Here is a 143,909-nt window from a genome sequence, read left to right as displayed (position 1 = left end):
CAAAGGACCTGAACCAAAAAAAAAAGAAAGTTGGGCCTGAGCACATGGAAACCCTCACCCTAATCCCATCAACTTGTAAATCAACCCAGTAAGGACTTTTGGGGTCCCAAAGCCCACCCACTCTGAGTCATCTGAGTCACCCTTGGATCCAGACTTGGCAGCTTCCATCCCCCCCAGCTAGTGCCTGGCAGCCTAGCTGGGAAGGACCTGGGTAAGTGTGGATGAGCGCATGCGTGTGTGCATGAGAAAGAGCAAATGTACCCTGCAACCAGCAAAGCCTTGCTGTTACTTCAAATTCACTGGGTCTCCGTTTGTATTACAAAGAACCTCTTGTGCCTCAGTGTTCTGTTGGAAGTGATTTGTGTGTATCCCTAATTATTTCCCAGCTGTTGACCAGGGCTGTGTGTGTGTCTGCTCCAGCCGCACCTATCTGGAAGACCCAGGTAGAAAGCAAGGGGGGCTGACAAGGTCCACGTGCCTCAACAGGCTGCGAGTGTGTGAGTGAATGACTATAAGCTGAACCTGGGAGCAGCGTGTGTAACACCTCCCTTTTAACAAATACTTTCTGAGCTTTTTTCAACAATTCTTCAAGTGGTTTCTCATTCCAAGCATCTATTTTCTGAATCTTTTTCTGAATATCAGGCCATGCTTTGGTAACAAAATGGACTTTTAACAAACTTTGATTTACTGGGTCCTCTGGATTCATACTTCCTCTGGAAGTATATAAATATTTCATTTGATCTCTCAGACGCTGTAAAAACGCTGAGGGTGCCTTTCCTGTTGTATCTCAAATAGTTTATTAAAATTTTGAGACTTAGGCACAGCATTCCTTATGCCTTGAATCATCATATTTCTTAGATCTTTCATATTATTTCTCCCATTTGGATTGCTGTTATCCCAGTTAGGGTCCATACTTGGGAACTTCTGATCTCCTGCTACTATTCCCTCCCCTGGGGGATTTCTCCTATCCCCTTCCACAATAGCTGCATGTCTAATTAATCCCCTCTCTTCTTCACTGAACAGAATACTCAGACATCAACTAGGACCAAGTATATAAATTTGGTCCCAAAAACTGATCAAATTGTTCTGCCAATCCTACTGGATCCTCTATGAGATTCTTCATTTCCTTTTTAAAATTCCTTACTTCTGCAGCACTTAAAAGGGCATTTACATATCCAATTTGCCCCTGTCCCATAGGTACTTCTCTTAAGGGACACATTTTATTTTTCTCAATGTTCTTAGTTCCAGACGCCAGGGGGAAATTAATTAAATCCGTCTGGCATTGTCTTAACTCTTGTTAATCTTGTAATCTTGGATACAAAGGGGCCGTTGCTGTTTCAGGTCTATCCACACTCTGCCCCTGTTCCATAGGTACTTCTCTTAAGGGCCTTATAAGGGGAAGAGGTCCAGCCTCGTAACAATTTTCCTAAAGAGCCCCCTGGATCAATCTTAAATTCAGGGTTTTTCTGGATCCTCTTCACACATTTTCCTTACTCCAGCCTCCTTCCACAGTGCTTTATCACGAACTACAGTTTGCTAGGCACACATGTTGGTTAGTTACTGTGGACTGCTTTACCACAAACTACTAGGCACTCCCCCACAATGATTTCCCATAGTTTGCTAGGCACTTCCCGGACCTGAAATCACACCCTCTGTAGACCTTCTTGTTGCCCTCCTGTCTGAGCACCTCCAACAGACGTTGGATTCACCATTAGTGAGTTTAAGGGACCCACTTTTACGGTTGCCTTTCACTGTTAGCCTCCCAGCACGCGCTGGCTACTTTTAAAGACCAACCATTCCAATTCTACAGAGACTTGCACACACACCGCTTTGCTTTCGTGCACTCTTTGCACTTTACCAGGATTTTCACAACCCCTAGGTGCATCTCACCATTCAGGTCCCTTCCCACAGGACTACCCAACCCCCCAACCACCCAGGAGGTACTTTCTTTTGCCGTTCGCAATTTCTCAACCCAATTTCTTGTGGGTTTGTGCACAAAGTTGCCTGGTTGATTTCTCCAAGGCTCTCTTTTCCGAGGGTCACTTTACTTCTTCACCAACCTCTATTTAGCATCCTGGGATTCTTCACGGGTACCAGACCTGGAGCAAATCCTGTTGAAGGACTGAACTCAGCAGGGCATGCCTTCCTTCTCTGGGGTGCTCCCAGGCTACCCGGAGACAGTTGGGATCCCGGACAAGCCCCCAATTGTGCGAAACAAGCACCACAAATCTCTCTTTGGGTTAGTCAGAAGTAAAGTTTTATTGGAAGCGTTTGCAAAGGCTGGTGGGCTTCGTTGCAAATAAGAAGCCACACCCACATACAAACTCCGGCATAATTATATACATTCCCGATCGCAAGTCCCTCCCCTTTTCCCCATTGCCAAAGTACTCAGGGTGTACAGTCTTTCCGGCCGCTCTAGGATTTCTTCCTGGTCCCTCCCACCTCATCCATTGCAAGTCTATGGTAATTTGCTCAAGGTTTCAGCTAATTGCATTATACTGATAAAGACTGCCCCAGGTTAAATTAGTTTTTATTTACATTGTCCCACACAAGGAGATAACTTCCTCTCCATCTGCCACTATTTGATAACCATAACACTTAACACTACTTCCTTATCTCTCACACAGCTGCACTCTTAGCATGCTCAAGCTACTATTTCTTTGTCAATAACAACATATTTTAACCAACTCTCACACACTGTATACTTTTTCTTAACAAGTTTGTACAGGGCATAATCTGCTGCTATAAAGGCAGGACTTAGATTTTCCCCTGTTACTGACTCATCCCTCATGGAGTTGGGACGGGCAAGCTATCCTCCTGAAATCCGAGTAAAGCAGTGAATTCTTAATGTACAGGAGAAATTACCAGTACAACCTAAAATAGATTACATTCAATTGTCACCTAAAACTTGTATTACTAAGGTCCAGAGCACATGTCCCGATTTATCTAGCTTATAAATCTGAGGGCTGTGAGTTACCTAACCTAGCAAGTTTGTTCACGTATACAATATGTATAGACAGTAGTAAATAAAACCCCTTTCTTACAAATACTTTGATGCAGCATTATAAAGTGAGACACAAAGAATACCTTCAATTATTTTTTATTTAGGTTTACTCAAAGAATGTTGCAAGGATTACATATTAGGCATATATTTGACACAAAACCTATCAATAAAACAGTACAAGAATTGCAAACAAGGAAGAACAAAGATATACTAGATGCAGATGCAAGAGGAAGATGGGAAGTTTGTTTTGTATCTGATGACTAGAAAGATAGAATAAGCAGTGAAGGAAAAGAAGAGATTTATACCCAGATATTCAGTTGAGAGAACAGGGCACATTCCAGGAGGTAAATAATAAAGTCTCTCTGCCAGGCAGGTAGTAGCACTTGCAAATCTTCAATGTCCTTGTTATTTCAAAGCCCCTCAGTTGTCATTGGCTCCACTCCCCCTTTGTCCTTGCCATGCTGGTACTTTGAATTGGACCCTCAGAATCCAATTTATCTTGAGATTGGTTGTCCTGGGCAGTGTTCTAACTTCAGGAAGCAACATCAATGTTCCAACATTATGTCTGGCAGAGAACATGTTGCATTTTTCAATACTTGAAATTCAAAGTGCCTTTCAACCTCAGCCCACTGTTGTCTTGTTGACATTAGCCAGGCTCCTTATCACTCCTTACTGTGTGAAACAAGCACCACAAATCTCTCTGGGTTAGTCAGAAGTACAGTTTATTGGAAGCGTTTACAAAGACTAGTGGACTTCGTTGCAAATAAGAAGCCACACCCACATACACACTCCGGCATAATTATATACATTCCCGATTGCAAGTCCCTCCCCTTTTCCCCATTGGCTAAGGTACTCTGGATGTACAGTCTTTCCGGCTGCTCTAGGATTTCTCCCTGGTCCCTCCCACCTCATCTATGGTAATTGCTCAAGGTTTCAGCTAATTGCATTATACTGATAAAGATTGCTCCAAATTAATTTGTATTTACATTGCCCCACGCAAGGAGACAACTTCCTCTCCATCTGCCACTGTTTGATAACCATAACACTTAACACTACGTCCTTATCTCTCACACAGCTGCACTCTTAGCATGCTCAAGCTACTATTTCTTTGTCAATAATAACATATTTTATCCATCTCTCACATTACTTCCTGAGGTATAAACTTCCAGCCTTTATGTTAAAGGCACCCCCATAGGAATGTTAATCTTTTAACTTATTTTCCACTAAAACACATATTTTACCTTATTATTTAAGCCTGATACCCATTAGCAATGTTAATTAATCAATGTTACATTCCAGTACTATGCAGAGATAAGGAGGGAGGGGGGATAGTAAGGTACAAATTCAGTGCTATTCAGGGACTGCATCATCTTAGGCTGAATACCAAAATAATTGGAAAAAAAATTGAAATAAGGCTAGGCCTAATATTATTGGTTATATTTATTAACATGTTTAAAACTTACTTAATAAGAAATTGGGGCTCAGGGACCCAGAATGATTTCCAATGAAACTGTATGGCACCTTTTATTTCCCAAGTTTCAGTAAAGCCAAATAAGAAGACTTGAGATGAGGCTTTTAACAGAGGTTTTATTGGCCAAAGAAACCATCTGGATGGCTCAAGGAGTGTTGCCCAGAACCACACCTTGCAAAGCAAGCAACAAAGATTTTATAGGCATATTCAGATATTTCAGATAGTACATCCCCTCATACCCATACAAGGGAATTTTGGGATGACCCAGGGAAAAGTAAAGGTGGGCCTAAAGAGGTGAATCTAAGTTTAAATACCTAACTTCTTTGGAATTTAGGGCCCCTCTCGTTGCAACTTCTTTGCCTGGTACCAGTCTAATTTATGGCTTCAGGCATATGGCTAATTGCTTCTAAGGAAATGGCGTGGGGGACTGCTGTGCTCTCTTAGAAGGCAATCAGGCATTCAACAACGGGATAAGGTGGGGGAAAGAAACGCTGTGCTCTTTACAAAGCAAGTTAATCCTTTGTAAATAAGATAGAGTGCACTATCACATGCATGCCCACACATTATGAGAGGGAGTAAAATTGTGTATCAAAACAATGCCCTTCAAAACTATAATGTTTTAGTAAAAGTTTTGGGTCTCTGGGTGCTTCCAGACTTACATCTACCACTACTAATCTTTCTAACTGTTCATTTTTTGTAGCAAGACCGAAGCAATGGTTGCAAATGGAAGACTGTACCATCCATCAAGTTACATTTCCTTTACTTAACTCCTGGTTATTCCCTGGTAATACCATCAAGTTCTTGGCAGCAATATGTGGTTTGCTGCTCCCTTCTTCCAGGTTCTTTGTTACTCCCCAGTCTAGCCTTACAGCCCTGGGATTCCCTGGAGGTCTCCTATCTGAGTACTAACCTAGCTTGACCCCTGTTAGTTTTTCACCCAGATAAGGTTGGCCAGATACTACCACTAGTTTTAAATTTCCCTAAATGAGAGAAGCAATTCCACAATTAAAGCATTTTCAGCAGCACTCTGTATTCTTTGTACATGTTCAAACCTTTTAAAGAGCAACAGTCATAGTTCACTACAGTAATTTAATGAAGCTTCTGGATGACTCTGCCATCATCAATAGCCGAAAGTATTTCCTATCATCCTTTTATTTCTCGGCTAGAACAGATAATCTGCTCTGGAAGTTAATTCCATAACAGGAGCACAAATATCCAAAATTGCATATATTCTATAGCACTTCAGTTTCAGAGGAATAATAGCGGCAACCATAATTCATCCTCTTTTCTCCTCCTCCTGAACATGTTAGTTGATTTAAGCATGCATGCTGACATCTTTTTAATTGTTTCATTATTTTCTTTTTAAACTGGAATTTCCAAATCCCCAAATTAGAATTTACCAAGAATCAGTTTGGAACTACTTGCACACATTGGTTTCTGAGTTTTCCAGCTTACCATTTGTGTAACTACTTGGGAGTCATTTTTCAGTATTAGTGAATGGATATTAGGGCTTCTGAACCAATTTCTTTTGTTCTTTCTTAGGTGTACAGGGAATAACAGTGTTGTCGGCCACAAAGGCTGGTAGATTTGTTTACCTGGTACGTAACACCCATCAGACACACAGAGTCAGGAGAAATCTCTCTTAGTCACTTTACTGAAGTGCTTCAGCAAAGAGGTTCCTATTTCTCAAAGGAGAGGGACCTTGAGCCAAGCTTTCTGTCAAATTTTATACATTTCATGAATGAGGAAATAGGTACAGGAAAAATATAATTGGTTACATTCTGTCACATTGCCATGCAAGCGTACTTGGTTCCAAGTTACATACTAACATCCCATAATGAGCTTAGCATGTTCTATGTTTTCTAAAATCTCCACCTGTACATTTTACTATGCTAATTAACTTTTAGGTTACAACTAGGTCAGCCAGTGGTCTTGCAACTAGGTTTGTCCTGTGGTTTTTGAACATCTCAAAACCTTATCTTCCCCTCCACAGAGCACCCTCTTTGCAAAGTACCCACAAACAAACCTTTTACTTGTTATCATCCTCTTGCAATTTAACCACAAACATTCAATAGTGTGCTCTAGTATGCAAGCATTAAATGATAAGATTAATATCAAACCCTATTCTGCTATGTGTCTGCTAATCAGCTGCCTAGCCTTCAGTGTTAATTAAGGTTCAGTGGTTTACCAGGTGTTTCCTTTTTCTTCATGGGATTGCAAAACCGAAAGGAAGCATGCTAGCTCATTTAAATCTAGATTCAGAAGTAGCAGATCCTACAGCTGTGTTTATGACTGTAACCAAAAAAAAAAAAAAAAAGAACACTGCAGGCTCTGCTTCTGAATCTAGATTTAATCAGAGTGCTCACATTTTGTTGCCAGCATTGGCCAGAAACAAGCGAAACAGAGAACAATAAGAGAAAACAAAGTTTTTATAAGAGTAGGGACCTGCACTTTTCAAGGGAAAACAGAGCAGCTCATTTTCTCTTTGTAATAAAAATTAGTGATCACACCCTACAAACCTAAGCTCAGAATAGAAATTGAGAACCTGGAAAATCCTATGTCTTGTTGAGTTCTTGGTGCTGAGTTGTTTTCCTGCAGACATTTCATTACCACTCTAGGTGTAATCAGTGCAAGGGAGAGGGACATTTGCTGGCTGTTTATCTGTAGTAGTGTTAGAATTTTATTTCTCACCAGGATCAAAGAGACAACAGGCAGTTGCATGAAATTAAGTTCTTTATTCTTCACCCAAAAGCAATGACAACAAACTATTAGGTGGGTGGCCACAGTTCAACCTTCCCCCTACAGCACACTATATATATTCCATTCAGCATGATATCATCAAAAATAGGGTTAATAGAAAGAAGCAAGAATTGAACCTGCAAACATGACAATGATCTTTGTGGTTAAGCTAACAACTTGGCTAAGAACAACAGAGTGTTGATTAGGTGTGAAATTAGGTACTTTCCGATAGCATTTGAAGATAGAACTAATAAAGAGAGATATACAGTAAATGTGAAACCAGACAAGACCTAAAATTAATAAAGTCTCAAAAACCACTGAGAGCCCCAGATGTAGAAATTGTCATGGAACCGATACATGTGGTTTGAAGATGTGTTATTATGGGATATTTGTCCTTAAGTGTGCATGCTTAACTATGTAACCAATCATGTAATCTCAGATAATGATGCTGTTTTGTTTTTTTAAGGTATAAAAGATTCATGCTTCTAGTTCATGGGGCCCCTTCTTGAGAAGGGGTCCTCACTTACTAAGGTGCCTTAATAAATGAATAACTGAGTTTCTCGAGTCCAGTCTTTCATTGGGCTAAAGGTCTAGGCTGAAACCATGACTTTGTGGTCAACAAGCCCCTCCTATATAATACCCCCCCTTACTCAGTTACTCATACCTTACCTCAGCATCATTCCATATAAGGGCCTTCCTTCGTTCCTTCCTTCCATTAGGGCCCCTTGACCATTAGCTAAACATCTTTTTCTAAGAAGCAGCAATCCTTGGAATGTTCACCTTATCTTGTTTCTATGGATACAGTTTCTTATCTATCAAGGCTAGTTAAAAAGGTCTCCAAGCTTACAAACTTGAAGAAATGAATAAAACAGGATTCAGAAATCCTTAATGAAAGTCTAAATGCTTCAGTACTAAATACATGTGTGTGTAAATACTAAATATGAAATATATTTGCATGTATTTGTATAAAATCTATCAGTAGCTTGCCCTGCCAGTCTTGGTGGGGGTGCTGTTTCCTGCTGATCTGGGTATTTTCTGTGATACCCAGTACCCAGGTGGTCCCAAGGAATTCAACAGGGAAATGGTACATTCTGTACATGCTTGGGCACCCTCAGCACACAACAATGAATCATCAACATATTGAATCACCATTCCTTTTGTAAGGTTCTCAGTGTGAGAGATGGTTAAAATATGTTATTATTGACAAAGAAATAGTAGCTTGAGCATGCTAAGAGTGCAGTTGTGTGAGAGATAAGGAAGTAGTGTTAAGTGTTATGGTTATCAAATAGTGGCAGATGGAGAGGAAGTTGTCTCCTTGTGTGGGACAATGTAAATAAAAACTAATTTAACCTGGGGCAGTCTTTATCAGTATAATGCAATTAGCTGAAACCTTGAGCAAATTACCATAGACTTGCAATGGATGAGGTGGGAGGGACCAGGAAGAAATCCTAGAGCGGCCGGAAAGACTGTACACCCTGAGTACTTTGGCAATGGGGAAAAGGGGAGGGACTTGCGATCGGGAATGTATATAATTATGCCGGAGTGTGTATGTGGGGGTGGCTTCTTATTTGCAATGAAGCCCACCAGCCTTTGCAAATGCTTCCAATAAAACTTTACTTCTGACTAACCCAGAGAGATTTGTGGTGCTTGTTTCGCACAATTGGGGGCTCCTCCGGGATCCCAACGGTCTCCGTGTAGCCTGGGGGCACCCCAGAGAAGGAAGGCATGCCCTGCTGAGTTCAGCAGTCCTTCAACAGGATTTGCTCCAGGTCTGGTACCCGTGAAGAATCCCAGGATGCTAAATAGAGGTTGGTGAAGAAGTAAAGTGACCCTTGGAAAAGAGAGCCTCAGAGAAATCAACCAGGCAACTTTGTGCACAAACCCAGAGGTCTTCTAGCACAAACATCACCCTTAGAATTTGCAGTCCACAATATCCAACCAGGAGAGTGGGTCCTGATCAAGTCCTGGAAAGAGTCTAAACTGCAACCAGAGTGGGAAGGCCTGTTCCAAGTGCTCCTCACCACTGAGACATCTGTAAGGACAAGAGAAAAAGGGTGGACCCACTGCACCGAGTCAAGGGCCCAGTGGAAAAGCCAAAACCTGAGTGGACAATCCAAACCTTAAGAGGACCCGATGGACCTGAGGTTCCAGAGAAAATAAAGTCACACTGGAGTATGGTGTCTTGGGGATGGGGGGTTTGTTCTATTAGTCATTATTGGGTGGATTGTGGTTTGCTGTGTGGAACATCAGTTCTTTTGTGGGGAAGAAGTGAAAGAGGAAACAGATCGTGTGGAAAGGACCAATGTGTGTGAATGTGTGTGTTTTGTGATTGTAAGTGTATAACTAATTGTTGTGGTAGTCATTACACAGGACAACATTAGTGCAAGGTTGTTCCCAGCTAATCATAGAACAGAGGCAGACAGTCAGACAACCAAACCCAAGATCTAAGGTAAGATTAACTAGTGATCCAGTAGGAGTAAAAATAATTGAGGTAATTGATCTGCGACAAACTATTGAAATAGAGACAGGATATGGAGATGCAAATGTCTGGGTAGAATGGGTCAAATATACAGTAAAAGAACTTAAGCAAGAGCAATTGCTATGCATGTGCTCTGTTAAACCTGTAGCTCAAGTGGTCCCCTTTCCCTTGGGATGGAAAAAGAATTTAAGAGGAAAATGCCACCCTCATTCTCTGCAGCGTATGGAAACCACATGGCATGCCTTACCAGGCAAGGTGTAGGAATCACCACAGCTGTAGGAGAATTAGAATCCTGCACTATAATTGATGGACATGGGAATTACTCTAACGTGAAAATTCCCAGGGCTGATTTATGGTGGTATTGTGGGGGGAAGACCTTGAGATCCACACTTCCTCCCTTCTGGACAGGCACTTGTACAATTGGCTATCCCATTCACCTGGGCATTTGAAAAAGAAGCAGTAGCTAAAAGGGCATCCCTAGCAAAATCTTTTGGTGACAGAATTAATATTGACGCTATAGGGGTACCCAGGGGAGTTCCTGATAAGTTCAAGGCTAGGAATCAAATAACTGCAGGATTTGAATCATTCTTGTTTTGGTGGGTAACCATAAATAAGAATGTGGACTGGATAAACTACATTTATTATACAACCAGCAACCGCTCCTGATGAAACAATAACTAAAGCCTTTCAGGGGCTAACCACTTAGGCAGAGGAATTAGCTGAGAATTCAGGGATAGATACTTCCCTGACAGGATGGCTAGAATCTTGGTTTGGGAAGTGGAAAGATATGGTGGTATCAATACTAGCTTCCCTGATAGTAGTGATAGGGATTTTAACTGCATTGGGATGCTGTATAATTCCCTGTGTTAGGGGCTTAGTCCAGAGGCTGATTGAAACAGCTATATCCAAACAAATGCCTCTGAAACCACCACCTTACAGTGAGAGTATGTTCCTCTTAGAGGATTTAGCAGAGAACCCCAGAGAAAGGGAATGTGAAAATACGCTTTCCCAATTGGAAGGGGGGTTGGTAGCTCATCACACACTTAGAGAAGTTAGAAGCCAAAGGTGACAAGAAGCTGCAATAATGCTACAAGAGTTTGACAGTGTCAATAATAAAAGAATAAAAAGAAAAAGGGTGGATTGTGAGAGATGGTTAAAATATGTTATTATTGACAAAGAAATAGTAGCTTGAGCATGCTAAGAGTGCAGTTGTGTGAGAGAGAAGGAAGTAGTGTTAAGTGTTATGGTTATCAAATAGTGGCAGATGGAGAGGAAGTTGTCTCCTTGTGTGGGACAATGTACATAAAAACTAATTTAACCTGGGGCAGTCTTTATCAGTATAATGCAATTAGCTGAAACCTTGAGCAAATTACCATAGACTTGCAATGGATGAGGTGGGAGGGACCAGGAAGAAATCCTAGAGCGGCCGGAAAGACTGTACACCCTGAGTACTTTGGCAATGGGGAAGAGGGGAGGGACTTGCGATTGGGAATGTATATAATTAGGCCGGAGTGTGTATGTGGGGGTGGCTTCTTATTTGCAATGAAGCCCACCATCCTTTGCAAATGCTTCCAATAAAACTTTACTTCTGACTAACCCAGAGAGATTTGTGGTGCTTGTTTCACACATCAGCTACCCAGAAAACCTGAAATCAGTCAACAACACAAAATAAGAGACTTCAAGCAGGGACTTCTCTAAGCAGCTTTTTATTTGGCCAAGCAAAAGTCTGGGTGCCCACACCATGCACCAAGAGAGAGCAGGGTGGCACACCCTTGGAGACAAAAACACAGCCTTTTATAGTATTTTAAAAAAACAGAACTTAGTACCATTATAATAAAGATGAGTTTTACAGCCAATCAAAGAAACAAGCAGAATACATTATTCTCTGCCCTTGTTTGCTTACATTAATTCAAATGAGTTCCCTCCCATGAAAGCCCCTAACTCTTATACCTTATAAGTCCCTGCAGACCCCTGTTCTGGGTCATCCTTCCCCTTGTCAGGCCGCAGACTTAGTTTCGGGAGGCATTTCCTGATCTTAGCTAGTTCGTTTGTGGTTAGTGGCTTCCTCTTGCAATTTCTCTAAGTGCTGTTTAGTATTGAAGCTTGGCTATAAAGAACTCCGCGCATGCTATGAAGTTAACATTGCCAATTTAGATATTGATCCCTTCACTTTTAAGCCCTCATGTCTGCAGCTGAAGCACTTACAGAGTAGGGCTGAAAATCTCATGGCTTTCGGGAGCTGAAGGAATGAAAAAGAATGCATCCTTTAAATCAAGGGTTGTAAACCAGCAGAGCAGAGTGGAGCGGGAGGCGGAAATTCCTGAAATGTGTAAATCAATGGTTGCAAGCCTCTTTTTGCTTCTAGCTGGAGAGTGATCCCATCTCTGTGTAGGAATGGGCATGGGAGCTGATCTGATCATGAACCTGAGTATGTGGAAGTTGAACCTGCATATGAAGACATGGGTGGGGGGCTGGCATATGAGAATGTGTGCATCTGTGGTAGAAACTGTACTCAGTGTTCTTGTTGAGAGTGATGTATTCCTTCCCAATGACATGCCTATGCAATTTTTAAAGATAGTTATGTGCTTTATGGCTTCCTTGCAACCCCCTTGCTTGTTTTGTAATCTTTAAGCTTTAAATATAACTATATTATTTAGTGATTTCATTGTATCATTGAAGATAAAAATAATTGTGTGATTTGTGATTTCCTTGATCCTATAGCAGAAATGGAAGAGACCAGCTGTGGTAATTAGGGTCGATTGGCTGGACCCAAACATCTGCAAAAAGGGCAGCTTGCTTGCATCCTCCACCCCTTTGGGCACCATGAAAATAGTTCAATCTTAACTCAGCTCTCCAGTCTCATTTTGCATAACAAATCTCTCTCAAGGAATGGGAATGAGCATTCAGGCATATATACCCAGACTGATGAGTTAACCTCTTTTCTCCCAAAAAAAACCCACAGTCCATTAACGAAAGAAAATTGCTCCTTTCCCACTTTAGCCTCCTAGCTCTAACAGAGAGCACCAAGGACTCTGTTTGGGTCCAGCCAATTGACCTTAATTACCAGGTTCGGGACTTGGTGCGAGGTGAACAGAACACCAAGACGAAAATGAGACTTTTTCTATCCACTGTATTTTAGAGCTCTAAACAAACTGGAGACTCCCAGCTAATGGAGGGAGTCCTGATTACAGATTTTACACAGCTTATATACTTTTTCTTCGCAGGATCCATGTGACAGTTTAAACAAAGAAACCGGTTAACTTCTTACAAACAACTGCAGGTGTTTCTTAGAAAATTTTCTATTTCACCAGGTCACTGTGACTTCAACCAAAAATGGGTTTCTGTGTCCTTCACAACCTCCTTCTGCTATACATTAATTATTACTCATTATCTATCTTAAACTTATCTTAATCCCAACCCCCTTCCCCTTATCCTATCAGGAGAATAACATTACAGGCTTATAGATCTTGTATGTTCTGTCAGTTGACCAAGCCATGACCCATCTCATCAGACCGACCATAGCTGGTCTCTTCCACCTCTGCTATAGGATCAAGGAAGTCACAAATCATACAATTATTTTTATCTTCAACGATACAATGAAATCACTAAATAATATAGTTATATTTAAAGCTTAAAGATTACAAAAACAAGCAAGGGGGTTGCAAGGAAGCCATAAAGCACATAACTATCTTTAAAAATTACATAGGCATGTCATTGGGAAGGAATACATCACTCTTGACAAGAACACTGAGTACAGTTGCTATCACAGATACACACATTCTCATATGCCAGCCCACCACACATGTCTTCATATGCAGGTACAACTTCCACATACTCAGGTTCATGATCAGATTCAGCTCCCATGCCCATTCCTACAACTCCACAGCCTCCTAATTATTTGGCAGTGGTAGATTCACTGGCGGCAGAGGGTATATAGGCTGGTTGTTAGCCAGATAAAGTGGAGGAGCTGAAGGAATTACATTGTCCTCCATAGGTTCCTCACTTTTTTAAAACCTTAGGCAAACCTCTCTTTTTTGGCCTTTTGAGCTGTTACTGGTACAACCAATTTACATTTTTACATCTTTTTCTTTCTCCACAAAAACATAAACTTCAACATAAATAGATTAATTCCATTTGCCAATTTAGCAAAAAAACAACAATTATAAAATAATCCCCCACAGATGTTGGTGCTGCTGGAAATTGTTCTCCCACAAGGGAGGTGCTGAGTTAAACATGGACCAACCAGGAAAAAAAAAAAAAGATTTCACAGACCCTGCAGGCAGTTATTTGTCAGAGCTCTCCAGTTTACACCATGGCCAGGCATTTTCACAATAGGACTTTAACCATTTTTTTTATTTTTTTACAAAACAAAGCCAATTGTACAATAGTATTATAATCCAACAATTCATTCCACAGCCATTTCATTCCATCCTCCAAAGGATAACATGACCAGGGGTTTACACACAAAAGCTTCATTTTGGTCTTAGAGGATCCTTTCCAAAGAAAATTCAATGTATCAGGATGCATCCTAATGGAGAATACTCCGAGAATACTCCTTGATCTTAGTCTTTCCTCTCCCCATGATCGGAATGCCTTTTATTATGTTGACCCCTTGGAGAACAGCAATTCCAGATGCAACCTCACGCATGCCAAATGTACGTGGCATACCATTTTGGTCCAGAATGACTTATTGTCCAAATCAGACAAACAGGGAGACAAAGAGACAGTACTCACCCAGCCAAGACCTGCAGGAGTTCCCACATTCAGCAAACTCTGTGCTTTTTGGCATTGCACCTTTGAGTCTCAGAGGAATCCTCTCCCCTGAGTCTCCCAGTTCCGACCCTGGTTAAAGTCTCTGGTGCGGGCTGCCATCCCTGGTGTCGTCTGCTGAGAGGAGACCTCTGCAGAACCAGGCAAGGCCGTGAGGCAGTCCCATCTGGGGTCCCAAAATTGTTGTCCCAAGAAAAGATGGGCTTCATTGATCCCAGTATGCAACAGCCAAAAAAGCACACTAGCAGTACAGATTGGAAAGGCTTTACTTGCGCAAAAAAAGGTGCAGGGAAATAACTTTCCAAAGCAAGCACACACATTGCTTTGGCAGGCATCCTTTTATATATTTCTACAAGGAAACAGAAAAAAACAAAGTCATTCCTAACAGCTTAGCTGGCTGTCACGTGGGGGGGAGAGGGTCAGGAGCTGTTGAAGCCCTTAGTGGCCCATCAATAAACTGGGACTTGGTAGGTAAAATGCCATTCACAGCCTTCCATTTGCATATCTGAAGCATTTCCATTTGCATATCTTGCCTATGTGACAAATCTACTGTTTCCTGCCTAGCAACAGGTAGGGTCAACAAAGAGCAAAGATGGAGTAGCTTAGGCTGGAGTATGGTACTCCACTAAGACTGCAACTTTATGTATACTTATTTGGGAATAAGCCACATCAAATGCACTAGAATTTAATTTTGAATAAAAGCGCATGGGGTTGTGGCTATAACATAGAAGGAAAAAACTGCAGGTGGTGGCATGTTTATAGTGCATGCCAGGTTCATTGTAACGACTATTAATGTCTCACACCCAAAGACATTAGTAACTATAATAGATGCAAAGTTCCCAATAAATTTTGAACTCAGAAGAATTATTTTCCAGGGAAAATCTTCAAAAGCAAATAAAAAGTTATTTAAGCACATTATCAATTGCCAAATAAAATCTCACTGCTTTCAATCCCACATAATGTATTGTAAACCATTTGGGTGTGCACCTACTTAAATTCTGTAGGAAACAGTTTATAAAGAACATATGAATTACGTAGTGGGACAGATTTTCTCATACAATTATTGGAGAAGGCTCAGTGGAACCTTAATAGCTAAAATGGGATAAAATATTACATTAATAGTGTTGGCTACCTTTCCTAGCATTTTATCATTTGTAAATCTGATAAATTATCTGTCTATGCCTTCAAGACATTTACAAAACTGATGAATAGCACAGGACTGAGGTCAGATACCTGTAGCACCCTTTTTGAGTTGTCCCTTCATATTGGCAGTGAGCCATTAATGATAATTGGTTACCAAAGTGTGATAAAGTCAGTCAGCTGCAATTTGCAATCTTAAATTAACAAATACATGTGTGGGAGCTTGCCAAACACTTTTCTGAAATCTACTAATCTAGTGACCTTCTTAAAAGAGAGAGAAAAGACACCCAAGATGAAAACCTACAATCACTTTGTCCAGCAGCACAGTGGAATACAACTATTTTTATTCCTTTATAATGTACAAGAAAGAAAGGAGCTAAAGATATACATACATACATATATAAAGATCTCTATATTGGTTTGCGGTTTGTCAGCTATTTAAGATTTCTGTGTAAGCCCCAGATGGTGAAATGCTTAAGTTCTTTGTTGTCTTAGAAACTTCTAACTGTAACTATTTGAATACCAAGTAAATATTTGATTCTCATCTGCCATTAACCCAAATACTATTTAATGAATTGTATTAATTGGTTAACAATTCTTTTTTTTAAATTTCCAACACATGTAAAACTTTTTAATACTCTATAGTGTTTTAGTATACAAGAGGAAAGGAAATATAAAGCATGTTTTGTTAAATGAAAAACATATCAAGTCCTTCAAAATTATCATGCCTGGAATAGGTAAACATCAAGTGAATAGAACTGATAATGTTATAAAACATAACAAGCCTACTAACAAACCAAGAAAGTTAAAAAAAAAAAATTATAAGAGTGTGAAGCCCAAAAATTGAGCTACAGTTTTAAAAGCTTTCAGAAGATAATCAGAATAGAACTTGAAAGAGACAAGAGTAGTTCCAGATGAGCAATCCTTAAGGAAGGCATTCTGGAGGGCAAGGGCAATACAGTAGTACCTCGGGTTATGAACGCCTCTGTTAACGAACTTTTTGGGTTACGACCAGCTCCGGACGCAAAAATTTACCTCAGTTTGCGAACTCCGCCTCGGGGTACGAACAGGATACGCGGCCATTTTCCCTCCCGTGACACGGTCCGCGGCCATTTTTCTGCCCCTGACACGTGGTCCGCGGCCATTTTCCTCCCCTGACACGTGGTCCGCGGCCATTTTCCGCCCCTGACACGTGGTCGTAGGGAGGGGGACTCTCCCTCCAAGCAATAGCTGCCTCCCTGTCCTCCACGCCAGAACGGATTAACGGTAATTACATTGAACCTTATGGGGAAATTTCCTTCGGGTTGCGACCAATTCAGGGTGCGACCAGAGTCACGGAATGAATTAAGTTCGTAAACCGAGGTTCCACTGTACTTAATTTTTTGAGGCAGAGGGAGAAGAGAAACTCATTTTTTATTGTAGGTGAAATATGCATCTCTTTCTGGCTCCTTTTGGTGCCTCCCTCCTTCAGAACAACAAAACAATGATTGGATTCACATACGATTGATTGATTGATTGGATTTCTCCCCCACCCATCTCCCCCACAATAGGGGACTCTGGGCAACTTACAGAAAACATTAAAACTATAAATATATCTAAAACACAATAGATCCAAAATTTAAAACAATACTAAAAAAGGAAGATCCAAGAAGATGGAAAATCAGGCTGCAGAGAGCTGGCCACTATGGGGCTAGCCATCCCCCTGTTTGAAGTATTCCCTCCCCGCCCCAGGCCAAGTGGCAGAACCAGGTCTTCAAGGCCCTTCGGAAGACCAGGAGTGAGGGGGCCAATTGCACCTCCGGGGGCAGAATGTTCTAAAGAGCGGGGGCTACCGCAGAGAAGGCCTGCCTTCTGGACCCTGCTAGATGGAGTTCTTTTACTGAGGGGGTCCGAAGCATGCCCTCTCTGTGCGATCGGGTGGGATGGGTTGAAGACATAGGGGAGAGGTGGTCCCTTAGGTAACCTGGCCCATGCCATGTAGGGCTTTAAAGGTAATAACCAACACCTTGAATTGGACCCGGAAGCAAACTGGTACCCAGTGCAGCTCACGGAGCAATGGTGTTACATGGACCCTTCTTGGGGCTCCAAAAATAGCCCGCACAGCTGCATTCTGGACCAGCTGTAGCTTCCGGATACTCTTCAAGGGTAGCCCCATGTAGAGCGCATTGCAGTAGTCTATCTGGGAGATAACAAGGGCATGAGTGATTGTTCGAAGGGCATCCCAATCCAGGAAAGGGCGTAACTGATGCATAATCCGAAGCTGCGCAAAGGCCCTCCCTGCCATGGCTGCCACCTGCTCTTCAAGCAGGAGCCGTGAGTCTAGGAGGACCCCCAGATTACACACTGGGTCTGTCTGGGGTAGCGCCACCCCATCGAGCACCAAAGATGACAAAGTCCCAGATACAGAGGAGCCATTAACCCACACCCACTCCGTCTTACCAGGGTTCAGCTGAAGCCTGTTGTTCCCCATCCAGACCCTCAGCCTCCAGACACCGAGAAAGGGCAGTTACGGCATCACTTACTTCACCTGGGATGGAGATGTATAATTGTGTATCATCAGCATACTGATGATACCTCATCCCATGGCGGTGGATGATCTCACCCAGCGGTTTCATGTTGAAAAGGAGCAGAGAGAGAACTGAACCCTGCGGCACCCCACAAAGGAGGGGCCGAGGATGGGACCTCTTGCTCCCTATCAATACTGATTGGGATCGGCCCTGAAGAAAGGAGGTGAACCAGCACAAGACTGTGCCGCCCACCCCCAAGTCCCTGAGCCTTCCCAATAGGATACCGTGGTCAACAGTATCGAAAGCCGCTGAGAAATCAAGGAGAGCAAGGATGGTCGCACTTCCACCATCCTGCTCCCGCCAGAGATCATCCATAAGCGTGACCAATGCTGTTTCCGTCCCATAACTGGGCCTGAAACCTGACTGGAAAGGGTCCAGATAATCCGTTTCCTCCAGAACCCTTTGGAACTGTGAAGCCACCACTTTCTCAACCACTTCCCCAAAAAGGGGAGATGGGAGACTGGACGAAAATTGTCCAGTATGGTAGGATCCAGGGAGGGTTTCTTGAGGAGGGGGTGCACCAACGCCTCCTTGAAGGCGGCCAGAAATACTCCCTCCTGCAAGGATGTAGTAACCATCGCCTGGATCCAACCACATGTCATCTCCCGAGCTGCTTTCACCAGCCAGGAGGGGCATGGGTCAAGATGGCAAGTGGTGGCTTTCACAGTCCCTAGGACTGTGTCCACTTCATCAGGAGCAACAGGATCAAACTGTTCCCAGGTAACTGGGTAAGAACGGTCCTCCAGTATCTCCCCAGACCCTGCCCCATGCTCGGAATCTAACTTGGAATGAATCCAAGCGACTTTGTCCTGCAGATGCTCTGAAAATTCCTCCGCACAGCCCTGCAAATGAACTCCCACATCCCCCTTGCCAAGGAGGGACCTAGTGATCCTAAACAGGGCTGCCGGGTGGCATTCTGCGGACGCGATAAGGGCAGAGAACTCAGTTTCGGCTTAATACCTTGTGAAACCAGCAACTGTGATTTTGTAGGAGGAAAGCTGTATTAGTCTATGGCAGCAGAAAAAAATCAGAAAGAATCTGCTAACAGTCTTCCACTTATAATGAATTTAACTTTTAGTATATAATCACATAACCATAGAATAGCCATGTTTATCCTATTCATGAACTTTACTAGGAAACTCATGTTGCTGCAATGTTGGAATGTTGGAATGTAAGCTAGATACCTTGATAAGGCTGGAACGTTAGTGGGTGTAAGGAATGCAGTGAATATCATAAATTTATAAGATAACGGAACGAGAGGTACCATCGTAACAAGTTACCCAACTGTTCCTAATGTGAACTGTTCCTGACATGCACTGTTCTTGAGATGACCTGGATGGAGATGACCTGGATGAAGTGTTCACCAGAATTCTAAGTAAACAAACTGGATATAAAAGAAAGGATGGAAACCATACCCACCTGGAAGTGCGAGACGACTCTTGTTGGCGCAGGGGACGCCCTGAGTCTGATTCCCAGCCCGCTTTAGCACAGGCTGATCAACTGTGTTGAGAGTGTATGTAAGTATTCTGTGTGAATGTGTAGCCTAGTTGGGCAAGAAAATTGACAGCAACTTGGGTAGCCTAGTAGGGTGGTTGCTTATTGATACACTGTTGTTAGCCTTATAGGGCATCTCTGCTAGCCTTGTTGGGCATAAAATTTATTGTAATAAATATTACAAGAAAACAGAGAAATTATATGTATTAATCAACATTGATTAAACACTTGATTTGCTTTCTGTCCAAATAACACAAGAATAAAAGAACTAATTTTGAACTCTATTTTGAGTGAGTTGGATTCAATCATTTTGTAACACACTGTGATTTGTAAACTATATTTTATGGCCCAGTTGTTGAGTTTAAATCAGCCACTGTGCTTGTTCAGCAAATTCTGGGTAAACAAACTTGATTCATTGTGATGTTTGAATACAGTCAACATATTTTACTGAAGTGTATGTTCTTCTACATAAGCAGAAGAATGCAAGTTTCTGGTTTCAAGAATTTCTTCACCCCAGAGAAGTTGAAAGTACCTTGAGAATACAGGTAGTCCTCGACTTATGACCACAGTTGGGACCAGAATTTCCATCACTAAGCAATGCAGTCATAAGTGAGATGTCATGTGACCGCATAACTTAGCGACAGCAATCCCAGCACTCCCCATTGCCATCGTTAAGTGAACTCCATCTGTCATTAGCCAAGGACCCACCCAACCCAAGCCATTCCAGACTTGGTCCCTCCCAGCCTTGAGCCTCAGTAAGGTAAGGGATTGCTTCCAACTCCCCCCACCTGCCTATCTTCCCCCCCATCTCTGCCCTTTTGGCCATCCTGTACCATGCCTTGCAGGGGCGCAAGCAGCCCCAGAACTGCACAGGTCTGGGGCTGCTTGCCACACTGCAGCTCTGAGGCTTCTTGGCCTTCCTTCCCCTTTTGCTTGCTTGCATGCACGCACTGTGCCCTCCTTTGCTTGCTTGCATGCACCAGTGCCCTCCTTCTCCCTTCATTCGCTTGCACACACCACGTCCTCCTTACCTCCTTCACTTGCTTGAGGACTCTCCGGGGCACTTCCATCCAGGGGCACTTCTGGCACTGAAGCAGCACTCCAGGGGTGCTTCTGGGCACTGAGGGACTCTACAGGAGCACTTCCCACACACGCTCTGCACCTCACATTGGAAGCTGCTGGCCTGGGGCTTCATGAGGCTTTCTCTATCCTCCTGCAAGGCTGTCTTCCTGCAAAGCCCCAGAACCACAGTGCAGTGCAAAGAAGGCACAATGCGTATGAAGAAGCAAAGAGGGAAGGATGGCACTGGTGCATGCGAGCAAGCAGAGGGAAGGAGGGTGCAGTGCATGCGAGTGAGCAAGGGACAGAACTGGTGTGTGTGAATGAGTGAAGGAGGGCACGGTGTGTGCGAGTGAGCAAAGAAGGGTGCAGTACACGCAAGCGAGCAAAGGGGGAAGGAGGACACTGGTATGTGCAAGTGAGCAAAGGAGGGCACAGTGTGTGCATGTGAGCAGAGGGTGTGGTGTGTGCAAGCAAGGGAAGGAGGGAGCTGGTGCATGTGAGCAAGAGAAGAGGGAAGGAGGGCGCGGTGCGTGCAAACAAAGAAAGGCCAAGAAAGGCCAGGCGGGTGGGGGAGACTTACCTGAGTGACTTGCAGCCTCCCCTGCCAGCTTCCCCATTGACTTTGCTTGTGGGAAGCTGGCAGGGAAGGTTGCAAATGACGATCATGTGATTGTGGGATGCTTGGCAACCAATTGCGTGAATGGGTTGCCAAGTGCCCAGATCATGATCACATGACCACGGGGGCGCTGCAGTAGCCATAACTTTGGGGACCACTCATAAGTCAATTTTTTTAGCACCCTCATAATTTTGAATGGTCGCTGAACAAATGGTTGTAATTAGAGGACTACCTGTATACGTTTGCTACAGAGCTGGCAGCGTTTGTCACTTTTAGTTCTAGAACAGCTGAAGTGGTGCCATTAATACACACTCTGGGTGAAGTCATTCAGCTAATTGACTCCATCTAACAATAGTATCATCTAACTTCTATTTTACCATTTTGTTAAAGAGAATATAATGAGGCACTCTGTCAAAGGTTTTGCTGAGTCCAGGTACACTATGTATAAGGCATTCTGGGACTCTCCAGTCCTCCCCCAGGTCTTACAGATGACCAAGAATGGTTCTGCAATCCTCTCCACAACTCCCTTCAATATCTTGGGATGTAATACAACTGGCCCTGGATGGATTTAAATTAGCTAAATGATCTCTTACCCTCTCCTTATCTATCCTAAAATGCAGTTCCCTCATTGCCCCAGTGGTGTAACAATTACTTAGGGCTCCATTTTGTTTCTGATGTTGGATCCAAAACGGGGTTCTTGCCCAGAGGTGACTGCCAATAACTTTGCCGGACACGAGAAACCTTTAGAAGTTTCCTTTATTGTTGCACAGCAGTAAAGGGGCTACCTCTGTCAAAAGAGGCACCCCAACACAAAGAAATTGGGTTTTTATACCTTAAGTTCAAGAAAACAGAGTCAAAAGGAAGGATAATGATTGGTTAGGAGCCTCTTTATTACCTTGCATGTCATACCGGTGCAAACTTAGGTTATTATGATGAATGACTGTTGATTGACATCTCGTTATCATAAAGAGACAATATGCCTATAAGGGACAGTATACAATACTAGGAAGTCTGGTATCATAAAGAGATAATATCCAGGGAAGGGTCAAGAAGTTAGTTTGCATTTATGTATCTCTACCATCAGGAAGGGGTACCAAAAGGAGGGGAAATTACAGGCTAATTCCTCTGTGCCTTGGGAGGTTTCAGATATGGGTTACTACATCCTTACCCTAAAGAAGGGTCACTAAGATTAATTGGGAAAGACCCATTCTAGGTTAAGGCTGGGAGGGATCAACTATAGATTCTTGCTTTCCCACAGGAACTGTACTTACGGTATTTCTCCATTTCATGCCTCTCACTGACACAGATGAAAAATAAGAGTTCAGAAGTTCTGCCTTCTCACCATCAGAGACTGGTCTTTTTCTCCTCACAAGAGACCCACATCTTTCATTTCTAACATAGCCAAAGTATTCCTTAACGCAGTGTTTCTCAACCTCAGCAACTTTAAGATGTGTTGACTTCAACTCCCAGAACCTGGTGTCAGAAGGATAAGACCCCTTCTTTTTTCTGTTTGTTCCCAAGATGGGAATTTAATGAAATGCAGTAGATGATCAGTGGAGAGTCAGAGGAAATATGACTTTGTCTCCCTTTTTATAGGTATTTTCAGTTTAAAAATTTAGCCAATCATTATAATGCAATGGAATGTGTTAGCTTATTACAATAGCTTCTGTTCTACCAGCATGAACATCTTCCTCCTGTACAAACCTTCCTTTCATATTCTGCTAAAACAGATGTTTCCTTAAAGAGTTGCAGCAGATGTCTCTTTATTTAGAGCTAAAACAGTGGGCATTTTATCTTTCCTATACAAGCATGTGTTTGGGTCCAGCCAATTGACCCTAATTACCAGGTTCGGGACTTGGTGCGAGGTGAACAGAACACCAAGACGAAAATCTGACTTTTTATCCACTTTATTTTAGAGCTCTAAATAAATTGGAGACTCCCAGTGAAAGGAGGGAGTCCTGATTACAGATTTTACATAGCTTATATACTTTTTCTTCGCAGGATCCACGTGACAGCTTAAACAAAGAAACCAGTTAACTTCTTACAAACATCTGTCTCCAGGTCATGGTGACTTCGACCAAAGATGGACATCCTTCCGGCTATACATTAATTATTACTCATTATCCATCTTAAACTTATCTTAACCCCAACTCTCTTCCCCTTACCCTATCAGGATAATAACATTACAGCCTTATGGATCTTGTCTGTCCTGTCAGTTGCCCAAGCCATGACCCCTTATCAGACTGATCTTGTCTGTTCTGTCAGCTGAATAACGTTACAGGCATATAGATCTTGTATGTCCTGTCAGTTGCCCCAGCCATGGCCCCTTATCAGACTGACCACAGCTGGTCTCTCCCATCTCTGCTATAGGATCAAGGAAATCACAAATCATACAACCATTCTTATCTTCAAGGATGCAATGAAAGCATTAAAATAATATAGCTATATTTAAAGCTTAAAGATTACAAAAACAAGCAAGGGGGTTGCAAGGAAGTCAAACACATAACTATGGAAGGAATACATCACTCTCGACAAGAACACTGAGTACAGTTTCTATCACAGATGCGCACATTCTCATATGCCAGGCCCCCACCCATGTCTTCATATGCAGGTACAACTTCCACATACTCAGGTTCACTATCAGATTCAGTCCTAATGTCCATTCCCATCATGTGTTTCTATACATAAGATGTATGTCTTCCTTTACATAGGTTTTGCTATGTGATATATTCATTTGTTTATACTGACAGGAACCAGCATTACTCTCTTTCCTATACAATCTTTCCTTATTGTAAACATATAAGAAAAATATTCCAACACTGGTTAGGCAATTCTGGGAGTTGAAATCCACAGTTAACGATGCTAAGGTTGAGAAACACCGACTTAGTGTATCTCTATCAGGCTGTGCCTATTCTGAGCTTTAGTTTTTCTTTCCTTAGTTTCTGGAAGCTGCCTCGTATTCTTGTTGATCGTTAGGACTGCAAGATAATGTGCCTTATGGGTTAAAGGTAAACACGCGTGTGTAAAGTGTTATTGCTGCAAATGACTGACTCTTCCCAGCCGCCGGTAAAACCTTTTTGCCATGAGGTCGGGCGTTTCTAGTTCACACTTCCCCTAAGGCTTTTGAAGCCTTATGCAAATTATTATCCATCATTCAGCCTTATTTGGAATACTAAGAATAACAACTTGTTCCTGAAAGACACCCAAAACAATGCACTCTAAGCTTTTCACTTGTGGTAATTTCCCTCTCCCACCCCCGCTTTTATTGCAAACTTTTAAAAGCCCCCAAACCTGTTTCCCCACCCTTTTCGGAAAATCCAACAAGCTTTATGCACTTGGCAGCAACAACAGTAAACTACGCACCTAACATGCTACCTACATTTTTGTTTTAAGAGAGAAAGAAGCAAGTCTTATCCCCTCCGGCTCTTTTTCATCACAGTCCCTTAATTCATGGCTCATGCTTCCCTGAGCCATCTGCTTACAATCAAAGTAAACGTCCGTATAAGCTTTTGGTCCCTCCTTGCTCTCGAAAATGCGGGAGTTCTCGTGCCGCCGTCTCCGCCTTCTTCGGCTGCAACTGCAAGCCGAAAACAAGCGCGTTTTAAGAAGTTTCTTGCTTGCTCTGCTATCTTCGTTTCACGCGTTGCTGGACTGTGGTCTCCCTTTGAGCTTGTGGCGCGGAGACTTGAACATTGTCAACGCGCTTCCTTCAAGTTTGATCTTTAGTAAAGCTCCAGTCCGCCCCCGCATTTCTGGAGAGCGGTCCAGTTGGACCGGCTTCCCATTTTAAAGCAAAGCCGAAATAGGGACTGGCTTGGTAAGTTTTCCAGGACTGGCTTTCTTACGTACCTGGACAAGCGATGGGGAAGCAAGATTGCCTTGAAACAAAGGCAGGGAATATAGCGCGTTATTTAAAACTATGAGCATAGGATTCTGAAACAAGGGCAGCCTATTGACTCTGAGCAATTCAAGACGGCGGGGGGGGGGGGCAGGCTTTCTCAAGAGCCGCGTGATTGTCTTTTTTTATGGTTAAATGTGTTCCAGAATGTTTTATAATTTTCATGTGTTGCTATAATTAACAGCAATGTTCTTACTGTAATTTCTTGGTTTCCCCTTCTTCCGACTATTTTGGAGATACTCTTAAAACAGATTTTCAGTTTGCTGGTCAGAGAGAGGAAGTTACGGCTGCTTGTGCAAAACAAGTAATGCTTTTTGCTTGGGCCCTGTTTCACAATGTGTTGACAGACACCATGTTAGTGGGGGAAGAACGATATTTGCTTATGCCTCGTTTTCGTCGCGGGTGGTAAAGCCGGAAGCGTGCGGAGTTGTGCCTTGTGCGCGCGGTGAGCTCGATGCGGTGCAACGATCTACACGTGGATTGCGAGTACTTCCAGTAGCAGGCAGATCGTGACAACCGTGTCGGCTCTTGGGAATAAGGGGCTGTCTCCCGTAATGCGCATTTGAACAGCTTCCATTATTTACAGCCCTTAAGTTGGAAGATACGAATGTAACTTCCAGTTGCAGCTCCAGCCACATCTGTGGGCACCGTGGTGAAAGAGACTTACTTATAGTCATCCCCGCGGCGTAATCTTGAGGAGAGGTTTGTCGGGGCTGGTATGTCTGTCATTTTTATTCCCGCTGTTAGTTTTCTTTAGCGTTTTTGTCCCCACCTCCGTTTTCTCCTTACCGTTTGCCTCAATTTGAAGGCGGGTTGCGCGGCTTTCGCTTCTTCTAAAGATACACTTAGCTTTCTGGCGCGATTCTTTTTTGGGGAAGGTCTCGAAAACAAGGAGTGTGGACCTAGAAAGATAACGTTTCGAAACGTTAATGTTGGACATTTCCACTCCCGAGTATTACGTTAATAGGTTTAGATTATACCTGGTTTTCTTATCACGCCCAATATCTTGAGATGTTTTGGTGATCTACTTGATTTCCATAGATGTTAGCCTATAGTAGCGACTCTTTTTTGTTTTTGTTTTTTAAAGAGAAGGCTTCTCTCACCTCTTGTCACTTTTTGTTTTGCTAATATTTGGTATTATTAGATAATACCACATACAAGTATTATCTTTTAATGCTTTTTATGTTCTGCCTTTAGAAGCAAGATTATAGTTTCCATAGATACCTCTTTTTAATGAATTTTCTAATCTAAATAGTTCTGGATGAAACGCTTTTTGAGTTGTTTTAAGAAATAACCCTTGTTCCTGTGTTGCTGTAAGATGTGATGAACTGTGGAGTCCTTGGGGTTCTCTGAGCTTGGTTGTTTTCATGCAAAGTTTCATTACCTGGCTAGATAACATCTTCAGTGCTAAAATGAGATGGGGTTTGCTCGCTATTTATATACTGTGGCATGCCCTGTCAGTGGGGATGGGGATTTGGTTTTGTTTTATTTTTTCCCTCTGTTAGTTCCTTGATTAAGGTATTGTTTACTGCTTGCATGTCTGGTGGTGATCTTGGTGTTAATCTCTGCTTATCTGGGTGATGATTGCTGGTGAGGAGATGTTCTGGTCTTTTGTTTTCCTTTCTATTGTCTCTTTTGAATAGTGTGTAGATGTTGTTTATCTCTCTGTGCCTGTTGATGGCTGCCTTGTCTGAATACCAAGCTTCCAGGAATTCCCTTGCATTTTTGGATTTAGCTTGGTCTAAGCAGCTGACAGTTTCCCAGTTGAAACTATGGTTAAGTCTGTCCATGTGTTGTGAGATTAAGGAGTTTTCATCATGTCTTCTGACTGCTAGTTGCTGTTCATGGATGTGCTCTGCAAGCCTTCTGCTTGTCTGTCCTACATAGTGGTTGTTACAGTCTTTACACTGTATATTGTAGATGACTCCTGTTTTTTCTTCTTGGGCTACTGGGTCTTTTGATTTGCTTAAGATGTTTTGGAGGGCTTTAGTTGGTTTGTGTGCTACAGAGATGACATGTGGTTGTAATAGTCTGTTGGTAGTTTCTGAGACATTTCTGATGTATGCCAGTGTTATTCTTTTCATAGCTTATGTTGTAGTAGGTTGAGTGGTCAGGCACTTTTTGATAAAGTTGTGTAGATATCCATTTTGTTGGAAGATGTTGTATAGGTGGTCTTTTTCCTTTTTCTGCTGTTCTGGGTTGCTGCAGTGCATTTGTGCTCATTTGAATAATGTTCTTATACAGCTCCTCTTGTGGGAGGTTGGGTTTTACTTTGGTAATGGAGTACTTGATTAGTGTGGGTTGTCTTCTGATAGACTTGGGTTTCTAATTTGCTGTTGTTTCCTCTGCTGATGAGGATATCCGGGAAGGGTAGCGTGTTGCTGTTTTCCTCCTCTCTAGTGAATTTTATTCCTTTGAAGATGTTGTTGATGGTTTCATGTGTCTTCTCTAGTTGTTCCTTTTTTATTATAACACAGATGTCATCTACATACCGGATCCATACTTTAGATTGTATGTGTGGAAGTGCTATAGTTTCTAGATATTGTGTTACAATCTCTGCTATGAGTCCTGACAGTGGTGATCCCATGGGTGTGCCTCTGATTTGTTAGTATACTTGTCCATCAAACTGAAAATAGATAGTGAGGCAGAGGTTGATGAGGTCCATGATTCTGGGTATTTCAATCTGGGTATTTGGTTAGGTCGGGTGTGTTGTGTAGTACTGCTGATATGGATTCTTTCGCTAGTTCTGGGTTTATGGATGTAAAGAGTGCTGTGACATCAAATGAGACCATAATTTCATCTTTGTCTATGTGTACATCTTTGATTTTCTGGAGGCACTGTAGTGAGGAGTTGATAGAATATTCACTCTTCTCTGTGAGATGTCCAAGCTTTTTTGTCAGTTCTTTTGCTATGTTGTATGTTGGAGTCCCCGATAAAGATACAGTTGGTTGGAGAAGTATGTCAGGCTTGTGTATTTTTGGTCTTGCATAGAAACATGGGAGGATGGATCCACTGCTTTTCATCCACCACTGTTCCTCTTTATGTTTTATCTGTTTTATCTTTGATGTGATGAAAACAAGCTATTTGCTCTAGGTCTGTTCTATATTTTTATTTGTAATTTCAAATTTAAGCATTTAACTTCCCAGCTGAGTCTATTTTAAAATATTTCTCATCCATTTTAAAGGGCAAGCTTCCCAGTGCCTTCCGAAATAGTAAAATCAACCTCAGTTTTAGTAGAGCAATAAAGCTTGTTCATGGGAATCTACAGTAAGTTTGGAATTTATGCTTCCTATTATATAGCATAGTAAATATTACTTTAATATGTAGTTTTTACTTAGCTTGGCTAAATTCTGGAGGTTACTTAAAGCATGGAGTCTTTTCAGTTGGCCCTTCCTTCATAAAGCTTCCTCCATAGGCAGGAATATTTATGTATTTACACTTTGGTTTTTTAACCAAGAAAGTTGTTGGACAGTGCCAGGGAGGAGCAGCAATTCTGGTCCATGTTGGCATCAAAGACACTTGGAACGTTAGTTAGCCAGCCCTGAAACCCAAATTCAGGCCTCTAGGTAGCAAATTGAACTCTGGGCTGCCTAGTGGCATTTTCAGAGATGCTGCCTTTTCCACACTTGGCTGGCTAGATGGGCTCAGCATAGAGGTCTCAGGACATGGATGAAATGGTAGTATCTATAGAGGACTTTAGATTTGTTAGACTGGGGAATTTGGGGGGCATGAGGAAACCTATATATAAAGTGGGTTCCACTTGAATGGAAATAGAAACAGGTTGCTGGTGCATAACGTCAAAAGGAGATAGGGAAGGTTTTAAAGTGATCCCTAGAGGAAAGCTGACAAGTGCTGGGCAGCATCCAGTTTGGGAGTATGTAGATGTTTTGGAAAACACTATAAGGGAGAAGGCTAATACTAGAAGCAGGTTAATGGATGTCAGGCTTCCTAACCAGGAATTGACAGAAAAGCTAAGACTTCCTGACTTTATACATGTATGAAGCTAGGATTTGGCAGATCATTTGCAGAGACAGTTTTGGCTAAATAACAACTGTTATAGCAAATAAAAATGAAGCCAAATGAAACACTTGATTGTCCACTGTCCATGTGAGCATGGAAGTATCTGTTTCTTTGCATGGTAGCCTTGAACTTGGGCAGTTGTTGAGTGTTTCACTAAGTGTCTATTCTGTCCAGAAAACAATTGGCTTTCAGCGTACATGACAATGTACTGAAGACTGTGAAAAAAACCCCACACCAACGATGTTTGGAAAAGCACACCATGTACATGTGTGTCTGTGCCAATGCTAAGTAATTAGAGTACTTGGTTATAAACAGGAATATATGATGGAAAATTGATGGAATAGAGATTTATCGGTAGGATAAAGTCATTCCTGGATACAAGCATTATAGAAAAGAATGGCAAGTGTGCACTGGATAAAGTTTGCTATTTATATCAAAGAGGTTATAAAACCTAACTTATTAGAAAACTTTGGAAGACCAAAGTCCTTCATTCTGCCACAAATGTAAATTAGATTTAGGATGTTCTATTTTCCACCTGATTAAAATAATAGTCAACTTGACACAGTGAAATAAATCAAAGAGGATGGAAAGGAAATGTTATTTTAATAATGGGGGACATCAGTTATCCTCACATAAACTAGGTATATCCATGCACAGATCACAAAAAAGAAACCAGATTTCTATGCATCCTAAATGACTGTGCCTTTGAACAGTTTTTGTTGGAACTGACCAGGGAGGAAGTGACTCTAGATTTACTCGTAAATGGTGAACAAGTTGCAAGACTAAGTCTTGTGGATCTGTTAAAAACCAGTGACCATAATTCTGTTACATTTAGCATACATATAAATGAGAAATCACAGCAGGATTCAACATAATAATATTTGACTATCAAAGGAAAGACTTGTGGAGATAGTGTCCAGATAGTGGAGATGGTTGTGATGTTGCTAACCTAGTAAAATAAACTTGTCTGCCAAATCAAGATCAGTGCTGGAGCACTGAGAGTACTCAATGCAATACTGCCCAGAGTCTTAATTGATTGGGCAGTCTATAAACATTCTAAAATAAGTACCATTAAAAATAAAAACCAATATAGATGTGGAAAATTATGGTCTAGTCATCTTAAGGTGTCTTCCAGGCAAATTGGTAGGAAAAGTAATCTCACTGAAAAATATCCAATTCATATCAGTGGGTTTCCTCCCTGGTAAAATGTACAATAAGATTGTGGCTTCAGACTGCCTTTTGTCATTGGCCTGAATAGTGGGCTGTTGCTTGTCTTGGATGTTCAAAAAAAGGTGAGAAAATGCTGTTAAAAGATATGCAGAAACCCTGCATCAAATACGGCCTTAATTTGATCAGTTTTGCAAAGACTGAGATCGGTCGTGATGATCTCATGACATTTATTATATATTTGTGAGATTTATATTTTGCCTTTAGGAGCTCAAGGCAATATACATAGCACTCTTTCAGTTTTTCCCACATTGTCAGCCCTGCGAGGTAGATTGGGTTGGGGGAAAGTGACTGGCCAAAATTAAGTTTCCATGCTGGAGGGTGGACTTCAATCTGGGTCTCTCTCCTAGTCCTACCCCTTTATTTGTAGATCCAAAATCTACTGTGAATGACTTCACAGTTTCTCCTTTCAAACAAAGTATGAAACTCAAACTGTGGTCCACAGAGGTCTCCACATGGTCCATCACAGCTTCTCTGCATTCACTGGCCAAAACCTGCTCAGCGCCTCACATTCACTGGCAATTAAGTAGCCAGACCAGAGCCAGTTGACATCTCAGTTCCTGTTATCCTGTATTCATCACCAATCAGCTGGCCTGTGATGGAATGTACCTATGAGGAGGAGAGTGATGTGGGAGATCAAGGCTTTCAGGAGGAGGGGGTGCATTCCAGGAGGGGAAAGGAGACAAAAGATAATACAGCCCACAAGAGGAGTGTGGGAAGCGTAAGAGGTTCAGGATAGCCACTCCCTAGAATCTCCCAGGGTATATCCACTAGTTGCTGTAGTATAGATTTAGTTTGGCAAGATTCTGTCTGTAAGGTGTAAGCAAATAAAGGAACTATACTCAACTGGACCATTTCATCGTTGTTCTTGGGCTGAGCCTGACATGGCCAGACTAGCACCTGCCTATTTCCTCAGCACTAGTCAGTTGATTAGACCAGAACCACTTGCTGCCTCAGGATCCACCTTCCTGTATTTGCTACCAGTCAACTCACCAGGCTTCAGCTACTTGCTGTCTCAGTACTTGTCTCTGTGTTTGCTACTAATCAGCTTGTTAGGTCAGTGCCCACTTATTGCCTCAGCCCTGCCTCCCTATGTTTACTACCAGCTGGGTAGACCAGAGTGGCTCACTTATGAGCCTGCCTCTCTTTGTTCACTACCAGTTTTTGGCCAGACAGAGCTACTTGGCATCCAGCATCTACCTCCCTGTGAAATAGAAGTGCCGCGGTTAAAGATTAAGGCTGGCTAAATAGATTATATTCTTGCTAGCAATTAAGTGTGGGTAGACAAAGTGGGAGATGCCAGGCAATGGATTACCTAAGCAATTTCTCATCTGGATGCGACACTGGATATCTGAAGGATCAGCAGGTGTCTTGTCAATTTATTTCCAACATTTGGAAGATTGAGAGGAATCAAGACCTTTTTTATCCCCTTTCAAAGATGAGGATTGTTTCTGTATAAAAACAGTTATGGACCAAATAAGGTTTGAAAGGTCTGGCTTTGTCAGCTGGGCACCTCGGAACTTCTTGTTACTCTCTGTTTCCTGGCCAGTTTAATAGTAGTGTTTGATTACATCTGTCTGTCTGTAATAGGCTCAAGCAACTGTTTTTTAATACAGAAAATTAATTTGGCTAGAATTTCGGTCTAAAGTTTCTGACTCTATGGAAGATGATTTTAGACTTGACAGGTGTATAAGGTCCAAATTTTGCCATAATTTCTGGTGGACCATGTGGGCAACCCAATATCATTGAACGTCCTTGGAGGACAGAATTGGATAGGGATGGTGAATGGGTGACTTGGAATAGTGGAAGGATATAAGGAACAGTCACATTAAAGGTTGAATAAATAATTCTACTGTAAGGAGTAGAATGCTGAATAATATGAGGGGTAGGTCACTGTGAGTTTTTTGAGAAACAAGATTTAAAGGAAGTCTAAATGACACAAAAGAAGTGCACTCAAATCACACACAGTGTACAAACAGATTAAATAAGAAAGGAGCATTGCCGCTGCATCTTGTTTATGAAGTAAGTCTGAAAGTCTGATCCTTATTGGCCTAAGCTTGATTTCAAACACAGAAAACTAAGCAACAAATAGAATGATTAGAAAAAAGAAAAGGATGCTGAGCTTTTAGAACAAAAAAAAAAAAAATTGACTGAAGAGAATTGAATTACAGAGCTTGAGTACACATGACTTAAGTGAATTGATGACACAAACCCAACAGTTACAACAGGCGGAGGACAGACAGACCCAATCAACAGCCTCAGTTGGAGAAATCAAAATGGTGTGTGATTTAAGTAAAGTACAATTACAGGTAGTTCTCGCTTAACATCCATTCAGTGCCATTTGAAGTTATGATGGCACTGAAAAAATGGACATACTACTTGTCCTCAAACTTACGACTGTTGCAGCACCCCTGTGTTTATAATCACCCCACTGCCACCGCCCCCTGGCCACTGCCCCAGCTGACCTTTCTCCCTATTCTCCTTCTCAACTGGGATTTTGCACTGAGGAGTCCCACTGTGCAGGGTGGTCAAAAGGGCAGAGATGTGGGGGAGATAGGCAGGTGGGGGGAGTTGAAGAGGAGGCAGTCCCTTAGTTTGGAAGAACTGTTGGTCCTAAGAGACCTTAGGTTCGTGCACTTGGTGCAAAGCCCAATAACCATAGGGAGTGGGAGAAATAACTGTCTCGTTTATTGAAGATCAACATAAAGGAGGACTCTTCTCAAAAGGAAGAAGAGCCCTGAGCAATTCCACGCCTCAGGTTTTATAATCAATTCCACCCTCGCTGAATCACCTGTTTACAGCAGTTAGTACATTAATAATTTTCTATTAATTCTTCAGATAAAAGCACACATATTTGCTTTGAAGCTTTTTCTTTGTGCCCAGTTCCCCATTCGTCACTTGGCCACAAGGCTTGCATTGTCTCAGCAAGCATCCTGTTTGCTTTCTCAAAACTCCTATTCAAGCACTTCTTCTCCCACACTTCCTTGTTCCTTTTGCAATTTAGTACTAGCCTTATCCTCCCTTTGGCAATCAGAACAAAAGCATGTCATTTGTCGCTTCCTCTAGTTCAACACTCTCCCACTCTGTATATCCCCCTGTACTCTGACCTTCCAACTGCGCATAATCTTCCCAATCACGACCCTCAGAACTGAGGCTGGGAGGGACCAAGCCAGGATGGCTTGAATTGGGGTGGGTCCTTGCCTAACGAATGTGTGGGATTCACTTAATGATGGCCACAGGGACTGCCAGAACTGCTATTGCTAAGCAGGGCGGTCACGTGATATCTCGCTTAACTACCGCATTGCTTAGTGATGGAGTTGCTAGTCCAAGTGAGGACTGCCTAGGTAGCTACATCTTTATGATTGCTGAACAAAAGAAAAATATAAAAACTAGCTACATGAACAAAACCCATACAATATTTTGCATCTGTAGGGGGATGCAAAATGATCCTTGAGGGGAGTTTGATCCCCTCTATGAAGATCCCCAGAATGGGGATCACTCATTCTGTAACTCTATTGGGGTACAAGCAGCAACCACCATTTCCTCTTTCCCTGGTGAATAAACATATCAAGGCTACTTTATTGTTGATCCAGACTGGGATTCTGGGGTTATTTTGAGTGTGCCATGGGTATTCAGTGTTTGGCTTGTCCCTGCAGATATTAGAAGGGGGAAGTTCTTGGGCTAACGATGCAAGTAAAGAATATGCCCAATGCCAAGCAGCAGCTGTAAGTTAGAAGAGGTTGCATGGTAGCAGAAGCAAGCGTAGCAGAAGCATGGCAGAATTGCTCCTATGATTGTGGCAGGCTCAGGACTGCTTCAGTAGAAATAGTTGTGATGCAGTTTGGAAACACGTTACAAACAAGAAAATTGCATAAACAAAAAACATTATACCATAATGTTCCTGTGGAATTGCCAGTTAATGGATTTTTATCTTGCAAAACTAGCCCTTTGTGCATTTGCTAATCATTTACACTATATACAGTTGTCATCAGTTTAGGTAGTGTAGGTTAATATTGGGAACCACTATTGGAAAATAGGGAGTTTCAACCAAGCCTGTCTCACACAAGCACAAAGGGAGGGGCGGCTTCGCTGCAGCCTAGCTTTGCTGCTTTGTGTGGGTGGGGCTTGGATCCCACCTTTTTTCCTGTTTCCCTCATTTTCTTTCTCTTCTCATGGCTTTCCACGAAGTAGGAATGAATCCTCTCTCCTCCTCATGGGTTTTGTATTAATATTTCACAACCCCAACAACCATCAGGTATCAGAATCTTTGCAACTGAAATTTATAAAGTGGAATACAAGGCTGACTTCCCTGCCAAATTGAGGAATGGTTACGTATTTAAGGTACCATTGGATACTCACTGCTAATTCAATTTCTGATTCCAGGTTCCTGAGTCAACAGATAGAATCTAATCTATATACAGCCACAGGAACTCTAGGAGTTGCTTTAAACCCTGGGGATCTGGAGGTTATTAGAAATAAGTTAGCATCTTTAGGGTAGCTGTCTGATCACATAATCAAATGGAAAATGACCAACAACAAGCAGTACCATGTCGCCCATAGAAAAATCACTCTTGTCACTGTGGTTTTTCTCAAGCACGAGCTCGGTTATGGGCCTTTATGCAGATTTATGCATTAAATCTCTGTGAACGACAACTCTGTGTGACTATCCTCTGGAGTTTTAGCGGTTCTCAGTGGAAGTTGTTTGCAGTGGTGCCTTTATTGTGATACTTTATTTACCAAAATTGTAAAAGGTGGAGTGGATTGCTCCATTCAGGGATGCATTTGCCCATTAGACAAATAGTGTCATTTCTTGCATATACTTACATCACTGTGCAAACCATTATAAAAATCTGTATTTGGCAACCCCCAGTCAAAACAGAATACACAACCTGAAAAACGTTTGGATTCTTCAGGATGCTAACAGTGGGGCCAGTTTAATAGCCCAAAATGTGTGTGTGGTAGTTATGATAGTTTTGCATTTTTGTTTTTTCTGTTTTTCTATTTTTACTATGTTTTTCTGTTTGATGATGTAAGCTGTCAAGAGTCACCTAAGTGTGGCAGTACTGGAGCACAATAAACACATAAAATGTGTGACTGTGTGCATATAATGAGCTCAAGCAATTGCATGAAAATAAATAACTTTAATTTGACTATAATTCCTGTGTGAAGTTTCTTATAGTAAGTGACTTCAGCCTTGGCTGGTACTCCAAACTCTAACTCCTGTGTTCACCAGTGGTCAATCACTCCCTGTCTCAGCTCCCACACTTTAATTACCTGTCAGACTGGATTAGTGTCCACTCTCTGCCACAACCCCACCTCAAAAGGTGAATATTTAATTTTGAATTACATGTTTAGGTACAAAATTTAGTTTAAAAAGACTTTTTAAAATAGAAAAGTTGGGAAGGCATACACAAATAAACATTAGTTGCCAAAAAGAATGACCCCCCCCATTAAAGTCAGAAATGTGGGGAGGTGGGAGGTTACTGACTGACCATCACTGCTCTAGTTATTGTTCTTAATCTGATATTGTCATGTGGAGGCAATGTCCTGCACTGGTTAATGTGGCATGAGACAAAGTATCAGACAGCTGACCAACAGAAGAGGGGAAAAGTTTGTTCTATTCCAGATTATTTGGTTAGTTCTGACCTATTCTGATTGTGGCTAAAATAGTTGACTGTATCTAAAATGCTGATTCACTATGTCATTTTTAATTCCTCACAGGCCTTGAAATATGGACAGGGGCTTTTTCCCACATAAGCAACGGTTTCCCAGACGCCGTGGTGGTCGTTGGTTTCACCAGAATGTAAGTTTTTGCTGTTTAAATCTGCCCAGCTCTCAATGTTTGTTTCTTATTTTATACATCAAAGAAGTTTACTCAATACTCATTCTATGAAAAGGTCAAACACACACACACACACACACACATGAATATAAAATATTACTTTTTGGAGAACAAAGGTTATTTTTCTTCAGAAAATAATCTGGTTCAAAAACTCTGCTGTTTTATAAAATTATTTTTTATGAACAAAATGAAAAGAATATTATATATGCTATCTAGAACTTTAACGCTGCGGCTGAAAATTGAGGAAATTAACGTGATACTGGAAGAATTTCAGAAAAAGTGCCCACTACCTCTTGCTATTGATTTGAATGATAATGACCTAATTCTCAAAACAGACAAGGATGACTACAGTGTAAATTAGTTTAGTAACCCAGTAGCACCCCAAGTCTAAGCAACAGAATTTCTACACTTATTTATCATAAAATCCTTTCCATTCTTAACTGCCGGCAGATATAAATATACCCCTACTATACTTGACATTAAAATTTGAAAAAGTCTTTGTCTGGTACACAAAAACACTTCAAAGTGAAACTCTGGCCTCTAGGTCTTGCTAGTAGAGTCAGGAGAGGAGAGGAAACACATGTGAGAACAAAGCCAGAAGAAGAAAGGGAGCAACCTGCATGTGTAAATGAGCTATGCTCAAGAGAGGAATAGATGTGTGAATAAGAGAGGAAGGTGAAAACCAAAGAGGAGGATGAGTGTGTGATAGATCAAAGGCAAAGAGGGGAAAGAGCATATACGTGAGAGCAGTCATTGTCAGAATATGTGAAACTTGTTCTTCCATCATGGAGAAGGCCTGTGCTATTTGACATGGCAGAAGTCTCACTCTGCTTTCCCCAATCAGGAACGTGTGACATTGTTTCCAGATGAATGCATTGTTTTCCTGGGCTTCATCTTTCTTCTTTAAGGGGGAAGGGGAAGAAGTAGAGGAAACAGAGAGGGGCAGCTGGTAATAATGAGAAGAGAGTGGGACTTGCTTGAGGCTCCATGGGATGGATGGAGTAATCTTGTGAAGCCAGAGGTTCCTCATCCACATTCTAACATTTTGTGGAACACAGGGCACTCGTTCAACATCTTAAGATGCTTTCTTGGTCCCCAAAACTTGGAGTTTTCTTACAGTGTTTTCACTAGATTTTCAACATTGTGTCAGATTCAGAATTGGCATGAAAACAGCTTCAAATCCATTTAGAATTTGGCGTATTTTGTTATTGTACATTTCTGAATTTCAGCTTATTAGAGGAGAAAGCACTCAAGGTTCAGATGTAGTATGGAAACTTTATATTTCTGATATGTTGTAATTTACTTCAGGTGTGCCTGTTTTTGCAGAATGCAGCAGCATGATTGCTCAGTACTGTTAAGCCATTATTTTCAGCAGTTCTGGCTTACTGATATAAGTCAGCTGGATAACTTTGGGCCAGTCACTCTCTCAGCCCAACCCACTTCATATGGTTGTATAGTAGAGAAAATATGAGGTGGCAACATTATGTACACCCCCTTGAGTTGTACAAAATAAAGGTGGCATATACATTTATAATACTGCTATTTTGTGATAACTTTTTTTTTTATGTTTCTGAGTCCTGCTGGTTCCTTTTAAGATAAAAAAGTGGTGTGGAAGGAGGCAGCAGCATTAGAAAATAAACAGGTCTGACTTCTAGCCCTTGTCAAGGTTGTTTTAGCTGAAGAATTCAGTTGTACCACCCAGTATCAAGCTTTGCTGTCGATAAAAACTATAGCCCCAGAGCTCCGTTGCTATTTTCTCACTGCTTAGCAAAGAGAAAATTATTTCTGGAATTCAACCTGCCTTTATATTAATATGGAGACAGTTGTACATTTGTACATTCCTCTCTTTCTCTTTCATGTTTTCTTTCTTCTGTTTAATTGAATAAGACCTATCTTTTGAAGTGGGAATAGAGAATGTGTTTCTGTTATGCCAGGTAGGCTTCAGATATGAAACAGAATTTCAGTTGTGTTCTTATATACACATGGCAAGGGAATCTTTTGGAAATTTTCCCAGCAAATGACACATAACTACAATGGCTTCTGAACAGTGAATCACTTTTTTCAAATTCATCAACAGAGATCTATATGATTTAGGTTCTGGGGAATTTTAACAAATACAAACTAATGTAAACTTTATAGCAAAGTGTTCAGAAATACTTAATTAACTGCTTAAACTCTTTGGTCTCTTTGCTTATGGTGACTGGATATTTGATTGGAGGCTATACTAAGCCATCTTATAGTTCTCTAGGATTAAGGATTTTTTATCTGTCCTGTGCTGTGATAGGCTGGTGGAGAGAGAAGTTGCTCCCCATATCAATTTGGAATTACCAAAGTTTTCTAGGCAGGTTATCCTTTCAGGGTACAACCAAGGCTTTGCTTCAGAGACAATCATCCTGGATCACTCTGAACTTGGCCACGCTGCAGAAAGTGGCTCAAGTTGATGTGGGAAAGAACAACAGTTTGGGTTAGAGTTGATAACTGTTACATCTCACTGGGAAGGCCATGAAAATAAAATTTAAAAATTATTTATTTAGATTTAAAGGCTGCCTGACTCCAAATGACTCTGGGTGCCTTATATATTTAAAAGTCACAAACAATAAAAAAGAAAAGAAATACAATTCTGCCCTTGCTAAGTCAACAGAGGAATATCTTCTTGATTGAGCTTTATATGCTCAATCTTGCAGATACTATTGGAAAGTAGTTATTAAAAATCTGAACGAATGCCGTTTTAGAAGGGAAGTTAGTGTCTCACCATTGAGAGGGTCATGTAGACCAGGGTTCCTCAACCTTGGCAATGAAGATGTGTGGACTTCAACTCCCAGAATTCTGGGAGTTGAAGTCAACACATCTTCAAGTTGCCAAGGTTGAGGTACCGTGACATAGACAGATAAGAAAGGAATGAGAAGAAACTGTTATACTTCTAGCAACAGAGATAAGGCGTGCCAATTAGAAAGTGGGAAATCAGCCTGTATCTTATTTGGAAAGTTACACTTGAGAATTCTAGAATTAGGCATGTACAAATTAATTGTTTATACCTGACTATAAAAGGGTGTTGCACTCCTGGTTGGGGGCCAGCCACACTTAATGGTTAAACAATTTTTTTAAACTCTGAATTATGGTTCTAGCATTTGACCTGAGCAAGAAATGAACCATAGGAAAGGAATTCTTCCAACAATGTGAAAAGTAATAAACGTGAAATAGATTTCACATCACTATTGAATTCTTACCAGTGTTCAACTGTAACATTTAAACAACAGGTTCTAGAACTCTGTTTGAAGTGCATGTTTGGAGCCAAGGCTGAGTTCAGCAATAAAAATACAGTGGAACCTCAGGTTACGAACGCTTCTGTTAACAAACTTTTCGGGTTACGACCAGCTCCGGCCGCAAAATTTTGCTTCGGTTTGCGAACTCCGCCTCGGGGTATGAACAGGATACGCGGCCATTTTTCCGCCCCTGACACGTGGTCCGTGGCCATTTTCCGCCCCTGACACGTGGTCCGCGGCCATTTTATGCCCCTGACACGTGGTCCGTGGCCATTTTCCACCCCTGACACATCCGTGGCCATTTTCCCGCCCCTGACACGTGGTCCGTGGCCATTTTTCCACCCCTGACACGTGGTCTGCGGCCATTTTCCGCCCCTGACACGTGGTCGTAGGGAGGGGGACTCTCCCTCCAAGCAATAGCCACCTCCCTGTCCTTCTCGCCAGAACGGATTAACGGTAATTACATTGAACCTTATGAGGAAATTTGCTTCGGCTTGCAACCAATTCGGGCTGCGACCAGAGTCACGGAACGAATTAAGTTCGTAAACCGAGGTACCACTGTAGTTATTTCAAGTGGAAAAATCTAATAACATCTTCAGCATAACTTTCATGACACTCAAGTCCACCCTTAGCAGAAATTTGCTTAATCTAAAGGGCTGAGAGAGACTGACTGGTCCAGGTGGCTTCTGTGATAAGGGAGGATTAGAACTAAGGGTGGATTAGAACTCACAATCTCTCTGGTTTTAGTCTAGCACCTTAACCTCAATGTCTTTATCATTCAGCCACAGAATCTTTCTTATACATGTATGTAATATGTGAATATTTTATTTCTTACTAACTTACTTACTTAGACTTGAAGGTTACTTCAGTTACAGCTGACTCTAAGTGCCAAACACACCACTTTAGTAACAAAGGTTAAAACAGTACATAATAACATCTTAATGCATCATAAACAGTCACTGTCTGCAGGGGGGCCTCTCACTTAAGCAGTTAACAGCCAGGTATTAATGGATTCCTAAATTAGAAAAGGATTGGGGCTACTCTAGTGGCAGGGGGACTGCTGTCTATATCTGATTGCTGTCTTCCTTCTTGTCTGTAGCCCCTTTTCCCAATAAACTCCTTTTTATATCTAAAGATTAGGCTTATTTTGTTTTCTTACTAAACCTTCTTCAAGAGGTGGGGATAACTGAATTCTCGATTTAAAATATTAAGAATTTAAAAAGGGGGGACTGAAACCTTATGAAAAAGGGCTCTCAGTTTCCCTCACCTTTATTTTCTTACATTTGAAAGCCAAAGGGATAACAAGGAAACTGATGTTCATGAACCTTCACACATTTCCCTTATTTCTGTTATATTGAAAGGCTTTAGGCAGACATCCTGTCTCAAGTATCGAGGCCATAAAGATATGGGAGGAAGTGACCCCAATCTGTGTTCTAGGAAACAATACAATTCAGAAGATCAGAGAGGGGTGCCCCCGAACTGACTAGTAACCAATAGGTCATCAGGAAGATAAGTTTCCCCCAATAATAATGAGGATCCAAAACTTCTGCCAATTTCAGCCAATCATTTGTTAATTTCTGTATCTCTTTGTAAGAAACAGGTATAAAATCATCATCTTTGGGTGTGACTGGGGTTCTTCTCTGTCTTAAGGGGATACCCCAGCTGACTCTATTGGCAAGCTTTCAATAAAACTTTAAAATCTCAGCTGGTATTTTCGTGTCTGATCTTCTGCCAGATTGAATCCAAATTGAGGAGACTCAAAAACTCTCAAATTTAGGTAACACATGGACATCACCAAATGGAGTATGTAGAAATCAAATTGAATATATTATTGCTAAAATGAGGTGGAGGGGCTCAAATACAGTATCAAAGTCATGACCAGGCACTGTCTGTGGAACAGATCACAGACTGTTCATGTGTAAGTTCCAAGTTAAGCTGAAGAAGAAAGTCAGTTTCCATGATACGGTCTTATTGTATATACTTGTATATAAGCCATCCACGTATAAGCCAACCCTCACATTTTTAACCAAAATATCATGAAAAATGTGCCACCTGCGAATAAGCTGACCCTCAACATTTCCATATGTTTTAATTTTCATAATTGGCTTATCTTCAGGTGGTACATTTTTCATGGTATTTTGGTTAAAAATTCAAGGGTCTGCTTATCTGTGGATGGGCTTATCCACGAGTATATATGGGATATATGGGTATTCTAAAAAAGCGTTACTGTATATACTTGCCGATAAGCCCATCCACACTCTGGTCATTACCAGGTTGGAAGGCTATAGGAACTGATGAAATACTCACTGAAATATCGCAAGCAACGGAAGAAGAATCAGTAAAGGTTCTAACCAAGCTATGCCAACAAATCTGGAGAATGACACAGTGGCCAACATGGTGGAAGAAGTCAATCTCCATTCCAATACCAAAAACCCAAGATTTACAGAGTGTACAAATTATTGTACAATGTCCTTAATTTCACATGCTAGCAAAATAATGCTTAGGATCATCCAATGCAGATTAGAAAAAGAGATACCAGATGTTCAAGCTGGTTTTAGAAAAGGCCAAGGATTTGTGTTAAGTGTCCGGTGGTCCTGAAAGTGGGGAGGCCCCTTGGGGCCAGTGACCCCTAAGGGACCCACAAAGAGAAGATCTGACGATTCCTGACTGGGAATTTCCCTTGAGCTGCGCCAGAACGGGTGAGTACAGTTGAGTACTCGGGGTGGTTTTTCCGGTTGAAAGGAAGACAAGATTATTATTATTATTGCTGTTGTATACTGGATGATTGAGAAAGCCAAAGAATACAGAAAAGAAGTCATTATGGCCTTCATCGATTACAGAAAGGCCTTTGATTGTGTTGATTACGTCAAGCTGTGGAATGTGCTCAGAAAAATGGGAATCCCAGAAAATTTCATTCTTCTCATGAGAAATGTATATACAGGTCAGGAAGATACAGTAGGGACAGAATATGGCAAAACAGACTGGTTCCAGGTTGGCAAAGGAGTGTGACAAGGCTGTATCCCCTTATTTATTCAACTTATTTGCTGAATATACAGTACTGTGCAAAAATTTTAGGCAGGTGTGAAAAAATGCTGAAAAGTAAGAATGCTTTCAAAAATATATATTGTAATTGTTTATGTTTATAAATGTACAAAATACAAAGTGAGTGAACCGAAGAGAAATCTAAATCAAATATTTGGTGTGACTGCCCTTTGGCTTCAAAACAGCATCAATTCTTACACTTGCACAAAGTCAGGGATCTTCTAGGATTAGAGTCAGGTGTATGATTAACCAATTATACCAAGCAGGTGCTAATGATCAATTTCATATGTAGGTTGAAACACAGTCATTAACTGAAACACAAACAGCTGTGTAGGAGGCTTAAAACTGGGTGAGGAACAGCTACTAAGGTGAGGTTGTGGAAGACAGTTTTATATCACAGGTCATAAACCATGGCAAGACTGAGCACAGCAACAAGACACAAGTAGTTATACTGCATCAGCAAGGTCTCTCCCAGGCAAACATTTTAAAGCAGACTGGGGTTTCAAGATGTGCTGTTCAAGCTCTTTTTGAAGAAGCACAAAGAAATGGGCAACGTTGAGGACCGTAGACGCAGCAGTTGGCCAAGGAAACTTAACACAGCAGATGGAAGACACATCATGCTTACTTCCCTTCGGCACTGGAAGATGTCCAGCAGTGCCATCAGCACAGAACTGGCGGAAACCAGTGGGACCCAGGTATACCCATCTACTGTCCAGAGAAGTCTGGCCAGAAGTGGTCTTCATGGAAGAACTGTGGCCAAAAAACCATACCTCCAACAGGAAAATAAGGCTAAGCGACTCAACTATGCATGAAAACATAGGAACTGGGGTGCAGAAAAATGGCAGCAGGTGTTCTGGACTGATGAGTCAAAATTTGAAACATTTGGCTGTAGCAAGAGGCAATTTGTTTGCCGAAGGGCTGGAGAGTGGTACAATAATAAGTGTCTGCAGGCAACAGTGAAGCATGGTGGAGGTTCCTTGCAAGTTTGGGGCTGCATTTCTGCGAATGGAGTTGGAGATTTGGTCAGGATCATTGGTGTCCTCAATGCTGAGAAATACAGGCAGATACTTATCCATCATGCCATACCATCCGGGAGGCATGTGATTGGCCCCAAACTTACTCTGCAGCAGGACAACGACCCCAAACATACAGCCAATGTCATTAAGAACTATCTTCAGCATAAAAAAGAACAAGGAGTCCTGGAAGTGATGGTTTGAGCCCTAATCTCAACATCATCGAGTCTGTCTGGGATTACATGAAGAGACAGAAGGATTTGAGGCAGCCTACATCCACAGGAGATCTATGATTATTTCTCCAAGATGTTTGGAACAACCTACCTGCCGAGTTCCTTCAAAAACTCTGTGCAAGTGTACCTAGAAGGATTGATGCTATTTCGAAGGCAAAGGGTGGTCACACCAAATATTGATTTGGTTTAGGTTTTTCTTCTGTTCGCTCACTTTGCATTTTGTAAACTGATAAACATAAACAATTACAGTACAGTGGAACCTCGAGTTACGAATTTAATCTGTTCCGTGACTCTGGTTGCAACTCGAATTGGTCGCAACACGAGGCAAATTTTCCCATAAGATTCAATGTAATTACCGTTAATCTGTTCCGGCGTCCATGGACCATGCGTCAGGGGCGGAAAAATGGCCACGGACCATGTGTCGGGCGGAAAAATGGCCGCGGACCACGTGTTGGGCGGAAAATGGCCACGGACCACGCGGCAGGGTGGAAAAACAGCCGCGGACCACGTGGAATGGGCAGAAAAATGGCCACGGACAACGTGGCACGGGCGGAAAAATGGCCGTGGAACGGGCGGAAAAATGGCCGCGGACCACGTGGAACGGGCGGAAAATGGCCGCGGATCCGGTTCGTAAGTCGAGGCGAGTTTGCAAGTCGAGGTAAATTTTTGGGGCCGGAGCTGGTCGTATCTCGAAAAATTCGTAAGTAGGGGCATTCGTAACTAGAGGTACCACTATATTATTTTTGAAAGCATTCTTACTTTACAGCATTTTTTCACACCTGCCTAAAACTTTTGCACAGTACTACATATTAAGGGAAGCTGGATTGGAAGAAGCTGAGTGTGGTTTTAAAATTGGAAAGTTGGACTTTGAAGAAACAGGATAGGAAGAGTATTGATGACTTTGGACAGCCAAGAAAACAAACCAATGGATCATCAAAGAAATCAACCCAGACTTCTCACTCAGGGCACAAATGACCAAGGTCAAATTATGCTACTTTAGACACGTGTGAAGATCCAGCTGTCTGGAAAAGGCTGTAATGCTGGGAAAGGTGGAAGGAAAGAGAAAAGGAGGATGATCAGCAACAAGGTGGAGGGACTCAATTACAGTGGTGATGGGTACACCATTGGAAAACTTGAAAGACCAGGCTAGGAATAGATCGTCTTGGAAAAAGTTGTGTAGTTGCTAAGAATAGAAAGCGACTTAGGCCAGAGATTGGTAGGGAAAATTCAAGTGTATTCATGTATACGGTACTAGGATAGGATGAAGGAACTCTGTTTTATCATTAGCTCTAATCCTGCCGTGGGGACACTTGCAGAAAGAGGTGCTCCATCACTTTGGCTTGGACTTGCAAGATGCCACAGTGATGAATAGTGTAATTCTTATATGAGGGGAAGGTTTTAATGGGAAAAAACCTGGAATGGATATCTTGAAAGCCTGTCAAGACAATTATTCAGCTCTATATACACTTAGCATATTTAAGGTAGAGTTACTCTGAGCTCTTTCTCATGTTCCCCGCTCCCTTGGACTCAGGAATCTTTTCTGTAATGGCCCTGCTTCCTCCTGAAACTGTCATACTGCATCCTCCACTTTCCCAAGCTCTATTAAACATCCTGTCACAGGTAAGCCAAAAGAAGAAGGAAACATTGAAGATGAATTCCATTCCTTAAACATCAGTATAACTGCAATTTCTGGCAAAAATCTTTGGATATTTTATATGGACTGACATTAAGCCCACTTTTTCTTTTATTGCTGTTGTGTATTACTACAGGTTTAGAATATTTTGTACAGGTTTAGAATATTTTGTACAAAGAAAGGGTGTTTAATCATGTTAGTCTCTTGCAGCAAAAACAATTAGGAGTCTTGTATATAAAGACTAGCTAATTTGTTGAATAGGAATTTGTGAAGTAATTTAACTATCTTGTTTGAATTCAGCTAATTCAAAAGTGATTTGGTGCTCTAAAGGAAGATACAGATCCCAGTACACTTGCCTTCGTGCAGGGCTAGCCAGTCTAGGGAACCTAGAGACCTATTCATTTTGCACCATTGACGTGCATATTGCTTTACAAAGTACAGGATGTGGGCAGTTGCTGTATATTAAAAAAAATCCCCTTTCATGTCTTGGTTTTTCTCAAGCTATTAGCATAACAGTTTATTGGAGTTTTGAAGTATACTGTCAGACTTCCCTGAGGTCATATAAAATTCTGTTTTTATCTTCATATTACTCCCTGTGGCAAAAAGTTTCTTTTGCTATTTTTGCTGAAACATAATTTGATTACAGTGTTACAAGAGATAAAGTAATGGGAGAAATAGATGAAAGGAATTTGAACCCAAAGAAAAGTGTGGATGTGCAGAGGAAGGTGAAAACAAGAAAGCCACTAGACCAGGGCTGGGTACCAACTAGCAGTGATAAGAATTGCTCACAAAGAAACAGTAACTGAGACCAAAGCAGGTCCAGAATGACAGCTACCAAAGATAAGAACTGTTATTCTGCAGTTCACAAAACAATCAACAAAAGGCTGAAGTGATGTGGAAAAGACTGCGTGATAGACATTGCTGGCCAAGGATGAAAAGGAAAGCTAAAAGGAACCTCGTTTTGAGAGATTTCACCACTTGTGCATACCTTATTACCATGGATTTTGGTGCTTTGTCTCTCCTGAAACCCCTTGCGAACTTAGCCCAACCCTACCACTTTGGCCCAGAACTCCCCCACCACCACCATTTTTTTCTGTGCTGTCAGGAATGGCCCACATATTATTGTTGTATTCCAGTAGGTTTGAAATCAGAAGATCCTTTTAGTAATTTGTTTGCTGTACAATTTGTTTGGAAACTGCTAATTTTGAATAAATAAACCTATGCAGTTGTGGTTGTAGTGCATCTTCATGTTATTGTACCCATTGATAAAGAACTTAAATCAGCTTAAAGCTAGCCAGTTCAAAAAAGAGCACTCATGACTGCACCATGAATATTCAGTACTGTACAATTTTTTTCTCCTGCGGCACCATTTTTCATCTTTTTGTGGGGACATAAAACGATGCAGAACAGGCATAGTGATGTTCCTTAAGACCTAGCATGTATGTTTGGATCTTTAAATTCCCAAACTGCCAAAATGAAAAAAAGCAATCCTTGGACATTCCAATGCTGCCAAGAAAAAATACAAGAAAATATACAAGGAGTGCCTCCAAGATACTTCTGATACAGGGGAAAGAGGGAACCAGTTTATGGAAGAATGAGAAAATACGCAGGCACTGCTGAAACAACCTAGAACTTGATGTTGACCAATTCAGAAAGAAGACTGAGGCTGCATGTGCATGTTCTTTGCAATTTCTCTTAGGCACAATTTGGAAGCCTCCAAGAAAACAAACAAATCAACTCAGAGTTCTCACTTGAGGGAGGAATGACTAACTAGGCTCAAATTATTTTACTTTGGACACATTACACAAAGACCTAGCTGTCTGGAGAAGGCTCTAACACTGGGAAAGGTGGCAGGAAAGAGAAGAGGACAATAGCAGCAAGGTGGGTGGACTACAGTAATGATGAGTACACCACTGGAAAAACTGAAAGACCAAGTTAGGGGCAGATTGTCATGAAGAAAATCTGTGTGGTCGCTAAAAGTCATCCCCAAATCGATGGCACATAATCATAATTTTTTAACGAGTTATGAGCACATAAAGCTCCATAGATTACAAAACGTTAATGGAACAAAGCATCCTTTGCTCTCACTTTCACTCACATACTTAGTCCTCTGCTCACTCACTTGACTCATGCAACCAGAGTTGGCCAAGTGCCTAGTGAAGAGCATGGAGGTCCTCTAGCTGAACAGAGAATCTCTATTGGAATGTTTTGTTTCATGTTTTTTATAGTTTGCCAGTTGTTGGGCTAAATTGCCTTACACAACACTAATTTAAAACCTGTCACTTTAAATGTTTGTCTTTCTAGTCAGCATCCTCATTTTCCAAGATCTGTTTTTCTAACTCCAGGAGTTTCTTTTCCTGTTCCCAGGAGTTTGATATGCCAGTGATAAGATGTGGAGGTGCCTCTCTCACATCCAAATAATTGTTTCTTGAGCTTTCTTTCATTGATATTGTCTCTGTTTTCTTAAATCACACATTTTAAAAAGTCATCCTTTTCAAATCATATTATTCACTATGACTATGCAGTAGGGAATATTATGAATAATTGTTTTGGGCTAATTGAACTTTTTAATATAAAGTTCACTTGGTTACCTTTTGTTTAAACCAGAAAATGATTAATTCAGGAAGAAGATTGAGCATGTTGGGTGAACATAGCCATTTAAAACCATCAATTCATTTAGAAAATTAGAAAAGAAAGAAAAAAGATATAAAGAAGTGGCTTCTAGGAATATTATGAGTAATCTTTAATAAAACTGTACAATGCTAACATTGGTGTTGGTCTCATGCTTAGATTGTTAATGCCACTCTGTCCTGTTGGAAATTAATTAAAAATACAAATTGTGCATTAAATTATGCAAACAAATCCAGACAAGCAGTGTTATTCTCATATATTAATATATACCCAATATATCATATTGTTTATTTCAGCCCAATAAGCACTTTTCTGGGAACTTGTTCTCCCTTGTCTTTGTTGCTAGTACAGTTCCTTCTCCTTTTTCTTATGAAAGTTCATCACTTACATAGTGTCTTTATACTAGTGCTAAGTTTGTAATTTTTCCCAAGTGGAGAATCCTTATATGTTGTGGCATTTTTAAAAAAAGATTTGGAGAGGAAATATCAAAAATTTAAGGTCTTTTGGCAGCCAGAAGCCATTTTGGGAAGAGATATAGGCTTACCTAATTTTTTTAATAAGTCACAACCTGCCAATTCCTCTCCAAAATTGGCACATCACTCCCTTAGAGATTGTGTAGCTCTAGTTAATGCTGTAATTTATGGCCCTCAAGTAGCAATATTTTAAATTTGATTCTTGGAATTTAGAGACTCAGGACAGCTAATGTAATATATTAAGCCCAAGCCATATGCTTTGCCTAATTTGCACTGCACTATAATACTGTCCATGAGCAAGTAGTAGAATGATAAAGCTGCTACTTTGTTGGACAACCAGCAGTGATAATCTGGCCTTCTCTCAGTCTTATGACTTTGTGATCCTTTTTTTTCCCCTTAAAGGTTTTCTTGAGTAGTCAGATTTCAAATAATACTTTTTTTTAATTATCCAGAATATACCAAATGAGAACTTTCGGATGGGTAATAATTGGGACATGCCACAGAATCAGTTTCCACAAAGACCCCCTCCATGGTGGAACCAATGCCATCCAGAGCAAGAGAGGTATGTTACTTTTGCAGATTATATTATTTAGTCACATCTTTTGTTTTCTAGGTAGTTTTGGTAGTGATGGTGGTTTTAAAAAAAAGCATAAAGCAGCAGAATTATTTCTTAAAGTAGCAGAATAAATAACAATAGACCCATAAAGCATAAATAAATAAAAACCACATAACAGTATTTATTTAACAAGCCTGGGCAAATAATTTTTTCACTTGGTACTTAAAACTCATTAGAATAGACATTAAGTAACATACCTGGAAAGAGCACTCCAGAACAGGAGTGCCACCATTGGAGAATCCCAGTCCTTGGTCGCTAAGCCATACAGGCCCGAATATATTAAAACCAGTATTTCAAATAAAGACTGGAAACGCTGGGAGAGCCAGAAAACATACATTGTTTGTTACATAGCAAAATGTTTTCCATATAACCCATGCCTCTTAACCAGTTGAAGTTTCTGAAGTAGCTGCTAAGGACAATCCTGCATACAGTGCATTGCATTTTATTACTGCTTATTAGAGATAGATGTAGCATGCATCATTTCAGCACGACCTTGGCCAAAGGTGAAATAATCTCCAGCCAGGCACTGAAAATAAAAATGAACAGTTTTCAGCTGAGCAACACTGCATAAGCCACAGACAATAGAAGAAGAGGTACCGCATTTACCAGCTTCTCAAATTGGAGCCAAATTAATGCATACAGGATATGGATATAAGATAAGAGGCATTTAACAAGCTTAAAAAGATATCACATCATAGTGGAAGAAGTATATAAGCAATCTATCTTTCAAACCACCTTTAATTTTAAAAAAGTTATCTTGAGCCATACAAAATAGCCACACCTAATAACCAAGTAAAAAATTGAGGCAGGGCCTAAAAAATTGCTATTGCTAATCCACTGTTTGTTTATTTATTTATTTATGGATATTTATGCCCTCAAAATGGTGATTTCTCCTTTCACTTTGCGCTTCCTGCTGGCCCATGCCTATGTCTTTGTTTGTGACTTCACCAGAAGTTGTTTATATCTTGATCTTTCATCACTTATGCCCATTTTGCATGACTTATAAATCATAGAATCCTAGGGTTGGAAGAGCTTTGGAGGTCTTGTAGTCCAGTCCCAACCGTTGTTTGAAAACCTCGAGTGATGGAGTGCCAATGACTCCAGGGGGCAGGCTGTTCCACTGCTTTACCAAATATGGTTTATCTTTTGGTCTTATTTACCCTGATATCGTAAATGCAGAGTAGTAAAGTAGCCTCATGTTTTGGCTCCATTGTTTCCTGTGTAATTAACTGAAGTTATCATAGTTCATGAATATGTTCATTAAAAGGCAAACTTAATATTAAGGGGAATGAATGATATGGTAAATAAAATATAAGTTGCTATAATATGAAAGTCAACCATAATAAGGAATATAGAGAATTTCAAGCAGATGATATCAGAGGATGATTTCAATCTGGTATAAGTACCATTATGTGTCAAGGGAAAAAGCATCCTTTAGTGAGTGTCCCAGGGAAGGATGTTCAGTCAAGGTTTCTTGACTGGCTGTGCTAGCTTTAAATATATTACATTTATCAGGTATAGAAAAGGGTAGGGGCCTAAGATCTGAGCATACAGCAGCATACAAAACGGGAAATAGTGAAAGTTTGGGCACAAATTATGAAAATGGTAAAAGACATTGTAGTTATTTTTAATAACTAATATGATAGGAACTGTGAGCCAATTCAGCGACACTGAGCAGAACCTGTGGTTCAAATGTTTGAATCCATTTCTTGACTATTTTCAACAGAAGTGAAGGCAGGTACTGTGCATTGAAGCCTATGTTTGTTTGTATTTCTGCAGGCCCTACAACATCAGTTTTGATAATTGCATCCGAGGTTCCTACCATAGGCGTCCTTACCGTGGTCCTTCTTACACACGATCTAAAAAGACCTCACAAGGTTGGGTTTGTAAAAGAATGGTGTACAGTCCAAGCAAAAGAGAATGAAAAAGGGAGAAGCCTCCAAATGGTATAGAAGAAAAGCGGCATATGTATAAGTGTAATCATGTAACAAAATATATAGTTTGATTTGCATTTCTCTGTTTCAGTAATATCCTTTGATGAGAATGTTTATTACTCCCACCGTAAAGGATGTATTTTTCTCATGAACTGATTATTAAGCAACTTAGCTAGGCTGATTCATTTTCCTGACTGAAACTTTGAGATACGAACTATGACACTGAACCACAAATCAAGGAATCACATTTTAGCTAGCATGCTATATGTGTAGAAGTCTGTATGATTACATTATGATTCAATGTGTCATGCAAACCCAGAAAATTGAGTTAACTGAGTCAACCATGGCTTATCTAACCATGGATAAGAGTGTAATGAAAATGGAGAAGATCTGCAGCTGATGCCAGAGACGATAAATCAAAACATGAGTCAATCTGCATAGAAGTCCATCTTCCAAATGGGTAGCAGATACAGTTTTAAAACTGGTAGGTGTTAAGCATGTGCTCAAAAGGAGTGTCCTTTTGAGAAAAAAATGGTTTCTTTGAGAAACAAAGAAAAAAATAGTATGATATGTCATTATGACAGAAAACAATTACATACATACATATATATATATGATTTTTTAAAATTCCACTTTTATTACTTTCATAAATAACTCAAGGCAGTGAACATACCTAATACTCCTTCCTCCTATTCTTCCCACAGCAACAACCCTGTGAGGTGAGTTGGGCTGAGAGAGAGTGACTGGCCGAAAGTCACCCAGCAGGCTTTCATGCCTAAAGTGGGACTAGAACTCTCAGTCTCCTGATTTCTAGCTGGGTGCCTTAACCACTAGACCAAACTGGCTCTCCAATTAGATATATACATATCTAATGCAAATATTATGCAAGTGCGTGTATATTTCTAATAACATTTATATGACTATTATGTTTTTTTTTAACCTACTGTATTTTGTATAAATTTCATTATACTCATCCATACAACATCTATGTCTATAGGCAATCTGCTCATAAGTGGCAGGTGCAATCAAGTCTTCAGCCCATTGTGTAAAGGGGGCCATACATTTATCTTTCCAATACTGCAATATTTTAGCCATAATAAGGGCACAGAGAATCCATTTACATTGTCCAGTTGTCAAGTTCCATGTACTAGGTATGTAATTCAAGAGTATATTATCCTTTGAAAAATTTAGCTTTTGTCACGCAATCACATTTATATGGTCCACTACTTTCTTCCAAAACTTAGTAAGTATAGGACATTGTAAAAGCATGTGTTTTAAAGAAGCATTGTCCTTATTACATCTCCAAAAAAATGTTGTCTTAGACCATCCTTTTCTATAGAAATGTAATGGAGTCTAATAAATTCTAAATATTGTTGTGTAAGTTGTAGCTTAAGGTCCATTGACACTCTTGCTATAGAAGTTAAGACACTCTCCCGTTGTCTAAGCAATATAGGAACCTCTAATTCTTTATTCCACTCATCTCTTAGCATCAGGGTAAGGTTTAATGACTTCCATCTATCCGTATCTGAAGAAACCTCTTTATATATTTTGTTCATATTACATTTTAATAACTGAGTTATAACTTTTGGTATGCACATACCCAAATACTGTATTTAATGGATTTGGTACAAATATGGAATTGATATTCCTTAAATAGATGGATAACCAGATTTTCACCTATTGGCATCAACTCCGATTTGGACCAGTTAATAGAATATCCTGCTATTTTACTAAAGTCATCTATCATTTACATCAGCACTGGAATAGTAATGTTTCTCTTTTTTAATATGCAGGAAAAGACCGTGTTTTTTTTTTTTTAACTATTTGGATGGAGCCTCTCCTCCACTATACTTAATCTTCAGCACAACAACTCATACATGTGTACTGTATGATTGAAGCCCCAATATTCTTTTATGTGCTCTGAAAAGAATAATAAAACAACATTGTTCCAAATGTTTGGACTCTTAGCTCATGGAATTCAGTGGAAACTTAATTTTATTTAACTGTTTCTCTATCTGCAGGAAGAGGTCGTTTTCAAAAGCCATCAAGTTCTTCCTGCTTAATCAGTGTGACGGTAAGACATAAATAATATTAGGTAGATCCTTCAGGAATGGTGTATGTTTCCCACACCTAATATAGTCAAAAGATTTCTCAAATGTATGGGGAGGCAAGGGGAGCAAATGAGATGCGCATGGTGATATCACACTTTTGACATGATTTATGTACTTACATCAACCTCATTATGCAATTATATAATTACAGCATTTGTACCTCATTTTGACATATCGCAGTTCATTGTGGACACTGTTGCATATGAGTTGGAAAGTACAAGCAATCTTTTATTCTTACATGAAGGAAGATACAAGGCTTATGCCTCAGAAGGATACAAATAAAGACAAAATATTTATACAGCTTAAAAATATCATATACAGTATTATAAAGGTAGCTTGTGACTGTTAATAATTGTTTAGAGCAAGTATTATTGCTTCCTTAACTACTTCCCTGTTTCTGTGCCCCAGATAATTACATTTCTTAATGTTTGGAAATTGCAAGCAAAGCCAAAGGGTCAGATCAGTTAATGAAGCTAGACATACAGGCCAAGTAGAGTATAGCTGCAGTGTTTATATGAAAGAAATGGCAAGGAGCCATAGTGGTATGATCTACTTTTTCCCTGGGACCTTATGTAAACTCCATAGTATCCTTATTGTATTACTTGCTTGCCTGTGCATTTGTATTCCCCTTGCTTATCCTCTAATAGCCTTACTTTGTAATGACCTTGATGCAAACATACCTCCTGTCCTAGACTTATGCTATTTATCTCATCCTTTAATTGTTATGAATGGATGTATAACTCCCCAAAAGAGAGGATGAGTTGATAGATGTCAAGAAAAAAATCTCCTCTGGAATGTTCTTGGCAGGCACCTCTAAGTGGTAAATCAGATTACTCTCCCTCACTTATAAAAATGTATTTAAGCCAAGAGAAGTCAGGGTGGGATGGGAACTCCATTGTAGAACTAACTGGGAGGTGTAGTGTTCCAGCTGGTATGAGAAGGGGTCTGTCTGCAGTCTTTTTCAGAGTTCCTGTCTGCAGAAAGGACATTTAGGTATACATTCTCTTGTAATTTATATTACCTCAGTCAACTTTTGAGCTTTTTGTTCTATGACTGTGTTTATTGTCTTGAATCCTAAATAATGTGGTCACTGGGTGCCAGAACAATAACCTTAACTAAATGTAATTCTGGTTCCACATTAATAACTAAAAGAGGTGACCTGTGTGCTATAAAGGCAGAATGTATAATTTTTTCTCCCAAAAGAGTTCCTCTGTTTTTAAAAGTTGGCCAACATGCAATTAGAACGGTTTCCCATCACTTTGTTTGCTAAGAGCTTCACTTATTAAACATGCAGGAGTCTTACTGAAAAAAACAAGTGTCCATCATGTGAGACTCTTCTTCTGTTGCAGCCAAAGAAAAAGTCTGAGAAGGTAGAAAAACAGCCAGAAGATTCCAAGAAAATCAAACAAGACAAGGGGAATACTGCAATTTCAGGGAAGGAAGGTGTTCAGTCTAAGGTAATAATAGGAAAAGTTTTGGGGTATCTGAATAATAAGATAGTGAGTTTTCAGTCCATGAAAGGATGTTGGGAATACTAAGTTCTATGCCTTGTCCTACAACAGTGTTTCTCAACCTTGGCAACTTTTAGATGTGTGGACTTCAGTATGCTGGCTGGAAAACTCTAGGAGTTCACACATCATAAAGTTGCCAAGGTCCCACAAGAATGTATCATTCTTAGCCTATGGTTTTTAAACCACAGAGGCTAAACTGAATTAAGATGAACTGCACTGTGTCTTAGAATCTTTCCAAATCCACTGGAAAGGAAACCTTTAGTTTTTAAATCTCAGTGCCCAATAACTACAGCCTGGGTCTGGGAAGAAGTCAAATTAGACATGTTGAGCCTGGGATCTTGGAGTCTGGGTAGATTGGATGAGAGACAGAAAACACTGATTTCCATACAGGAAACCAGAGCAGCTACTGGACCAACATTTTAAATGCTGGGGTTTCCAGGAACAGCTTTATATTAGTATGTTATAGTAATTTAGTTAGATTTCTGTTATCAAGTTATCACTAACTTTGGTGGGCTGTATCTGCCAAACCTGTTGAGGGTGGCCCAAGGCATCCATACTTCACTAACAAATCTGGATCATAGAATATGACCAAGCGATGTATCTGCTCTATTAGGGTTGCACACTGATTTCCTGAATGTAAAAAATGTTTACTGTCTAATGTTTCCATCTGTTGAAATCAACTTCACTTTATTAGTATCTACCTAGCCCAATATTGAATCTTAGCATTTTTTACCTGGTTCAGATAACAGAGAAATAGAGCTGAATGTCACCAATATTAGAACCTCCAAACCTCTCTAATGTATTTGCCTAGGAGTTTCATATAGATGTTAAAAGCACATAGGAGATAAAACAGAACCTACAGAATTCCACAAACACTTATCATAGGATTAAATAGCTACCACCCGAGCACTGCTCAATTCTTGAAATAGCTGAACTGTGACCTCTGTACTCAGCTTACAGAACTGCAGCGAAATGATACCATGGGTAATGGTAACAGAATTCCATCAGTTCATACTTCTCTGCTCCTTTCCTGACAGGTCATCTGTTAGAGGAATTGGCAATCTGTTTATTTGAATTATAGGTAGTCTTCACTTACCAACTGCAATTGGGACTAGCAGCTCTGTCACTAAATGGCACGGTCGTTAAGTGCGACATCATACGACCACGCCAACTTATGACGTCAGTTCCGGCAATGGTCATTAAGCAAATTACCGCAGGCTGTTAAGCAAGACATCACCTGACTGCAGCTTGCAACTTCCTGCTGGCTTCCCCACTGACTTTGCTTGTTGGAAGATGGTTGCGAAGGTTGCAAATGGCGATCACGTGACCACAGGATGCTGCAACTGTCATAAATGTGTCCCAGTTGCCAAGTGCCTGAATTGCAATCACATGATCACAGCGATGCTGTGATGGACACAACTTCGAGGACTGGTTATAAGTTCCTATTTTCAGTGCCGTTGTAAATTTGAATGGTCACTGAATGACTGGTCAGTAAGCAAGGACTACCTGTAATTCAAATTCAATTCATGTCATATTTCATATTCAGATATATGTGAAATTGATTAGCTTCCATCTTTTGAGCACCTTGAGCATATTAGTGACTGGTCAATAATGCAATCTCCAAAGAATATTTGTCAAAAATTGGTCATAATTCTTGAAGTTTTATGCATTGGTGACTTCAGCTTTAATTTATTCACTTGTATTTTAAAAAGAAGAGAGGGGATTCATTTCCTAGCAAAAAGAGTATTTTTTTTCTTGGGGAATAAAAATTTTGTTTTAAAACCTTTCTATATTCTAAATAAATGCTGCAGGTCAAACCAAAATATAGTCAGCCTGCTGAAGAGTCTCCCAGCCAGCCTGTCTCTGTTGCATCTCCTGGAGCTGCTGCTGCAGAAGAAGAAGTGCCATCTGGAATTACAGAAGTCCTTTCTCAAACCAAAATTGAAGATATTGTACCGGTATGAGCCATTTCTTCCTTTTACATGCTCTTTTGATGAGGTTCCCTGGGATAACACTGTGATTATGCCTCATAGACTCTGGTTGCAGGATTCTTTGATTTTGTGCTGTGAGTATTTGTGTTTTGCTTTATTTTCTCAGTGTTTCTGACAAAATTATTTTACTTATGGTCCTGCAGATCTGTAGTAGAGTGAGCATTAGGGCTTTCTGTGCTTCCCAACAACTTGTTTGATTTTTAGCAGCTACTGTTATGGTGACTTCTTTCTCTCACATTTCTTCATTTTCTTTAGAAGATTTCTGACCTGCATAAACTGTGTCAGGAATTTAAACAAGCTTTCCTTAATATTGCATTAGTCATTGTTTAATTTGTATGAAGCAGAATACTTCTCCCAAAGTTAGAAAAATGCCTGATATATAGAATTTAAATAGTACAAAATGTAAATTATGTTATTGTTGTCTAGTGACACTTTAGATTCATGGCCATTTATTTTCTTCCATAATTAACACAAATAATATTGGGCTGATCTGTATAAAAACTTCAAGAATCTTATACAAAGGCAGGTCATAAGTTTTATAATTAAGTGAAGTAAAGGAATACACAGTCAAGAGGATTTTCTTAATCTACGAGGCTTCCCTAAACGTAAAAGCATATCAGGTTTATGTTGGACCTTATGGATGTATGATGGACAGATGTATCTTTATTTAGAGTAATAATAAAATTAAAACATAGCAATTGTTTTATTTCAGTCCAGAATAAGCTAACAAATTGTTGTTGTTATTTTGAATCAGTAGGACTTAAGCAAGTAATCATCTTTTCTTTTCAAAAAAGTTTTTTCATAATAGGGGTGTGAGAGGAAAATTTTAGTAGCCTTTAGTATGTTTGAATGTTGATTTTGATTGCATGTAATAAAAGCCAAAGCTTGCTAAACTGTGGCCTTTAGGGCAATAACAGGAAATGGGTAAACTTGCTGGACTAAGCAAACTGCTGATGGGAAAGATGTGACAAAGGACAAATGGAACAGGGAAGTGTGGTAATATTAGCACTGGGAATGTTACGATTCAGTTGCAAATCCTGAGAGTCATGATTGTGGTTGTTGCGGTTTTTGAGGATAAAAGGGATTGCAACTAAGGAGACGGGACCACTTGGTCAAGCTGTCTGCCTGACAGCTTGTTCTTGTTGGTCCGCATTGCAATGTGAATCTAAGTAAGTACCTTGTATGCTACTGATTGAATTTTACTTACTTATTGAACTAACATTTAATAAAGTTTTTAGAACTTTGAAGTGACTTATGTTCTGGTGTGTCTGTCTCCCGTGTTTAACGTGGTTTTTCCCCTGACAGGGGTAACATATTGAAAATAATAAACTGTAAGAGAATTTTAGGGTGCCTACTGCTTAAATATTTTAGCCATTTCAATGTATACATTCAGTATTCATAAGTGTGCATGTACAGCTTTAGTATTTCCCAGTCAGCATCTGTTACTCTAGCACAGAGTAGCCTCTTCTTTCCTCTGTCCACTGTGAACTTTCTGAAGATTGAAATAGCCTAACAGCAAGTGAAACAGCAACGGCCTGATTTTTTTTATTTGTAATTTAACCACTTTTTTGTTTGTTTTTCAGAAATGTGGAAAATGATCTGGTACAAATTAGGTAGCTTCTTTGTCATCCTTTGTATGTAGTTAGGGTGTTGCATGTGTTAGCAGTTCAATTTCTTTTATTGAAATGGAATGAATTATATTTAATAACTTTCTGATGGGACTAGATATATTCCATTTAGGAATAAATGCAGATTGATCTGGGTGTATAATTCTGTTTGTAATTAATCATAGATATTTGGCTAATAATTTTGAGTATAGTTTATATAATTTGTGTTTAATAATGAGATAGGCCTATATGAACTGAGGCTAAACCACATCCTTCTCAGCTGAACTTCTAAAATCTCCAACTTCTAGACTTGGCAACTTCTGCTGTCATGATAGTCTTACTCCATCACAGATCTTTGGTTTTCATTGCCATTTAAAAATTCTGTTTAGACAATGCTGTATGTCTTCTAGATAGACTATTCTGGATTCTTCAGGCATTGAGAGTAAGAGCTCTGTACAAATAGAGTTGCTAATTGAAGTAATTTGGAACGTGCCATGGGAATGAGGTGCTTCCCTATAGAGAAGTAATGTTCCTCTCCTCCTGCATTCAACAGTCTTAGTTTCTTGGAGGAAAGGTATTTTCCTATATAATTTATAAAATGCATAATACATTGAAAGTAAAATTAGTCTCAAACTCCAAACATGCCTAGTTGGCATTAACCCTGTTAAAATAATTAATTTAATTTGGAGACAATATATTTTGGATTGAAGCAAAATAAGCCATTACTTCTTGCAGAAATCTCAAACAAAGCTTGCCTCTGTAATTCACTGCTGCCTATTCTGTGCCCTCCGAGCAATGCCTTTTTTCCCCAAGGCTGCTGCTGTTATGCAAGTCCTGTTGAAAATTGAGACACTGCCACACATTCTCCATCACCAGATGCTTTTACATTGTTTCTAAAGCCCATAGCATCCCAATTAAACAGTTTCTTCAGCTTCCTCTTAAGAAATAAGCTGAAGCAATACACTGGAGTTTATTTCTCCTGTTTTTGTTTTGACATCTCTTCTTAAATCTCTGTAGAATTTCTCTCTTCTCCTCACAGCTTTTGCTGCCTGCTCTATCTTCTCTTCACTTCAAATCGATACTTCTTAAGAATGAATATTCAGCTCAGATTTGTTTTAAGTTGAAAGCAAAGTTGGTTTACTAAGGAAGTGAGCAAGTAAAGGTGAGAATGGTGAGACAAGTGTTTTGCTTTTCCACTCTGTAGTATGTGTTTGTAATAGAAAATTCTACAAGTTTAACCTATAGGGCATGCCCATTTAAAGCCATGGAGATTGGGTGTGTGTATGAAGAATTGAAATCTTTCAACATTAGCAGATGCTTGCTGTTTAGAAACCTCTGAGCACATATAGACTTAGCTCTCTGAAAAAGAGATTTGCAATCCTATTCTGGCAAGTAAAGACAGCAGCTCTACTTACCAGCAAATTAAATGCTGATTGGGTAAGGTGTGATATATCCTCCTCTTTGCTTTAGCTGGCTTGAATCTTATTTGTTCAATAACATTTCTTGAAGCAATACTTACAAATTTATTCCATTCAAAACTTGTTTGGAACCTTCATTTGGGAGATTTAGGTATTTGTTTTAAAGAGTTAGGAAAACTGCAGTATGGCTAGTGATGGAGTTACAACATCAGGAGACCCTAGTAAAAGTTAAATTAGCTCCTCTCTCTATTTTTTAATTATTAAGAAAGCATAATGTATCAAACTGACTTGTATATTTCTTTTACTATAGAGATGTTATACGATTCTCTAGATTCTGAACATCTAATTCAGTAAAATATTCTTTATTAAGTTATGATTTTAATTAATGAGGATATGTAATGATGATATCTTATTTCTCACTTCTGTCTCATTAATCCTTTGGGAAGAAAGCAAACATAGTGATCATGAGGTATGAGCATGCTTACAGATGGGAATTCCACCAGCTCCTCTAATTTGTGTTTACTCTAATGCTAATAGTAACAGTAGGAAGGAGGGAGGCGGTTTGCCAAGTCTTCTTGCCTGCCAACTTCTATCTTACAAATGCTCTGCCCCCACCACCCTGCGGCTGTTACTGTAGAAATAAGCCTATCTGAAAGGCAAAATTTCCAAGGAAACTTTTAATGATAAGACATCTACCTATATCCTAATAACTAAACATAAGTGTATATATGAATCTGAATAATAAAGAAATAATACAAATCAGTATTAAAAACAAAAACTAACCACAAAAGATATGCCAAGAAAAAATCCAAGATGGTGATCCACTTACTTACAGAATTGCAGCAAGGTGAGAGCTGCACACATTTCTGGAGAGGAGTGTATTCCGTAAGGTGGGGGCTACCACAAAGAAGACCTGCTGTCTCACCCAAACCCTGTAAACCACATTAAGGGAGAAATCTTTCAGCAGACCTGCTTTTGATGATGGATTAGACAGGCAGCTTCTATTCTGGCAAGGCATTTCCTGTTGTATCCTGGTGCTGTAATGTTTAGGTAACATTTGGTAACAACCGACAGTTTAATTTGGCCCCTGAAGCCTACTGCAGCCAATTCAACAATTTTAATATAAGTGGAATGCTATATTGGCAAGACTGTCCTGTCAATAACTTGTCACTGCATTTTGTACCTACTGCAACTTCCAGTTTGCCTCCAAAGGTAGCTCCACATAGAGCAGGGCATTCTGGTCCAAGTAGGGTCATAACTAGAGTACCAGTTAAAGCTGGGCAAAGGTCTTCCTTGGCCACAATTTCCAGCTACTGTTGAAGCAAGAGTTGCAAGTCCAGGAAGACCTCCAAGTCACAGACTACCTCCTTGTTGGGGGTGGGGAGCACAACTGCATCCAAAGTAACTTCTGGGGCCTATTATTATGAAGGGGAAAAGTCCCCATCACCCAATTTACGAGTGGAGACCACACAATCTGCTTGAACCAAGTTTATTTGAACAGCACTAGGGACAGAATACAAGGTTTGCCCAACTGAAGGAAGGTACAAACAACCTTCATATAGTCATATAATAAGTCCTGACCAGTAATGATGTCATATGCCAATCATTTTATTTTTGATAACATGGGTTAGGTTTTCTGTTTCTAGTGAGAATATACAGTTAATAAAGTGGAGGTGGGCACAAGTCAGCTTTTGTAATTAGTTACTTCCTAGTTCCCATTTAAAAATACAAGTGCTGATTAAGATAACTTGTGAGCCAGCATCTGCAAACACCTAAACAAACAATTAAGGAGGGCTACTTGAGTTCAGGGGCCTTGTTATTTTGAAGATTTTGGTTCAGGTATTTGTTTTACTCCTTCAGTTATCAGAGTGTCCACTATTAGTATTAGCAAATCTGTCTTAGGTAGGATTTAATATATGGAGATAGGTTACTAATCTTGTGAGAGTTTCAAGGTTGATGTAATTGTTTCATGCCTTTCTCTTTCTAGGATCACCTTTCTTACCTCAACTAGGGGACCTTAGAACCTTTGTTCTAGGATCATCTTTGTAACCTCAGCTAGGGGAAAACGGCTCAGAAAGAAAGCTATAAGGGAGTTCAGCCCTAAGAGTGAGTGTGGAGAGGAAGTTTCTGCATTCCCTTCTCTCACATTTTCTTGGTGCAGTAATGTAGCAGAAGCAATCAACACAACTAGAAGAAGGCAATGGCAAAGCCCTTGTCTGTTGTTTCCAAGAAAATGTCCTGGATGTTGTAGGAAGGGAGCTAAAGAAAACCCTAATGGTTGTATAAGAAACTCTAGTGTAAATGACATCTACAGTTCTGATGGCTTCAGGATGTCAGTTTTGTATGTATCTCATTCTGTATTAAAAGGTAAAAAAGAAAAGAAAAAAAATCCAGATAGTAATGTACCCTGGGGTATAGAAATACTTTTCTTCAGGTCTTCTATGTTAAGCTTGGTTAGCATTAAACTAGTTCTCATCTTTTTCCTTTTTAAAAAAAATCTCTGCAGGATAAGCTGAAAGATTGTGAGGCCACTGAAGATCTTCTTAGTCAAGCTGACCCTGTTTTGTCTCCTGGAGTATCTACAGAACATAAAACATCTTCTTGTAGTGTAGAAGTCCTTCACAACACTGAAAAGGAAAATTCTGTATTGGTATGAATGCTTACCTTATTTTGCTGAGGAACTGTTTTTCATGACATAAGTTAGTCTAAATAGGTATTATAACTTTTCTTTGTTGTAAGAGACCTTTAAATTCAGTCACTTATTTACTAAAAAGTCTGGAAGTACTTGCATGCAGTTTGCACTTTTTGTCTTTCATTGTTCTGTGTTTGTGATGCTGGGTATTTTATTTGTGCACTTGTAAGGGTACAGGTTGCCATGATTTGAAATAGTTTCAAACGAAATGAGCTGTTTGTGTGTGTGCATGTGTGCGCACGCATGTTTGTTTGTTTGTGTGGCCTGTATGGTCCACCGATTCCCGTTTGAATTGTGAGAATGTTGCTTTAGTGTTTGTAGCTGTTCAGGCGCTCCAAGTTGTGACATCAAGTTGAGAAAAAGAGGATGATATGCCAAGAAGCTTTGTTTTGCCAGAGAAGCTATATTAAGCATAAGTCCTTGTTTTGCCTCAGTATAAAGAGCCTAAAGGACCCCTTCTCTTTGGCCTACTTTCTTTCCTTCACCCCTTCATACCCTTTTAGATTGCAGCTAAGTTGGTTCAAGACATTGAAGTAGGCCACCAGTAGCTAATCACAAACAAGAAGTTGATACAAGCTAACCTCAAATAACCAGCTTACACAGGCACAGAACCTGGAAGAAAAAGGAAAGGTCATTTCATATATGGAAAAGTGGCACAAAGAACCAATGAAAGGGATGATGAGGAGATGTAGTGTTGTACCTTAAGTTTTAAAAAGCAGAGACACCAATGAAATGGGAAGGAAAAAGATTCTGAACTTTACCTCTTGGAATGGACTGGCATATTGGTTCCTGCTTTTCCCAGCTACTCGTTGTCTATCTGAGCCTGCCTCTGAGAGCAACAACGTACAAGGGATTTTGCCATGGATATTGAGAATTTAACATCAGAATGCAGAAAGGAAGCCTTCAAAATTTTTTAGAGACATCCTCCCATGCCCTACTCTCCTCTCTCCTTTCTGTCTTTTTCTTTCCCTTCTCTTAGATTAGGATGCTGAATGTAATAACTTATTAAACATTAGATGTTCTATTTTGTACCCATTTCCTAAGCTTCAAATAGAAGAAACAATAACTGAATTTAGTAAAGAAATATTAAACAACAAACTTGGTCTGATTCTTAGCTCTTATGCTTATAATTTACTGAAAGAACATGAAGGGGTGTAATGTCAATGTGTATGTGGCACGGCCATGCCTGATGGAAAAAAGAGTGTGATTTAGCGAAATAGGATTTTAAGATACCTTAGGGCCAAATCTTGGTAGAGGTATTCCTATGAAACCTTGAGGCCAGGTTTGGTAGAGAGATTTTTAGTGAAAGAGAAATACTAGAGGAGTTCTTGGGATGTCTTAGGGCCCATAGTAGTAGAGACTTTCCTAGGATACCTCAAGTCAATTCTGATAGAGAGAACTCTGGAGGTTGGAGGTAGCTGACAGGTTCAGGCTGCTGAACCTGAAAAATGTTCCTGGGTACTAGGTTAATTTACAGACCTCAGTATGGGACCACAATGAGTTGTGTGTGCTAAGAAAAACAAAAATGTGCAAATTCACCTTAGCCCAGAGTGGGCACCACACTAGCAGTTGTTGGGAAGTTACATGCAACATCTGTCACCAGTTTGGAAAATTTGGTTACATTCAAACAGAGTATGAAAACCATGGTTTTCTTCTCTAAAAGAAGATCCTGCATACAAATTATGTTTAATTTCATCTGGACTAAACAGGAGTTACAATCACAGTTTGAAGCTGGACAGCAAATAACATTTTTTATTTATTACACTTGAATTCATTGACCATTAACAAACTAGTTAGAGCCATAAGATGAGGTACGTAGTCTTAATATAGATTTCTAATGAAGAGCTAACTTTATTGGAGAAGTTTAAACAACAAACTGCTCTAATCATGTTGAAAAACAGATTTGCCAAGTCCAGTTTTAAAGCAAAAGTGGTTGAATCTTTGTGAAGTTTTCTATGGATATTTGAACTAAATTTTTGTATGGGCTAGTAAATATGTATCGTTTGCATTTATGTACAAATCAGTTATTTTAATGACTTTTCTATAGTTTTTCATTAATGCTATTGAGGAATAGTAGGAAAATGCATTATTTACAAAAATCTGTTTTTTGTTGCATTAGTCATTAAGGGATTGTCCTTTGTTTTATTTTTGGTCAATACCTGATTCTTCCCAATTCTCAAACTCCAATCTTTCTTTTTCCTGCAGCTGCAAACCAGCCAGTCTGCACAACATTCCAACCACGTTTGTTCACCCACGACTGTAGAAATACCATTTCTCTCGACTGTAGAAATACCATTCCTCTTGGAGAATGCCAGTGATGACCAGTCTGAGAGAAAAGGAGAAATTGAGCTGGTATTAAATGATTGTCTTCTTTTTGCTGAGGAAATATTATTTTAATTTTTAAAATGAATAAAAAAGATATGCTGCTGCTGTAGTGCTTCTGCATCACTTATACAGAGATTTCAGATTGAGAGATCTCCCTTGAACTATACCAGTAAATATTGTATTTATGTTCCCAAACTCACAGAAGAATCCTTTGCACAGATTTGGACAAGAATTGATATAAAATATGCTTGGCTTATTCATCTTTCAATATCTATGTAGTTGGCAAATTAAACATGTCCGATACCTTTAGGTTCTGAGACTGCCTCTTCCACAATCCAATGCTGTGTTCGATTTAGACAGTTTTGGATTGCTGGCTATGAATTATGGCAGGTGAAATGCAACATAACTGGAAGCCATCAGACTGATGAAGACAATCTAGCAAGAACAGCACTCATCCTTCACTCAAGTTGTACTTGTTGAAATTTTATCTTCAGGGCTTCTAATTTGGAGATGGAAAGTTTTCTTCAATTATAAGATATAATAAGATTCAGTTAAAAAATATTAAAGCTCTTGCCACCATTCTTATCTCAGCTGTACTTGTAAACTTTAGTTGCAGATATTCCCTCATCATTGGCCACATGTGGGTTAGACAATATCCAGAAGACCACCTTTGGCTTATTGCTAAGTTATTATCTTACCAATTATAAAATATATTTTAATTTATGAAATACATCATCAGACTTCTTTGGCATATGTATCTTCTGGGGTTTTGACCTACAGTATTTATCCTTAAAATATTTGATGAAACAAAAAATGCCTTTCGTTTTCTTTACTAAGATCATGTTGTTATGTTATCTTAAAGGATTACATCAAAGGATGACAAGATAGAATAAATAATACAAAATATCCTTTTAATCAGATTATTACTATATTTTAACTACATCAGGGTCTGTAAGAAAAAGATACCAGATCTATCTAAAACAAGAAAAAAGATACTAGTTTTCCTTCTGGAATGTTTGTTACTGCACAAATATTCACAAATCTTAGACTATTAATTTTTCTCCCTTTGTTCCATTCAATTTATCTGCTTTTGGTAGGTTATTTAAGTAAATCCTAGATATACTTTCGTAAAAGCATACTAATGCTCTGCCTTTTATTATCCTTTCATCGAGATTTTTTTTTTTTACAACTCTGTTACTTCCAGAATTCTGCTCTCTAAGAAATGTATTTGTTTTACTAAATCCTATTTTGTGGTATTTTTTACTTAATTGACAAAATGCTATTAGATACTAGAGAATAATGTGAGATCCTCTAATATGAGAAAGCTGAAATAGCTTGCTTTCTGTAGATAGAGCAGGCAGCCTGTGGGTTGCATGTGCCCCACCCCTCTTCAGCTGTTTTTAGCAGCCCAGTCATATTTACCATATTTCATATTTTAAAATATTCCCTCACCCTCTCTCAAAAGATTGTTGGAAGTGCCATCCTGGAGGCTGATTTTAATAAAAAGTATGTTCCCTGGTTAGAATAAGTCACCCACACCTCCTCTAGACAAGAGCCTTATGATTTATTTTGCAAAACTAATATAGAAAAATGATTTATTGGATGTTGTGTATCAGTGATTTATTAATATTCCTGCACAAATTAAATGGTGTTTCCACTATTAGAGCCCATTGTCCATTCCTGTCTAATCCATATTTTTCATCATGAAGACGCAATACTGTTTTGACAAATACTGTAAGGCATATATAGAGGTTATTTGACCAGGAAAAGACTTGAACAATTAGTTTCTGAATGAGCCCATTATTTTATTGTGGAAGTCATGCCTGTAAACATAGCTTTACATTTCATGGGCCTCTGCAGAATGCATGCCAACCAAATGCTTCATTCTAGACAAGAAAATTGTGTAGTTGAGGTTGAAAGCATTCAGTAGTTGAAAGGGAATAAGAGGAAGTAAATTGGTAAAAGAGATGAACAATGATCCTTGAAATGAGCAAACTGGTCTCTCTAGTGACAAATTCATTCATTCTGCTTCCCAAAATATTCTACAGTAATCCTGATTTTGTTTTAAATCAATGTAGACTGAAACTTCAGCCGAGCAGGATGATACAGACCATTGTCAAACTTGTGTTGCTCCAGCTCTTGATTCTTCTAGCCTTCCAAGTACCCTCGATGATATTCGCTGTGTGCCTGTGCTAGTGAGAGAAAAAGATAATGAGTTGGTAAGATTGGGAAAAGCTTTTGTATATATTTTCCTTGGATATATAGGTAAGACTGCAGGGCAGGGGAGGTGGAGTGACTTGTTATCAGAGAATCTCTGGTGGCTGCGAGGGCGTGGCTCTGCAAGTGCCCAGTTGTGAGATCTTTTTTCTGAGGTTGGGCTCTAGGGATCAACTGGGATTGCTGCTACTGTAACAGTCTCCCTGCTGTGTAACAGCCTCCCTGCCCGTGCTTCTAAACCTTACTGTGGAGCTGGTAGTGGAGTTTCCCAGGCTTATGGTTCTGGGGGACTTCAAACTGCCTTCCCTGGGAGCGGGATCAGAGTTAGCTCAGGAGTTCATGGAAACCATGACTTCCATGGGGTTCTCCCAAGTCCAACTAGGGCCCAACTAGAAATAGTGGTCACACACCTGATTTGGTGTTCTTTTTGGAGCGGTGCCTTTGTGATCTGGAATTGGTGGACCTATCTTTGGTCCCCTTGTCATGGTCAGATCACAATCTGGTGGCTATGGGCTTTTCTAGAGCCGCTCCCCTCTGCAAGGAAGCAGGACCTGGTGGGACCCAGCGACTGATGGACCCTGGTGGGTTTCAAAGGGAGCTGGAGGTTATAACTGAGGATCTGCATAATCCTGCTGAGACCCTAGTTGTTGCCTCTAACTGGGAGTGACTGAGGCTCTAGACAGGATTGCACCCAAGCGACCTCTTCCAACCCGTGGACCTCACTGCACCCCATTGTATGTGGAGGAACTGAGGGGGGTGAAACGGATCAAGAGACGTCTAGAGCGTTGCTGGGGGAAGACAAAGAACGAACTTGACCAAACAAGGGTAAGAGCTGCTATTAAAGCCTACCTCGTGGTGATTCAGGCAGTGATGTGGAAATACTTCTCTGTGCTAAACGCATCTGCAGAAAATCACCCAGTGGCCCCTCTTTAAGGTGACCTGATTCCTTCTGGGCAAGGAGGACTCAGAGGTTAACTTGCAGGGGCGCACTGCGGAATTTGCTGATTTTCTGGCAGATAAAGTGATTCAGATTCACTCCCAGTTGTATGTCGGTGTGGACACAGGCCCAGTGGAGATGCCTGGGGTAGGTTCTTGCCCAGTTATCTGGCAACGGTTTGACCCTGTTACTCCTGAGGAAGTGGACAGGATCCTAGGGAAAGTGAGTTTGGCCACCTGTGTTTTAGATCTGTGCCTCGCCTGGCTGGTAAATAAAAATAAATAAATCCTGATTTTGTTTTAAATCAATGGAGACTGAAACTACAGCCAAGCAGAATGATACAGACCATTGTCAAGCTTGTGTTGCTCCAGCTCTTGATTCTTCCAGCCTTCCAAGTACCCTCAATGATATTCGCTGTGTGCCTGTGCTAGTGAGAGAAAAAGATAATGAGTTGGTAAGAACGGGAAAAGCTTTTGTATATATTTTCCTTGGAAATATAGGTAAGTCCAATTTTGAATCTGGAGTTTGTTTGTGACTACAGGAATTTTGGTTATTCAATTCATGTTACATCAGAAAATCCTGAAGAAAGCTATTCCCTGGGAATTATCTGAGTTGGAGTCATAACACATATAGAAGGCAGCAAGCTATAAAAGGCTATTCTGTGTGTCCCTCCCCCAGCCCGTACTGTCCTAATCCATTTCTTTGCTTTCATCTATCTCTAGCCGTACTCTTGGAAAGCTACTCCTTTTCATGCTGAAAACCAGAGAGGATGGGCACCTGAAGATTATCAGGAGCCACCCTGGAATGTGAACCAAGCTGACCAGTGTCACAAAGTCTCTGAATGTTACAGAGGTTTAGTAAGTTCAGTAAATTGATTCTGGTCATTAGGAAAATAATTATTAGTAGGGTAAGAAACCAAGGTGTAAGATATGGCTGAGGGTTGAATGAGGGATGCAGAAAGGAGGAGAAAAGTAGCTCCCAAGAAAGAAGCAAAGGCCTACATAGGAAGTTTAAAGCATCTTCAACCTGATGCCCTCTAGATGTATACAAGTCCTATAGTTCACATAGTACTGTTGTTTGGAAAAATTAAGGGGTGATTTCAGTATGTTTCAGAATAGAAAAAGAGAGAATTGTTGTGCTCTGTGGATAAAGTTTAACTTGAGATACAGGGAAAAAATATAATGTATGTCATAATTACATAGTGAAACCAGATAGCATTCACAGGCCAGAAAGCTATGAGATTAAAATTTTAGCCTAGATCAAGATAAGTTTAAGTCTGACCCATTAGTATTAATTATGCTTTGAATTTTCATGAGTGCTTCTGAGATTGAAATTAAGAAAAAGATAGTTTCTCTTGCTTTTTTATTGAAGGGTTTAATTCTCTTTTCAGATGTCCTCTTCTGTTTCTTCTAATGAAAAACATAATGATGGAAGACTGATAGAATACAAGTCTAGTTCTCCAAAGAGTCATCACAGCAGCAGTTCCAAGCATTGTGGCACAAAACAGACCTCAAGTGACTTACGTTCTCAGAGTCCAAGATCCCATGGCAGGCAAGAGTATAGCTCAAGATCCTCTCACAAGCGAGAGCGATCCACTGAAAGACAGGAAAGAAGTTCAAAATTGTCCTGTAGGCGAGAACATAGTTCAAGATCTTCCCACAGACAAGAGAACTCCCCTAAGAGAGAAAAGCATACATCAAAATCTCCTTGCAGGCAAGAACAATCTTCTCAGAAACAGGAATGCAGTTCAAGAACCTCTCCCATGCAAGAACATAGTGTGAGGTCCATCCACAAGCAAAAGCACAGTTCAAGATCCCCCCCGAAAAAGAAGCAAAACGCAAGATCTCGGAAGTTGGATAGGTACTTTGGGTAGCTAATGTGTTTTTTAACAAATGAGGCAACTAAGAAAAAGTGGGGCCATGTGGATAGGAAAAATTAAGAAAAGAACCATGAAGAATCATGAATTCTCATGACAAAAAGGAAATTTTAGGTGGATGTATTCAAATGTAAGAGCTCTTGGGAATGTTTTAGCAGGCTTCAAACTGAGATATAGATACTTCCACATAAGCACCAGCTTTATCCTTAGACTTCCTGTAAATTTTTTATTCTTCATTGCTGCCATCCTCATTGGGTTCTGCCCTCCCACTGAGTCAATTAGTACTTCATTCAGGTGGCATGTCTTTAACCAGTGAACTCATTTGTTTGTTTGCTTTTAGTTTTGTGAGAGGATTACATTTTCAATAGACAGACAACCTTGGATTCTTAACCAACTTAAAAGTTCTTTGAATTTTAGATGTGACATATTAGTTGAGTCAAATTCTTGAGGTTGAACTGATGGAGAAGGTTGCTGCCTCTCAGCTGAGTCCTTTTTTCCCGCTCAGGTGGAAAGAGAACAAATTGACAAGAGGTTGTTGCTGCCATTGCCGTTGCTATTGTCAACAGAGTTGCAGTCCGTCTCGAGAGAGTCCCTGGCAGAGATGTTCCCCTCCTCCTTACTTAACCTGTAAAATAAAATGCCTCCATGTTTCCAAAGGTTTGCTTTTCCTTAGGATTCACGTTTTGTGTCAAAAATTGTTCAGAATGTGACTTGTTTTGTTGTCACTGAAGGGACTGGGTTTTAATAACTATAGAATTGTTTCTCAACAAATTATTGCCAGTTAGGTTTTTTTCTCCAAGCTTCCAACCAGAGGTTATAATTAAAGGCTTTTTTCTTGATAACGTCATCTCCAAAAGGAGAACCATGGTGGATCAGACCAAAGCCTAGTATTCTGTTAACAGAAGTGGTCAATGAGATGCCTATGGGAAGCCCAAAAATTATCAATCAATTAAATTGAAAGGCATTTGCTATGAGTTTATCTAATCCCCTCTCAATGTTGGCAGGAATAACTATATCTTGTAATGAATTCAGTAGATTGACTGAGCTTTCTATGAAGAAATGCTTCCTTCCATGAGACTTGTGTTTACTGAAAAGAATTTTGCAAATTAAGAACAAAGCTGACAACTGAGCCCTGTTTAATACCCTTTTGATAGAGGGTTCTTAAGTTCTGAAATGGCTAAAAAGTTACATGGAAGGATACGTTGCCTACCATTTTATACCTGTCTATATTGTTTCCTACTTCAGTATTCACATTTGTATTCCTTTGGCCTTGGAATAGGAAACTAAGCATTTTTGTGCAGAAAATAATCTGTCTCTTATTTTTGTTCTTATTTCACAGAAATAAGTAAAGTCTATAGAATACCACACCACCATTCTCCAGAGAGGTCTATTGTGGTAAGGGAAGATGGTTTTATTTTACTACTGGCCATGCTAGATGAGCATGAACAGAAACTGTATCTGCCTAGGACATATAAAATGAATTCCCACTTCTTCCCTTATGAGGAAAGAAAATTCAGGATGTCTGGTTTAGGAGTTAACATAGGGGTTCCTGAGAAGGGCAGCCCAAATGTTCTCATTTTCTTGTGCTTTGCCCCCAGGATGGGCAAAGTTGGTAGGAGACCCTGGTGTAGAAGAAAACTCAGGCTGTGATTAGTATTCGACAATCGGTTTAAGAGCCCACATTCAAGAATCTGCTGGAAACTTATTTGATAGCAATCACATACCGTATTTATATTCTAATTGGCCTTGTGGCATTTGAGTCTTATGACAACTTTTCATGTATCTATTATATGATTGCTACTGCATTTAACGATAAGTACATGTATTGCTGTCTTTTTCCTACATTTGTTCCTATATTCTTGTATTGTTATGTTCATTTACCCTTCTGGAAAACTCTCTCTCCACAAATAACATTTTGGGAAACTGAGTACTTAATTATCCGTTACACATTGGATAATTAGTATAGATAAACACTAGGCTTAATACTATTTTAGTTTGCTACTATTAACTAAACCTATCTCCTAGGGGAATCTCCCTCATCCTAATGCTATCCAGATGTCTTCGGACTGCATCAGCACAATTATAGTTTGTTTGATTAACAAACAGGGCAGAGTGATTAGTTTTCTGCTATGGGATTTATATCTGCAGTGTAGTTTGCCCATGACAATTGGTTACTTACAGCCTCTTGCTGTAAATGTCTATTCATTCTTCATTCACACATTAAGACAATTACATGGCCCCAAAGTGTTTATAACTTGTTTTGTTGTATAACCTGTTACATTCCACACACACATCCATACAAATGGCCACGTAAGTTATCATAGGATGAATAATGAATATTTTATTGGTGTTGCAATTCCTAGAATTGCCAGCCAACAGGAGCCTAGTGGCCTTTCTTCACTTGCTTCTTACACTTGTATGCAAATGATTAGGTTAAATTGAATATTTTAGTAAATCTGTAGGTGAATAAATGCTGACAAAATTTCCATATGGTACAAAGTTAAACATGATATCTTTCTGCTAATCTACATGCAAGTTTGCTATTCATGTGCAGCTGTTTAGAAAAGAGTGGATGTGGTAGGTGCAAAAGCTCAGACACTCTTTATAACATTTCCTTTGGCAGAAGTAGCAGCTTCTAAACATTTCCTGTAGCCAGCTAAGAATCTTTCCATTCTTCCTTTCAAACTTTTTATGTTTATGTTCATTTTGTTTTGTGGTTTTGTTTTTTGCCATTCATCCCTGCAGAACTCTTCTAGCTCAGAAATGTTCTTAGGACTCCTTGCGTGTGCTGCATGTTTGAGATCCCCCCACAAGTTGCAGTAATATTCAAATCTGGGGACTGCGAAGTCCATTCCATAACCTTCATCTGAAACATTCAGTTTAACCAGGGATGCCTGGTTTTTTGCATATAGCTATAAATACCTTTTAAATTTTATTTATTTATCTTCATTGGGCAGTGAATGTTGCTGGCAAATATGCTGCTCCATTTTTTAAAAAAAGACAGGTGGTTTTCTGGTATTATTTCAGTACTTCCTTTTGGGATTCAACATGATCTTTTTTCCCTCTTCCGGGCCTGTAGAATGAAAAGAAAATAACAGAAAACAGACAATTGGTGGAGCCTAAGATAATTGAAAAGAAAAAAAGAGCAACATCAGGGAATGGAAGAAAGGCTTTGAAGGTAATTTATAATACGTATGGATTTCCAGGGGCTATGTGAAATAAGCCATGTCTTAATTATAAACATGTTTTCATTGTGTGAGTGTGCATATGTACGCATAGGCATCTGTGGGGGGCAAAGGAGAATGACATGTCATAATGTCATCACAGAAATGATGTGAATTAAGTATTGTACATCATTGTCATCATGCAACTGACACAAATTATATCATTTGCACAATGGTTCAGTGAGAGTTAATATCCAAAAGAAGAGTTGTTTAGTTTACATCTAGTTTCTCACAATAATGTAATTGGCTAAACAGTTTTGTCTATTTACTTATTGTTTATTATTGTTTACTCATGATAATGAGGAAAAGTTGGCTGGTATCTGCTTCGTTTTTGCTTGAGATTCTAAAAGTGAAGGGACAGCTGCCTAGTAGACTTTCCTTTTTTTCCTTATATAGGTTATTTTAGGATTGCCCATAGTGTAGAAATGATTGCATCTAAAAGCAACTTTAATTGATGCGCACACAATCAGTGCTACTTAAAGGCGCCAAGTTATCCTCTCTTTCACTCCCACCCTGACCCAGTTCCCACCCAGAGTTTTAGCACTGCAGTTCAGAAACTGGTCATGACATTCAAATATTGGATGAACATGCTTTCCTGGGAATATGGTTACTTCCTTGGGATTTGCTGTGGGCTTTTTGGTCTATAGAATAAAAAGTAAATTGGCATTCCAGGGCAATTTGGCATTTCACATCTTTGTTTAATGAGAACAAGGTGGCTGATAAGAATATCATTTCTCCCATTTTATGTTTGGAGCAACTCTGTGAGATATGTTTGGAGTGATTGTTTAATTGTAAGTTTAGTCCTTGGTGCTCTCTGAACTTGGTTTTTTGCTTGTGACGTTTCATTACCTGACTAGGTAACATCATCAGTGCTCACTGATGATGTTACCTAGTTGGGTTATGAAACGTCTGCAAGCAACCAACCAAGCTCAGAGAGCACCAAGGACTCCACAGTTCAACCCTGAGCTACAGATATTGTCTTCTATTGGAATTGTAAGTTTAGATGTTTGAGTGGGGCTTTGAACTCTGATTAGCTCAGCTAGAATCTTACATTGCAACTACTATATCATGTGGGCTATCCTTCCATCCAGTCCCATTTATTCACCACATTTATACTCATTGGCATTTGCAATATTGCAAAGTTGGATCTACTTCGTAGCAAAGTTATTAAATATATTCCAACCCTCCTTTTTCCTAATTATAGTATATATGGTACGTATGTATGTATGTATGAATGTCTGTGTGTGTGTGAGTGCATGTATTATATGATAAAGTATTTTATATACTTAGTCCAGTTTTGTGCAGTCCTTTGCAGCAGGAGTTTCTTTAAATTGGGGGAGGCCACTGTTATCCTTGTTAACTTCATATCTCATTGAGAAATCTGTTGATCCAGTCAGCAACCAGAAAGGAGAAAGCAAGCGCTCCTTGCCAACTTAATGCTGAAGAAGAAACTAGAAGAAGTAGTCCATCCTGGACTTCCAAGGACCTTTATGCAGCTGTGCTGGCAAGAAAGGAAGAGATTGAACAGGTAAGGAGAAAGTGAGCTTCCCCACTGGCTCTCAGACATGACTGATGAAGATAACAGAAGAAGTGGCAGAGAAAACTAGTTTTTGGGCCAGGAGGGTTTAGCAAGTGCATTTTACTTGCATGCTTAAGGATTGGGCTTTTTTGTGTTCCTTTATTCACTATCAAGCCATCTGTAGCTGAGACTATAGTCGTGAACTACCAAATCAGGGAGCGTAACTTGTAAGCAGATAAGTTATGAACTCTAAATCTTATTTTGTAAACTAGACTCTGAAAACTTGTGACTTGCTTCTAGTGAATAAGAAAGGAAGATGGCCTTGATGGAAACATGCAGGTACTATTGCCTAGGCAACAGCACCTGCACATCTCAGTCATGGTCATCTTTATTACTCACTACATCTGCCTATTATCCTCTAGAAGTTGCTGAATAATGACCAACACTTCCCACAATTGGCCATGAGCTATGGCTGCTGGAAGAGGTTTTTCAGAAGGCCCAGCTTTGCCACCCTTGTTTTAAAGGGATGACTTTGATTTTCAGTATCTTGGCAAAAATCTTGTCTTGAGCTCTCTAATGTCCCAAATGTGGGTGGGACTATGACAGAAGGGAGCTTTACCTGTACACTGTACACTGATTTTTTAAAAGATTTTTTATCCTGCCTTTATTATTTTTAAAAATAACTCAAGGTGGCAAGCATACCTAACACTCTCCTATTTTCCACACAACAACAATGCTGTGAGGTGAGTTGGTCTGAGAGAGAGTGACTGGGCCAAAGTCCCCCAGCTGGCTTTCATGCCTAAGATGTGGGACTAGAACTCACAGCCTCCTGGTTTCTAGCCTGGTGCCTTAACCACTAGAGAGTCATCTGAATTCTGATCATTTGAAATAACGCTTACTACTACCTACATGCACACTGTATCCAGTTTACTCCAGGACTTTTTGGGAAAAACAAGGATGTCAGAAATTCCAGTCATGGATGCTTTGCGTTTTCTGTAGTTTGATCCTTCTAAAAACAATGATACATTTTTACTTCCATATATTCTTGGTTTTCTTTTCCTGCCATACACTCAGCTGTACTTGTTGGATCTTTTGAGCATTGCCATGGGCCCAGTAATTATAGGTGGACTATCAGTAGTGTGGTCTTAAAAATGCATTGGTTGTTCATTGGTCTGATGGAACTTGGTCCTTCACTTCAGGCCTACCTGCAGGTCCTTCTCAACTTTGGAGCAATAGCCATCATGCTGGTGGAAAAGGAACCCTGCATGATAGAAGCGATGCATTCAGCACTACGAGCCAACCTGAGAAAGATTGGAGACTACTATGAATGCCTGCTGAAGAACTACATTGACAGCTTAACTGAAGCCAGCTGAGAAGACGTCACGTTTGCAAATCTACCTAAAGTAACTGAGGCCTTTTCTAGGACAGTTAATGGGAGGAATCTTTTTGTTCTTCAGGCTTGGGATAAAACAATGACCTTGGAGAAGGCCTCCTTTTGGCAGCAAAGCTGAGAAACCACTTTTTCCTGCAACAGCTACAAGGTGCAGAAGTGACAGCTGGAAGACTTGGAAGCATTGTTGTACTGCAGTCCAAGAAGTTTGGGAGAGAGAATGGGGAGGAGGGAGAAAAAAACCCTGTTTGTAAGAAGATGGATGTGATCATTGATGCCTAATGGATTCTGAATGAGTCGAGATGTATAACCTGGCTGGTTAAAAGATTTATATTTTGAGTTACATGAAGGCATCACGTGTTCTTGGTAATAGACAGTCCAAGAAGTTCTTGTTTTAGAACATTAAAATTATTGCTGAACAGTCTTGAATGTTGGTCTTTGTGCAGAAGCAAGCTGGAGAGAACCTCTGCTTTGTGAAGCTCCAGCAATACTCAGAGAAGCCCTGGTGAGCATCGTATTTGTTCCTTGCAAATCTATGAAGTAGCATTTTTTTCCAAAGAATAAATGATTTTGAGACAACTTACCTCTTAGAACTGCCTTTATTTGTCAGTTTGCCTTCAGGGTGTTGTCTCTTGTTTGAGGTTATTCAGATAAGATAAAGAAGGCAGACTTAAGTCAATTTTTCTATATCTCAGCATCTTAGAACTTTGGACAATAAACAAGATTCACCGCAGGGTTTAAGATTGTATGTAGACCAAACAAAAGAACTACCGTTTAGATCAAGTTATCTCACTCTCTGCATTGGAATACATAAAGTTGTTCTTTCTTTAATCTTCATGTGGTACAAACAGTCTTCTCCAATCTGGCATTTTCCAGATATGTTGGGCAAGCAACATGGCTTAGAGCTAGAGAATGTCTGTATCTGACTTTTTTTTTAAAGATCCTCTATGTGTGGAGCATCTGTCCACAAGCAGCAGCTCATTTATAATCTCTTTCTCTTTAAAATACCTATGGTGATAGTTCGGGGCTGCTTTGTTGTAAATATCTGCAGATTACACAAATAGAGCAACCCATTCTAATTGATAACTCTACTCTCTTCCTTGAGCTGGATTATAGCCAGGACTATTGAGATGTTCTTTGGAAGAAAAACAAATGACCTACTATATAGGCCCCTGCCCTGATGTTGACACATCAGCTTAAGGGACTCTTCACACACGGAAAGATGGCAAAAACAAATGTATGGGGGATGGCTGGGAAAATAGGACAACCCAATGTAATGGAGCAGCACTAAATCCACATGCAGCTTCTTAGCAAGATCAAATGTATGTACTAATTAATTGCTGTCTAAGCCATAAGGGCATTATACCTTTCCCTAACATACAAAATATGGTTTGATGGCAAAGAGGATTTTTTTTTATATATAAGCATTATACACGATGGAGTTTTATTCCTTTCTGTCCCAAGATTTTTGTTGACAGAGATTTCAGTGTTCAAGTTCTGATTTTACAAATTGCTTATTAATCACAGATAGACACATGAATGATATACACAGAGGCTAAAATATGAATATCAATCGAATTGTAGAAACTGTATTTATTAAAATATGTTCATGAATGCCAACAGAGAATAGCTGATTCCTGAAACAAACAAACCAAATCAAACTCTTAACGCAAATGACAAAATCAGTATTTAAGGTTAACTGAAGATAACAAATGTGCAAACATTTGAATTTTCCAGAATTCATCATCAGTGAATGTGGCATACAAAGCAAAAATGGGGGAGGGAGTAATTAACTAATTTACTCCCCCTGCCTGAGCGGCATCCCCTAATTTGTCTCAATGTGTGACTCTGGCCAAGGCATAAAAGGGACCCAGATGACCGTTCAAAGCAGCTCTGACCAGAGGTGGTTTGAATATCCTTTCAGCTTCCCCGTCTGCGTGGCTGGCTGTTGGATTTTAGGAAGATAATCGGCTATTTGCATTAGGTATGTCTGGGTAGTCCTTTTGATAGTTAAACAAGCAAGAAAATAACCACATTCTTTGGTGGATATCTTTTGTTTACAGCTGAGGAAAGGCCATTAATCGAATCAGACACAATTTCCAAACTCTCATTCCACTTGCCCCTTCTTTTATTAACTTTTCCTGCACTAGAAATTTATCATATTTATATAGCTGCCCATCTCGCACAAAGCGAGTCTGGGCGGCGTGCCTCAAAAGATTAGTTACAAACTCATAAATGTTCCTCTCCATGGAAATGTTTAGTAAAAGGCAAAAGATTTATGTGATCTGAAGAGAAACCAGAGTATAATTGTGCTCTACCTTCCCTTAAAATCTTGTACTTGTCTTACAGCAAGTTTTAGGCAGTATTAGAAATTGTGCTCATCAAATACTGATCAATCATAATTTAGCTCAAGGAAAAACAGTTTATGATCCTTTTTTGGTTGAAAATACTCGACTGCACCCTGATTTGCCATTTAACTTACTGTTGTAATAATTGGCTATGCAAAGGACTATAGAAGGAGTTGGGAGAGGATTATGTTATTATGTTGCATGGTGTTTATGTCTCATCAACAAAAGATTTGTCAGGGAGCTACCATATGTTGGGTAAACATAGCCTACATTTGAAAGGAGAAGCTCCATTCTAATTTGGCAAAGGCACTGGAGAAAGTTTTCCATTTCTATTAAAATAGAAAGATGCTCCAAGATCTGATAAATGAGCTTGATGAACAAGAATAAGACAACCCACAAATTGCTTAAACTCTTCATGAGACTGCTTACTGAAATAATAAAGATGATTTTAATAGAAATTAGAAGCATAGAGAAAAGAGGCTTGGCAGAGCGTTGTAAAACTAAGCTTGCTAAAGGTAACCCCAAATTATCATGGGATAAGGTGAACAGCAGGAAACAAGAAACAAACTCTGGTTAGAAATGAAGCTGGAAGGCATGGTAAAAATAAATTAGCTTGGGTGTTAGAAATGTTTATGTAATCCTAAATGTGTTAAATGTTGCTGATCATTGCAAGATATTGTATAACAACAGGTAGAGATCCCCATAAAAGGAAAGGTCAAGTTTTGACCACAGGGGGTTAGGTTTGTGGCAAGTGTGCTATAAACAACAACTAAGTGGTTACACAAGCTTTGAGAGAGATCTCCTTGTGTCCTTTTTTCTGCACAGAATGAAGTTTCACTTCAATCTCCACCTCGGTGTGTTCTTTTGGGTGTTTGGCACACCAGGACCAAACCCAGACTTGGGCTGGGACAAGAAGTTCCAGATGCATTTACCATAACAACTGTTAATGCTTCCCATCCTTGAATTATTATTTGTAAAATTGCAGATAATGCCCAAGGGGAAGAGCTTTATAAATAGCTATAAAGATCCATGCAGATAGGTTAAGTATTTACAGTGGGGCAAAAAAGTATTTAGTCAGCCACCAATTGTGCAAGTTCTCCCACTTAAAAAGATGAGAGGGGCCTGTAATTTTCATCATAGGTATGCCTCAACTATGAGAGAGAAAATGGGGGGAAAAATCCAGAAAATCACATTGTCTGATTTTTAAAGGATTTATTTGCAAATCATGGTGGAAAATAAGTATTTGGTCACCTACAAACAAGCAAAATGTCTGGCTCTCACAGACCTGTAACTATTTCTTTAAGAGACTCCTCTGTCCTCCACTCGTTACCTGTAGTAATGGCACCTGTTTGACCTTGTTATTAGTATAAAAGACACCTGTCCACAACCTCAAACACTCACACTCCAAACTCCACTATGGCCAAGAGCTGTTGAAGGACACCAGAAACAAAATTGTAGACCTGCACCAGGCTGGGAAGACTGAATCTGCAATAAGCAAGCAGCTTGGTGTGAAGAAATCAACTGTGGGAGCAATAATTAGAAAATGGAAGACATACAAGACCACTGATAATCTCCCTCGATCTGGGGCTCCACGCAAGATCTCACCCTGTGGGGTCAAAATGATCACGAGAACAGTGAGCAAAAATTCCAGAACCACATGGGGGGACCTAGTGAATGACCTGCAGAGAGCTGGGACCAAAATAACAAAGACTACCATCAGTTACACACTATGCCGCCAGGGACTCAAATCCTGTAGTGCCAGATGTGTCCCCCTGCTTAAGCCAGTACATGTCCAGGCCTGTCTGAAGTTTGCTAGAGTGCATTTGGATGATCCAGAAGAGGATTGGTTTCATCTGACCATATGACATTCTCCCAAAGTAGAACGTTTTGGTCTAAACTCAACTCGTTGTGTTTGGAGGAGAGAGAATGCTGAGTTGCATCCAAAGAACACCATACCTACTGTGAAGCATGGGGGTGGAAACATCATGCTTTGGGGCTGTTTTTCTGCAAAGGGACCAGGACAACTGATCTGTGTAAAGGAAAGAATGAATGGGGCCATGTATCGTGAGATTTTGAGTGAACACCTTCCATTAGCAAGGGCATTGAAGATGAAACGTGGCTGGGTCTTTCAGCATGACAATGATCCCAAACACACTGCCCGGGCAACAAAGGAGTGGCTTCGTAAGCAGCATTTCAAGGTCCTGGAGTGGCCTAGCCAGTCTCCAGATCCCAACCCCATGGAAAACCTTTGGAGGGAGTTGAAAGTCCGTGTTGCCCAGCGACAGCCCCAAAACATCACTGCTCTAGAGGAGATCTGCATGGAGGAATGGGCCAAAATACCAGCAACAGTGTGTGAAAACCTTGTGAAGACTTACAGAAAATGGTTGACTTCTGTCATTGCCAACAAAGGATATATAACAAGGTATTGAGATGAACTTTTGATATTGACCAAATACTTATTTTCCACCATGATTTGCAAATAAATTCTTTAAAAATCAGACAATGTGATTTTCTGGATTTTTTTCCCCATTTTGTCTCTCATAGTTGAGGTATACCTATGATGAAAATTACAGGCCTGCCTCATCTTTTTAAGTGGGAGAACTTGCACAGTTGGTGGCTGACTAAATATTTTTGCCCCACGGTATGCAGAAGCAACATAACTTTCTGATATTGAAGGTGAAATAACAGACTGAATCTATCTGTAATTTGCGTTCAAGTTTATCAAGTGTTTGAAGTTCAGTTCAAGAAAGCATTTTCTTACAATAATCACTGAAAACATCCTGTCTATCACCAATCATTATGCTGCAGAATCACCCTCCTTTTCTCCTCTCCCTTTAGCCTAGCAAAAGAGAAGGAAAACAACATTCCTTCTTTCTGACTCCTGACCACTGCCCAAAGCCTGAAATGAGAATTTGGTTTTGATTTAATTTGTAAATTCCACAAGAGAAGTATAAAAATGGCTGTCAACAGTTGAGTCAGAGGAAAACAATTCTTGCTCTTTTTCTCTTAATCCCAAGAAGCTGCACCAGCTTCCAACACATCAGGGACAACACCTCAGCCCAGACTTGCAAAGGAAAGGTGATTGTTTTCCTCATTTCTGCCTCTTCCTTTTCAGTTAAGAACATCACCGTCTCTGTTATTTATTGTTCCTAAGCAAAGTGGTAATATGCAAAAGGTCCTTCCTTTTAGCAGCATGGGTGTGTATGTGCACGTCTGTGAATGTTACACCTTGTAAACTTTGTGCCTTCATTACTGTAACAATCACCCTTAATACTTTTCTCCTCCAATGCTATGACAAGAGGCCTCAATGCCACATCTGATGTTACTTTTCTGCCTTTCCTGCCTGTAGCCGAACTCCCTGTATGCTCTGTCAAAGTGAATCACACCTCCAAACCCCTTACCTCACTGACTTTTCTTTGAACTCACTCTTAGCCTTTGACTTGAAGACATTAAAATCTCTATAGACTGTTAGTTGCTTCAATTCCTGTGTATCTGTTGACCCACTGATTCCACTGTATGATATTAGCCTCAAATCTCATCTGATAAATTGTATTTTATTTCATTGTTTTAACTCCCAGAACATACAAGCTAGTGTAATAACATAGAGTATGCAAGGTACCACCAGAACTACTACTGTAGGAGGCCCGTGTTTGTTGCAGTGACTTAATGTTCCAGCCACAAGTGTGTACTTAATTACAGTCTTAATGGAGTGTGGGAGTCAGCTGTAGACATTCAAATGAGGCTGTATGCAATGCTGAGACAGGAAATCTGAGTCAACATGAAAATAACTCCTGTGGCAAAATGTTTTGGAAAAACATCTTCCCAAGTACAGAAAACAAGGATTAGCTCAAACCTGTGACAGGTTCCTTGGCAGGTGAAAGACAATTAAGTGGTTAGTTTCTTTGGTAGCAAACTTGGAGTAATCATCCTGTCAACCTGAAATACTCCCTGTACTTGACAGAGCCAAAGTTGAATTACTGCAGCTTTTTTCCCCATGTCATCAGAACTAAATAATATAGACCATAGTCTGAGCAGCAGACAGCATATTTTCTTAGCATTTTAAGTGGTGAAGAATATTTAAGAACTAATTTTGTAATCTTGAGTGGGCCAAATAATAGGGGTTTGGGGATTTTTCTTATAGCTTTGTTTGGTTTTAATAAAAAAGTGCTGACTCAACAGAAATAATTCCACATGGCATCCAAAGTTATAAAAACAGATGCTGGCTTTTTTATCTGCTTTCTGCACTTAGCATTATTGACTCTGCAGCAGGAAGAGGGTGGTGTGCATCCATCTTTGAGCAAGTTCCTTCTGAATACTAATTGTAATCTATTTTTTAAATTATCATCAAAAGGGTCATTGCAGAAAATGTATCTGCTTCCATTACTATCTCTTCCCCTTTTGCTTTACTCTATTCAGATGTTTGGCCATTGCCTGTCTGCTAGGATATGCTACAGTGTTTGCTGTTGGCCCTTGCTCTGGCAGCCCACCTCATTCCTTTGCCAAGTGTTTCCTGCTCCATGTTGGAGAAAGCTACACATCTGGAACCAGGCTTTGGAATTGGCTTCCCAAAGAAGAAGCCTTCTGGTTCAGAGTCAGAAGAGGATGAGGATGAGCAAGTAAGGCACTTGGCATCATCTTGTTCCATGGTAGCTTCCTGTTCTCCAGTGCTGCCTTCATGTATTCTATCTGGAAAATCCATGATTAATACAGATGCCTGTGAGGCCACAGAGGGTCTTCTTTTGAAGTGGAAGTCTCCTGCTTGTTGCTGAGATGTTTCTGGAAAATATGTTTTCAAGTTGTGGTTATCCCTCACAATTACGGTGCTCCAAGCTGTGTCCATGTGACAAGAGATGGAGGTTTGGACGTCCCCTCGAGGAGAATCAGTCAATGACTCAAATACATGAAGTTGTGGGGTGATCGTTCTATTTCTGTAAGTAACTGATGGTTCTTCTTGGCTGCCAAATTTAACACACACTGAGGGATTCCCACATGAGTGAAACCTTTCATTCACTGCAAAAGGAATTAAAAGTTAGAACTTATAAGAAATGGGGATGATCCTGATTGCTGAATAATTCCTAGAAAATATTCCAACAACCATATCAGTAAGTTAGCAAGAGGTAGGAATTTCCATATAGGCTTGTTCATGCATTACTTTAAACTACAGTTTATTTTTTCCCTGGTTTGTTGTATAAACTATAAAAGCTTGGTTCATATAACCTGCTAAGCCATATATCATGCTTTAACAACTACAATGGCTGGGCTTACATATCATACAGAGTCAAAATCAAACATTATGGCTTTGCATGATTTGATAACTCAGCTAAAGGTTCCAGTTATTCTATGAAGCCATTTCATAGGCAGTGAGTTGGAACCATTTAGGTCACAGAGTCCAAGTCCTGTTCATTGTAGGAATTCAAATTAAAGCCTTTTGTTTGAAAGCCTGTATCACAGGGGAGCTCACCACTTCTCTCTCTAGTTCAAACTGCTCTTAACTTTTTCTAACCATTCAGCTAGAATCTGTCTTCTCCTAATATGACCATTCTAAGTCCTACACTCTCAAATGAGAATGGCCAGGTCATAGAGCAATTGGTGCACTGCTGCTTTTAAACATAACTGAAGAAACCTTTTTGACTGTTCTTAACATCTTTAACTACAGTCAGGCTCATTGTTTCCTCATAACCATGTCTACAAATCTGTCCTCCCTATGTGTGGGTCCTTTTTAATTTTTCAGATCTTCACTAAGCTTTTTGGGCAATCATATTGGCTTTTCTGCCATCTACCTTTTTTTCCTCATTGGAATTATTTGAATTTGTGCCTTTAAGAATGTGTTTTCTAGAAATTCTTACTTATCTTTCCCAATTAGTTTCTCCTGCTATGCAGTCCTATTTTTTACTGTTTTGAATTCATTAAAATCTGCTTTCTTGAAGTCCAAGGTATGCATTCAACTACACTCAGCTTTAGTTTCCATTAATTTCAAGAATTCCAATATTATATGGTCATTTTCATCCAAAGTTACAATTACTACTTTTATTGCTGCTGTTGTCTGTATTGGAAGCAATACAACAAGCCAAGGATTAGTTGGCTATTTTTGAAGCTAGAGCCCCCTAGATTTTCCTGCCTCTACTTAGTACATGTTCATCTGCCTTCTCCAAGTAGTGAGAAGAGACAGAGAAATAATAGTTGTCGGCTGCCTTCTTCCTACAGCACAGTGGCATGGATTGCCTTCAGATGTGCAGTAATGATAGAGACCAGGTTGGAAGTTGACCAATTCAAAGGAATGTATTGAGAATATCTTGCCTACAGAATCTTAAACAAAACTGCACAAGGGATGCAATAATGGAAAATCTTCAGCTGGGCAGGATCAGATAGCACCTGTTCCACCCATAATTCCAGAGGATGATATGGAAAAGCCTTACCAACTGTACCTGCCCTTTCCTCACAGCCATCTCTTTGGGTTCTTGCAATTTCAGAGGAGCAGTCAGGGCTGCTGTTTCTAACTCTTGAAATCGGGGTGGAGTCTGGGGATGGAGCAGAGATGAAAGCAGAGTCAGAGGAATCCGAGCCACTGGAAGACAAAGCGGATTCCTTTTCCAAGCTACAGGCCTCAGAGCAGAAGAGGAGACCATTGTGAATGGTGATTGGCTGGTCCAGCAGTGCTTTATGGCAAAGGCTGCAACAGAAACATGAGGCTTTGCTGTGCCAGTGTTGACCTTGGAGCATGATCTGTTTACTGTTGACTCCTGTGAGAATAGAGTAATCAACAAGCATGTCACCTCCCGCAGCATTAATGGAAAACTCTATTTATGATATATCCTAACCCCTTATTAAAAACAATCTGGCTATTATGTTGCAGACTTTTAAAAGAGGGAGGAAAGGGGAATAGAATAAAAATCAAATTTAAAAATATGTAAACAAAAGACAAGATTAATATTAATTCAGAAGTTTCTATCCAGATGCACTCCATGAAGAAGCCCCACATACTAAACTAAGTCTTAACATTATGATCCTTGTCCAAACTTCACAAAGCTATGTTGCAGCATTAGTGATACTGATCCTATATTCCTCTTTTGCTTTTTAGTTTCCTTGGTTCAGAAAATGGGAGAGGAACCTCTCTGGCCTTCCAGCTGTTGTTGAACTACAACTCCCAGAATTCCATATTATCAGATAAGCTTGAAAACAGATTAAATTCCTACTGCAGCACTATCTTACATACATCCACTCAGAAGTGAGAACCAGAGAGTTCAGTGGGACTTTTTCCCAGACAGTAAGTATAGGATTCCAGTCGCAAACCCATGGCTAACAGCCACAAAATCCACTGAATGAATCCCAGTATCAGCCTCTGTCAAACCCAGAGAAAGCTAGTTAACAAACTATGATTTAGGCAGTCACTATAAGCAATTAACCATATTATTCAGAGGTGTAATAAGTCTAAAATTACTATATGCTTGAGACCTATCATACTATTTGCAAGCTCCTCAGTGATATTTATTGAGCTTGTACTGAGACTTTCATTTGATCCAGCAAAGCAAAATACATTTTTAGTATTGCAACTATGCCATTATCTAAGATACTTATAATATCTATGTAATTGTGATTAGATTACTACTACTACTATTGTTACTGCTTTTGCAAAGGACATGAACTGATCCTAGCAGTGGTAAATGAAGCAAATACCTTGAGCTGCAAATAGCAGAGTGGACAATCTGGTAGTGGTAAACTGGAACAGGTTCTGCTTTTGCAGCTATAAGAATTGTAGGGAGAAGTTGACCTAATTGCTAAATCAGGCACAAACTATACCTATTGTGGTGGTATAGGGCATATTAAGGTTTGTTGTTAATTTCCTTTGTGTAGGTTTAGCTTTTCATGTAGCTTGGTAGCAACAGTGTAAACTTCTAACCTAACATCTGGCCTTGGAATGGAGACAGCTAACATAACACAGACGCTTGCCCTTATCCACCTAGAGTTAGGTAACAGAAGATCACAATTTAAACACTGATGTTTATGGTACATGTTGATAATATCAGGAAGGATACTACAAGTGTGAAAAGTAACAGTAAGGTCAATCTAATAGCTTATCAAAGCATTCCAGAGGAAAGGGTGTTATGTAATTGCATTAATCTTTTTATCTTTCTCTTATCTCTCGCTTTCAAATGCTAATGACAATACGGATATAATCTGGGGAGTGGGTTTACTCCAGGCTCTCTCCTGCAGTCTGCTGGCAGGGAGCCCAGTGATCACTCTAAGTAATTTCCAATAAAAAGGAAATTTAAAAAGGGAAACCTTCTTGCTTCTATCTCCAAATGCTTTGGTTTTCCTTTTAGGTGAACGTTTTAGGTGAACACCATGAACACCAAATACAAAGTCATTAAAATATATACCACAGCAACCTGAGTCACAGGCACACACAAATCAAGATTATGTCAAAGTGACCACATGTACACAGTGATGTCACAAGATAAACTGCATTCTTATTGACTTGCATATGACAGCGGTGCAAATCTGTAAATTGCAGGTTTTGTACCATGTTCATTTAGTCACTGCCCCCCCCCCCATCTTCTGCAGTGGATGTCTAAGTTTGCATATCTTTATACTCACGTCGTCCCAAATGAGTAACCTTTAGGCAAGCTGATACTTCTGAAAAATGGGAAGGGCCATAAACTCTGTGCACATGCTTTGCTTGCAAGAACATGCCAGATTCAATCCTTAATAGGCAGCACTGAACTAGATAGAGTAATGATCTGAGGCAGGTTCCTTCTTTTTTTCACAAGACTACAGAAGGGTTCTGGACCTACCAACAATCTCTCCACAGGCTTGACAGATGTCTGCATAAAGACTCTCAAAGCAAGCACAGCAGCAGGGTTGTCCACCCTTCATCACATATTGCTGGATCCCCAGGGGCAAGTCACACTCGAGACAGCAAAAGTGCTCTTCATGCCAGCGCATGCCTTCTGCCTCCACGCACTCAGGGGTGAAGATCAGCTGAAGAAACATAAGAGTTTAAAGCTCATATTGCTATGAGCTAGATGTTAAGATGAAGTACGCAGTGTACCAAGATCTGTTTTCTTCCTAAGGTAAGTACACAGGCCTCACAACCATCATTTACTCAACCCTTTGCAGTGACCCTATCCTATAAATCAAGCTTTCTGCTTCAAAATACACCATATTTAGTCAACTGACAATGTCCTCTTGATGTACCTCAGACAGATCATAATCTGTTCTTTAAAATTTCCCAAAGTTATCAGGCTTGAAATCATGTTAAATTAATTTACTTTTGCCTGCTTTATTTTGATGTTTCTATGATAATCATCGCTAGCCAGCAACACTTAAGAATTCGGAAACTCCACTAACAACACATTTTCTTTGGTTTCTGCAGATTCAAAATGTTTTATCTTCCTATGCCATGTACCTAATTCTCTTCCCTATTCCCAATTGCAAGGCCAGAAAATTGAAGGGAAGCAAATTTAGGTATTTGTACAGAGGCTAGGAGAGATATATATGGTTAGATCTCCAAAATCAAAGCTCTCCAATTATGATGGAAGATATTTAAAAAATCCCATGATATCCCAAATCCTCTCCCATGGGTAACAAGATTGCAGCTGAAGTCTATAAATCTGGATTTGGAAATGGCCATGTTCAATATATAAGCTGATTTAGTTACAAGAGCACAAACATCACTACATATGCCTACCTGATCACATGAAGCACAGCGAGGGCGGAAAAATTCTGCATGGTGCCGACCACAAAAAATCTTCTCATCTCGATGGAAGTAAATTAGATCTATTAAAGGTTGGCGGCAAATGTGACAGACAAAGCAGGCAGGATGCCACCAGCACTGGTCGCCCAGCTTAGAGGCAAATACACTCCGGTCTCCTCTGATTATAGTCTTACCACACTAAAAATCAAGCAGAGATAATTTCTTTATCTAAGAGGCTTAATTATACGTTTCTTCCTTCTGTAAACTATTACAACTGCTATGCATGCTCCACTTCAATAATTAAAATCAAATAAGTTTACCCAGGCAATAATACTGCAGTATTAGCAATTTACACCTGTTTGCATAGCTGTTCTTTCTGTGTATAGTTCTATAGTGTTTGTAGTTTTGTCTAATGTATATTGGTTTTGATAATAGAGGAGGCAACAAAATAAATCCTGTCCCTCCAACCACTACAAATACCATACAGCCATCTCTTGCATTTCTAAGATTTTAATAAAGATTGCATATCTCTTTTTCAAATATACTTTCTCAGATATAAGGACCTACAACTTCTACCTGTGCCTGTTAGCATGTCCAAAGTTAGTATGACTGCAAAGATCATACTAAGCAGGGAAAGCAATGCTAGAGATCAGCCCCAGACACCTCCTTGATATGTCCAACATCATGGTAAGAATAGCTCACATTTCTGCATAAGTACTCATGAGCTGTGAGAGGCAGATGACATAAAACTCCCTGTCCCAGGGATTCCTGTCGCCGCCATGCAGCAAAGGTGCGCAGTTGTTTTCTTTCCTCTTCACCAATGGATGGACAATATCTCTCCTTAAATAAAAAAACAGAAATGGTGTTAAGATCCAAAAGAAGCCTCCAGATAAATATGTTTATTTGAGATGCAGGCACAAAACAGAGACAGGTGCTGATCAACTTGCAAATATTTTTGAAGTTTTATTATAATTACATCATTTTATTTTCACATTTGCATTTTATTTGAGGCCTTCGGTGGGCTTGGTTCAAAAAATTGGCTTATAAATATTTAAATAAAGATCTTACCATATATGGGTATTATCTTATTAATAAATACTGTATCATGTAAATGTTAACAATAAATCCCAATGCTATACTTAGTTGGCAACTCATTTCTATACCAGTGTCCCTCTTAGCAATTTTTCTCTAATGTGATCCTGGAATTTTATGCATATCTACTCAGAAGAAATCCTCTACTGTGTCCAATGTGACTGATTCCTAAGTAGGCACAGGATTACAGCTTGACTTTTCTCCTATTTTTGTCCAATACATGTCATTTGAAAGCAAAATTTTAAAAAGCTTGGGCAGTCTGTCTCAACTTGGTAATCTCTTTAACTGCTGGACACTAACTTCAACATTAATGTGGGAGTTAGTCCTGCACATATGGAGGGTACCAGATTGGGGAAGAAAGTACTAGGGCTTGGCTAGGTCACTACAGCAGCATTGCAGAAATAGCTTTAATCAAAGCAGGCTACTACACAGTGGACGTGAACTCAAGAGCGGTTACAGATATTTGTAAAGATCGTGCATTCCATAGAAAGAAAGAGACACTTGCTCTACCTTTACTTCAGTGGGGCCACAAATCTCCTGGTTGTTTAGTTCTTGGGAACAGCAATAAAATCCTCAGCTAGCTTCCTGACTGGGGTGTCCTAGACCACCTTCATGGGAACATTTATTGCAAGCAAGTTTGGTAATCCATATAACAGTAGGACTCTGGTGCAAACAGCAGGGGCTGTACAAAGGTACCTGTTCCTAACCACAGTGATGCCAAAATGACAATGCCATCATGACTTTGCAATGCAGCTCTGCACTTTTGTACTTGCATTGAAATGTTTCATGTAAGGACATCAAGGATAAAGTTTGTGTTACCATGCACATTTTATCACCTGTCCCATCTCTGCCCCCACAGGCACCTGAGCAACCAAGTTACTGCATTTGTTTTGTTACCTTTTGTACGGGAGGAAAGGAAGGAAGGAAGGAAGGAAGGAAGGGCTTTTCCTATTGCTGTTTTTTAGAAAGATGCAGAAGCATTTCTGAATCAAAACCAATGTTATACTCTTATATTTATGCAAATCATTGGACCTAAACAGGATTTTTCATAGTAACTGTGGAATAATCATAGAGCTGCCTGGCTAGAGCTTGAAAAGAATGAAGGGACAGCCAAAGAAATGTATCAGTGCAAATAAGGGGCACAAGAAAATAGTTTTAGCAGGACTCTTCAATCAAGCTATGCACGAGGAAAAAAGACCCAGCAATCCCTGGGTAAGGCTTCAAGAACCATACATCGCAGTCTTGTGGAGGCAGCTGATAGAGGAGAATTTTGATACGGAGCTGGTTCTGAATAGCAGCAGGGACCGTAGGTGATGAATGAGAGCTAATGCTTTGCAATACCTGTAAAAGTAATGAAATGGAAGTGACACAGTGATATTTCCATGTATTGGGGAAAGAGCTATCTGCGCTATCATCTCTCTACAGATCATCTTCTCTAAGTTCAATAAAGAATCTGAGGTCCTCCCCACATTAAGAGATGAAGGGCTAATGAAAATAAACCAACAGAAAGAGGAGAGCTGATTTATCTTCTGTTTATAGCACATAAACCAAGAAAAAAGTTTGACAAAGGCTAAACCTGTCCTCCTACATATGAACTTGGTCAAGCAGCAAAACTTGAGATTGAAAGTCTCCCCACCAAAAGAACAGAAAAAGTGGGGGAAGGTGATTTTAAAAACATTTTCCTTTGTTTCCTGCATTTTTCCACAGCTTTTTTCCTCTGGAAATTAAAAATACTGAAAAAAATCTATTTCATTTATATGATAAAATTATTAGGTTGTGAAAGAAACTGATTTATATTTGGAAATATAGCAAATTAAGAAATAAGTGAACATAAAAGGGCATAGTGAAAGTTTTCTCAGTATGGTTTTCTGAGTCTATGAAAATGATGAAGCATCAGAAGTAGAAAATGCTGATAATTTCAAATTTAGAAAAGGAGACTGATTAGACAGCATTTAATAATTCTGGAAATTATGAGTAGTCTGTCTTTCTCAGTCCTTTAATTAGCTTTAATAAACAAATCAAATTATACATAATACATTTTATAGAGCAATAAAATTGTTTTATATCTATAAAGGATATAAATATTACACATATTTCAATTTTCCTTCCAATTACTGTTTCCCTCTCAAAAATGGAAAGGGGATCTTTGTTTTTTTCCCCACTGCTTCAAAATTGCCAGAGATTTTACATCTTCAAGTGAAACACAGGACCTACGTTCAATCTACTGCTTACAATCCGCCTGTTTTCAAATTCTTTTCTTTCCCTGGAGTTAAGCTTGACGACAAGAAAAAGCCATGTGTGCAAATACTGATATTTACACAGATTTGGGTGTTATGGGTTTGGACCCAGAGCCAGAGGGCAGCGAACACATTGTTGCCAACCTTGCTATTGTTACAGCTCCAGGTGACTTGTCAAATTAAAGCAGTGTTCACTAGCTGATCTGGAAAAATCTAAGCAGGGTTGAACCTTGTTAATACTTAGATAGGAAACCACAATAAAATCCCATGACTTTAAACTAGGTTGAAACTGAGTGGGGGAAAAACCCTGGAATAAGGCAGTGGCAAACCATATTGTTGGAAAAAGACAAAATGGGCTTGTGCATGTAGTCACCAGGAGTCACACCTGACTTGAGGGAGATTTTTCCTTTAATTGTCATGTACCAGAAAGAACATATCAGACAGAAATGTAGAGCTGAAAGTCTTACTGGCTCTGATGGAGGAAATTCGGTGGCTGGACCTGGATAATCTTCCAGGGCGCAGCCAGAATCACTGTCTGAAGATGAAGCAGGTAGTAGAGTAGTTAGAGTTCTACTACATGGAAACTTCTCTCTCTGGGACCAAATATGGCTTGGTTGGGACATCCGCAGAAAGGAAGTGCTGAAAAAAAGACAAGAGTCTATGAGAAAATATCAATTCTTCCCCTCCCCTTTACAGTCTTCCCAGTATATCCTTAAACACCCTTTCCCAATATGGTACCTCTCATATTCAATAGACTTTGGCCACCAATGTCTCACTCATGCATTTATTTGATGGACAGAACTACTGAAATATATTTAACATGGACTAGCAAGATTTTCTACTGTAACAGTGAGATAGAGGAGTACAGAAACAGATATTAATTGAAGAAAATGTTTCAGAGGATCGTTGGGATTTTTTTTTCCCGAAGTGATGCAGGCTTGTAGTCACATGCCTTTTAAACTAAAAGGGACACTGTTGGGGATTTTCCTTCCACCCCTATGTATATTAATTAATAATAATTTGGTATTGTTTTCCACAGTCCTAGGTCCCACAGACAGCATTGCTAAGCTCATAGCCCAAAGTGCACAGTGCAGTAGCACTGGTGGTAATTTTGGTGATAATTGATACCAGTGTTAGTTCTGGGCTTCTTTCACTCAGAAGGTACCCACTTTTATCCAGCAGCCTTACAACTTTTTAAAGCAAAAACCACAGCATAATTTTTACACACAGTACTGTGACATATTCCAATTTATAACCTCTTGAAATTACTTCAATCAAAATAACTAAGGGCAATTTTTCAAATTCCTAACATTATTCTGTGAGCCTGGATTTCTGAAGACTGAGATTAGGTCTGGATCACATTCTTTTAATTATTGGCTAAAACTGAATTTATCCCTCCTGTATTTGGCTCTGTTATACTGACAGATTCCTATTTTCTCCAACCACCTTAATTGTATGGTTTCTCTCCAGAAGACCGTCTTGGTACCAGGATTAAGGAGTGCCAGAGTCCCTGCTAAGCAGGAAATAAAGGATATGGACCACCAATTGGATATTTCACTGATTACAAGTGATTGTAATTTGAATTGAATCAATTGCTCTTTGAAGCCAACAGATCATTTATTTAATATATCAATTCAAAGTTATAGAATGGCCTTCTCATTAGTAAGATACAATGCCTTGCTCTCAGTGCTTATATTTGGGAAAAACACAATCATTCCATATCATGTGAGAGTTCACTCTTGCAAACAGAACATGTATTCCTAAGCTTATTGTGTATTTTATAAAGATATATTGTCCCACTTTTCTCATTTTCCCACTTCTAAAGTCCTTCCAATGTTACTAGGATGCATTGCAAACCACTTTTTTGCTTACCATCAGACCTAGACACACATATAAGCATTACTTATTTACTCAAACTTCCTTTATATTTCAGCATGACCCACATAAAGCTCTGATGAAACTCAGTGGCAACGATATGCAAAAAATCAAGGAACCATAGGAGACAAATACTTTTTCACAGACTAGTAGGTGAAGCAGTAAATATGCAAAACATAATTACTAATCTGTTACAAATTGCCTGCAGGTGCTTGTTAGCTGGAAGAGCACTCGTTTTTCTCTTCTTCTGAAGCCATGAATGTTTCATAAATGGCTGACATAATACACATGTAGAGTTATGGTTGCTGGTATAAACTTTGGCTCCTGTTCATTTTTGCCTGCCACTAGTGTTAAAATCTCATATCCGAAAGGTTTTTGCCCACCGCAGATGTAATCAACTGGTGTGATATCCTTGCTGTGATTGTGGTGTGGGTACATAGATTCATAGAGGTAACTATCAACCATTGATTGATCATCCTAACCCATTTGGTAGGAGGGAAAGTACCAGATAGCTGTAATAAGCAGACATAGATGATTGGTGAAATAAGCGGACATAATTGATTGGTACTCAAAACTCACTGATGGGCAAAAAAGGAACAAGAGCCCAAATGTTTCATCAGCTAGTGCTTGCAACATTTACAGTGTTATTTTCAACAATGCTTTTACCCAATATCTGAGGAAGTCTTCTCTACACACCTCTTACTGAACATACATTCCAAATTTCTACAGATCCTGGAATGAAACAAACCAAACTGGACAAACAGACATCTTGCCAAGCTAGCCAAAGAAAACAGGGGCTTTCTGATTTCAGCAGTGAAGGGCACTGCTTCGATTAGTAATCCAGTAGGCCATACACCATTTGCAAACCAACATACTTGCATTCAGAGTTAAGCAATGGTTATACTAGTTAAGGAATGAACTATGGGCCTTTCTCCATTGGTGAGTTACAGCGCTATCTGCCCAACCTTGAGTTGGCAGAAAACTATGCCATTTTGCTGCCCCTACTTCTGATCCCTGTCCTGACTCTACTACATTTGTTCTGAATCACTGCTTAATGGTGCTGTCCTGATTATGCGTGTGTAATGTATGGAATGCAGAGTGTGATTATTGATTCCTCCAGCCTTCAAAAGCCAACTTTCAGATTGCTCTGTGTTCTGTTTGGGAGGCAACAGGACAGGGTTGGGCCTGTCCTTTCCACTGTTACACAAAACCAGAGAAGGCCATCGAATTAAAGCACCTGCAACTTGCCAACTGAGCAGTGTAGCAGTGCTGCATCATTTGGATAAAGCACCATTAGCAGAATGGTAGCAGATGAGACTGACCAGGGACTCGGGGAGGGAGTGTACTTACATCAGCCTGAAATGGCCAATAAATGGTCTTCCTGATCCTACCCACTTTTGGTCACCTGACTTTGCCCCTGATGTAATAGATGATGAAAAGTAACAGATTTTACCCACCTAGTGACCATTGTTGGACACTGCTGACCCAAAGGGGAAAACATTTTTATGCCAATACTGCTAAACCTAACTTAAGCCAGTCACAGGCTGGAGCCCAGATGAAGGCACCATCATTAGGATGCTGGCAGAAAAAAGTTGTTTTGGGGATATACCTGTGCAGGGATTAGATGCAAGTGGGGAAGGCTCTATATTTAGCAGCAAGATTTTGGTAGAAGCTGTGAGAGGAAAAAAAGTGATTTATTAATACTTAAGGCCTTTGTTAATTGTAACATACAAATAAAACAAGCTTATAGAGCAATAAAGTAAATAAATAAAATTACAGAGCAATAAATAAAATTGCTATGTGGACTAAAGTTTTCAGTCATGGACAGGAAGCCGGAAAATAGAGTGCTGATAGAAGGAGTGTGACAGGAGCAATGGAACAGGGAAGTATGGTAAAATTAGCACCAAGAACATTATGATTCAGTTGCAAATCCTGGGAGTCATGCTTGTGGTCTGCGGTTTTTGAGGATAAAAAGGATTGCAACAAGGGGGTCGGGGCTACTTGGTCAAGCTGTCTTACCTGACCGCTTGCTCATGCTGGTCCTCACTGCAATGTGAATCTAAGTAAGTACCTTGTATGCTATTGGTTGAATTTTACTTGCTTATTGAACTAACGTTTAATAAAGCTTTTAGAACTCTGAAGTGACTTATGTTCTGGTGTGTCTGTCTCCCGTGTTTAATGAGGTTTTTCCCCTGACAAAGCAATAATATGATCCAGATTTCTGTTGTTCCCAGACCATTAAATCAGATTCTAAGTTAAAGCAGTTATCTGTGTAAATCACTACTGTGTACTAATTAGGGGATCTACAGATTTATAGCAGAATTGTTTTCCTTCCCTGAAATCAAGATTGCTATTCTAATTGCTTAGCATTCTTTACCTATGATTTATGGCCTCTCTTTCTTCTTAGACCCAAGTTGAATTTTTCCTGGAGTGGAAAAAAGGTGTTAAGATGAACAAGCATATGGTTATAGTACTGAAATTGAGTAGAATGATCTTCCAGATGCCTTCCAATGTGGTAACTTATGATTTTAAAGGAGAAGGTATGTTTCAAACCTGATAATCAGGTTTTGCCTAGATATATTCAACAGTTAAATAAATTGTTACTATAGGAACACGTTCAAAAATGGGCAATCTTTTTTATCGGTGAGAGTAGCTATGCTTTAGTGGAAATCTGTCAGAAACCATGTTGTGAATGAGACCAAAGTACATGTCTATGACATGAGAAATGGACAGAGCAGAATCCAGTGACTCTGCTGATACAATCCCATATTCCATGGACTTGTCTACATACATTCCAAACTCTTTGGCTACATGGTTACAGTCTTCCCTAACGTGGCGCCTTCAGATAGGTTGAACTATAATTTTAATCAATCCAATCCAGGATGGGAACACATATCTGTAGAGTACTAGCTGTAAGTTAAGATATATATTATTGCTAAGTAACTTTAAAAAGTAAATTAAGTGTGCACAGCATAGACCAAGTATGTAATTAACATCTAAAAGTAGCCTATAACAATGAATCCAGCAACTACCACCTTACATGCTGCTTGAATTTCAATTTCAGAATTTGGGGAGTTTTAACCATGGACCTTTCAGTGACACCCCTTCCCCCGCAAACTAGGAAAAGCAGAAAATTCATTGGATTTTCTCAAATACTTTGTGTGAAGTGAAAGTGGTGGCACTCTTTTTAGGTGAGCTCTTTTCTAGTCTTGGGACCCTGGGAAATGCCCAACCGGGCCACCACACAATTGAGGGCTCACACATCCTGTTTGTGAGAAAACCTGACAATGGCCTATTAGCCTTGGTCTGGGCTTCATTTCCTTCCTGACGCTCCTGAAAGCATTGCAGAGGGTTGCTGTATTAGGTAAACCTTTCAAAATGTCACCCTTCTATTTTTGCTACTTTACTGAGTTTAAATTTAATTGTCATTTAATGCTGTTTCTTGTAACTTAAAAAAAAAAAACGTTTCTAGGCTCCACAGCTTTAAAAAGCAGAACAGACATTTCATTCAACACACTTGGACTCTTCATGCTGTGACTAGTTGAATTAATAGGCTTGGCATATGCCCAGATTAGCAGCAAATCCACTGCCATTGTGCACAAACTGTTATACAGTTACTGATACATAAGCTGGCACTTGGGTGTGTGGCAAACTTATCAACACTATCCCAGACTTAATTCAAACTGAATTGATGCAATGAGTCCAACATCCTAAAAAAAGTTATGAGTCAACTCAATTTTCCAAAGCATTTTCCATTCACGCAGCCATAATATTACATGGCAAGGATGCAGACATTGTTCAGCAGTTTATTTTCAGAAGCATGGCACTCTTGATTCCTGTTAGACGGGGTTTTAATCTACGCTGGCTGCAGGGAATTGATTTTTCCCTTCATGCCTTCATAAGCCTGCAGTGTTAATCATTCCCAGGTGTTTGGGCAGGGGGTTCACATACTGGGTGGCTTTCCTGGTTAATGGTTATGGAAAGAAACAGGCAGGTTTTGTAACTCCCTTTTCCAGCTCTTGCTTGCTGACTTCCTTCCTCTTGTCTGTTTCCAAAACAAAAAGGGGTCTGATGGCAGTTCGATGGCTCAGTTCAACTTCTGTGATGACTTGGATGCCTTCCCAGAGACCAACTCTCTCCAGTTAACTTTCCTCTCCCAACACTAAAGTGAGCAGAGAAAGAGAGGGAGAGCTGGCCTTGAATGGGACTGAGGAAGAATGAAGATGCAACAGCCTGGTTGTGTCAGGAACCATCAGTGGTTATGTCTTTAGTGGCAAGAAGGTGATCAGATCAGATGCTGTTTCAGCATGTAATTATAAATCCCTTTTCTGTCCAACCATCAGGTAGCAGAGAGCAAGCATTGACTTCTGCCTAATTCATTTGGGACATTTCACATTTTCTGAAATCCACCTCAGAACAGAACTATAGATATAGAAGGACACATAGTCAAAGAGACTACAGCATAAATTAGTCTAGTTTCAAGTTCTTCTGTTTTAGGTTGGGAGGGGGAATGGACACTTTTTTAAACTGCCATTAGTCTGCAAAGAGTTGTCCCCAAATCCAAGTTTATCTTCCCTGCTTTCTGATTTTCAACACACATTTTTGGATATTACTGGTATCTCACTACAAAATTGCAATTATGCAATTAAACATTTTCAACAGAAAGACGACAAGGCACAAACTGGAAACTGTCAATATCAACAGCCAACTACACAATTTAATAACCAAGCAGTTCTTCTCCAGGGCTTCAGCTGCATGCCTATTTTTTGGGTACAGTGCAATCTTCTTCAATATAATTAGCACAGAGAGCTCAGGTTGCTTAGTTTGCACCTGGATCAATAATTAACTCAGCAAATTAACTGGTGAGCAGGAGGAAAAATGAAAAAAAAATATTTGATTTTGCTGGTTTCCAACACCTTACTTCCCAGAATGCAGCACTAGAATAGATAAGCGGGTGGGGGAGAGGACTATTTCTCTAGAGAGCTTTCCAAGAACAAGTGGCCATGAGAAAAAATATTTAATTGTATAAGTGCAGAGGGTGGGGAAGAAAAAATTGTTTCTTCAAGGCATGTGCAATTTAAGAGGTTGAATTAAGTTCAACTTTACCAGTGATATCTAACTGTAGCAAGCACTATCATCTAAAACAGATGAAACAGATCATGCAAGTGGGAGAAGCCCAGCACCAGGAAACTCCTATTTAGTGGGGATTCAGGAGGACTAGGTGAGACCCATTATGATCAACAAGCACAAACCATCACTATTTTAACAGAGATTCATAGTAATTTATGCCATTTATCTGCATAAAGGAATTATCAATTTATCTGCATACAGAAATTTAGCACAGATCAAATGAAGCTGGTAAAACGTGACTGGTTCATACAATATGCTAATCCTTAAGAATTTGTACAAACCATGATTTGTGACTTAGATGGTTTTGAAACCCTAGTCAATTGTAATCTATTCAATAAACCATGGTTAAGACTAATTTAAATTGCATTAACGAGTGTACTTCCAGTACCACTTAATCTGGATCTAATCCAATGCATTTTTCTCTGCAAGCAAAATCTCTATAGGAAAGAGACTGATCAAAACTAAATGATATGCCAATAAAAATAAAAGATCTACTTGGATACAAGTGACTTGAGTCAGTTTTCAGATGTTGTGTTTTTCAAGCAACATTTGTAATGTATATAACAGTTTCCCAAATGGATCATTGCAACTGTGTCAAAAGTTCCATACTGTATAGTATGGAGACTTTTCATACAAGTCATGGTGGGATCCTATGGTGAGCCTTCACTTTCACATGGCAGATAGAATACTTAGAACAAATACACTACTCTGGCTTTGATTTTCAAGCGTATATTTAGGTTCAGAAGCCAACATGTAAATTAAACAACAATCTTCAAGCTATAGTCTGGATAGCTGTACCGAATAATATATTTATGGTATTCCTAGAACACCTTTACTGGAAATTTCCAGACAAGAGGAACTCATGACACCCACCTATAGCACTGAAAAATGCAATTTTTTCAGGAGGCCAATTGTATCACAAATTATTTCATCAGAACAAGTAACCACCTCATCAGCTGACTCAAGCCAGAGAAAGCCTAGGTGTTGATTGAATAGCACAAAAACTAACTTTCCATCTTCCAGATGAGAAGCAGCAATCCTGCTCATTATCACTGTTTTCATTAATGACTCAGTCAGCAGCCCTATCAAATTAAACAACTATGGCTGCTCTCATTAAAAACAACCTTTGCCAAAACTATGCACATACAGGTACTATGAAAACGAAGCTATTTAAATAAACAAGGCAGTCTAAAAACCCCACCTCAAAATTACTGGCTGTCTCCCTCCATGATATACTGCTCCAGCCTGGTCCCCTTTCTGATTAGTTGCTGTTGAAGTGAACTGGCTCTTTGTGCCTGAACATCAGGTATGACTGATCCATTATTTACAATATAGAAAGTTCTCCCCAGTTTAGTTACTCTCTGAATGTGCAGAGACTTTATCTCCCATAATTCCTAGCTACCAGTATGGAATTCTGGAACTTGTGGTTCCTGGAGTGCACCAGTTGAGATAAAAATCACTGTTCTTCCAATTAGTAAATAACAGTGCCCTTAAGTCAAGCTGGCTCCTGCAGAGTGCATCCATGCAGTTTCTTTGGCAGTCTTAGTAGTAGTTTCCGACTGCCCATTCTATAGTATTTTTTCCAACTTCCCAAAAGAAGGCAGGCCTCAAACAAAGGCATTTCTGCAGAGCCACTAGCCTCATCCCCTCTGACTGTCTGCTGCACTTCTGTGCAAACATGAGGGTATCTTTGAGTCTGCTCCCTGGACCTTCCATGGATGAGGAAGACAGAATCCCAAAGTGTATAGGACTGGGGAGACCTAGACTTGGGTCCTCCCTCAGCCTTGAAAACTCACTGGGTCAGTCACTCTCTCTGCCCAGCATATCCCAGAGACTGTTGTTGCAGGAAAATAGTTAAAAAGGACTACTGTGGAGGAAAGATGGTGTAGGTATCAAATAAATAAAAGTCAGGCAGTTCAGCAATGGGGAAATGGGAAAGTCAATGCTCCAGCCATGATTCTGTTCTCATTTCCTCATCTGCTTTCTTTAGTAGTCAAAGAAAAAGAAGGTGGCTACACAGAGGCAGTGACAAAGCTCTCCATAATGCTTTGACATCTGGCAGGAGATGGGAAATCTGGGAGGCAGTGTGAGGCAAGCATGTCTGCCACTAGGAAGCTGCCCATCCCACAGCTTCAGAAGAAACACCGTACACCGTGTTGAACAGTAACCCAAACTGAATTAGATATTAACTGTGTCAGTTTCCGAAGCCTTGTAGAAGACCTACAGTATTGTGAGGATGCAGAAAGAAGCTCCAAGCTCAGATTGATACTAACCCATGGATGGAAGAGGCCTCAGACTGAAACATGGTGAGGAGACCCTCAGAAGAGGCAGGAATTTCCATAGCATCTTCCAGCATCCTCAGCTATTATTGAAGCCATATAAAGGCTGTCCTCATTGGCGCAACCGTGGAATGCTCTAAAAATGCCGTACTTGCGGGGATCCTATTAAGACTGGATTGTGCTTGTCCTTACACGATAGTGAATCACTGAAGATCCACACAAGAGCTGATATTTGCTGGGTCAAAAGAAACAAGAAAAGGTGAACAGCAGAAAGTATCTATAACTACACGCACCGGAGGCTTTACGCTGTACCATTGTCACTGGCAACATAAACATTCAAATGAGACAATGGTACTTTAGAGCTGCAACATATGCTTTTTCCTTCATTCCTTCTGGGACCCTGAATCTAAGATTAAGCTTCTGGCTTGACTATGTGAAAAGCAAAGTTAATTTCTACTATAACCTGCATCTGACTCTGGGACCAGCAGTGTTGCATTCTTCCATTTTTCACACATGATTCCAAAGACATCTACACAGTTACAGCTGCAATTAGCCTAGGTGTGGTATTTGGATAGTCTTATCTCATGCCAAACTGTATCTCTTCAAAGAGGAATGAACCTTCCCCAAGGCAAATGGAACAGATTTGTATAAATCAGAAACAATGTCTGCAATTAAAAATAAAAGTAGACTGATATAGTAGTGAAAGGAAAAGGAATCTACATCAAACAAGGACCGTTGAAAATTTTTACACAAACTACAACATCTGGCAGCTCACCTGCTACCTGTGAATGAAACTGTGGCCATGAAGCAGTAAAGAGGGGAGGAGTACACCTAAATCTCCATGAGATCATGAAGCTGCAATCATGAAAATAATTACACCTCCAGGGACCCTTCTACACCCACAGTTGTTTCGTGAGAATAACCTCTAACCTCATTCTTTTTTTTTCCATGGTGGAATACTTATTTAGGCAATAGATCAGATGAAATTATTTTGATGAAAAAGAACATGTAAGTCGTGCTAATAAAAGGCTTTTGATTCACTTCCATTTCAGGTGGATTTTTTTCCATCACCAACTCCACTAAAAAAAACAAAGCAAGATTATCTTTCGGGAGCTCACAGTTATAAAAAAAGAAACATCCATTTTTAAATTACTCCTTGGTCAACAGGACGTAAGTGGGCTCCAGAAGCAGGGGGACTTGTAATTCTGTATCTGAAGAACATAATATAGAGGAAGGCTGGGCTAGACTACCTGGGAATCATTATCTTTGAATTCTGATTCTATGAACAACCAATAGTGAAGTATTGTATGTCTGCTACTAATTAACTGCAGTGTTTGAGTATACTGTTAAAAGTTGACCTACAGAACAGATTTAGAAAACATATGAGTTAAGACTCTTTTTTCTTTTATTAAAATTTCCCTATTGGGAGAAAGCAAGCACATTAGAGATAAGGTGGAATCTTTCTCTTTTATGTGCTAATTTACCTCGTTTTGAGGTACATATAATACTCCTAGGGCTAGTCCTGTCTCAAGCATATTTAGTTAGAGACAAATCTCATTTTGTTCAATGGATTTTAGTTTCTTCTAAGTACATGAGTTGTGGATTCCAGTCTTAATCTTTTTAACAATATCCTAGACAGATGTTCTTAGCACATTTGTCCCAGACTCATATGCAGCTGGGATTTTAAAATTCTGGCCTGGGCACAAGGTATTTAATTCTTGTGAAAATAATCTACTGGCTTCCCTGTCTCATTCTCTTCCCTCCTCACAGATTATGGCACCAGTCCCACTTGGAACCAGTTAAAGTACTGTCTCTGTGTTAGAAGGCAGATGGATCCTAACATTGTATGAAAGATTTCTGGTATAACTCTTTATCCTGGATTTAGCCTATCTTAGATTCACAGTGCACATTCCCATACAGACCCATATAAAATGTCATAATAAAAATAATGTCTGTGTTAGCAGACCTCAGTTTCAAAGCCACAAGAGATGAATTGGAGAATGCTCAAACCCATTTTCATGTCAAAGTTCTGAAGATGGATATGCTAAGAAACAGCATGTCTGATATGTGTAGAACAATTCTCTATAGAATAATCACAAACAGCTTTTATATTACAGAATTCAAGGGGATAATTTCAAAGTTGTGAATTGTAGCTTCTTAAACTAAAGAAAGACATATCTTGTTACCTAAAAGAAACACCAAGTATACTTGTTGATGGAAGATATACTTTTTTCTATAATACACCAGACCTGGCAGATATAATAATCACATTGCAAATGTTCTGCTGTTAAAACGCACAGCTAGTTCTGCATACATCAATCAATATTACATGTATTTCAATACAATCAGCCTATAAGACAGGTCATAATATTCACAGTCATAGTTGTGCCATTCATTATTTTTGCTTAGCACTGACACCATAGATCTTGCCAGACCTCATAGTCATACAATAGCATAACATATCAATACTGATCCTTCTTTTCTAGAAAGTATTTGAACCATGAGGGTATACTGTGGTTTTATTTGATTGTTGTACATCATCCAGAGTCACTTCCGGTGAGATGGGCAGCTACATAAATTTGATTAATAAATAAAAGAGAGAATGCAGTCTCTAGAACATATAAAGCCTTCACACCATTCTTTTAAAGTGTTCTTATTATAGGCAAATTTCACAAAGCACAAAGTTCCACATGAAAAATCACATATGTTAGGGATACCAGTTGTGGCCTGCAAAAATTCAGAAGATCCTACAGAACAGCAAATAGAAAATTCTAATTGTTTGTTGCAGTTGTTTGTCTAGCAATTGTCGGGATTTTTGGAGCCCAGATCTGATAACCTAACATATGTTCCACATGTACATGATGGTTAATGACCTATGTAATGTTTAAAGCAGCAATAATTTGAAGTCACCAATTAACCAGCCTGTAATCGGAAAGATGCTCCCTATATTGCAAGAATCACATGTGATAAGATGCATATGACACAGGAATGTGCATCTTATTCAGGTAGCAGCAGGTTCCAAATTGTATGTGTGATGAACAGACATGATCAAAGTTACACAGAATACGTGTGTACCTTTTTGTAGATTCATAGAGAAAATTTAATGTAACTTGAAAAAAGAAACCTTTTGTACACTTTTATTCAGAGGATGTATAATCAAGAAATATTCTGCTCTCATCCATATTATCATTAACTGATTCCTTTTCAGTATTTATTTAGCAAACATTTTGTTTTTAACACATCTAAAACACATACCCTCTCACTACAAAAGTTAGAAAGGTCCTTAATGCAATTTACCATCCCTAGGACAAATCTAAGACAGATTTCTAGTGGACCAAGGCTGCCATCAATCCTGTGCCTAATTGCCTAGGTAAAAAAGACTTGCCTTTTTAAACAGATTATTGTATGTACATTAAAGTGCCGTTTTATCTACATCGGGGATTGCAGCTACAAAATTAAAGCAAAAAAAGATAATAGTCTGCTGACCTTAAGACAGACTGGGAGATGTTCTTTTTTAAAAAAGGATTATCTCCGCCTCTGTTTTTCCTTGCGTACACAACCAACTCCAGCGGACTGGAGCAATTCACATTCCGCCAAGTCAACAATGTTCGCACTGATTTGAACGCAGCTAATTACACCCTCTAGTAGTCCTGCACCACGAAGTATGCCCGGGGTAGGATGACTGCAAGGGAGAGATGGCTTTATTTCCCCTCCTCTCGCTGGACGGAACCAACCCGCGACCCACAGCGTTCCCACGGCCCTCAAGCTGTGGGTTGGGGTGAGTCGACCACTCAAGGAGCCACCCTCGTCCTTCGCTGAAAAGCCGGCCGAGATCACTTACCTGCAGTCGGTGCTCCTGCTTTTCCCGAGTCCGGCTCCTGCCCGGGGCGGAACGGTCACGAGTTCCGCGGCCAACTTTCCGTCGCCTAACAAGAACCTGCAGCCAATTAGGCGCGCTCCTTCCGCCTCTCCTCAGGGCTGCCTCCCCCGGTTCTTAAGCAGTTTCTGCCTCCCCGGTGTCCTCCACCTGCCTCGAGTACAAAACTCCTGGCTCAGGCCGAGAAGAAAAGCCTGCGAAGCGAAAGCAGCCGGGTTTTTCTGCCAGGCTTGGGAGCTGCCGAGGCTGCGACGCTGGCGGCCACTGGACTTTGCCTTCCCTCTCCGTCTCTACTATCTGCTTGCCCAGGAAACGGGATCCGTGTCCGCCCGGGTCCTAATTAGAGAGCTTTCTTGCCTTAGGCTCCAGAGGCAGCCAATGAAAGGGAACCAAAACAGAAGGCAGGGAGGGGAGCGAGAAACGGCGCTGCGGGGAAGTGAAGGTTAACCCTGCAGAGAAGGCTGGCTCTGACCCTTTCCTTCGCTTTTGTTACCTTGAGCTGTTATGGAAACCCCAAGGGACTGTAGGGAGGCTTATGTCACCTTAAAGAATAAGGCCATTTCCACACCACGGACGTTATAACGTTTAATGTCAACTAGCCATTGCTGCAACGCATCACGAAGGAAGCCAGGGTTTGGGTCATCCTAGTGATGGTTAGGCAAGGCTGTAAGAATTTCAAAGTCATTAGCGTGGAAATGGCACAGCAGGTATTCTGGCACATGCTTTTGTGGGCTCCATATTAGCAGATGCTTGGCTCGCTAACTTCTGTGCATTATAGCTTGTGTAATAATAAGGCTGCAAGTTCACACAACCGAGACTTAGAAACCAACCAACGGCATTTTAGCTTACCCTGTTGTGTAATCAACAGGCTTGTGTAATGTAATCACTTTAGGGTTCACTGCGAGGCAAAATTAGATTGAGTCAGTTGTGGATTTATTTATTTTATTTGGATGCTGCCCATCCCCAAAGGCTCTGAGGGGATAACAATTTTAAAATATAAAAAATAACCCTTCTCAAAAAATAAACAAAGCATTTAAAAAGTTTATAAAACTGGATCATCAATGTTAATAACACACCTTCTTTCAGGGCTAGATGGAAAAGCCAGATCTTAACTGCTTTCCTGAAACCCAAGAGAGAAGGGGTACACTGGATTTCTCTATGGAGGGAGTTCCAAAGCATAGAGACAGCTATGCCCATTTCTTAAGTCCTGTCAGATGGTATTCTTGAAGGGACATGTTACAGTAATCCAAAGGGGAGGTGACTAGGCCATGAGTGACAGCAAGCAAGACTTCTTGATCTAGGAGTAGCTACAACTGGCACACAAGTTATAACTGCAAAAGCTCTCTTGGCCATCAGGAGCTGTGTGTCTAGGACAGGGTTTCTCAATGTTGGCAACTTTAAGACGTGGACTTGAATTCCCAGAATTCCCCAGACAGCATATAAACCCTGGTCTAGGAAGAGCAGGAGGATTTTACTCTCCCAGTCCCAGTCTCTTAAAAGTCACCTACAAGGTCAGTTGAGTGTGTTGTGTGAGCACAGCCTTAATAGGAGTAGGAGGACTCATTAATTTATCCACAGCTGTCCCTTTAAACTGTTAGGGTCTAAGTTTTAAAGCAAGTATTGTCTCCTTTGAAAGCTTCAGTTTGTTAAACTATTAAATCAAACAGTAATGTCCACCTGTAATGTTCAACCAAAGAGATAAGCCACTGTGGCAGTAGCAGTAGGCAAGTTGGGAATGCCGGTCTCAGCTGAGAAAATTTAGGGAGTTTTTCTTTTAATAACTAGCTCCTTTGCTTCCTACTTGGTATTCCTGTTTGACGGAACTGCTGAGTTTTCTGCCAGGGAAGTGAGCATTTTCAAGGCCAGATTTCTTGAAGGGTCGGGGGAGAAGTCCAGCAGCAGTTTCTTATTGCCTTTTGCTTTCTCTCTGTAATCAGCTTAAGTTTACTATCTGGCATTTTCCTTTTACCACATTAAATAAGGTCTTGTGGTTGAGCTCGTGGGTCAGAATGTATTAGTGGGATAGGGTTCCTGGCATCTCTCCTATGCTTTTCTGAACTCTTCCTGTATGTATGTATATATGTATGCATTTATATATCAAATTTGTCACCACCCATCTCATTAAAAAATGACTCTGGGCAGTTTACAGAAGAGAAATACCAATTAAAATACAATATAACATTTTAATAATTTATCCTAAACAAATATGAAGTATCTTCCAAGATAATTGATGGTAACTAAAAATCATAGGGCTCAGGGAACATCATCAGGGTGCCAGCCAGGCTTGGTTAAAACTCTTTTTGCCTCATGCAAGCTGGCAGAACCAGGTCTTCAGTTCTTTCAGAAAGCTGGGAGGGAAGGGGCCAGCTGTGCTTCTGGGGGGAGAATATTCCAGAGGCCGGGGGCAATGGCACAGAAGACTCTCCTCCTGGGCCCCGCCAGCTGATATTTTCTCACTAATGGGGTCCATAACATGCCCTCTCTGCCTGACTGGATGGGACGGGTTGATGTGATGGGGGTGAGACGGTCCCTCAGGTAGCCTGGACCCATGCCACATAGGGCTTTAAAGGTGATAACCAACACCTTGAATTGGACCCGGAAGCAAACTGGGACCCAATGCAGCTCCTGCAGCAGAGGTGTTCCCATGAGAAGCTGTTGTTCTTTATAATTATTTCCAAAATCTTATGGTAAAAATTTCAGTACTCCAATTTTATCTGGACTCTTAGTCCATTGATAACTTTCTTGATAACGGCACAGAAGACTCTCCTCCTGGGCCCCGCCAGCTGATATTTTCTCACTAATGGGGTCCATAACATGCCCTCTCTGCCTGACTGGATGGGACGGGTTGATGTGATGGGGGTGAGACAGTCCCTCAGGTAGCCTGGTTCTTTCAAAACCTTATTTAGCTTTTTGCTGTTTATTTCAGATTCTTTAAATTCTTAAGCTTATGATTAAAATTTTCTTTCATTCAGGATTGAAGGCAGACTCACCTGGCATTTTCAGACTTGTCATTCTGAAGATCCCTAGTAGCTCAGAGGTAGTTAATAAGCAATTTCCAAAAGTGACTAGAAAGTGAGGTTTGTGAACTTAGTGTACTTTAAAAGTCTTTGCCACGGTCGTGAGCAAGATGGCTAATCCCATTGTCTCTCAGCGCAGAAAATCACTGTCCTGCAGTCTCCTCGTGAGGAGCAGCCACTGAGAGCACATGTGGGCAATCTCCCATCCTCTCCTTATCAGGAGACGTCCCAAGGAACCAGTCTATTCACCGGTTCTTTGGTCTTTGCTGCGGTTGTTGGCCCCGCTTTCGCAGAGCCATCTTCAGTTTGCCATACTTCCCCTGGAATGTGGAATGCCCCGAACGCTTCCTGTTCTGATTCATATTCTTCTTCCCATTCTTTCCACTTGCCAATTACGTTTAGCTGCCAAACCAGCCATTTTGTGCCTGATAGTATCATAACATTTTCACTGGTACTACTGTGAGTGTAGATAGGTTACTGGGACCCTGTTCTGAAAGTGCTGTGCTTCAGCTAGGTCTGCATCCAATATAATTGTATCCTGGCATTTAGTTATGCAACTATCTTGTTTTAATTTTTTAAATGATGTGATCTAAAAGGCATATTTGCATGCCACAGTAAGCCTGAGGAACAGGATCATCCATAATATAACTTTGCAGTGACTTATGTTACACTTTTCCATGTTTAGCAGAAGAGGTCAATTGTACATTTTGCTGTGCATGGTTCATGTACAACATAGTACATACGTAGCAGCTGTGAATATAACTAGATACTGAATTTCATTCCCTTCTTCCTTTCTTCTGGAGCTGTGAAAGCCATTTCATTTTAGTTTGGCATAGCAGTGTACGCCTGAAACACAAATGCCTGCTATGTCATGAAGATGTTTCTATTATTTGCAAGAGCCTCTCATCCCTTGAATCACTCTCAACCTCTCTTATCTCATGTTTGCCAGCATTCTTACTGTGAGCTAGCGTAGGTGGTGCCCAATGAGCAGCCATTAAGACTGCCAACTGAAAGACATTATGCTGTTTTATCTTTCCCTTCTTAACTGATTTATATATGTGTCGGTAAAAAGATTTTTTAAAAGGTGGGAAAAATGGGAGAATGACAAACAAAGGCATAATCTGCCTTCTCAATATTCAGTATTTGTTCTGCATTCATTATGGTTACTGAGGTGACATCAGCATTAGTTATCTTATTATCGAGTCTTTAGTTATGAATGAAGGCATTATATTGAGAAAAGCAAGAAAGTTTGGACCTTTGACTTTAGCCTATGTTTCAGCACCAGAAATTTTATGTCAGGAAATGCCAAGGAAGAGGTTGGTGAAATGAATGGACTGTTAAAAACTACACAGATAGAACATTAAGTCTTCAGAATAAATGTGTGGCTTCTATTCCTAAGATTATAATATTGAAATTATTGTGATTATTTATTTATGCATTTATATGGCTACCCAACTCAGGCTATGTGACTCTGGGCAGTGTACGAAGACAACTCCTCCCCCTCCAATAATTAATACAAAATAACATAGCTCATTAAAACATACTAAACAATAGAACGGCAAACAGAAACTGAAAACTTCTACAACTCATCTACTGGGGACTCAGTTCAACCTGATCCCAAAACCTGGGGGAAGGGCCAGGTCTTAACCACCTTCCTAAAGACCTGTAGGGTTGAGGCCAACTGTACATCTGGGAGAAGATTGTTCCAAAGGGCAGAGCTTGCCACAGAAAAGGCACATTTCTTGGGTCTCATGAGATGACATTGATCCAGAATGTGCTTTCCCTGTCAGAATGTGTGGGATGGTCCCACAGATAACCCATTCCTATGCCATGTAGGGCTTTATAGGTGATAACCAGCACCTTGAGTTGCACCTGGAAGCCTACTGGGAGCCAGTGCAGCTTATAGGATAGAGGTGTTATGTGGGCATAATGAGAGTCTTATTGAATTGCTGCATTCTCGACCAACTGAAGCTTCTGAATGGTCTTCAAGGGCAGTCCCTCTGTAGTTGTTGTTGTTTAGTCGTTAAGTCGTGTCCGACTCTTCGTGACTCCATGAACCATATTGCGCCAGGCCTTCCTGTCCTTCACTGCCTCCCTGAGTTTGCTCAGTTTCATGCTCATTGCTTCAGTGACGCTATCTAACCATCTCATCCTCTGCCGTCCTCTTCTCCTTTTGCCTTCAATCTTTCCCAGCATCAGGGTCTTCTCCAAAGAGATCTCTCTTCGCATTAGGTGGCCAAAATATCTGAGCTTGAGCTTCATTATCGATCCTTCCAATGAGCAATCAGGGTTGATTTCCTTTAAGATTGACTGGTTTGACCTCCTAGCAGTCCAGGGGACTCTCAAGAGTCTTCTCCAGCACCACAGTTCAAAGGCATCAATTCTTCGGCGCTCGGCCTTTTTTATGGTCCAGCTCTCACAGCCATACATTACTACTGGAAAACCCATAGCTTTGACTATGCGGATCTTTGTCGGCAAGGTGACGTCTCTGCTTTTTAATGTGCTATCTAGGCTTGCCATAGCTTTCCTCCCAAGGAGCAAGCGTCTTTTAATTTCATGGCTGCAGTCTCCGTCTGCGGTGATCTTGGAGCCCAAATAAATGAAGTCTGTTACTGCTTCCATTTCTACCCCTTCTATTTGCCAGGAATTGATGGGTCCAGATGCCATGATCTTAGTTTTTTTAATGTTGAGTTTCAAGCCAGCTTTTGCACTCTCCTCTTTCACCCTCATCAAGAGGCTCTTTAGTTCTTCTTCACTTTCTGCCATTAGGGTGGTATCGTCCGCATATCTGAGGTTGTTGATGATTCTCCCTGCAATCTTAATTCCGGCTTGTGATTCTTCCAGCCTGGCATTTCTCATGATGTACTCTGCATATAGGTTAAATAAGCAGGGTGACAGTATACAGCCTTGTCGTACACCTTTCCCTATTTTGAACCAATCGGTTGTTCCATGACCGGTTCTGACTGTTGCTTCTTGGCCCGCATACAGATTTCTCAGGAGACAGGTAAGGTGGTCTGGTATTCCCATCTTTTTAAGAATTTGCCACAGTTTGTTGTGATCCACACAATCAAAGGCTTTTGCATAGTCAATGAAGCAGAAGTAGATATTTTTCTGGAACTCTCGTGCTTTCTCCATGATCCAGCGAATGTTGGCGATTTGATCTCTAGTTCCTCTGCCTCTTCGAAACCCAGCTTGTACATCCGGTAGTTCTCGGTTCATGTATTGCTGAAGCCTAGCTTGTAGGATTTTGAGCATAACCTTGCTAGCATGTGAAATGAGTGCAATTGTGCGATAGTTTGAGCATTCTTTGGCGTTGCCCTTCTTTGGAATTGGAACGTAAACTGACCTTTTCCAATCCCGTGGCCACTGTTGCGTTTTCCAAACTTGCTGGCATATTGAGTGCAGCACTTTAACACCATCATCTTTTAGTATTTTAAATAACTCAGCTGGAATACTGTCATCTCCACTAGCTTTGTTGTTAGCAATGCTTCCTAAGGCCCACTTGACTTCACTCTCTAGGATGTCTGGCTCAAGGTCAGTGATCACACCAGCGTGGACATCAGGGACATTAAGATCTTTCTTGTATAGTTCTTCTGTGTATTCTTGCCACCTCTTCTTAATCTCTTCTGCTTCTGTTAGGTCCCTGCCTTTTTTGTCCTTTATCATGCCCATCTTTGCACTAAACGTTCCTTTCATATCTCCAATTTTCTTGTAGAGATCTCTAGTCTTCCCCATTCTATTGTTTTCCTCAATTTCTTTGCATTGTTCATTTAAGAAGGCCTTCTTATCTCTCCTTGCTATTCTCTGGAAATCTGCATTCAGTTGCTTATATCTTTCCCTTTCACCCTTGCTTTTCGCATTCCTTCTTTCCACAGCTATTTGTAAAGCCTCATCAGACAGCCATTTTGCTTTCTTGCATTTCTTTTTCTTTGGGATGGTTTTAGTTGCTGCCTCCTGTACAATGTTACGGACCTCTGTCCATAGTTCTTCAGGCACTCTGTCTACCAAATCTAATCCTCTAAATCTATTCATCACCTTCACTGTGTACTCACAAGGAATATGATCTAAGTCATACCTGAGTGGTCTAGTGGTTTTCCCTACATTCTTCAATTTAAGCCTAAATTTTGCAGTAAGAAGCTCATGATCTGAGCCACAGTCAGCTCCTGGTCTTGTTTTTGCTGTCTGTATAGAGCTTCTCCATCTTTGGCTGCAAAGTATATAATCAATCTGGTTTCGGTATTGACCATCTGGTGATGTCCATGTGTAGAGTCGTCTCTTGTGTTGTTGGAAAAGAGTGTTTGCTATGACTAGCTTGTTCTCTTGACAGAACTCTATTAGCCTTTGCCCTGCTTCATTTTGTACTCCAAGGCCAAATTTGCCTGTTATTCCGATTACTCCTTGACTTCCTACTTTAGCATTCCAATCCCCTATGATGAAAAGGACATCTTTTTTTGGTGCTAGTTCTAGAAGGTGTTGTAGGTCTTCATAGAAGCGATCAACTTCAGCTTCTTCAGCATCAGTGGTTGGGGCATAGACTTGGATGACTGTGATATTGAATGGTTTGCCTTGGATACGCACTGAGATCATTCTGTCGTTTTTGAGGTTGTACCCCATTACTGCCTTTCCCACTCTCTTATTCACTATGAGTGCAACTCCATTTCTTCTAAGGGTTTCTTGCCCACAGTAGTAGATATAATGGTCACCCGAATTAAATTCACCCATTCCCGTCCATTTCAGTTCGCTGATTCCCAAGATGTCGACGTTCAATCTTGTCATCTCATGTTTGACCACATCCAGCTTGCCTTGGTTCATAGATCTTACATTCCAGGTACCTATACAATATTGTTCTTTACAGCATCGGACCTTCTTTTCGCTTCCAGATACATCCACAGCTGAACGTCCTTTCGGCTTTGGCCCAGCCGCTTCACTCTTTCTGGAGCTACTTGGAAATGCCCTCCGCTCTTCCCCAGTAGCATATTGGACACCTTCCGACCTGAGGGGCTCATCTTCCGGCATCATATCTTTTAGCCTTTTAACATTGTCCATGGGGTTTTCTTGGCAAGGATACTGGAGTGGGTTGCCATTTCCTTCTCCAGTGGACCACATTTTGTCAGAACTCTCTGTCATGACCTGTCCGTCTTGGGTGGCCCTGCACGGTATAGCTCATGGCTTCACTGAGTTACGCAAGCCCCTTCGCCACGACAAGGCAGTGATCCATGAAGGGGCCCTCTGTAGAGCACATTGCAATAATACAATCAAGACTAAGGCATGAGTGGCCATGAACAGGGTCCCCCAATCCAGGAACATGTGCAACTGGCACACAAGAAGGAGCTGTGTGAAGGCCCCCCTGGTAACGGCTTCCACCTGCTATTTGAGCAGAACTGTGAATCTAATAGGACCCCAGATTGCACATGGAATCCAAGCAAGGCAGTACAACCCCTACCAGATTTAAGGATAAAATCTCTCCTGTTCTAGGAACTGTGGGACCCCAAATCTGCAGCCACTTAGTCTCAGTTCTCCCCCACCCAGATCCCCACAGCCTTCAGACACTGAGACAGAATCTTGGCAGCTTCACTTGGACAGCCAGGGACAGACATGTAATTGATTATCAGTCAGCTTTATTGAAACTATGTCAGTAATTAAAAGGTCAGAAACTAAAAATACTGAGGACTTTTCTGCCAGTAGAATCACTCGTCCTTTTAAGGATGTCATGCCAGCATTCTAAAGACACAGTTCTTAATAGACTCTTGCTCACTAACTACTACTTTGTTGTTTAAATGTTATGTGCTGTTGGAGACTCAGCATTATTATCTCAATTGTGGACTTTGCTCTTTCACATTGGTGGGCCTCTTTCTCTCAGTATATTTTTGGTATGATTAGGGCTGTTCTACTTGTTATAGTTACGTTTTCTTTATGTTTTTTCTTTTACTTCACTCAAGCAGTGAATTGCATTATGTGCATTAATGGAATATTACTATTAGACTAAAAGTATGTATTTTAAATTCATTCAGAGCAGAGCCCTTCTTTACTCAACAATAAGCAAATATTATATGGTTATTACTATAGAATTAGACATGTCTGTATCCACTTAAATTAATGATTCTAGGCATTTATACCTTTGAATAAAATTGGGTTGTTGATGTGTTTTACTGCTTCAATAAAGTTAAAAAAAAACACACTTCCTACCACATATTAGAAGCTTCCCTGTTGCACAAGGTCAGGTTAAGGAAACATAATGTCTGCAGGTACCAAAGTGCCATGAACAATTCCTTTGGTACCTGTCAGGCTCCATGCCACATCTGCCATTTTTAAAAACACATTCCTTTCATTGTTTCTCAATGTATGGGAAATTGGCATGCTGCTTGTCCACATACATTTTTAGTATATAAAACTAATAAGTAGTTGCAGCTCCCTGCTTTGTTTGGAAGTATGCCCACCACCTAGAAAAAAGACAAAGGTAAGTTGAAAGGAGAAGGAATCTAAAGGAGGTGGTGGCAAGGAATAACTTTACTTGTGTTTTAAGTGCCCACAAAATGTTTGCAAAATTTCCAATAAGCCTACCAGCTTCAAAAGACTTGCCTCCCCTTTACTATGCAGTGCACAAATATGGAAATTAAGATGGTTTATCTTTTGTTATTTATGTTACCAAGTTCTATATTCTTTCTTTGTAAGCTCAAAATCACTGTACTGTAAAGATTAAGCTGAGAGTCATTATACCAAACTGTATAATTCATAAGTATATGCAGAATGTCTTGGAATGACAAATCCAGGGGCTTTTTGTTTGCTTGTTTTTCTCTCACTCTGTCATGATGCCTGGCCTCCAGCTAGAGAAAAGTTCTTGCTAGGAATTGTCTGGCTTGTTTGTACATGGCACTTAGAAGAGTTTATTTCAAACTTATATTTAAGAAAATAATAAGCCTATCCTGTGTAGTGAGTTAGGGCTAAAATGAGGCAGCACGCGTACTTCAGAGAGAAATCTAATTCTTGGGCTATGATGAGGTCTGATTCATTTTTTTTTAAAAAAGGCCTCCACGTTGATCTTAAAAATTTGGCACACGTAGAGCATTGGAAAAGTCTCTGTAGAGATGGGTCCAGATACGGTTTTGTGTAATCTGTCTAGGCACTTTCTGGAATGTGTGGGTGAAACACTGTGCATTACTGTAACTTTAATTAATGCTAAAAAAGACATATGGAGCAGGAAAACAAGGGCACACCTTATTTTAACAGCATTCAAGGACATGGGGATTCTCTCCCCCCCCCCACTTTTTTTAAGGGAAAAATAAATATTTTGCCAGCACAAATTGATTTAAGTGACAGCCCAATGTAGCAATTGGCAAAACAGCATTATTTGTGTTGTGTTCATGTGGCGTTCCATCTGTGTTGAAAGAATTCATGTCAATTATTTGACAAATGTTTTGGTTGGAGCTGCGTGTATTATGCTGTGCATCCTGATAAAGCCTCTGAGTACAGTATCTTTTTTTGCCATCACACACAGAGTTAAACTATTGTTCATATGAGCCATTTAGTCTTTTCTAGGGACAGGTGTTTTACCTATGGAGTCTTTCTGAGGTTTTCTGCAACAGAAAATGCCACTGATGTTTGTAAATGCCAGTTTAGCAACCTCTTCCAATCTACTGACTTTCAGGTGTGTAGGACTTGCCTGGGAGTTAAGGAGTTGAAGTCCAATCTGAAATGAAAGGCATATGTTCTTGCTGACAGCCTCTCTTCTTTTCTGAGGAATGTGTTCCTCGATACTGTCTTCCACCCTCAAGAGTTACTTTCCCTCAAAGTAATTTGGGGCTGTTTCTTATAGGTAGCAGGAAGGACCAGCTTCAAAGGTTGGTGTGGGCAGGGCCTCATTCTACCCCTCCCTTGTGTTCCTTGCCCAATCAACTGTTGGGGGTGGGACACAACATTTCTGTCAGAGGTCTTACTGGTTGTTTGGTAGTGCTTTTGAATTTAAGCCGAAGGCTATCTTTTCTAGACAGTTTGTCTAAGATGCTTAGACAGAAAGTTTCCAACACAAAAGAATGTGAGGTATTATGACTGTACATAACAACCTGCCTCATAAATCTCACATTACATGTTTTGCTCTGGAAATGTTCTTTGGTCTAAAGCCAGACATTTAAGAGAGGAAAGTTTAGGGTTTACCTTATTCCATGATGATAAGGCACCAGGGTGTGACCCCAGAAAAACTAGTTTGGAATTCAGAAGATCATTATGACAGGAGTAAAGATTTAATTTGTACCTTACAGGTCTTAATAACTGAGTGTGATGGCCATTAGATGCTAAATGCAAGAGTGCAAGAGTGAGTTTATTTGTAGCTGTATTTGCAGCTCACCCACATGCTCTGCTCTCCAACCAACAATACTGTACATGAAGAGAGTCCACCCTCTGAGGATTGTCATGCATGGTGCCTCGGTGCCCATGTACGAAAGGGGAAAGCACAAGGCCTTCCTCTGGCCTCAGAAAGGAAAACTAAATCCAATCAATTGTACAATCTTTCAAATATTTATACAGATATACACAGGTCATTCTGATAGCAGAGAAAAGAGGAGATATTTGGGGAGAAGAGGTAGATAGTTATCCCCATTCTTTGGATTGTTGCATGGGGAGATTTTTGCAACCTATTTTTCTGTGCAATTGGATTACAACATGCTGGCTAGGATGGGTGGAGTTGGCCCATTTCTACTACTGTACTTTGACCTATTCTAGCACAAAATTCTGGAACTCTGAGTCATTCTGCAGGTGACACCAGGCTAACATTAAACTCTGCATTGGGGAGATGAGATGCGCACTCCACTGGCTTAGAGGGAGGCGACCCGGAGCTTTGCTGAAGTTCTGGACTACAATTCCCAGCCGAGGTTCTGGACTACAACTCCCAACATTCTTTGCATTGGCCGTGCTATCCGGTAATTACTGACACTAACAACCTCGGTTTGTGCATACAACAGTAGCGACGGGCGCCTTCCCCGGCTCCCCCACGCGCGCCAGGACTCATCGGCTCGGACTGTACTGAGCCAAGTCAGAGGCGTGTAGCTCCCTCTGGTGGGCACAGAGGTAGGATGCGAGCAGCCAGTCCAGTCCCGTGTTTTTTCCCTTCCTCCACGGGGAACAGCGCATCTATGAGCAAGGAGGTGAAACACTCAGCCAAGCCCTGGCGTTGGGGTGGCGGAGGTTTAGGTGCGGCATTTGAGCTACAGTAATATTTGCTGCTGCGACCAGGCTGAACTGCGGGTCAGAAAAGCCACCAGCAATTGGTGTATAACAAACAGTATAGTATGTTCCGCCACCTGCAGAAACTCGGCAGATGCAGGATAACTTCTCTCCGATCTCCAGGTGGGGCACAAGACAAAGTGCGGCGTCTCCAGCCTGGAAAAGGTTGCCCACCCCGTGGAAGGGTTAGCAAATTGTGGCCGACGGTCAATACACAATAGTGGGGTGACCGTGGGTTGAACTGGCGTTGGCATGGCAATTTTTGAAACTGCTCAACGTTTTCCAATCGTTTCAAATGCACGAAGTAAGAATGAATACGATTTTCCGCCTTTATTCCTATCAACTGGGGGAGAGGGAAGGCTGGCAGATATGCTGCTGCCCAATCCGTTAAAATCTAAATTACCTCTCTCTTTTGAGGAAAACAGCAGTCGCTCCGGCCCGCTGGCGAGGAAAAAAAAATCCATTCCAAGTCCCGTCGTTCGACCGCGGGCTGATTATCTACCAATCGTAAAGTCTATGGTGGTTGACTGCTTCCCCTTTTCTCCTCGCCCGCCGAGAGCCAAGTCCTCCTGGCGGTGAGCGACGCTCTAGGCTGCCTCGTCTGCTCGCTGCTGCCGGCGTCTCCGACCCGGGCTGGACTTGGGCGAGGGACGCGGCGGCGGTGGCGGCGGCGGCGGCTTCCGTCGTTCGTAGCCTGCGCCGCGCCTGGACGGTGCCGCAAGTATTGACCTCTCGGACTCCCCCCTGCCCAAACCCGCGCCGTCCTCCCAAGTCACGGCGGCCAGATTATCCCGCATCCCGACGTTGCCTTCGCCGTCCTCCGGCCTCCTCCTCCTCCTGGCGGTTCTGCCGCGGCGCCGGCGCCTGCAAGCCCACCTCGCTCCCACCCTTTTCCCGGCCAAGGACAGCGGTTTTCTCCCATTTTCTTTGCACCCCCGTATTCATTGCCGCTCTTCTTATGATTCACTTGTTACCCTCAGATTTCGGCAGTTTCTTCCCCTTCCTATCCATAGCTACATTTTGCAAATTATTTTCTTGTATTTTAATCCGCAATCCCTCTGGGGAGTGGAGTGGAGTGGGGTGGGGGTGCAACAATCTTTCGTCCTGATTTTCCTTTTCCGGTAATAATTTTTGGAGAGAGAGCCGTTTGAATCTATGCCAGTAAACGCAAGGCATTTTTGTGGCACTATAAAGACTAAAAGTATTTATTAGGACATTAGCTTCATTGGAAAACTGTTAAGCCATTGCTTTCCTCAACTACAGTGCTGCCTCACACATAATTGGCAAATAGTCTAATTTTGTTCATGTGCCAGTAAGTCAACATTATTTGTACGCTCTGTGGTTATCTTTTAATTCTCTGTAGGCTTCTGTCTTCCTAGGACTAGTAAATGTCTTGAGGATCGTATTATACAGAATGGCAGTGTAATCCCTTTTTGTGTGACAGAAAGAACTTCACTTGCTCCAAAAAGACTGTAATTAGAATGTTTTGCATTTTTCTTCATTTCTGATACATAGAAAATTGCTAGATTTGATAACAGCACTTTATTTAGTGTTCTGTATCTTTGGCTTTGGTGTAAGGCTTTGCTGACCAGTGTTAGAGAGGCAGAAAGAACAGGAATTGATTAGAACTGAGCATCCTTCCCAAACCTAATATTTTTCAGCTGTTTTGAGAGTGATGTAGTCCCTGACATCTTGGTTTCAAACCAGTGAATGAAAAGTATGTTAGAACAACAATATTATTTGCTGCATAATAGAAAAATGAAGATGCTCTAGGTGACATTGCATCAGTTTTAGGTGTGAAATAATATAGATAATAATGGAGGTTGATGATATTGGATAGCATGTTTCAAAAGGCTCTTCCTCGTGCCTGGGTTAAAGTGCTATCCAGCAATCCAGAAAACTATACCAGAATAACATTTGCTTTCTTTTGTGGCCATTCTTATCCTGCTACAGGCATGATGGCAACAAATGCTGCTGTTCTTAATGTGGGCTTGGTGCGGGTTTAGCCATCTGCCAGAACTTGCTGTGGTTTTGCACAGGTGTTTTGTGGAAGAGGGCCCAGCTATCTGCTGATGTCAACTGATAATTGGATTCATTTTGGACAATGGTTTAGTGCTGTTCAAGAAGAGCACTGAACCTGTGTTCAAAAGTAGATTGAACAGTAGCTGACAAGCATGGGGAAAGTTGAACCATGAAGAAGCAAAGAGAGAAGTGGCTCTTTTTCTCCTGCTTTACTAACAGTCACCACTGCTGTCAGCTCAGAGACTTGTCAGGTAAAGGGGAAGAGTCCAGTTTGAAAGAACCAGACTTCCTTCCCAAAGTGGAATGGAGAATAGTGCCCAAGGGCTATATTTGCATTAGGGCCAATGGGGTCAGGCCAATCTTCCCCGCAAGGGATTACCTGAGTGTACCAATTGTATCTTCAGCAAAACCTATGTTGGAATAAAGAGGAAAACACCACTTTAACACCAGTACAGCTAAGGACATGCCAAGGCTGCTTCAGGTGTGGACTAGGAATCAAATAAAGGCAATGCCATGAGGACATCACAGGAAAAAGGTTTCTGGGAGATGTTTGTGCTGCAGTTAGATACAAATGAAGAAAGGCTCTTAAAAGGCAATATTTATCAAGTATTAGTAAACAACAACAAGGTTTCCTAAGTTGAAGCTTATACTGTCATCTCTCCTAGATCCAGGATATAATGCTAGCTCTCTGGAAACTATAGTTTGGAAAGTAGTATCCAACCTTATAAATATGTCCCCCCCCCTTTACATTTTGAATGACTTCTTCCTTCTTTTCCTATATTAGTTAGGATTTTGCAGTGACATTTGTGTTATCTTAGTTCCCTTGAAAATCAGAAATAAATTATCATGGTTTGAAATTTCTGCACAAACAGTAGTTAAGAGAAGTTGTGTTTTGTTCTTTGTTTAATATATAGCCATAATTAAACACCAGTGAGGGAATGAGGAAACTGGTCTGAAATGAGACTGTTTTTGATCTGCAAACAGTGGCTTGCAGTAATTCTTGTCAATTCTCTATTGGGTTGAAGCATTTGAAGGCAAACAGAGAATTAATATTTGTGGTGCAACCTCAGGGCAAAACTTCATCAATGTCAGATAAGTGTTCTGTAATCTTCTGCTTGAGGCGTGCTTGCATATGTTATTGTTCAGCCTTTTCCCCTAGTCTGTAGCTGTTCATATAAGACTGCAAGTTAAAATCCATGGAGCACATAGTATATGCATATTGAAATCATAACATGGATCTTTCATTAGTCCTTTTTTGTAATATTTTTATTGAAGTTTTACATATATCAAAGCTAATACAAAACTAAAAAAATGTACAAACAAAAAAGAAAAAGAGAAATATTAAGAGAAAGAAAAAGAAAAAAGAGAAAGGCGTATAAAAGGTGACTCCCCCTCCGAACAAGGATAAGCATTTATAGTAACTTAACACCTTCTCTAATATTACAGAAAAAAACCTCTTCTTCCCATTTCTCATCCCTAAACAATAGCCAAATTATAAAAAAATATTCCTCAATCTTATTCAGCAAAAGCATTAAGAGTACCAGTAATAGTAAACTATGTATTTTAAACTTAGACAAATACATCTGTTTTGCACTTTAACTTATGACTTTTAAAATTTCTTACAGTTAATTCCAAAAATCATCAGCTATATTTTTATAAAATTCAGAACAATCCATAGAAACTATTCTTTCAGGTCCATCTGGCCCCTTAACTGTTCGCAGTCAATATTCTTAGCTCACTTTTGCTGTTTTCTAAAAGTTAAAGGTTCTTTTTTAAATCTTAAGACTTACTTAAATCTTCTTTCTTCCAGGATAGAAGGAAATTCTCCCAGCGTGCAGCAGCTTGTCTTTCAGAAGGTTTTTAATTTCCAAATAAAGCACAAATAAGTAGTTTTCAATAGTAATCAAAAGAGGGAGTGAAAGCAAATCTAGTGTCCTTTGAAGGCTCTGCACCATGGCTTGGGCTCGATGTTTCGACCCTCTGAGGGTCGCAAATTTGTAATCTCTTCCCAGGAGCCTCTGTAAGGAGTCCTTGTGGGTGATCCAGACACCCCCCATCTTTATCCAGAGATGGTTCCGAAGAGCCAGACCTTTTGTTGGCTCCTCTTAACTGCCACGGCTGTCGGCTCCGCAAAAACTGAGCCATCCTCAATCTGCCATTACTCCCCTGGAAGCTCCTATCTTTCATCAACCCTGACTGGCTTTTGCCTGTTCATTTGTTGTATTTATATTTGTTGCTTCACACGAGAAAGATGCTGCAAAATAATGATACGCATTTTCATTGGAACAGTCATAGTTTATTTTAGGATTGGTTGACTGTTGATGGTCCTTAGAGAAATAATAAGTTGCACATTTATTTTAACTTAATTTATAATGGATTTTCAGGTATGGGGGCAAGCTATTCCTTAATAGCATAATATCAGGGAATCAGGAAATGTATCATAAAGGAGGGACTTCCTGTTGTATAAGTTAATAGTTGTTATTGCTATTTTGGTATAGGAGTAGCTTTCTCCTGTACTGTTTTTGTGAGAAGAAGCAGTCAGAGAACCACTTTAGAAAATTAAGTAGTTGTAGACACTTTGTGCAGAAGCACCTTAAAAGTTTAACTAAAATATTATTTGAATATCTCTTGGTTGTCTTTTAATTATGCAGCAGGACAGTGTTTATAGAAATGAATTAGCTATTCCTGTTCAGAAAAATTGCTAACACATTGAAATGACTTTGGTATGTTGTAGCTTTACTGATTCTTTTTCCATTCTGCAATAACAATGAGTGAAGCTTGTTTTGTGCATGTTATGCCTATAACTATATTAGGGATGCAACTGCAAGTTTTCTTCTGTAAAATATTGTTTGTTGATTAATTGCAGAATGTTCGGAACTCCGGGCCTGCAGAAACTAAGTGTGATTTACAACCAAGCTGGAAGCAGCCAGCAAAACAGCCAAATACAACATGGAAGACAGGTAAACTTCCTGAGAACTGAAGTATGGACACTATTTTACCTGGGAATTCTAACAACTTTTTAATTAATTAAAATTGTTAAAATTAAACTTTGTGCAGGAGCAATAGGACTTTTCATTCAGAGCTAGGGAGAGAAACAAATTACTGTAGGAATATCTGAAACCCAGAGCATCAGAACATTTTAAAACAATGGTAGTTATAAGACACAGACATTTTTTCACAAGCAACTTTAGATATGTCTGTTTAAGCTCTCACATTTGAATCCATGTAAAGCAAGAGCACGCCTAAAACATCTGGAGCTCCCTTCTGGGACTGCAAAGGAAATTCAGTTCAGTACTAGTAAGCAAAATACCTTTCAAGTATGTTTGTCATTAACTTGTCTTCTCACTGAGGAACTCTAAATAACAGAGGAACATCCATAGTTCTCCAAAATACAATTTGAAAACTATTGTTTTAGGTTAAGGAACATTGATTACCCAACCTTGGGATATAAAGTATTAACTTTGTTTCATTGATGGTGAATTATGTTAACTATTTGTTTATTTTCCTATTTGGTAAAGTGGAATACCAAATTATTCCATAATGTTGTAAAATATAAAATAATATTTTAATTAAACTTTTATGAATTGAAGCTTTCATTTTAAATTTCTAATTCTCATTGTGACATAGATGAATAGCAAGCTTTCTGCTATAATTCTGCCAGATAGTAAAGAAGAGGTAAAATTAAAAAAATGATTTATTCACAATGCTCAGCCTATATGAATAGAAAAGGAGACTGTCAAATACAAGTTGATAGTTTTGGGGGATTAGTAATTTCAAATGTTTTTACTTTACTCTCTTCTTCATATCAGGTGAAAGTTGGCATCGTTTCTATGAAACCGTAAATGACTTCTTGGCATCTTGATTGCCATGACACCCAACAGAGGATTGTGTGGAAAATGTGGGAATCCTCCCCTTGATAAACTGCTGACAGCCATGGCTAGGTAAGGTTTAAGCAAGGATATGATGGTTTGTCTGAAATCCAGTACTTATGGGCTGATAGAAATGTTCTTGTTTGTAATCCTAATACAGCAGACAATAATTGTCTCACATTGTTGTGGTTTTTTCATGGTGGAGATTTGCAGATAGTGGTCTAACCACTGTTTTTCTTCAGTGCTGCCTGAACAAGATCTAGCCTCACTTGAAAATTATTGTAGTTGTTTACTGGTCTGGGACCATAAATAAAGAAATCGAATCATTGTGCTACACTTGCAGTACCAATTCACTCTCAGCAGCACTGGAGCAGCCACAGAATCCTGTGAATCCTGCTTTAAAAAGCTGCTGACACCTTTTTCCCATTAAATTTGAAGCGCTGCACCAATGTATGGCATACACTCTTGGCTTTTTTTCTGTATCTGTGATATATAATCATTGGGTTTCTGAAACATTTAAAAGATGTTGTTAGAAAGATATGGTTTATGTTTTGGTCTTCATTATTTTGGTTTCCTTAAGTTCCAGGGTTTGCCCATTGTTTTGACACCATGGGAACGTGCTGCAGTAGCCCATGCCGAGACAGGGTTCCAGATAACCACCCCACCAAGTTTAAGGTAATTTATATGTTTTTCATCTTTTATAATGTGTTCTTCTACGAATATTGATCAGCGTAGGTTAACCCAAACAAAATTTCATCTGAAGACTGAAGTAGCATTGAAAAACTGTTTTTACTGAGACATTTTTTGCAGTCTTCTTGCTGTTTTCTTGAGCTAAGTATTGCTGTCTTTGAGCTGAGAAAGTTTATCTTCCCTGTGTATTTCATGGGGCAGTAATGTAAAGCTCAAGTAATTCTGTTTCTCAATAAAATAGCTAAATTTTGTCCTCCCTGTTTGCTTAACATTCAGTTTGAGGAAGGATTCTGGAGGTCTGAAACAAACATAATTTTGTGACCTCTTGTGCATGTTTGGTAAAGGTATTTCATGATTGTGGATTTGGAATGTCTTCTGAGGTGAAGCATTAACTTGGATCTATTAGATGATGATTGGTACTAGACAGTAATGTTATGCAGGGAATCTTAGGTAATATTTCCAAAGTAGAAACACAGTGATTAATAAATGCATTGTTAGTATTACAATATGCTGAGGTGCTAAGAAAACACTCCTTATGTCACCAGAGGGAGCAACTTCCTGAGTAGCTGAGGTCTTCTTGTTGATGGGCTAGCACTGACTCTAGGTATACCTGCCTCAGATATTTTCCTGGTAAGGAAGTCCTCCTCTAAAGCAGTGTTTCTCAATCTTGGCACTTTAAGATGTGTGGACTTCCACTCTCAGTCTACTGGCTGGGGAATTCTGGGAGTTGAAGTTGGAATTCTGGGAGTTGAAGTCCACACATCTTAAAGTTGCCAAAGTTGAGAAACACTGCTCTAAAGCATTTCACTACTCTATAAGAAAAAAATGATTGCCTCAAGGAGATATGGTTAGGCTGGTGTACCTTCCTGAATAAATACAAGCTACTATCTTATAATCCCGCTGTGTCTATTTATATGATGTTTAAATGACAACTGACTTTGGTTTCTACAGGTGACAAATGTTGATGATGAGGGCAATGAGCTGGGCTCAGGGATTATGGAATTGACACAGAGGGAACTTGTTTTGCACACTCATAAACGCGATGCTGTTCGGTGGCCATATCTTTGCTTGCGTCGCTATGGCTATGATTCCAACCTCTTCTCCTTTGAAAGTGGACGTCGCTGCCTGACTGGACAAGGTCTGTAAATTTCTCACCAGACAGCAATGATTTCAACACTTTCTTGTTGAGGAGAGCTGTTAAATTAAGGTAACATCTAGTTTCTCTCCTTATGGGATGTAATAAATTTGGTTCAGAAATGGAAACAGTCTTCTAATATGATGTATAAGGAAACTCACATTTTGGTTTTCAGATAAATATTAATTAGAGAACATTTTTAAAAAGCTTATTTATTCCAGCATTCTGCTCCATAAAGGCCAACCATAAACCAATGGGAAGTCTAAATACCTTGTATTCAGATATATAGCACCTCTCATATTAACAGCAATTTATGGATGCCCTGGCCAGTGTCCTCTGATAGCCTTTTAAATCCATATTATTGTGTCTATGGTGAGATTTACAAGATTGGGATTAGCTCTGAGATCATTTAAATCTTTCCATTACATTTAGAGTGGTGAGAATACAGGTAGTCCCCAGTTTAAGAACGAGTTCCATTCCCAAGATCTGTCCTTCAATTGAATTTGTATATAAGCCAGAACAGTATTGCATAATATTGTATAAGTAATATTGTGTAATTAATTCAAACCATTCTGTATTTAACTCTAATTTTGCTACAACGGGCTCGGTTCTTAACTATGGGTCATCTGTAAACCGGGCGTTCTTAACTCAGGGACTACCTGTATATTAGAAAAAACAATATCATTTTTAAAATCTGGATTGTATTCAGTCCAAATTAAAATTCCAATCTAATTCCAGTAGGGCTGGAATGAATAAAAATGGCATTCTAATGTTATTATAAGAGAAAGTTGATGCCATATCCTGGCACAGGATGTAGCAATATCTAAATTTAATAACAAAATAAATAAGTAAATATAAAATTATCTTGTTTTATCAGCTCAGAGGCCTATCTAATACTTTATCTCCATAAGTGGCCAGAATATGTTTCTGGGAGACTAGATATTTATTTACAGTTTCTCATTAGCATCTGACTTTCAGAAGCATAGTGCTTCAGACTATGAGGACCCAGTTTTAGTTGCTTAATTCTTTATTGGAGCCCTACATACTATTGATAATCCCTTGTCTTAATAGCAATGAAGTTTATAAATGCATTATATTTATGCTGAATCTTTTGAAATCAGGCTAATGTTTTAGATAATTATGAATGAAATTTGTGATGCCCCAGGCTCTTATGCATTTCTTTTTCTCTTCTCTGCTTATATGAGGAGAAGAATGAAAGCTTCCACTTACATTTCAGAATAAACCAAATTTTGGGGTGTTTATTTCAATCAAAATTAATTGAATCCAGACCTGGGGACAATACCACAACTCACCATAACCCTGTACTAAATTTGAAAAGTATTACACAATTGGTTACTGTTAGTTGCAGTATTCCTACTGAAGAATAGAAGCACAACTATTGAGGCATCACAAGATTATATCTGTCTGTGTTATGTAACATGGTATGTCTTTTCCAGGTCATGGTACTCCACTCTTCCACTTTGAATAAATAATAGAAATGAATGGGCAAAGTGGTTCCTGGTTTAAGAAATTATCCCTGCTTTTCATTCCTATGACTATAGATTTTGAAAACCATAAGCAAGGATCTGTTCAAGAATATTTTCATATAGAAATGGTTTTGTGTTACATATGCATCAGTACAAACAAGGCTCTGCTTGTAACCATAATTGCCAAGCCCTCTTCAAACATGGTTTCACTTTTGATTTAGAAAGGAATCATAGTTTGCATTATTCATGCTATGCATTATTTCACATGTACGGGTAGCCCTCGAGTTACGACAGCAGTTGGAACCAGAATTTCCATCGCTAAGCAATGTGGTCGTAATGCTCAATATCACGTGACTGCATTGCTTAGCAACAGTCATCCCGGCACTCCCTATTGCTGTTAACCGAATTCTACCGGTCATTAGCTGAGGATCTGCCCCAATCCAAGCCATTCCTGGCTTGGTCACTCCCAGCCCTGAGCCTTGGTGCTTCCAAGGTAAGGGACTGCCTCTCCTTCAACTCCCCCCAATTCCCTATTCCCCCCCATCTCTGCCTTTTTAGCCACCCTGCACCCTGCCTTGTGGAGCAGCAAGCAGCCCCAGAACTGCGTGACTCTGGGGTTGCTTGCCACGCTGTGGCTCAGGGATTTCTTGGCATGTTGCAGCTCTGGGGCTACAAGAAGCCCCTGAGCTGCAGTGTGAAGCCCCAGCTACCCTGGGAAGCCCTAGCCACCCCAGCCCTGCCCAGCCCAGCCCCTGCGCTCCATGGCCCCTGCTGCCCTACGCTCCGCCACCCCAGCTGATCTTCTCCATCTTCTTGCTCCTGCTGCTGATGAGGCATGCCCGGCCTGGCCCTTTGCAAGGTAGCTGCTGGCCACTTGGGGCCTTTTTTCCCTGGTCTTGTGAGGAAATGGCTGCCCGTGACCTCAGGAAGAAAGCCTTGTGTGGCCAGTAGCTGCCTTGCGAAGGGCCAAGCTGGGCATGCTTAGTCAGCAGTGGGAGCAAGAAAATGGTGAAGGTCAGCAGGGGGTGGCAGAGCTGCAGAGTGCAGAGAGCCAAAAGGGCACAGATGGGGGGGAGATAGGTGGGTAGGGGAGTTGAAGCACCCCTGCAATTTAAATGTGGGTGGGTGCCAAGTGCCCAAATTGTGCCCCAAATGTGGGTGGGTGCCAAGTGCCCAAATTTTGATCACATGATCAAAATCATGTGATGTTGCATGGGGGCTGCAACAGCTGTAACTTCGGGGACTAGGCATAAGTACCATTCATTCAACACCACCGTAACTTCAAATGATCGCTGAACGAATTATCGTAAGTCGAGGACTACCTGTAACGTGATACTCTGATTTTGGTAGGAATAGTATCTAAGTTGGCTCCCTATTTACAACCCATGGTTTGTTCACTGCTGGATTTGTCTGTGCCAGCAACTTGATCTTTATGTTACAGGTAAAGCTTTGCAATCACAAAAAAATGCTAAAGGCCTTGGCTCAAAGCAGTATGGATAGAAAGGCAAGTTTGATATTCAGTGGTTGTAGGATTCATTCTTTCCCTTGCATTATATGGATGTTCTTTGATTCATTTCACATTCCTTTCCCTAAGGGCTGGCTTTTTAAAGCTTATTTCACTTGAATGATAATTCTTAGTATCAGGAAGATAAGACAAAAAAGATGTGGGGTTTATTGACATTTGTTTGTTTCTTTTAAAAATCCAGAATATTTTTATTCAGAATTGCAGCTGTTGTTGCCATGCTCTTGTTCTTGTTGCTATGGGTTTTTGGTTCATGTCTGTGCATGCCAGTATCTGATTGGTTAGTTCAGAACAGAGAGACAATTGATAAAAGTATTTAAGGGCAGTGGGCAGGTGTTGCAGTTTAATCTAATACAAAAGCAAGTTACTGTGCTTCCCAGACGTGTGCCAGCTACAGTCCTGTTAATCGCTGAATCGATGAAAAGACTTGCATGATTTGCAAGAAAGGATCAAACCTCAAAATTGAGCTGGCAGATATAAATGGAAACAGCTAGTGAAGTTCTTTGTGCAGACTCATGCTGTTGCAGGCTTACTCTGCCCAAGTAAGATAAAGAATGTGTTGCCCAAATACCTACAGGGACAGCATAGGGCAAAATTTGCCAAGTAATACTAGTAATAATCCTAGTAACTTTGTGTCTTTTCCTTTTTCCTTTCCAACTCTGTTTCTTAGTTTGACTAGAATGTGGAAAGTACAAGTGAATAACAGTATAAGTGGAATTGCTGAGAAAATTCTGTTTCAGTTATTTCCTCCTTTATAACCTTTTCATTACATCATAATAATAAGTAATAATTTAAATGTACTATTTCATAGTCAGCAGTTCTAGGTTATGTTCTGACTGTGATTGTTCATGCTGTGTGTATTTATATCACTGGGATACGTGTAAACACATCCAAATATTACAGAACACTTTTATTCTTGGCCAGAATGCTGCAAAACTAGTCAAACCAAAATTCCATTTTATGTATAACACAGTGGCTGAAGATAGCTGTCTGTCTGAAAAAATTTTCAATACCCAAAGATCTGTCTTTTGATTTTGACATCCTAAATAGTTTGAGCCCAGGGATACCTCAGGGATCATGGTTTTTTCTCCCCAGCCTCTTGCAAATGATGCACTTATAATTTCAGAGGCCCTGAAGCTCTTTAAAGAGGCAGTCTCTTTCTTTTAACCTTTAAATAAGTGTATAATGAAAATGTCATTTTTTGATTCATTTGATTAATTTTTTGCTGCTACCTTTATTAGTAACAATTATACTAATACAATTAGTATAACTAATTATTCCATTAGTATTTAATTGGTATAGTAATATTTATGAACTTTGAGGACTTGACCTCATGTCCAAGGCTATAAATTAAGTTGGTAAATAGTCAGCATATTTCTAAGGGGCTACATTAAGGTGTAATTTCAGTACCAGGCCTTTAGTTTAGTGGGTTGCATCTTAATCCTGTTGTTTTGATTTGTCCAGATTTCTATGCAATCATATTACTTTCACTGTTTTTAGTAATCTGCTAATGCTTAGAATAGAGCTATATGGCCAAAGTTTTACCAAGTAGTGGTGCATTTTGGTAGTAACTCTTTATGTTTACCTGATATGTATTTTTTGCTTTAGGGAGTGAGAACATACTGCCATTAAAACAGACTTTCCTTTTCTTTGCCTAGGAATTTTTGCATTCAAGTGCTCAAGAGCTGAAGAGATATTTAATCTGCTGCAGGACCTGATGCAGTGTAATAGTATCAGTGTGGTGGAGGAACCTGTTGTCATTACAAGGAATGCAGCTGAACTGGAGCTATCCCGGACTCCCCAGACACCTGATAGTGAGACCCTCTTACAAACCGGAAGAGATAGGGGGAAAAGTTCTATGTTAACTTTTACTCTAGAGCATTTCTTCTTGGTCAGAAGAATATTTTATTTTGATAGGTGTTCGAATGTTTGTATGTGGTGAAGCCTTTCTTTAAGCATGTGCAAAACACCTAGTGTGATCCCTTCTAATTTTATAGGGATTTGGTCCTGCTTAGGGATCAGTGTTAAGTTGCTTCTTTCCATTGCAAACACTCATGGTTGAAGCCATAAGGTCAATCCGCTTCTATAATGTAGTTGTAATCTTTATGCAGTATTGGGCATTTCTGACCTATGCAAGAGAGTCATTGCCTTGTTTCTACATACATTTTCTCTGAACCAGGGTTGCTTGTAGGGCTCAGCACATTTGTGGCAGTTATACTTACCTAATTCATCTTCAAGTAGATATTGTTAATTGCGTAATCATCTGGTCTCCTAAAATCAAGTCTATTATTTATGTGCTTTGCTTATTGTAAAGCTTTAAGTTTTATGTGGGCTTGATGTTCTGTTTCCAAGGCAACCAAATACAATTATCAGATATGCTTAAGTTTCCAGTAAGATATCACCCAAACTACTGTGGAAAGCATACATGAGAAGTAGTAAGATTATTATTTGATTTGGTTATCTTGTCCTTTGCTTTGTTGTGCACTTAGATTTGAGGTAGGTACTTTAACCTAGGTTTTATAAGTGTTATCCTGTCCCATTACAGTAGAGAACTTCCTCAAACAATCTGGCTCCATTGGCCTATTAGCGAAGTATTTGGGGGGTTTTGGTAAATGTTTATATAGTTTTGTGTAAAGCTGATGGTGCTCCTGTTTCTTCATCTCTTGGATATATAGTCCCAGGTTTTCCTAATGGGTTCCACAGCTTCCCTTTGGAGCCCTCATCTTGCCCTGCAGCCCGCCATGCCCCCATGAGTAGTCTAAGGCATTCTTCAGTTGGGGAGGACTCTACGCATGCTCTTATTATCCCTGATGGGCAAGTAAGTATTACTCGTGGTATGTGGAATATGTCACCGCACCAATTATTACTAACTGTGCCAGTTAATTTTAACTATGCCAGTTAAATATTAACTGTGCCAGTTAATGTTATTGTAGGAAAATAAGCGCTTGTTCTTTTTCACTCATGCAGTGCTGTTTCTAAGTTTGTTTTTCAGGAAAAGTTGCTTATTGAGAAGATATATTCATCCCTAGTTATGGGAAAGTCACAATATTAATACCTTCTCATTGCACAGGGTTTTGATCATTTTACCTCCATCACCCTCAACTTAAAAAAAAAAAATCTAGGATGGATTTTTCATAACTTTGTACACTGTTTTCTTGATTGAACACTGTTGTGGTATTAAGTGTCTTTTTTCTGCATGCAAGATTTGATTAGTAAAATAATTTCTTGTGATAGAAAAGGTGTGATCTAATATGGATAAATGGATTTTAAAGAAGTATTTCTAGACAGGAATGTGTTTACAATTATTAACCACCAGAATCCAAGTTTAAGACCTATGGTACTATGTTCCTTTTTAACATTGTTGCTGCTAAAGATCATCCTATTTATGCATTTTTAAAAATGTCTGTGCAGATACTTATTAATCCTGTGATTCATGATAAATAATGCAGGGTTTCTGGACAATCTTTATTCTCAGCACCTGCTAATATTTCTTTTCTCTCTGTAGTCCCACACCTATGTAAACACAGCCAGCGGTGAGGATGATGTAAGGGGCCACCACTGTATGCACTCCTTACCTGAAGTTCATCCTCCGATTCCCCATTCCAACCATAGCTGCTCCCTGGAGGACCGGAATCCCCAGGTTTACCTTCAGCCAGGAGAAGTGAAGTTTGTTTTGGGCCCAGCCCTAGGTTATAGGCACATGATGAAATGTGATGGCTACTGTCGGCCCCACTGGGAGTGCTCAAGGCATTTCTGCACCCCTCACAACAACAACAACAATGAGTACAAAGACGAGTGCCTCGCCCCCAAGTGTGTTTATGAGAACCTCAATGGTCTGCTGCCTTCTCGAGGAACCTTGCTTCGTCGGGGCAGTGGGCGCTTGAAAATTCCTCGTGACGATCTGAATCCTGCCAGTTGCTCTCATCGCCGGACCACCCTACTGCACTATGAGAACCTGCCATCACTGCCTCCTGTGTGGGAGTGCCAGCCCCTAAGACAGGGCCAGGATGAGGACGACTCTGGTGATGCAATGACACCTTCCTCCAGTGGTTATCCAGAAACGGAAGAAGATGACCCTTTACGAAACTACATGAACTCAGAAAGGGTTGCCCTACATGGAGGTCTGCGCAGGGGAGGTTGCTTACAACGGCGCCGCAGTTGTACACCCAGTGTTTTCAATTTCGACTTCTGCCGGCCCTATTTGGAGCAGCCAAGGCAGCTCAATTATATCCAGGTGGAACTGCAGGATGATCCTTGTAAAGGGCGCCAAAGCATACCAGTCCCCCATGTCCCATGTGCGGCTGCCCATCCAGCCCGCAGGACCAATTCCTATGCGGTCATTGACCATAAAAAGACAGCAGCCATGTCCAGCTTACAGAGAGCACTGCCTAAGGATGATGGGACTTCCAGGAAAACACGACATAACAGCACTGACCTGCCTCTGTAAGAAGAACACTCAACCCAAGCACCTCATTGTGGCTTTTGTATCTGCTCTTCAACAAATCATGTCACATAACTGCCATCTTCCCATTGTGCCCCCCTGTTACTCAGTGTGAGTCACTGGAATAGTTTCATCAAGGTAACTTAAGAAATGTAGCCTATCTGTGCCTCTTCCGAGCCTCCTTTTCTCCTGCCATATATTTTCTGAAGCTCTGCCATGTGCTTGATTACCTGACTTCCCTGATGGCAGGGTGGATAATGGTACAGTTAGAGCTTGAAGGCTAGGGAAACTCTATTTAACTTTTATTTTTGAAAATAGACAAAAAATATATTTATTTTTAAATTTTGCATTAACTTATTTTTCAGAGATACTTGTATCAGTTTGTTTGTTTGTTTGTTTATTTATTTATTTATCCAAGTTAAAGTGCCCAGCAAATGTAATGTTGAATTGCTTTGCGATTAATTCTTTTCTCTGTGAGAATTAGGAAAGCAGTAAACGGATAGGTATAGTATCAAGTTTTTTAACAAGTGTAAGGCCAGTTATCAAAAGGCAGAACAGAGGAGGAGATTCAGGTTGTCAGAGAATGTAATGCATGCAAGAATAGTTCTAAACTCATGCAGTCCCAGGGGTGACTCAACATGCTGACAAAGCCTAACTTCCCAGCTCCAATTTCTGTGATTGTACATCTCATAAAATGCCTCTCTTCACCCTCAGAGCAGGAATAACCATGGAACTATAAATCACCCTATCACCCTAACAAATCCTTGGTGGACCTTTTTAAACTGTTGCTGCTTGCCTAATAGTCTGGTATAGTCTGTCTGAGAAGCCAATATTCTGATGTATATTTATATGATACTATTTTGCTGGAATCAGGTAGAACTTTTCTTCCTCCATTTTGCTTTATTGCCTCAAATCCAACACTCTAATATTGTCCAATACATACTATATTATGCCAGTGAAGCCCAGGCCACCATTTGCAAATAATTGATTTGGGGGGGAAAAAACCCGCAGCATTTTGGGAAGCAAAGGACAAGCAAAGGTTTGCTTATCTGGGACTTTCACAGTTACTTTAGGGTAGTAATAAACCTACAATAGGGAATACACATTCGGTGGTCATTATTTATGTATTTGCTGCTGTTGGCCTTCCCAGAGACAGCCTTTCCAGGAATAAATGCATTTGATCTAAAGTTCAGGCTTTTCTGAAAAACTGTTTCACTGAAGCCATTAATAAAATGCACTGTATGTGACACAAGCATTACAGAGTTGGGGATTAGGAATCCTCTTGATAGTAAGTTATGATTTCCATGCTTTCCTTTCCATATCTGGTAAGAACTGTCCCTATATAATACAGTTTTAAAAAATGCTTTTCATGTTCACATTGTATTGGAAAATAAAATGTTTGCCTGTTTTGTTTTGGATTTCTAATGTAATCTATCCCAAGGAGTCCAAATCAATACTAGTATTTTGAGCGATAAGCTTAGCGAAGCCAACAATCTAAAGTATTCATAATTTAGATAAACATTAATCATTACAAGCTGATCCACACCATTAAAAGCTTACTTGAACAAGAATATATTGCAGAAGTGTTGAAAACTGCTTGAAATTATGTTTTTAAAAACTGGTTTTAAAGTCATTTTTCTTAAACCTGTTTATTGCAAAGTGCTATTCTGATTTGTTTGTTATTTATTGCTCGCCATATTGTCATATTCAGAAACACATGCTTTGCATGTAGAATACCACAGGTTTAAGCAGGAGTGAGAATTCCTGTCTGAAATACTGGAGAGTTATTGCCCATTAACATAGATAATATTGACTTAGATGATCAGTACCATGCTCCAATATCTTATATCCTTTATTTTTCAGTCTCCGTTCCTGTGTTCTTCTGCAGCATTACTGTACAGGTAGTTCTCAGTTTAAGAATGAGTTCCATTCCCAAGGTCTGTCCTTAAGTTGAATTTGTATGTCAGAACAGTATTATTGTATAATACTGTATAAGTAGTATTGTGAACTCAAACTATTGTGTATTTAACTCAAATCATTGTGTATTTAACTTGAATTTTGCTACAATAGGCTCTGTTCTTATGAGTTGTCTGTTAACAGGGCATTCTTAACCCAGGGACTATCTGTATACTCAGAACTGAAAGAGAAAAATAAAAAAGATGCCACAAAGGGACAAGAGAAGAAATTGTTAGAGGGGGAATTAATCTTGCTTCAGTTATATATATTTCATGTCATGGAGGAGTTTATCAATCAGTGCATTTAGATTTAGGTCTGGTTCTTACATGGTGACTGTACATGGGAGGTTACTTAGAAAGTTTTGAATGTGGCTGCTATTCCATATGGTTTCAGTATCACAAACAGGTATAAAAAAGTCAAATTTTAGCATTTTTTCCTCTGTTATTTTCACTGTAGTTTTACAGATCACATTCTAAAATTCATAGCTGTAAGGGGAAGAAAGGGAGATGTGGGTAGACACCAAGATGTCCTCACTGTGACCCTTTGTCATATGGGATAGTCAAGAATGCATTGATTTGATGAGTGATTTTGTATTCTTGCTGTATAAACTGGCCTATTTCTGATTTTGATCAGTCACTATAAAAATCATTTTGCTTATTCAGCATTGCCTTTCTAACTGTTGTGCATAATACGTTGGAATTGATTAGTAGATGTTACAAGTAGGTGGCCTTTTATGACCATCAGCCTTTGTGATGTACCAATGTCTAATCAAAGCTTATTAGAATTAATGGAAGAATTCCTCTGTCCTCTATTTACCTTGTATCAAGCCAGTCCAAATACATCATCATCATTCGATTTTTATTCCGCCTTTTTTATATATAACGCAAGGCGGTGAACTAATACTCCTGCCTCCTATTTTCCCCACAGCAAACCTGTGAAGTAGGTTGGGCTGAGAGAGAGAGACATACCCAGCTGGCATTCATGCCTAAGGGAAGACTAGTCTTCTGCATTCTAGCCCAGCACCTTAACCACTACACCAAACTGGCTCTCAAGCCATTGTGGGGAGATTCAGTGTGCAGGATTCTTCCAGTATCATCATTTGCCTTGGCATCAGTTTTACTCCATGAATCCACATGTTGTTGTTCACTATAAAGCATTAACTGTAGGCTTCCATATAACTAGGTGATGGGCAAGCTGGAGTCCAGAGGACTCAAGCAGCATTTTATCACCACTCAGTATTGATCACAAAGCTATGTGTAGCTAGCCTATTGGTCTATCTTAAACATTCAGTTAAGATGGAAAAAGAATTGATTACTTTTTCAGATGTAATGGAACTTAAAGTGTAATTAACTAAACAACATTGATTAGGAAGGATGACCATGAAATAAAATAAGGAACTCTCCTTTTCAAGGATTATGTTTACTCTGAGAGACTTATTTAATAAAAAAGAAGGACTTAGAATACTTTCCAGTTGCTGTTGCCACAGATTCAAGAGAGCTAAAATCATGCTTTTGTACCCTGATACTCTAGAAGCATGGCTTATCTTTAAGTGCTAGGAAATGAGATTACCTATGGTACAATTAAATCAGTGCCAAAGATAAGTGTTCATCTATCTAATGGAGACACAGTATGGTTTAATTGTTTGATTTTGGCTTAGTGTTTGGATATAGCCATTTTGGTTTTTAAACCAGGTTTATGGCTTAATGTATTCTGTGAATTCAACCAGTTGTGGCTTAGTTACTAAGCCATACTTAAACGAACAATAACAGCGTGTTATGTGGATCTATCCATTAAATGAGATGCAGTGAAACACATGAAGCTGGTTGCCCGCTAATGTTGTCTTTCTGCAGTTTACATCCATTCTTCACTTAACAGTTAAATAGCTTCAATGCACTATACTTTGTTTTATTACTATTTATTACTATTATTTTTGATAAACATTTAAGTAGCATTTTCTAATGTGACCAAGAATGGTGCTTTTGTCAAGCCTTTGTTACCAGCGTTAGAAAGGTTCCAACTCGTAGGGATTCTAGTAAGCATATGACAAGCAGAAATGCAGTTGGTGTCATTGCCTCTCATAGAGTAAGATTGATACCCACCACCAACCTTCAGGGGGAACAGGCTTATTAAATTGTTCACTTCAGGCATCTTATGGATCCTTTTGGTTTCTTACAGTGCTTGGGAAGTTTGCCAGTGGCCTACCAGACAGCTCTGTGGGGCATTTCTTTAAATCTGTCTAATGGTAGCAACAGTTTTTATTAATAATTTTGTTAATAGTATTTATTAGTTTTACTGATTTGGTTTTTTTGAGTATTTTATAGGTGTTCTATTGTGTTTGTTGTAAGCTGCCTAGAGTTGTAAGAATAGGCAGCATACAAGTCATGGTAAATAAATAGATAAATAATTGTTCAACAGTCCAGTGTCTCCTCCACAGGTGGTGCTTGTGCTGTCTCTTCATCGGCTGTGCACCCACATGATCACACCTTGTCATTACTGGGGGAAACAGAGGTGATTAATTTTGAGCTCAGCAGTAGGGCAGGAAGAAGTGTTGCAGATGCTGAAACTGAAGTGGTAGAACCTAGAGGTGGGAAATTTTCTTTTAGTGGGAATCCTTGCCTCATCCTGACTTCTGAGTTCTCCATTCTCCCTGCTTGAGTTAAGGAACTATGGCACTATAGTGCCTTTTTATCAGTCTTCTTAAAATACATAAAGAGGCAGCTTTGTAGCTGTTGTCCTTGCAGTAGCCAATCATATTTTTGTATCACAACAGAAACTGTGAAGTTTGGGTGAGGTGCTAGTGCACTGTCTGGCTACCATTTTTTTGCACTCACCTATTGGTGAGCATATGAACACCAGAATGCCGGCAATGAATTGCAGGACACTATGAATTTTTGGGGTGGGGGAGGAGTATGAAAATCTGGTTTTCTAACTGAAAGTTATCTCTTGCTCTCATTTGCTAGATGTGCCACATTAGTTTTAATAATGACCAAGCAAACAATAGTGAAAATGTTGTGGCCTTTCTGGCAATAGTCGCAAGCATCACAGACTTGGAGAGCCGCTAAACATCATGCTTTCCCATCTCTGAATACATAGTGCTCAGCACCCCATAAAGGTATTTATCTGCTTTTAAAGATCCATCTGGTGTTATTGGAAAGATAATTCAACAAGTTCAATAATAAATTGCTATTCAAAACAATCACCACATCCAAACTAAGTTGGATTGCCACCTTTTTTCCCCTCATGGAAACCCCAAGCCTTTAACAACTGGCAGGCAAAAATCTAGCACATTTCTGAACATAGCTGTGCAGTAATATGGAAAGCTTGCATTTATTGCCTGTTATGCAGTGACTACACATTGAACCCTTCTAGAGAAAAATATAGCATGTCAACTTAAACTAGATCCAAGTTTTATTACTTCCTTAATATCATTTCTATGTTAGTCATCTTTGACGTTTAGCACATTAAATATAGTTTGCATTTAAGGGACTGGTGTACTCAAATTTTCTTTATGCTTCAATGTCAAAGCATCTTAGGGTATGTAGTTCCCTTGGATAGTTAAAGTAAAATATATCAGTACTTCAGAGCCCCTTTTAAACACATTGCCAATGAGTATGTCTGTTTACGGCTATACTGCATCTAGCATTTTTCAAAGGTTAGAGTAGGAACTTCAAGCTCACCAAGTTGAATAATAGTTATACCTACCCATCTCACAAGGATGTTATGAAGATTAACTAATATTTACAAAAGGTTTGAGTATCATAAATGCCAAGAAACGTTACTACTGTACTGAACTTACTTTGCACATCAAATGGAATCCCATATTAGTTGGTATTGTGTTTAGTATGAAAGGGCATTATCTCTAACCCAGTTCCCTAATTCTTTATCATCTCGCAATGGTGTATCTGTATCTTCTGGTCGGGCTTTGGAGAACCTTGTTCTATGGAAGTAAACCTTGTTTACTTCTTTATGTTTCAATATTTATCTAAAACTTTCCACAGTTTAAATGCTTTCATGTGAGTTGTTCATCTTTTCAGGCATCGTTGGATTGCATAAAAGCAGGGGACTGTTGCCTCCTGCCCTAGTGGTAGAAGAACCAGCATCTGCCTCTGTTTTCTCATTTATGGAGGTAGGAAAGATACAAGAACTCCATCTAATAAACATTGTAACCAGCTTATGACAGTTTATTCTTCTGGAATTTTCAGTCCTCAACTTCATGAAATACTGTATTTGAAGCCTTGCAAATGGCCCTGTTCTGGAATTAGTATTAAAAAGTAACCAAATTGGAGTCTGGGATTGTGAGCCAGTGACTTTAAGTGGGTAGATTAATTTTTTTCTGTAATTCATTTTGAAAAGCCTGGCTGTAGCTAGGTAGATCTCAAGTTCTTACCTTGTGCAGTTCTCTTCATAGTTACTTATACTGATGATTTTGCTGACTGTTTCTGACCTGGCAGAAAAACAAGGCATGGGGATGCTCAGTTGTTCTGGCCATAGAAGTTGCTTTGTGATTTTTATTCAGTGGTTTCTGCTGTGTATCTCTGTTAATTCCTGTTTGTATCTTATACTGTGTAGCCTTCAAAGTGAAGAGCATTAGCAGTGCCATGTGATTGAGGAGCACTAATATCTTACGTTAATGTGCACAAAGAATTATCCAAAATAAATTAAATCTGATACTTATTTTTTTGCACAGTGTGACTTATTTGGTGGTTTGTAAACAAAAATTTTATACTTAACCAAGATAACCTGAATTCTGACAATTTTTTTTTCTCAGAAATCTTGGATTTTCTGTATAATATTTATACTAATCCTCCCCAATTTAAGACCCTACAGATGTTTTAAGCTTCAACTCTCATAATGTGTCGCTACCATGATTTTGGTGGTAATTCTGAGAAATTAGTTAAGATATCTGGAAAATGCCAAGATAAAATCACAGAGTATTTTTCAGGCCATAAAGTTGAGTTTATGTGGTGCTTTGCTCTGTTGATAAAATAATGGCAGTATGGAGGTTAATAAGATCAAAGTATTCTTAAAGCCAGGAAGTGAAACTTCTAATGGGAGATGTTATTTTCCATCCTAAGAAGTAATTAATAATATTCTGAGAGTATGAGTTCATTGCAATGAAGGGGACAATGGCTAAGCTTTTGTTAAAACCAAAAGTCAGTCTTTTGATTCTAGCAAACTATCATCCAATCTTGAGTAAGTTGCTGAAAAAAAGTATAGGCTTTTTAATTTAGTTAAAGCAATTTGAAATTTTTAGACCTCCACCAAATAATGGTGAGAATCAGTTGCTATCCTGCTATTTAATGATAACACTCTAGGCTTGTTTATCTGATACATGAAGGTGACTATCAAGAATCATGTTATAAAGATACCTTAGTTATTTGAAACTTCCAATATTTTTATTTTGGTCTGAGAAAAAAGGAATGGAATTTGGCACAGTGTCTCTGAAGTGTGAAATACAACTTTTGGCTGTTCTGGTTCCTCTGAAATTGATTCCAGACCTTTACAAAACAATATTGTGTTCATACATACATACACTGATCAAACAACAACTTTACAAGGGCTTGAGGTGGTTAATAATAACTACAATAATACTAATAATATTGCAATGGAGTTTGGACTGGACATCCTTACCATCAACAGGGGAAAAATAGTGAAAACTGAAGGAATCAAGATGCCCTATGGAAATAACATCAAGAGTCTGGATGAGGAAGATCACTACAAATACCTGTAATCCTTCAAGTTGACAACATCAAGCACATTGAAGTCAAGAAGAAGGTTAGTAGTGAATGCATCATGAGAGTGAAGAAGATCTTAAACTCCTCCAAACTCAGTGGAAGAAATACCATCAAGGCAATTAACACCTGGGCAATTCCATCATTAGATACACATCTGGAATAGTGGACTGGATTCAAGCAGAACTAGAAGCCCTGGATAGGAAAACCAGAAAAATAATGACAGTGAATCATGCCCTTCATCCATGCAGCGATGTTGACAGACTCTACTTACCAAGGAGCATAGGTGGACATGGAATGTTGCAAGTACACCAGACAGTTGAAGAAGAAAAAAGGATGTTAGAAGAATATCTGAAGGACAGTGAAGAAGATGCACTGAAGCTAGTATACCATGAAGGCTTACTGAATACTGAAGAGACCAAACTGGCCTATAAGGAAGACTAAATGAAGAATAGAAAAGAGACATGGCAAAGTATTACATGGCCAGTACACAAAAAAAACAGGCAAAGCAGATATTCATACCCCAAATCATGGACCTACTACATAAGGGGAAGTGCCCAGTAAAGAACTAAGATGAATTGGAATAGTGGGAGTCTGTAAGGGTCTAGATGTGTTAAAACAAGCTCAGATTAAATCTCTAGGCAGAATTACTATTTATTGGTATTGATGATACTGTATCCCAAATTGACAAATGATTCCCCCAGCAGTTTCATGTAGACATTAAACAGCCTGGGAGAGAGGACTGAGCTCTGTGGAATCACCTTGAATTACTTAATTGTGTAAACTTCATTAGTTTACACAATGCCTCTAATCAGACAATGTTGATTACATAGCATGCGAAGAGGACTGAGCCCTGTGGAACCACCTTGTGTTACCTCAATACATTTTTAACTGCATAAACTTCATTAGTAATGTTGATTGATATCTGAATGGTTAAGCTCTCATTAGCTCCAGCTGAGTTCTTTGACTAGTTAATGGAGCTCAATGTATTAACATCCAAGATCTTGTTTTCTAAGCCTGTCCCTGCTTTCTGCTTTAAATTGGTTCTGTAGTAGGAATGGAGAATTTCTGGCTTGTCAAGCTAATTCAGGTTGCAAAGGTTTCTCATCTGGTCTCCAAACTGGTCCCAGCTCTCATTTATAGGTGCTTGCCTACATAAGACTACTTAAAGCTCTCTTTGCAACCTGGCACTACCGAGGAGAGAAGGGCCAAGTAAGGAGTTCTTTCAATCCCATATCCAGAAATTAGACTCTATAGAGACTCTTCAACTAATGCTGTGTTTAGTTTAGCAACACTTCCTCGAGTACTAATAGCAACCAGAGTCTTAAGATTGAGGTGGTATATAAATATGGTAAATAAATATATAAAGGTTGAGTACTTGAATGCTAATTACAGAAGCCCAACTGTATCAGCACTGAACTGGAATCATGGGGAGAAGATAACACAATTATCACACAATTGTTAATGGCATAAAGTCTTGTTGGGGTAGAAATGTGAGAATCTTGCTACAAACTAAGGGTAGACATATCTGCTAGTTGTATAAGCTATTTTTCAATTGAACCCAAACTGAGACACAATAAGATAATCTAAGTTATGTAGCAACATGGCTGCAATCATTACTTTTGTCTTTTTGTCTTTTAATGAGAAGGGGAAAGGAAGGATAAAATACATGGGGGGGAATAAGAGCAACAACAGTGGGAGAGGTCCAGGCAGGTATACAAGGTTCGAAAGAAAAGTTGCATATCGTAGGCTCAGAGGTGAATCCTGATCTGGGGGGGAAAAAATCAATAATAAAATAGTAGATAGATACTGTAAAAAAAAAAAAAAAAAACAATTCTGAACCACAAAAGGAAATTTGTTCTGCAGTATACTAGCAGTGTAGATGAAATTCTTAGAAGGATGAGTCTGGAAATATAAGATCTAAAGTAGGGGGGTTGGACAAAAATGCTTAAGAGCATCAAAACAGAACTATAAGGTTCTTTGGCTGTTGCATAGAGTTAGATAATTGAAAATTAGCACAGCTCAGAAATGATCAAAAAATGAAATTTAGGGCCCAAGTTGGAAATGAAAACAATTGGCTTAGCATGCCACACAACTGCATTTGATAAGAAAGGTAATTCATTCAAGAGAAGTCCATAAAGATACTGCTAGAAAAGCTAGAGCTCAGAATTTGAGGTTGATGAAAGATGTGACATACAACAAACATGGCTTCTATGGATGTCTTTATTTAGTTATTTTACAGTTTTTGTAACTTGTCCAAATCTGAAAATTCTGGAGGACATAACAGAATAAACACATAAACAATAAATGGAGGAGAAAAGAAGTGGTATACCAACTGCTCAGTAAGATATCTTGATTTCAACTAAAGTTGATAAAGTGTCCCATAGTATTCTAAGTAGTACACCAGTTAAATGTGGACCTGGATGTGATAGGATGGAGACGGCTGACTTAGTTATAGTGCTTATGAAAAAGATCTTAGAACAGCAGTTGGTTACCATTTCTATACTGCAAAATCTGCCAAGGACTCTTCATGGCAGTTTATAATTGATCAATAAAACATTCACAATATAAATACCATTAAAACATGCATGGTAAATAAACTCAAAATAATTAAATCTAAACATAGTTACTATAATGGAACATGATCAAACAGTCCAACAACCACCATAACAAAATGATGGCAAAAAATTCATTACCAAGTATGCCCCAGAAGGATTCATCTTTGTCATCTTCCGGAACGACATCAGGGAAGGATCTTACTTGTAAGGAGACACTGCTTTGGGCCTTTTCTTCCCCCTCATATAATGGAAATGAGAAGGAACTGCTAGACTCTTCTAGGACAACTGTATAGGATGTCCAATTTAGGCAGGAGAAGACTATAAGAAGTGTGATATGGCTACAAAAAAAAGACAGAAACAAATTTAGGCTGTATTAATAGAAATATAGTTTCCAGATTATTCAGTTCAACTTTATTCTGCAGTGGTCAGGAGACACCTTGAATATTGTATCCAGTTCTGGGTACCATACTTTAAGAAGGATTCAGGCAAATAGAACAGGTTCAGGAACGGGTAGCAAAAATGATAAAACAATTAGAAACAAAGGGCATATCTGCACTTACCATTTACCCTGCTCCTATCCTATGCTTAAGCCAGCGTGACTCTGAACCTGTTCAAAAAACTCCTATGCTGACCAAGAGATTTTGGCAACAGCTTGCAAGGTATTCAGTCCAGATTGTAGGCTACCATATCCTCCCATTGGACATTCCCCTGGTGCTGTGCCCTTCCCACTTTTCTGTTCCAGGAAAGTACTTGCCAGTTGCTTTTCTTTCCATGGGAAGATTTTCCTGGACATACATACTTTCATAAATTAAATACGCATAAATTAAAACAAATTTCACGGATATAAGTTTGATATGATTCAAATCAAGGACAAAGTAATATTGGAGTATTTCAACCTTCCAGAACACTCCATAGCAGACCTCAAAGTGGCTGTTTTAGAAAAGCATGACTTTAACAGCACCATTGCATGAGAAATTGTTGAACCCATATCAAACGTTTTCAGGCAATCTCTGAAGATCTTAAGAAATACAATGGATTTTTAACACATTATTAATTGATGAGGTACTGGTAATCTGTGTCATGCGTAACTTGCATCTGCATAACCAACCTATCTTCCCCTCCTTCCCCCCACTTTCCTTCCACATCACCCCAGTTTAAATCCTCCATCAGCCTAGCCACTCTGATGAAGCTCACAAAAGCTTATGCCTTTTAATAAAATCTTTTAGTCAGAAAGGGTGTTACCAGCCTTCTGATTTTTGTCACCATTGACTAAGGTGGTTCTTCTCCTACAAAAACTTGTATCTCAGGTGGAAAAAAGAGAGAGAGAGAGAGAGAGAGAGAGAGAGAGAGAGAAATGGCATACCACTAGAGTTTTTGTTTTTGTTCTAAAGGAGGCTCAGTGAAAAGAAAAAAAATAATTAAAAAACTTCTCACATTTCTGCCAGGTTTCAAACCAACAACCTTCTATTTAGAAGGCAAGAATTCTACTTATTGTGGTACTATAGCATTCACAGTAAAAGGCAGATTTAAAAGACTATTGCAGACTATAGTAAACATTGACTTCCTCTGCAAAGTAGCAAATGAACTGCTGGGGTGAACTTGCCACAAGCTAAAGTATGCTACCTGAGATGAGTAAGAGCGCTCAGAGTGACATCATGTGGAAAAGTGTACTTTTGAAGCAGAGCAGAAAAATGTACCATCTGTTTTTGCCCTCCAGAAATGCTTGCCTGGCCATTCTGGTGGCAGA

At 39.9% G+C, this 143,909-nt stretch overlaps 3 protein-coding genes, 1 long non-coding RNA gene and 1 other non-coding gene across 22 annotated transcripts; 2 read left to right on the top strand and 3 right to left on the bottom strand.

Annotated features, from left to right (window-relative positions):
* The first annotated feature begins 24,922 nt into the window (after nt 1-24,922).
* On the top strand, nt 24,923-76,568 carry LOC103050161 (uncharacterized). Of its 8 annotated transcripts, none has more exons than XM_007436412.4 (18): nt 24,923-25,159; nt 36,209-36,290; nt 49,070-49,179; nt 51,013-51,110; nt 53,189-53,241; nt 54,628-54,735; nt 56,601-56,747; nt 62,312-62,455; nt 64,703-64,849; nt 66,901-67,041; nt 68,290-68,430; nt 68,699-68,833; nt 69,367-69,836; nt 70,358-70,509; nt 71,192-71,247; nt 72,932-73,030; nt 74,470-74,604; nt 75,795-76,568. In XM_007436412.4, exons 2-18 carry the CDS (start codon nt 36,219-36,221, stop codon nt 75,966-75,968), a joined length of 2,382 nt encoding a protein of 793 aa, XP_007436474.1. In that variant the 5' UTR covers nt 24,923-25,159; nt 36,209-36,218; the 3' UTR covers nt 75,969-76,568. The 8 variants fall into 8 exon arrangements, with proteins under 8 accessions (XP_007436474.1, XP_025027763.1, XP_088009994.1 ...); XM_025171995.1 differs by lacking the exon at nt 24,923-25,159 and adding an exon at nt 25,526-25,544; XM_088153868.1 differs by lacking the exon at nt 24,923-25,159 and adding an exon at nt 25,617-25,685.
* Nucleotides 76,569-78,173: 1,605 nt separating this feature from the next.
* Nucleotides 78,174-78,290, bottom strand: LOC112541637 (U5 spliceosomal RNA). Its single transcript, XR_003085623.1, has one exon. It is a non-coding gene; the product is annotated as a U5 spliceosomal RNA (small nuclear RNA).
* Nucleotides 78,291-81,033: 2,743 nt separating this feature from the next.
* On the bottom strand, nt 81,034-117,291 carry PRICKLE4 (prickle planar cell polarity protein 4). 6 transcript variants are annotated; one of them, XM_088153864.1, is made up of 9 exons: nt 104,482-104,856; nt 100,635-100,875; nt 91,824-91,995; nt 90,353-90,460; nt 88,730-88,867; nt 88,022-88,225; nt 87,126-87,312; nt 84,759-84,851; nt 81,034-83,343 (listed from the first exon to the last, which is right to left on the bottom strand). In XM_088153864.1, exons 2-9 carry the CDS (start codon nt 100,715-100,717, stop codon nt 82,772-82,774), a joined length of 1,557 nt encoding a protein of 518 aa, XP_088009990.1. In that variant the 5' UTR covers nt 100,718-100,875; nt 104,482-104,856; the 3' UTR covers nt 81,034-82,771. The 6 variants fall into 6 exon arrangements, with proteins under 6 accessions (XP_088009990.1, XP_025027757.1, XP_025027759.1 ...); XM_025171989.2 differs by having other exon boundaries at nt 84,759-85,073; nt 104,482-104,853; XM_025171991.2 differs by having other exon boundaries at nt 84,750-84,851; nt 104,482-104,853.
* Nucleotides 117,292-117,334: 43 nt separating this feature from the next.
* Nucleotides 117,335-138,546, top strand: FRS3 (fibroblast growth factor receptor substrate 3). Of its 6 annotated transcripts, none has more exons than XM_088153866.1 (9): nt 117,335-118,062; nt 120,583-120,628; nt 121,639-121,732; nt 122,582-122,713; nt 123,222-123,316; nt 124,283-124,469; nt 129,134-129,289; nt 130,151-130,293; nt 130,981-138,546. In XM_088153866.1, exons 5-9 carry the CDS (start codon nt 123,251-123,253, stop codon nt 131,920-131,922), a joined length of 1,494 nt encoding a protein of 497 aa, XP_088009992.1. In that variant the 5' UTR covers nt 117,335-118,062; nt 120,583-120,628; nt 121,639-121,732; nt 122,582-122,713; nt 123,222-123,250; the 3' UTR covers nt 131,923-138,546. The 6 variants fall into 6 exon arrangements, with proteins under 6 accessions (XP_088009992.1, XP_088009991.1, XP_025031434.1 ...); XM_088153865.1 differs by having other exon boundaries at nt 117,335-118,222; XM_025175666.2 differs by lacking the exon at nt 120,583-120,628 and having other exon boundaries at nt 117,335-117,471.
* Nucleotides 138,547-138,726: 180 nt separating this feature from the next.
* On the bottom strand, nt 138,727-142,815 carry LOC148214220 (uncharacterized). The gene is made up of 3 exons (XR_015798444.1): nt 142,723-142,815; nt 142,301-142,500; nt 138,727-139,799 (listed from the first exon to the last, which is right to left on the bottom strand). It is a non-coding gene; the product is annotated as an uncharacterized LOC148214220 (long non-coding RNA).
* Nucleotides 142,816-143,909: the final 1,094 nt, after the last annotated feature.

This window comes from Python bivittatus, unplaced genomic scaffold, assembly GCF_059951505.1.
Source record: "Python bivittatus isolate LINGU-HERP-01145 unplaced genomic scaffold, Pbiv_v1 ctg000700_np1212, whole genome shotgun sequence".
NCBI classification, from domain to species: domain Eukaryota; kingdom Metazoa; phylum Chordata; class Lepidosauria; order Squamata; family Pythonidae; genus Python; species Python bivittatus.
This window is presented reverse-complemented; position numbering and strand designations above follow the sequence as displayed.

What these genes read in the sequence shown, in the direction of transcription:
- LOC103050161 (XM_007436412.4), top strand. Translation starts at nt 36,219, where the DNA reads ATGGACAGGGGCTTTTTCCCACATAAGCAACGGTTTCCCAGACGCCGT. An exon ending in GTCGTTGGTTTCACCAGAAT is followed by an intron (nt 36,291 to 49,069) that starts GTAAGTTTTTGC and finishes TTAATTATCCAG; the next exon opens with AATATACCAAATGAGAACTT. An exon ending in ATGCCTCCATGTTTCCAAAG is followed by an intron (nt 70,510 to 71,191) that starts GTTTGCTTTTCC and finishes CTTATTTCACAG; the next exon opens with AAATAAGTAAAGTCTATAGA.
- PRICKLE4 (XM_025171987.2), bottom strand. Translation starts at nt 100,717, where the DNA reads ATGCTGGAAGATGCTATGGAAATTCCTGCCTCTTCTGAGGGTCTCCTC. An exon ending in TGCCTCCACAAGACTGCGAT is followed by an intron (nt 88,868 to 90,352) that starts GTATGGTTCTTG and finishes TTTTTATTTAAG; the next exon opens with GAGAGATATTGTCCATCCAT. An exon ending in GCTGTGCTTCATGTGATCAG is followed by an intron (nt 87,313 to 88,021) that starts GTAGGCATATGT and finishes ATGTTTCTTCAG; the next exon opens with CTGATCTTCACCCCTGAGTG.
- FRS3 (XM_025175666.2), top strand. Translation starts at nt 123,251, where the DNA reads ATGGGAACGTGCTGCAGTAGCCCATGCCGAGACAGGGTTCCAGATAAC. An exon ending in TCGCTGCCTGACTGGACAAG is followed by an intron (nt 124,470 to 129,133) that starts GTCTGTAAATTT and finishes TTCTTTGCCTAG; the next exon opens with GAATTTTTGCATTCAAGTGC. An exon ending in TTATTATCCCTGATGGGCAA is followed by an intron (nt 130,294 to 130,980) that starts GTAAGTATTACT and finishes TTCTCTCTGTAG; the next exon opens with TCCCACACCTATGTAAACAC.